Source organism: Zalophus californianus, chromosome 2, assembly GCF_009762305.2.
Source record: "Zalophus californianus isolate mZalCal1 chromosome 2, mZalCal1.pri.v2, whole genome shotgun sequence".
Classification (NCBI taxonomy): Eukaryota; Metazoa; Chordata; class Mammalia; order Carnivora; family Otariidae; genus Zalophus; species Zalophus californianus.
In genome coordinates this window covers 88,474,609-88,607,416 of record NC_045596.1, presented here as the reverse complement: position 1 = coordinate 88,607,416, position 132,808 = coordinate 88,474,609, and the positions used below count along the sequence as shown (strand labels likewise).

The window sequence follows — 132,808 nt, the reverse complement described above, 5'->3', positions numbered from 1 at the left end:
CGCGCCCACCTCGGTAGCAAAAAGACGGAGTTGCTGCTTTATCTAAACCCGGATTCAGAGGAAGAAGGGACCGTTTCTTCCACTCAGAGACAGGAGGACGATGGGAGAGCAAAGTGCAGAATTTGCAGGTGCAGGAGGCTTAAGGCTGCGGGAAGGATGGGCGGGGGTGGGGTGGGGGACTAAAGCTCTCAGAATTTGCCACTGGCAGGAAAACTTTATGCGGAGAGTGAAAGCTCAGCGTTTATTTCAGCATGTAGCCCGGGTAAAGCAGCAAGCCTAATCCAAGAACAGATAAAAAAAAGAATAGACTTGGAAGATTAAAGTAGCTAATAATATAAAAAGAAAATTAATCGGGTGAAGAGAGATGACAATAGTATTATTGGTATGAGACCAAACCCCGAAATGCTGAGATGGAGATATTAAGTGTGAATTGTATAATGCGTTTAAGACAAAGTCCTTTAATCTTCCGTGATAATGGTTCCTAGGAGCTTTCCCTTCCTTCTCCTATAGGTTAAATCCTCTGATTTCTCTTTAATGTTAAGTTGACACCTAGAATTGTCGATATCAGATGACTTTTTATCTACTGATAGGTCAGTTTCTACGAATCAATTTAATTGATCATAACGAACAATCTGTTCTTTTCCCAATTTCAGATCCTTTTAATTATTCCCCCCACACTAAAAGTTTGAACACCACGCTGTACTTATAAAAATGAGACCAAAGCATAGTGAGTCCTCTCTATTCATTCTGTGATCCATTCTAATTTTTCTATAGGCAAGTGATGTCAGCAAAATATGCTAAATTTCAAGTCCACTCTGTTCGAATACTATTTTTGTCATGCTCTTCATAAGTTATTTTAAACTTAACAACAACAAAAAACATACCTCATATGCTCTATAATTACCCATTGTTAGTATTCTGATTTTTTTGAATTTAGAGAATTACTAAAAATTAAACTACTTGCTTGTAGATATGATCTTCAACATGTCCTGATTCTCTTTGTACTCTTGCTCTCTAAAATAGTAGCTGCTAACATCTTCCCATACAACCTACTTAAGTTCACAAATGATTTTTAAATAGTTGAAATGTGACTAATGTAACAACCCTAACAAACACCCTGTTGTACAGGACATAATTGCATGTATAGCATTTTCCTAAATATTCCCTAATTTTATTAGGTTAACAGTTCTATGAAGCAGATAGGAAGTGTTGTGGGCTGAATTGTGTTTTCTCAAAATTCATATATTGAAGTCCTAAACTCCAGCACCTCAAAATGTGACTGTATTTGAGATAGGGGTTTTAAAGAGGTAATTAAGGTAAAATGAGGTCGTTATGAGCAGACCCTAATCCAATATGACTGGTGTCATTTGCAAAGAGGAGATTAGGACATGGACACAGGGGGAAGACCACGTGAAAACCTGGGAAGAAGATGGCTGTCTGAAGTCCAAAAGAGAGGCCTCAAAAGAGGTCAACCCTGTCAACTCCTTGATCTTGGACACCTAGCCTCCAGAACTGGGAGACAATAGGTTTCTGCGGTTTAAATACCCAGTGTGTAGCACTTTGTTATGGCAGCCCTCGCAAACTAATACAGGAAGCTAATTGTTCATAACACCATGGATAAACCTTTTTAAAAATTTTTTTAAAAGATTTTATTTCTAAGTAATCTCTACAACCAACATGGGGCTCAAACTTACAACCCCAAAGTCAAGAGCTGCATGCTTTACCAACTGAGTCAGCCAGGTGCCCCCGGATAAACTATTTTATTTTGTTTTATTTTTTTTAAGATTTTATTTATTTATTTGAGAGAGAGAATAAGAGAGAGAGAGAGAGAGCATGAGAGGGGGGAGGGTTAGAGGGAGAAGCAGGCTCCCCACTGAGCAGGGAGACCGATGCGGGACTCGATCCCGGGACTCCAGGATCATGACCTGAGCCGAAGGCAGTCGCTTAACCAACTGAGCCACCCAGGCGCCCCCCACGGATAAACTATTTTAAACATCAAACCACATAGCTCATCCCGTGCTTCTTAGGGTTAAATTTCCCCCAAATTATATTCAGGGCTTTCTTGCCAGAAAAAGGAATACTTTCTGCCCCACTCTTCCTATTTTAAATGGGTGAATAAAATATAGTCAGTAACAGTTAGGGAAGAGAATACTAAAAGATCTTTGGGGTAGGGAGCAAGGGGAAGGAAGACAGGAGAGCATGGAGGAAAAAAGAATCATTTTTTATTGAATCCCCAAGGATAATTTTACACCAGTCGCTTTCCCACTGAAATTCTTTTGCTTTACATGAATTTTGGTCAGAAGTGTTGGTAACAGTAGATCTTAAAATACCTAAGTACTTACTATTTTGTTTCCAAGAGTGGTGTTAAATTACTCGACTTGTGAAACTACAATTGCCCAGTTGGTTTGTAATTCCCCGGGGAAGTAAATGCCACACACTACACCCATCCAGAGTCAGTGAGCATGAACAGAGAGAGATTATGGTTTAAGAAGAGTTTGCAAAATGCGAATGAAAAGAGAGAGTAGAAAAGCTCTTTATACTATTTAGTTGCCTAACTCCACAAGGTACTTAAAAATTAACCACTTCATTTCAAGTTTCTATGATGTACTTCATATATACTCGTGTGAGTGTGTTCTCTGTATAGCATAAATGGACTTCTTTCTGGGCTTTCTGAGCATCCATGTGCTCTACATGAAATTGGGATAATAAATGTACTGACCTCAAGCACAAGAATTAGACAAAATAATTAGCACAATGTCTAGCATTTAGTGAAAGCTTGGTAAGCACAAGCTATAGTTATAAGAATTATAATTGAGGCCCTAATAATGCTTTAAACTCTATAGGTTGGTACTCTTACTGCCCCTTTATCACCCTTTGCAGGTTTTCCTACCTTTCCAAAATTTGATTGTGAGACTGGACAGAATGTTAACTTGTTTTCTGTATTCAGCCTTTATGCCTTATATGAACCAATAAACTTGCCAGTCTTCAATGGTACCTACTTCATTCCTCTCCAGCTGCATGTACATGCTATGATTTTCCGGCAAAGGGATAGAAGGAGGGAGGTCCCTGAAAAATCTAAATATCAGTGGAAAGCAGAATCTCAAAAATAACAAAACTCAATTCCCAAAACTTCTTTTTGTTCGGATAAAGTGGTACCAGGACTGGAACAAACTTTTTGTATTTAATGCCCAAACTGGAAATGGTCCAGGTGTCCTTCAACAAAAGAAAGAAGGATACTGTGGTGTATTTATAAAAGACTACTACTCAGCAAGAGAAAAGGGATAAGTTATGATACACTCCATGATGTTTCTCGAAACACATTATGCTGAATGAGAAATCCAGACATGAAAGAATGTGTCATGAGCACACCATGAAGGTGCACACATGAGTTGTGTCTTTCTACAGTTGTCTGTTTTATTCAGTCATAAAGCAAGGTTGACATAATTATAAAACAGTGCAGGATTCCAAACTCAATGACATCTCACCATGTGATTAAACTTGGCTTCTTACACAGCACACAGAGCAGAACATAAGACAAGCCACACAACAAACAAGATAACAGAGGGGTGCAGGAAGTTAAGGACCCAAACTCTGAAGTCAGTCTGCGGGCGCACAGCTGAGATAAAGGCCTCAGTCCCAGCTGGGTCAGCTCTCGGCACTCACTGCTTATTATGTTCAAGCAATGAAGGAGATCAGAGCCTTCCGTGGCAGCTGCCTTTTCCAAGTGGACAAACATAAAGAGGTCATGTCTGAAGAGCCTGACAGTTTACTGCAAAACTCCTCCCCTTTTTAAAGGGATTTAATCAGTCTCCAGCCCCTGAAGACCTCCTCTGGTTCTACTCATTATCAGTTCTGGGATGTCAGCTGACGCTGGTACCAGGGATACCTCGTGGCTACAGTACCTTTCACTGCTTGCGTCCCCTGCTTGACACAGGCCCCTGCTTGACATGAGTGACTCCATCTTGTTCTCTACAGAGTGCGTACTGAATAATTACATCAGATGAAGTCTTAGAACAGGCAAAGCTCATCCGTGGTGAAGAAATCAGACCAGGAGGTGGGATTCACTGGGAAAGGACATGAGAAAATTTTCTGGGGTGGTGGAAATGTTTTATATCTTGGTTGGAGTGTTGGTTACTTGGGTGTATGCATTTGTCAACACCAAACTGTATCTCACTGTAGGCAAATTATATCTCCGTAGGACAAATTTTTTAAAAAATCCAATATCTTGGGAGGAAAAGACATGGTGAAGTAAGAAGACTTAGTTACCAACTGTGAATACCAGCAGTAACAGGTACATGATACATTGTCGTTATAACAGTAACCAGCGGTTTAGTATGTAAATACAGAGCAACAGCAGAGGAACACCTGGGTGGCTCATTTGATTAAGCCTCCAACTCTTGGTTTCTGCTCAGGTCATGATCTCAGAGTTGTGAGATTGAGCCCCGGTCTGCTTGCCTCTCTCCTTCCCCCTCTGTGTGTGTGTGTGTGCGCTCTCTTTCTCTCAAATAAATAAGCAAAACCTTAATTTAAAAAAAAAAAAAGGAAGAATAGCAGAAAAGGTGGTTAAAGAGTGACATTCCTCTTAAAAATTAAATGTCCTCTTACTTTAGTTAGCCTGGCTATAATTGTTCAGGGTTCCTGATGTTTGATTTTTGTAGGTTGAAGCATCACCAAAATCCCTAGTGTTCTTTTCTTCTCCCTCATTTACTTCTGTTTATCATGCATAAGTCATTGTGGAAATCACACAGGAGCTCTGACCAAACCTAACTGGGTTGCCATGGACAAGTTGTTAACCTTCTAACTCTTGTTTTCATCTCGTGGTAAAATGAGGGAGCTGTAACATTAGGACTCTAAAGATTCCTGCAGTCCTTGATATTTGCCCTTTCAATCAGATTGTCAGAACTTTGAATTTGGCCCTGGTTAATAAGGACACAATAAGTCAATAAAATCTGAAAAAATAAAGTGTATTTACAAGGTCAGGTATAAGCTGGCTGCCTAACAAAACTAAGGATTATGACTTCCTGCTGTACGTGGCATGCTTGGACCTTTGCCTGATAATGAAGCCTATTTCTAAGGGTCTTGAAGAATCACGTTTTAGGAAGGACACTGAAAGTTATCTATTCCTTCCAGGGTGTCTGGCTGGCTCAGTCAGAAGAGCGTGCAACTCTTGATCTTGGGATCATGAGTTTGAGCCCCACGTTGGGTGCAGAGGTTACTTAAATAAAGACTTAAAAAAAAGTTACCTATTCCTTCCTCTAGTCAAGAACATACTCACAGCAAACCAGATATTTGAAAGTCAGTGTTTTATTCTGATTTTAAAAAGAGTAATACGTAAGTATTTTTAGAAAATTTGAAAATGCAGGAAACCATAAAAGAGGAAATAATCACATTTTATTTTTTCCACTTAGGTAATTTGTAACATTTCTGTGTGTATATTTCCAGTCTTCCCCCCCCCATGTAGCTACGATATTTTAAATCTTTATTAATATTTCTATTTGTAGTATCTACATATTTAATATACATATAAACAAATATATATCATTAACATTTCCATGTTGTTTTCCCACAAATAATTTTTAATTACTATATTCTAGTCCAGGGGGTCAGCAACATTTTCCTGTAAAGGGCCAAATAGTAAATATTTGGGGTTTTGCAAGCCACATGGTCTCTGTGACAACTGCAGGACCCTGCCCTGGGAGTGGGAAAGCAGCTGTAGACAATATGCGGGGGGGAGGGGCATGGCTATATTTCAATAACACTTTACTTATTAAAAAAAACACAGCGTAGCTGGACTTAACCTGCAGGCCATTATTTGCTGATCTCTAGATTAAAAAAAAAATCCATCGTTTAGGAATATCTTGAAATTTATCTGACCAACACCCTGTTGTCAACACATAAGCCATGTCAGTGTTTGTTTTGTTTTGTTTTGTTTGCCGTTGTGAACAAAACTGATATATACATCTTTATTTCAGTAGGATAAATACGGAGAAATAGAACTGTACTAAGGCCGTTGCTACAGAAAACAAAGTACACACACACACACACACACACACGTGCGCGCACTTTGTTTTTTTATTATGTTATGTTAATCGCCATACAGTACATCATTAGTTTTGATGTAGTGTTCCATGATTCATTGCGTATAACACCAAGTCCTCATTGCAACACGTGCCCTCCTTAATACCCATCTCCTTACCCCCTCTCCCCTCTAGAACCCTCAGTTTGTTTCTCAGAGTCCATAGTCTCTCATGGTTCGTCTCTCCCTCCGATTCCCCCCCCTTCATTTTTCCCTTCCTTCTCCTAATGTCCTCCATACTATTCCTTATGTTCCACAAATAAGTGAAACCATATGATAATTGACTTTCTCTGCTTGACTTTTTTCACTTAGCATAATCTCCTCCAGTCCCATCCATGTTGATGTAAAAGTTGGGTATTCATCTTTTCTGATGGCTGAGTAATATTCCCTCGTATATATGGACCACATCTTCTTTATCCATTCATCTGTTGAAGGGCATCTCAGCTCTTTCCACAGTTTGGCTATTGCGGACATTGCTGCTATGAACATTGGGGTGCATATGGACCTTCTTTTCACTACATCTGTGTCTTTGGTGTACATACCCAGTAGTGCAATTGCTGGGTCATAGGGTAGCTCTATTTTTAATTTTTTGAGGAACCTCCACACTGTTTTCCAGAGTGGCTGTACCAACTTGCATTCCCACCAACAGTGTAAGAGGGTTCCCCTTTCTCCACAACCTCTACAACATTTGTTGTTTCTTTCCCTGTCAATTTTGGCCATTCTAACTGGTGTAAGGTGGTATCTCAATGTGGTTTTGATTTGAATTTCCCTGATGGCTACTGATGATGAGCATTTTTTCATGTGTCTTTTAGCCATTTGTATGTCTTCTTTTGAGAAGTGTCTGTTCATGTCTTCTGCCCATTTTTTGACTTGACTATTTGTTTTTTTGGGTGTTGAGTTGGAGTAGTTCTTTATAGATCTTGGATATCAGCCCTTTGTCTGTAGTGTCATTTGCAAATATCTTCTCCCATTCTGTGGGTTGCCTCTTTGTTTTGTTGACTGTTTCCTTTGCTGTGCAGAAGCTTTTATCTTAATGAAGTCCCAAAAGTTCATTTTCACTTTTGTTTCCCTTGCCTTTGGAGACCTGTCTTGAAAGAAGTTGCTGTGGCCGATGTTGAAGAGGTTACTGCCTATGTTCTCCTCTAGGATTTTGATGGATTCCTGTCTCACATTGAGGACTTTCATCCATTTTGTGTATGGTGTAAGAGACTGGTCGAGTTTCATTCTTCTGTATATAGCTGTCCAATTTTCCCAGCACCATTTATTGAAGAGACTGTCTTTTTTTCCATTGGATATTTTTTCCTGCTTTGTTGAAGATGATTAGTTGACCATAGAGTTGAGGGTCTATATCTGGCCTCTGTATTCTCTTCCATTGATCTATGTGTCTGTTTTTGTGCCAGTACCGTGCTGTCTTGGTGATCACAACTTTGTAATATAGCTTGAAATCGGGCAACGTGATGCCCCCAGCTTTGTTTTTCTTTTTCAACATTTCCTTGGCGATTTGGCATCTTTTCTGGTTCCATACAACTTTTAGGATTGTTTGTTCCAGCACTTTGAAAAATGCCATTGGTATTTTAATCAGGATGGTGTTGAAAGTATAGATTGCTCTGGGCAGCATAGATATTTTAACAATGTTTATTCTTCCAATCCATGAGCATGGAAAGTTTTTCCATCTTTTTGTGTCTTCTTTAATTTCTTTCATAAGCGTTCTGTAGTTTCTAGAGTATAGATTCTTCAACTCTTTGGTTAGGTTTATTCCAAGGTATCTTATAGTTTTTGGTGCTATTGTAAATGGAATCGATTCCCTAATTTCTCTTTCTACAGTTGATTTTGGCTCAGGTCGTGATCTCAGTGTGGTGGGATGGAGCCCCATGTCAGGCTCCGCACTCAGCAGAGTTACAATGTTATAGGAAACACTCAACACAGTTACAATGTTATAGGAAAGCAACTGATTTCTGTGCTTTGATTCTGTATCCTGCCACATTACTGAATTGCTGACACATAACCTTGCCTTTCTACTCTCAGAGATAACCTCTGTTAAGTGTAAAATACATCCTTTCAGAGACCTGCTTAGACTCCCCCGCCCCCATCAATGTCATCACACTATGCTTTTGGTTCACTAACCTGCCCTTTTCACATGACAGTGTATTTTGAGGATCTTGCCATGTCAACGAGTATTGATTTATTTCATCCGTTTTAAACAGTTGTTTGGTATTTTATTAAATGGATTTGTTCTCTCATGAGTGTCATACAGTGTTCTCAACGCTGAGAATACTGTGTGAACAAAACAAAGTGCTTGCCCTACAAGGAGCTTACTTTCTAGTGGAAGAAGACAGATGAAAGATGAACAAATGTATAGCGTCCGTTGGTGACAAATACCATGGAGGAGATAAAGCACATTGGGGTTGCTATCTTTGTGTGTGTGTGCATGGAGAGAGGGTTGTTATCTCATATGAGGGATTCAGGGAAATCTCTTTTGCATGGACACTGGTCACCTGATGAAAGGTTTGTAGGTACTTGGGGAAAGAGCATGCCAGACAGAGGAAGCAGCAAGTGCGAAGGCCCTGAAGGTAAAGTATGCTGGGAGTTTCCAGGAACAAGGAGGCCAATATGGCTGGAGTGAAGGAGGTAAGGGGGAGGGTACAAAGGGATGACCTCAAAGAGGTAGACTTGTAGGGCATTGTAGAGACTTTGGCTTTTATTCTGAGTAAGATGGTCAACCACTGAAGTGCTTTTGAGAAGGAATACCATCATCTGGCTTAGGGTATTTTGTTGTTGTTGTTGTTGTTGTTGTTAAGATTATACTTATTTATTTATTTGAGAGAGAGAGAGAGGGAGCATGTTGTGGGGTGGTGGGGAGAAGCCAAAGGAGAGGGATAAGCAACTCTGTGCTGAGTGTGGAGCCTGACATGGGGCTCCATCCCACCGCACTGAGATCACGACCTGAGCCAAAATCAAGAGCTGGACACTTAACCGACTGAGGCACGCCCCTGGCTTAGGTTTTAATAAAGTCCCTTTGGCTGCTCTGTAAAGGGCCAGAGGCAAAACCAAGACCATTAGGAAATCAATCTGGCATGTCACACACTTTATTGGCCAAATCCTTTGTTAATAAATATCTAGGTTATTTCCAGTATCTTTCTATTAAAAACAGTGCTGGAATAAACAGAGTTTTTTATTTATTGTGGTAAAATTTACATAAAATTTACCATTTTTATGATTTTTAAGTGGCATTAAGTACACTCACAATAACAGTCACAGTTCTGTAACTACCACTGCTATCTATTTCCAGAACTTCATCTTTCCAAATGGAAACCCTGTACCATTAAATAACTCCTCATCTCCCCTAGCCCCTGGTAACTTCCCTACTTTCTGTCCTTCTGAATTGCCTGTTCTAGGTAACTCATATAAGTAGAACCATACAATATTTGTCCTTTTGTGCCTGGCTTATCTCACTATAAATTTTCATAATGTTTTCATGGTTCATCCATGTTATATGTCAAAATGCCAATCCTTTTTAGGGCTGAATAACATTCCATTGTATGTATATGCTACATTTTCTTTATCCGTTCATCCACTGATGGACATTTGGATTGTTTCCACTTTGCACTATTGGCAATAATGCTGCTATGAACATGGGTGTACAAATATCTGTTGAGAACCTGCTTTCAGTTATTTTAGGTATATATCTAGGGGTGGAATTGCTGAATCATACAGCAAGTTTATATTCAACTTTTTGAGGAATCATCAAACTGTTTTTCACAGTGGCCGCACCATTTTACATCCCTACGATACCAGTGACAAGGGTTCCAATTTCTCTATATCCTCACCAATAATTGTTATTTTCTGTTGTTCTTTTTCTTTTCTTAATAGCCATCTTTTTTCCGTAGTAGCCACTCTAATGGGTGTAAAGTGGTACCTTGTGGTTTTGATTTACATTTTTCTAATGACTGATGATGCTGAGCCTCTTTTTGTGTGCTTATGGGCCATTTGTATATATTCTTTAGAGAAATATCTATCCAAGTCCTTTGCCTACTTGTTAAACAGGCTGTTTATTGTTGAGTTGTAGTTCTTTATATATTCTTGAAATTAATCTCTTATCAGGTATATGATTTGCAAATATTTTCTCACATTTTAGTTTTTTTTTTTAAAGATTTTATTTATGTATTTGACAGAGAGAGAACACAAGCAGGGAGTGGGGAGGTGGCAGGCAGAGGGAGAAGCAGGCTCCCTGCTCAGCAGGGAGCCCAATGTGGGACTCAACCCCAGGACCCCAGGATCATGACCTGAGCGGAAGGCAGACGCTTAACCAACTGAGCCACCCAGGCACCCCTCTCCCATTTTGTGATGTTCCTTTGTGCAAGGTTTTTAATTTTGATTAAGTCCAGTTTATCTATTGTTTTTCTTTCCTGTGCTTTTGTTGTCATGCCTAGGGGTGCCTAGGTGGCTCAGTCCATTAAATATCTGCCTTCAGCTCAGGTCATAATCTCAGGGTCCTGGGATTGAGCCCTGCGTCAAGCTCCCTGCTCAGTGGGGAGTCTGCTTCTCCCTCTCCCTCTGCTTGTGCTCTCCCTCTCCCTCTTCCCCTGCTTGTGCTCTCTCAAATAAAGAAAGAAAATCTTTTTAAAAAAATTGCCTAATCCAGGGTCATGAAGATTTACACATTTTCCTCTGAGAGTGTTTTAGTTTTAGCTCTTAAATTTAGATTAATTTTTTTATGTAAAGTATCAACTTCATTCTTTTGCATGTGAATATCCAACTTTCCCACCAGTGTTTGTTGAAAATACTGTCCTTTTCCCACTGAATTGTATTGGCACCTTTGTTGAAAATCATTTGACCATTATGTAAGGTTTTATTTCTGGGTTCTTTGTTCTATTCTATCAGTTGGCCTATATGTCCAAACTTATGCCAGTACCATACTGTTTTTTGCTTGTTGTTGTTGTTTTTAAAGATTTATTTATTGGGCGCCTGGGTGGCTCAGTCGGTTAAGCGGCTGCCTTGGCTCAGGTCATGATCCCAGGGTGCTGGGATCGAGTCCTACATCAGGCTCCCTGCTCAGCGGGGAGCCTACTTCTCCCTCTTCCTCTACCTCTCCTCTCTGCTCATGCTCTCTCTCTCAAATAAATAAATAAAATATAATAAAAAAGATTTATTTGTTTATTTTAGAGGGGGGGAGCAGGGGGAGGGACAGAGGTAGAAGGAGAGAATCCCAAGCAGACTCCCCGCTGAGCACAGAGCCCGATGCGAGGCTCAATCCCATGACCCTGAGATCATGACCTGAACTGAAACCAAGAGTCGGATGCTTAACCAACTGACCCACCCAGGCACCCCAGTACCATACTATTTTGACTACTGTACCTTTATTTTTTTAAGATTTTATTTATTTGAGAGAGAGAGAGAGAGAGATCATGAGCAGGGGGGAGGGGTAGAGGGAGAAGCAGACTCCTCACTGAGCAGGGAGCCCAATGCAGGACTCAATCCCAGGACCCTGGGATCATGACCTGAGCTGAAGGCAGACACTTAACCAGCTCAGCCACCTAGGCGCCCTACTACTGTAACTTTATAGTAAGTTTTGAAATCAGGAAGTGTGAGATCTCCAACTATTTCCTTTTTCAAGATTGTTTTGGCTATTTTGGCAAATTTGGTTACATTGGCAATTTTGCTCTTATTTTGATCCCTTGAAATTCCATATGAACTTTTGGATGAGTTTTTCTATTTCTATGAAAAGCACCATAGAGATTTTATAAAGATTGCATTGGATTTGTAGATTGCTTTGGGTAGTATTTTCATCTTAACAAAATAAGTCTTCTGATCCATGAACATGGGATGTCTTCCCATTTATTCAGTACTTTTAATATAGAAGTCTTTCATCCCCCTGGTTAAATTTATTCCTATTTTATTCTTTTTGATGCTACTGTAAATGAAATTGTTTTAATTTCCTTTTCAGATTGTTTTTAAAATACAGGAATGTGACTGATTTTTGTGCATTTATTTTGTATCCTGCAACTTTGAAGTCATTTATTAGATCTAATAGTCTTTTCAAAAAATGTTTATCAGTCAATTCAAGACAAGAGACAGTAATAAGCTAAACTAGATGGCTGGTTCTAGTAAGATGGGAACCACTTGTTTAGCATTTCAAACAAGGGGGCTCAGTAAGGACCTGAGGTCTATTTCTAGGCAATCCCTGCCTCTCTGAAAAGAAAGTTTCTAAGAGAAGGCTATTTTCTCCTCTCCAAGCTCTGTAATATCTGTAGGACAATACAAAATGCAACAGAATCTTCCTTTTCCTTCTTTTTTTTCTTTAGAGAGGGGGCTTACGGGCAGAGGGAGAGGGAGAGAGAGAATCGTAAGCAGGCCCCATGTCCAGCATGGATCCCAATGTGGGGCTCCGTCTCATAACCCTGAGATCATGACCTGAGCTGAAATCAAGAATTGGTTTCTCGATTTCTAGATGCCTAGTAATATACATAATTTATATGTCTTTATAGACAGGTCTATACACAAAGTCTGGAAGTTGTTGCAAAACTCATTTTCCTTCTTGAGTCTCCTATCAAGTCTATAATGAGTCCCTTCTCTCAGGCGTCCTTCTGTCTTCACCTTCTATTTATGCCTGACCCTTCTGCAGTGTCCTGGCTTTTTCCTCTTACCTTGGACATGGGCTTTCAGTCAAATGGTTCCATCCAGTTTTCTCCCCACTGGAGTTGCGTACGGGTCTTACAGTTCCAGGATAACGGAGATGAAGGAAAATAATCATTCCCAGTCCAAGCTCAGAATTAAATATGTAAAGGACAAATCTCTCTTTTGGTTGATGATTGCATTTTAAAAAAATTCCCAGACTTGTTAATTTTTTAATTCCAGTTAGTTAACAAACAGTGTTATATTAGTTTCAGGTGTGCAATATAGTGATTCAACAATTCCATACATCACCCAGTGCTCCTCACAAGTGCATTCCTTAATCCCCATCACCTAATTAACCTATCCCCCACCCCACCCCCTCTGGGAATCATGAACTTGACTTCTATAATTAAGAGTCTTTTTCTTGGTTTGTCTCTTTTCCGTTTGCTTGTTTTGTTTCTTAAATTCCACATGAGTGAAATCATATGGTATTTGTTTTTCTCTGACTTGTTTTGCTTAGCATTATACTCTCTAGGTCCATTTATGTCATTGCAAATGGCAAGATTTCATTCTTTTTTATTCCATTCTGTGTGTGTGTGCGTGTGTGTGTGTGTGTGTGTGTGTGTGTGTGTATCACATCTTCTTTAGAACACATTCATCAATTGATGGACACTTGGGCTGCTTCCATAATTTGGCTATTGTAAATAATACTGCTATAAATATATGGGTGTATGTATCCCTTTTGAATTAGCGTTCTTGTATTCTTTGGGTAAATATCCAGTAGTGCAATTGCTGGATCATAGGGTAGTTCTATTTTTAAATTTTTGAGGAATCTCCATACTGTTTTCCACAGTGGCTGCACCAGTTTGCATTCCCACCAATAGTGCACTAGGGTTCCTTTTTCTCCACATACTTGCCAACACCTGTTGTTTCTTGTGTTGTTGATTTTAGCCATTCAGACAGGTGTGAGATGATATTTCCTTGTAGTTTTGATTTGCATTTCCCAGATGGTAAGTGAACATTTTTTCATGTGTTTGTTGGCCATCTGGATGTCTTCTTTGGAGAAATGTTCATGTCTTTTGCTCATTTTTTAAATTGGATTATTTGGGTTTTGGTATGCATTTAAATTCTTTAATATTTATGTATTTTACAAACACACACACACACACACACACACACACACATCTTTATAGGGTATGTCATTTGCAAATATCTTCTCCCATTCTGCAGGTTGCCTTTTAGTTTTGTTGATTGTTCCCTTTGCTGCGCAGAAGCTTTCTATTTTGATGAAGTCCCAATAGTTTATTTTTGCTTTTGTTTCCCTTGCCTCAGGAGACATATCTAGAAAAAAGTTGCTACAGCCAATGTCAAAAAGGTTACTGCCTGTGTTCTAAGATTTTTATGGTTTCAGGTCTCACATTTAGGTCTTTAATCCATTTTGAATTGATTTTTGTGTATGGTATGAGAAAGTGGTCTAGTTTCTTTTTCATGTTGCTGTCCAGTTTTCCCAATACCATTTGTTGAACTAATAGTCTTTGTGTGTGTTGTGTGTGTGTGTGTATAATCTTTAGTTTTCTACATATAAGGCCATATTACTTGTAAACAGAATTAATTTTACTTCTTCCTTTCCAAGTTGAATGCTTTTTCTTTTTCCTGCCTAACTGTTGTGGCTAGAATTTCCAACACTGTTATTGAGCAGAAGTGGCAAGACTGGGCATCTTTTCTTCTGATCTTAGAGAAAAAACACCGCATATGGTGTTAGCTGTCCGGTTTTCATATATAGACTTCATTATGTTGAGGTAGTTTCCTTTCATTCCTAGTTTGTTGAGTGTTTTTATCATGCAAGGGTGTTGAATTTTGTCAAATGCTTTTTCTGCCTCAATCAAAATAGTTTTTTTTCCCCCTCCTTCATTCTGTTAATGCAGTATGTTGATTTTCATGTTAAATCACTCACTCTTGCATTCCAGGACTAAGTCCCTCTTGGTTATGGTATATAATCCTTTTAATATGCTGCTAAATTCAGTTTGCTACTATTTTGTTGGGGATTTTTGTGTCAGTATTCATAAGGGATGTTGGTCTGAGGTTTTCTTTTCCTGTAGTGTTTTTGCCTGGGTTTGGTGTCACAGTCATTCTGGCCTCATAGAATAAGTTAGGAGGTGTTCTCTTCAATTTGCTGGAAGAGCTTGAGAAAGATTGGTGTTTCTGTTGTTGTTGTTGTTGTTGTTTTGTTTTTTTTTAAGACAGGGAGAAAGGGGGAAGGGCCAAAGGGGGAGAGAGAGAGAGAGAGAGAGAGAGAGAGAGAGAGAGAGAGAGAGAATACCAGCCCCAATGGGGGGCTCAATCACACAATCCTGAGATCATGACCTGAACCGAAATCAAGAGTCAGATGCTTAACCGACTGAGCCACCCAGGCACTCCTCGTGTTAATTCTTTAAGTTACTGGCAGAATTCACCAGGGAAGCCATCTGGTCCAGGGCTTTTCTTTGTTGGGAGGTTTTTGATTATTGATTCAGTCTCTTTATTAGTTATAGGTCTATTCAGATACTTTATGTCTTCATGATTCAGCACTGGTTGGTTTTATGTTTCTAGAAATTTGTCCATTTCATATAGGTTACCAATTTGCAATTACTCATAGTACTGTTATAAACTTTATTTCTGTAAAATCACTAGTAATGTCCCCACTTTCATTCTTAGTAATTTAAGCCTTCTCACTCTTTTTCATAGTCATTCCAGTGAAAAGTTTATCAATTCTTTATTGCTCTTTTCAATGAACCAACTTTTGGTTCCATTGATTTCTCTGTTGTTTTTCTATTCCTGTCTCTGCTCCACTCTTTATTTCCTTCCACCTGCTAGCTTTGAATTGCGTTTGCTCTTCTTCTTCTATTTCTTTAAGGTCTACAGTTAGGTTATTAAAATCTTTCTTTTATAATGCATGCATTTACAGCTATAAATTTCCCACTTTCACTGTATCCTGTAAATTTTGGTATTATGTGTTTTCATTGTCATTTCTTTCAAGGTATTTTCAAATTTCCCTTGTGATTTCTTCTTTGACCCATTGGTTAAGAATGTCTTGGTTGGTTTCCATGTTGTGAATTTTTATGTTTTGAGCAATTTCATTTTAAATAGCTCCAGCAGTGGATATCTTATATCTCCTGGGAAGGTTGTTGATAGCAACAGCCTTTAATGACTTTTTCTGCTTTTGAGTTTAATTCTCTTTAATATAACTTAATCTCAAGGCTGGGAATTGCCTGAATTCTGGTGTTCGTCCCAATACATACACAGGTCATGTAGAAGTCAGCTCACTAGATTAGTTACTGGTGAAATCTAGTAACTTTGTTGGCAGCACAATGTTGATCTCACTGTGATGAACCAGCTGTAGCTTCACGTGACTAAGACAAAATGATCACTCTTAATTTCATGGTCAGTGGCAGCAGAGCCAGCGTGAGCCATGGATTATTTTATTGAATGAATTCTTTTTATTAGAAAATAGGAAAAATTATTTTTTTCTAATAAAAAAAATAATTCCACACTAGCAATTCACCACTCACTTTTCCTGGATGTTTCTGGAGAGAGAGAAACAATTCATGTGTCTGATTATTGTACAAAATGTGGGGAAGGCAGGCAGAGCCCTTTGGAAATAAGCTTAAACAACTGGCATGTTCTCAATTGAAACCCAAAAGCTTGCATAACATGACAAGGATTTGTATCTCGTATGAAGTAGAAAATGTTTCATTTCTAGGTTCTTACAATTTAAAGAACCCTCATATTTACAATAAAATTAAAAATATTTTAAAATTTCATGAATTGTATTTTCCAATTAGACTTTATTGTATATTAATGTGAGTCAAGTGTCAAGTGCTCTATTATATACATTACCTCTAATCCTCACCTAAGAAGATTAAGTTTCTTCACTCTTATTTTATAGAGGGTACACCATATTCCAGAAAGATAAAGTAACTTGCGCAAGGTTAGATGGCTGGGAAGCAACTGCTTTAGGAATCAAACATAGGGGTCAAGTCCAAAGGCTTTGGATTTTCCATTTCAATCTTTATTTTTCAATCCATATTTTTGACCAAAATATTACAAAATACATAAGATAGGATGGCTACTGAAACAATTTCAAGTTATAAACATTTGGTGGTTTGGCAAATGTCCCTATTAATAGCAAATTGTTGGTGGCATGATGGGCAATTTCCTTTTCAATGAATCTTTATGAATTCAGATACATGAGATGATATTTTAAAAAATTAATTCAACAAGTATTTGCTGACGATCTTGTCTATGATAACTTTATTTGATACTGAAATGAATACTAAGACTCCTTTCTTTTAAGGAAGTTTAATTTGGTATGGAAAAGGGATTTATTAAAAAAAAAAACCCACCTTACAGCGGTGATTTTAGCAAGTAGCTTGTATGTGCATTTTAGGGAGGAATTCAGAGAAGGAGAAGATAAAGCTGAAGTTTCAGGCAGGCAAGACCTGGATAAACATTGATAATTTCGGTGCTGGAATCACAGTGCCTAAAACACTTGTTAATTGAATATAGTTAACACTAAATGTGTATCTTATAATTACTATTTTTCATTTAGTCCTTCCAACAGCTCTGTGAGACATGGACTATTTATTAATTTCATCCTACAGATAAAGAGACTGAAGTGCAGAGTTTAGGCAACTTGTTGAACTTCTAACGTATAGCCAGTTCTAGAAGAACAGAGACTTGAACCCAAGCAGCAAAGGGCCACCGTGGCATGCTGCCTTCCGTGGGGGGCGGCTGATATTCTGGGAAGCACACTGTGTGGTAGGACTGAGCACAGCCCTACCGAGGATGGGGATGACCAGAGGGAGCAGCCAGACCAGGCAGAAGGCACTGTTCATTGAAAACAGTGTGGTAAGTACCACCCATGGACTGGGCTCAGAGGATAGGAGAGCGATGGGACCCAAAACACCTAAGACCCTATGCTTTAAGCAGTGCACTGTGCTTTAAAAAGATAGGTTTATATATTTAAGAAACCCAGGTGTTATAGACCACATGTTCGTGTCCCCAAAATCTATATGTTGAAACCCTAACCCCAATAGGATGGTACTAGAAGGTGAGATGTCTGGGAAGTCATCTGGTTTAGATGAAGTCAGGAGGGGAGGGGCCCCATGATGGGATTAGTGTTGTTGAAAGAAGAGGTAGCTGAAAGCCTTCTCTCCTCCCCCCCCCCACCCCCAACACGCGAGGAAACCAGGATAAAGTCCTCACCGTAGCCCCACCATGCCGGCATCCTGATCCTACTTCCCAACCTTCCCAACCTCCAGGGCTGTGAGAAACATGTCAGTTGTTGGTGCTCGCTTCGACAGCACATATACCACGTGTGAATTGTTGAAGGCACCTGGTTTATGGTATTCTGTTAGAGCAGCCCCAACGGACTAAGATACCAGGGAAATGTCTTTTTCCCAGTGTCCCAATGTCAAACATTCCCTTCAAACACGGGCTGGGAAACTGGATATAATACAAAATACGTTCAAAAGTGCCGTCTCCTCCCAGCAAAGAGCTGCTTGCCTAGGGGTCTTGGGTGTGCTCTGGGGGTGTCTCCTTACAGGCCCAGAGCCCCCCTGCCGTTGGCCTCAAGCAGGTGTGCGATGGAACGAGGGGGATGGGAGCAACAAAGTTTTGCCCCATTCACCACATCAATGGTCAAAATGTGGGTCAAAGATGTTTACACGACTCACTCACAAGCACTCCTCAACACTGCTCCAACAACACAAAACCTGGCTGTCAAAAGATTACTGCAAGAGGCTTTTCTTCTTTTCTGGAATTCCTCACTCACGCGTGACTCTCCTGTTACTTTGGAGCGACAGGAAAATTATGGGTTTTGGCGTTCCTGGGCTTGGTATCGCCGGGCTCCTTGCGCCCCCCCCCCCACCCCGTTTACCTCAGAGTTCCCTCAATTAGAGAGGGAGTGTGAGCAGATCCCCCACCCCCACCCCGCGGTGGCGGGCTTGCTATGAGCGGTAAATATCAGTAAAGCAATTGAGCGGCGCCTGACACGACCGCTAATTCTAAACGAGCTTCTCTTCTCTTTACCCAAAGAAATACATCATTTAGGGAACTTTGAAAGAAAAAGATAAATGTTTGGATTTAAGCACTCAAGTCATGCACCCAGAAACCTGTCCAGAAGCAGCACACATGGTGCCTTGGGCCTATTTTTAGAACCAAGAACTCACTAGTTCAGGGCAGGACCAAAAATTCCTATGGATTCACTTTGGTCCTCGGTGAGTCTAGAATCAATGCGGACTACAATGACTCCCAAGACCCCTGTTCCATTTCCTCCAACTGTTGTCCTCTGAACGCGGGTCATCCCATCTCTCCTTTTGACCTTCCTTCAGGAATAATCCCGAGAGAGTCACAGTTAGAGATAAAGCCCTTGTCCCCTGTGTTAATCTGTTTAAGACAAAAGTGCATAATAATGTGCTATCCTGTAAGTGATACTCGCAGTGAGTTTGCTTTTGTCCAGCAAATCTGTGAGCTCAAACACTTGGGGATTCTTTTGCATTCAGGGCATTTAGTGCTGACTTTTCTCCCCTCTGATATGCAGTAAATTGCAGGTATAAGATAAAGTAGTAGCATTTGACAAAAAAACTGTTCCAAGGACCAGTTTCCCTCTTAATAAACTAACTGGCTGATAAAGGACTAAACTCCCCCTCAAAACACACACACACACACACACACCCCTCTAACGAATGATAATGGGGGCCATAGTAATCAGGACAGGAAGGAACAAAAGAGAGACAACAAAACTCAAGTTCCAGCTCCGCTTAAGAACATCTCACAAAATGGGGTCACCCCTCCTTTCCTTACCTACTTCACAGGGTTTTGTGAAGATTAAAGACTGTATGTCAAGCATAAAATGACTGTATAACACATAGCACTCCATAATCCATTCCTATGCTAACTAACATTAGTGAGTAATCCATTATTCCGCTTCTGGTAGTCTCATCTATTAGAAGAGGAAATGTAAGATGTCAAGGTTTACAGGGCATGGCCTCAGTTCCTTGTGTAATGCCGTCTAGATGCCAACGAAACCCGCAGGCCAATGTTTCACGCAGGAGAATGGGATCATCAGTGAAATGAGCTTTCCATCCAAGGCTCGGGTGCGGGTGGCAGAAAGACTATTCCAATCTGTATTCTATCATGGCCAGATCATCTAAAGAAAACACCTGAACTATATCCCACACGTTAACCTTTGAACCGTATGATCTTACTCCCCTTGCCCCACTGAACTGCTTTTACTAAATCTGCCCTCGGTGGGTCCAGCCTTCATCTTCCCTCAAGGCTCCAAAAGCAGCTTGCTGCCATCTAGGGAGGCAGTGATGGTTACAAGTCTAGGAGAGGACATCACCGCAGTGCCCCATTAGGGAAGGCATGAGGGGGACATTTCTTTCAGGAGGGTCGGGAGAACTGAGGAACAGAAAGGACCCTGCTTGCCTTGAAGAATTAATGATTTTGTCTTTTTGCATCAGTGGAAATCAGAATCACGGAGCATGTAGCTGATTTTTTTACTTCTCCACGAATGACCTTAACATTGCTCTGAATTATTTTTCACCTTAAGTCTGAGGGTGGGAAAAATAACACATTCCAGTTTACTTACGGTTCTGTTAATTGAAGGTTATCACCTTATTTTTAAAATAGTGCTTGGAGAAAATAATCCTCTTGTGGTTTTAAGAAGTACTTAAAACCAAACAAAAATTTAAAACCTTTAAAGAAAACATTTTTAAAAATAGTAACAGTATTACTAATTTTGAAAAGACTGTTGATGTCACTGTGGTTTATTGGTAAATACAAAGTATAGGCTCTTTGCTTTTTTTTTTTTGCTATATATTTTTTTTAAAGCAAAGCCAAGGAGATTAGAAACCAAGTACACATATCCTCTTTAGAGTAGAAACATAAATTAGTTTTTAACAATTAGGCACTTAAAATGTAAATGTAAAATGGCATTTTTAGAAGTATAAACTACAGTTCCACTCCTAAATACCTCCTGAAATGTTTTTACGAACACAAAAGCACAAGCACTGAAAACATTTCTAAACAAAGATAATTTCCTCTTTAAAAAACAACAACAACAAACCTGAACACAAATCCCTCTCTATGAGAGACCAACAACTAAGGTATTAGGGAAAGGAGAAAAGAGCTTCTGAAATTTACATGTTTGATTAAAATATAAGCATTTAATAAAACTATTACAATAGCATACAGTATATATTATAATGAAAAATATGTCAGGAAAATAATGAATTCTAGACTTAAAATTTTACTTTACAACAAGGCACTTAACACATTGAAACAGTACAGTAAATTTCCGAAAGACTGCAACAGGCTACCTCTCACACCTTGTAATATTTCTTTTATGAATATACTGTAACATAACCGTACATTTTGCAGCATTAATCATTGCATAGGAGGTAAATTAAATAATGAATTCCAACTTGGCAACTAGATTAGCTTATGTTTACAGTTTTTTTTTCTTTTAAAGGACAGTTTTAAATAATTCCATAATAAAGAACTATTCTCATTCATGATTCATTTAGAACACAGCATAGTTAGATTAATGAGTAATAAATCAGAACTTATAAGGTGTGTATCTGTATAAAAACTTATCTTTGGGTACCTTTGACATGATTTTCAGTGTTTAGGTATTGAAGTCAAGAGCACTTCTTAATAGAATATTTTTAGCAAGTAAGTCAAAGGAGTTAAATTATTGCAACACAATGACATTAAAAAAAAAAAATACCAGAAACCTTTATACAAATAGGAAAGCCTTCAACACATGGCATATTACTTAAAATATGCTCGATTTAAAACTTGTAAACTCATTATCAAGAAATTCCTTCTCACACTTCCTTGCAGTACAGAAGTGAGTATGTTAAGACCGGCTTAAATTTTTAAGAAGTTTTACAGTGCAAAACAAAAACGACAAATAAAAAGGAAATGCTTAAATATTGAAGAAACAAGATGTGAACTTTTAATTTAAAAAGCTGCATGAGCTTTAGCATGTAAAAAAAATACAAATACAAAATAAGAAAGACTGCCAACCTGTGTTTCAAAGTAAACAAAGTATAGGTAGTTATAAAGGGAGACATTAATGATTGTGATAATGAGAGGTAAAATGGTCTGCAAATTTTCTTTGATCGAATGGATAAAGGATTAGAATTGTAACTTCCTGGGATCTAAGCACATTTTCCCTTTGGGAAAGGTTTAAAGGACCTTTAAAATAATCCCTTTTGCATGATGCTTTCAGATTATTGGCAAAAACAAAACAAAAAAACAACAACCAAACCAATGCCTTTTAAAAACTTGAAAATATACTTAAAAAAGTGGCAAGTTTGCGTTCCAAGTCATATAACATAATTCCACTAGGGGGCACTGCTATACAGCAAAGAACCTTAGGCAAGGTCCTCATTACCCTAGACCGGGGCCCGGGCTCGCTCAAAACAGCCTTCCTTCCTCAGCACAACTTATTTCCCAAGATGCCAGTAAATTAAATAACAAATTTAAAATCACTCTGGGTGGAATCAGGAGCAATGCTTTATTTTCAGAGCTGTGGAGGAGCTCAAAAAATAGAATCTGAGAGGAACCCATTTCCATTTGAAAGAATTTAGAAAAAATATGCCTAATTTATGGGAATCCTGTTATAGATATCGCACAGGACTCAATTCCAAGAAAAGCTTCAAACAGGAGCACTGGTTTACAAAAAAAAAAAGATAGTGGATAAGATCTCGTATCATAATTAGCAAGGAAAAGGAGCTCCTAAAATTCACTATTTCAAAGGCAAGATCATAATTGTTTTAAGTTTTCTATCCCAAAGGGGCATGTTAGGTTAAGCCTCAAGTTTGCTTTGGTAAATGTAAATGAGTTTCTCTATTTCTTTTATTTTCCCATCTTGAAACTTTGGTGTTTTCCCTCCTTTTCAAATCACATGTTTCCTCTGTGTCTATTAGACACCTGTGACACATACATGTAAGGAACACGTGAGCAATAATAGTGTCTCCACACGTGAGGTCAGAGAGGTTTTTAGTTCTTTAAAAGGTGATGGTATTTTTTAAAAAACTGCATCACTTGACTAAAATGCAAGGTTTACTGTTTCAAGGGTCTCCAACAATCAACACACCATGATTTTTAAATCTTAAATACTTTTCCTTATTTAAGTTGAAGAAAATTAGGTTATCCAAGACACTGCTGAATAAGGCTCTCAGGTCTATCAGGTTATGAATTAGATGCTCAAGGAATATGCCAACGTCAGGAGCACAAAACCCAGGCTTCCGTGTCAGATGCTTTTCCTCATAATCGGACAGCAGGAATTGAAACTCAGTGTTTTCAAGCACAACACCTTAAATGTCACAAGTGTCAATATTTAGCAAAAGAAAGACAAAATTCTGGCTTAAGCACATCTGGTAAACTATAGATCTATTTCTTATTGGTTTATTTAATAACAAATACCAGAAAACTACTTGCATTTCAAAGTCTGCCAAGGATATTCAGGATTTCCATTCTCATTTTAAATAACTGGATGAAGAATGTCTTTTTTCCTGCCTTTGAATTCAACTACCTTTCCTTTAGTGATTCTTCTGTTACTCAGAGAAAGAGCCATTCTGAATACAGACACAGAATTTTAGCACCAAAAATAATGACCCTTCTGAAAAGATTTGTATTGTGCTTCTCTCAAGCAATCTGAAGGTCAATTTTGTGTACCAAATCAAAGCAAACTAGTTTATAATGACAAATTCAGGGGTATTTTTCATTCTTAAATGGAGGGAAATTTTCACCTTTTTTGCCTTCAATATAAATGTAACTGCCCCCTTCTACCTCATGGGCCTGTCTTCTGACCTAGGGTTGATGATTCTGTAACCATAAATCTCATTTTAGAGTTACTAGAAGGCTCAAGAAATTAACCAACTCTGACAGCATTAATCTGATCTGATTTTTAAAAATCCATCTTCTTTTTGCATCACCTCAAAGAACTTTAGAAACGATGCTCCCCCTTTACTGGGTCGCTGTCACTGTCTAACAGACTGATTCCAACAGGAGAGGAAAATGCAGCACCGTGGTGTAATTTCACGATCAAAGTAAAATTACTCAGTTGTGGCATATGTCCTTAGGACCCATTTATAAGAAGCTGAGTCTCTTGCTAAAAGGCAAGGATACATTACACTTTTAGACTCCGTCTTGGTTTTTCCATAAAGTACAATGTAACTAGGAAGAAAGAGTTTCCAGTGAAACATGACCAACTGCATCTCTGAGTTCCGATTAGCCGATTTAGCCGCTCTAAAACAGATCTCACACAGGGTAGGACGGGAGAGAAACGCAGGCTTGTCCCCCAAGTGGCACGAGCATCCATTCACATACATGCGTGTTTTCAGCCTGTGCTGGAGCAGCTACCTGCCCTAGGGGGCGGGGGCGGGGCACAGATGCAAATTTACCCGGCAGAGAGCAGATGAATGTATACACAAGGACCACCTGTTTAACAGAAATAGCTCCATGTTTCCTCTGTATCTGTCCTAGAGATTTTAAAGTGAAATATTTACACACGCATAAAATCTGTGAGATGTGTCAAATACTTCCATATTGGATCATCTTTCCTTTTTTTTTTTTTTAAGAAAATTATCAGTTTAAAAAAAAAAAAGTAGAAGTGATACATAGTGCAGTGGGTGGTAGCAACAGGTGCACATTCCCAGACCTGACCCTGACCTTCCCCGTGACAAGGTGGAAACAAAGTTCACCTCAAGTTTACTTACAACCAATAGATCTCCCCCTCATTAATAAGCCTAATGCTAAAACCACTCTCAACATTAGGTTATTCTATTTACACAGTAGCTGTATATATCCAGATATTTTATTTAAAACATTAACAAATTCTTCTGATGTTGGAGGGAAAAAAAATCCTGAAGAAATTCTGTAGAGGGCTTTAGTGGATAAAGAATAAGGAGAAGGAATAGTAGGTTCTTTGGCACCTCTTTAACAAGCTCATTAGTAAAATCCCAGTTTGGGGGCTTGTCACCAATGAATGAAGAGCTGCAGGAGCATATACCTTTCTCAGGATGAATAAAAAAACAGTCAAAGGGTAATACTTCATTCATCTTTCTACTCATTTACACGAAATTTGGTCCACTTCTTCATTTACCAGTCAGGTCTTCTAAAATAAAAACCCAAAACTATACCTTTGGTTACAGCGTTAACTCTTTTGGTATAAGAGCTGATGCCTTTGTTTTGCTCCTCAGGTAGATTTCTCATTATCTTCACCGATCTTCTGAACCCGTGAATACTTTTTGCATGAAGATTTAAAGCAGCCAGGGGGCCAGGAGAGTGGCCAGGAGAAGCAGCAAGGAATTGAGCCTTGTACGTTTTTCTCGAAAAAATAAAAGATGGGGAACCACCATGCTCGAGACAAGAAATTCGTCTGTGAAGAGACCTTCAAGTTCTGTAAAAAGTAGAAAAATAAAAAGGAAAATGAGACCTATTTTTCATGATTTGCATCCTATTTTTTTCTTAATTATCATTCATTGTACCATAACAGAGAAAGCAGCAGAATCAGAATCACAAGGCAGTAATTGTCTTTGTTTTTTTTTTTTTTTAAAGAATTTATTTGTCAGAGAGAGAGAGAGAGAGAGAGAGAGAGAGAGAGATAGCGCATAAGCAGGGGGAGTGGCAGGCAGAGGGGGAAGCAGACTCCCCGCCGGGCAGGGAGTCCAACGCGGGGCTCCATCCCAGGACCCTGGGATCATGACCTGAGCCGAAGGCAGGCGCTTAACCAACTGAGCCACCCAGGCAGTATTTGTCTTTGTGCCTTTTCCCTGATCCTGACATATTTCTGGTCCCAGGCTCCTTCCCCCTTTCCATCTCATGCAAATTCTTCTGCATGCAATCCCAGTAAGAGACTCAGGAGTGGATGTGTGAGTTGTCCAGGAGGGACAGTGCTCAGGATGCATAAGCAGGTGGATCGAGGCCTAGGAAGATGGAAGAGTGAAAGGTGAACTCACAGGGTGGAACAGATTTAAGGTGAAAAGTGAAGGTTTTGGGTTGATGGTGTCAGGAGATACCCAGATGGAAGTGTAAGAAGGAAGGAAGGTGGAAATGGGAGTCTACAAAATGGGAAGGAGAGCCACAGACACAAAATAACCCATAGAAAAGGCATCTATCAGTGGATAGCCCTAGACGAGAGTTGGATTTAGACCCTTTGGGAATGACATGTGCTCACAAATTCTACGCATCAGACAATATGGCGGGACCACCCAAAGAGAAATCCTCCTACACGGACTCACTCTCTGACACCAGGCACACACACCTAGACTAGGGAAACACAGAGAAGGGGAGGAACCATCCCATCTTGGGATGACAGGAAGACAGCAGGAGCTAGGAAGGCTTCCCAGAAGATGTGGCCTTTGAGTTAGCTCTTTCCACATGAGCAGCAGAAGCAAAGAAAAGGTCGCCTGGGGACAGAAGGCAGCAGTAACAAATAAGGAAGTATAAGAAGGGAAGCCAGAGAGCACAGTAGCACCAAAAGATGTACCAAATCCAGGAATCCACGGACTACTTATTTTGCGTGAAGTTTAACAATAATTGCTGTCTTCGCAAAATTAGGTTCTCTGAGGGCAGGGAGCAGGGCCTACTGAGCTGCGCCACAATGCTTCTATAGAGAAGGTTACCGTATTTTAAGTTAGCATTTATACTTCTTCAGTTCTGGTATCGATGAGTCAAATTAGGAAAACACTATGCTCTATAATTACACCGCCCTTTTATCCTTAAATGTCATCTATATTTGTGACACGATTTATTTGAAGAGGCAGTCACGGGGATATGTTTCAGTGAACTGACCCAGACCCCACATGTGAGTGGGGACAGTGGGCATTCCCACTAAAGCTATCTGAAACCCCGCTGTATGAAAAAAGGGCCACTGCATTGCAAGAAAAGAAATTATCCGGGGATGGCTTCCCTGTTCTCACCTTTTCATTGGCCATTGAATGGTACCACCAAAACAGCCGTGTTGTAATATAATAAGCAATGATCACATCGACGGTATAGTGTTCGTGCGCTACAAGAATGCAGATGATCCCAGCGGCACTCAGTAGCCAGCAGATTAAATGATACCACCAGAAGTGACGAGGTGAATCTAGACAGCAGAAAAAGTATAGAGTTAATAAGATTCCCAGAGACGAATTCAGTGATTACAGTCTACACTAACGACCTTAAGTAGAATAATCTAAGATCAGGAAGGCACCGGAAGAAGAAAACAGATTAACCCCCAATGAGTCACCGTCAGCCGCCCAGGATTTGCTCCGTAGGAAGGGAGCGGAAAGTGGACCACTGGTAGCAGGTCTGATAGTCATTCCCTGGGGAACAGTCATTGTCTAGCCATCCTAGACCTCGCCTACTGCTAAGCCACTCGGTAAGGAAGAGAACAGAATTGTTTATTAGGTTGGCTGGAATTGGCTCATACTGGCTCACAGAAGGATCCCACTGGAAAGAAAAGCGGTAGGGGTCAAAAGCAAGGGTAGTTGTCAAGGAAAACGTGGGGGAAAATGAGAAAGCAAGAGTCATCTCAGGTCTTACATAAACTTACTCTGATTTCTCCAGGGGGAGAAAAACAGCCTTGCGGCTAGCAATATTTTGCTTCTCAGCAGTTTTATACTGTTATTGCTAATGGTAACTATAAATGCTCCCTATATAAAGCTTAGGATTCTGGCTCATTCACTTGTGGATTTTAGCCTTCCTACTGAGGCCACCAAGAAGGTCATCATATTGATCGGCTGTAAGAGAGAACAAGAGCACTCATCAGGTGAAACAGGATCGTGCACGCCACAGCTTGCCCACACAGGTGCTGATGATGCAGGTATAGATGCAACCTCTGGTTCATTGCCGATAGCTTTCTCTTTTCTTTTTCTTTAATAGCTTTTTCCTTTTTTTCTATTTTAAAGCCTTATTAGCTCACAAAGTTAATACTCTCACAAACCGATTTATTTTCTATTTGCCTGTGTTTATCTTCATAGTGATATTTATTTCTAAGTGCAGAACCATGGTAGAGAGTAAAAGGATCCATCTCCAGAAGTTTAGAGGAAACACCAAATCAGGTATCACTCAAATGAAAAATAGTTTTTGGTGAAATAGCTGTTGCTCTTTTGGTCCCAAGCGGAACAGTAAGATACCAAGCCTGCATTTGCATTTGGAAGTCTGACTTTTCCATTTTGAATGTGCTCCTTGTTCCTTCTCAGTTGGCTCATCCTGCCACTAAGTTCTAGCAGACAAGTGACGGACTCCTAGAATTTTAAAGCGGGAAGAGGCCTTACCCTTTACAGCTTGGGTGGCCAGATCCAGGCCCCACAACTGTTCTGTTAGGCGGAGAATACTCAAAATTGAGCCAACATTTAGACATCTGGAGAGTTCACTAAATATGCATTCTGCAGAACCACAGACTCCACCCTTCCCTGAAGTCTCACACCAACCCAACTACCTCTGCTGATAGGTCCCCTGATATTTATTACCTTAGATAAGTTAAAACTGTTTGGGCAAACCAGAACCATTTTGTATTTGTTTATCCACAAGAAGCAAAGCTGAAGCAGACAAGGAGTAAAGAGGCGGGCCGAATGGTCATTTTACTACTTGTGGAACTGAAAATGAAGTTTTAGGAATGGCTGGAAATTCTAACACTGCTCTTCCACAAAAATGTATTCCCAGGTATGCTACCACATTGGGACTACTGCACACTAACTGAGCATAGTGGCTGACCCAAAGCAAAGATTTAATAGAAATTATTTTGAAATAGAAATGGGAAAATGGTAACCCCTTCCTGCTTTCCCATCCTACCACAGGGAGAACATCAAGCTAAAAGATAATGATACAAATATTAATCCAATCCACTTGTCCGTGTGGGCTCCTAGCCCTAGCTGCCATTGAATAATCATACAGACAATGGACTTTCTGTGGTAACAAGGTTAAAAAAGAAAGAAAAGAAATAGAAAGCAAGAAAGAAAAATTTCCCCCTCTCCTAGCAAGACATTTGGTTCTAACTACTAGACTGACCTCCTTGGGCTAATTTTGTAAGGAACCTAGGCCCCAGTGATAAAATTTGCACAACAGTGGAAAGCCCACAAAAAACGGTCCTGGTCTCATGTTTTCATCTGTTCTCTTGACAACATTCAAATCTACTCATGACAACCAAGCAAACAAGGAAAGAGACCAACTAGATCAAAAGGCAGGAAAACAAAAAATATAGGAAAGATGCATCTAATTCTAGAAGCATTCTGCTCAAAAAAGCCATTGGAAGCACTGCTTACTCAGAACAATAACACATGGTATCATTTAGAAGGTGATGGTTTTTCCTAATTGCACAGGAAACGAGCACAAACATGGAATGCTCTGTTTATGTACAGAACTGACTCTACAGCAGGGTCCGTATTAAGCATTACAGATTTGCCATTTCATTTCTCACCAAAAATTAGAAAAAGCAGAATATAATTCTTTCCCTGCTGTATGTAAACTTAATACAGTTTTAAAAACCTCAAGCCAAAATCATGCCGTGGGAAGCAAATCTCTCTACATACTGCAGAGCCTTCATTAAAGCATAAAAATAATCACAAGTTGCCTTGCTATTGCTCTGAAGTAAAAGAAAGAACAATAATGAGCAATAGACCCAGACTGTTCCTTAGCAATTTTATAAGATCAGACAACTTGGATTCCCAAATATTCTAAACAGAGCCAAGAAATTAATAGCATAACCTCTGGAGTCAGCCTGCTTGAGTGTGAATACCCCATCTTCCAATTACCAACTGGGGACCGTGGGAAGTCATTCTATGTTTAAATTTCCTCCCTGAAAAATGGGGAAAACAGTGCTTCTCTCTTGGGGTGGCTGCAGGATTAAATGAGTTATTTTGCATCAACGGCTTAGAACAGTGCCTGGCACAGAGTATTACGACTTTTTGCTATTGCTGTTAACAACCCTTGGTCTTCGGTTATTTTATAAAATTGACCTTCAGTTTCCTGGGGTGATTCTCTTCATTACTTTGAATCCACAATGGCTTTGCTCCAACATGCAACGCCTCCCCACCCTCAACTTCACCTTTTTCTATAAATTTCTTAATGATTTTCAGATTAGAGAGAAGCTTCTACAACTCAAGTACACCTCTGCACTGGAAAATAATTGATCTTACACACAGGTGGAACTTTTTCCAACAAAAGTTAGAGTCAGAATCATAAACAGCACAGATCACTCTATTGGCTCATCAGAACCAATAACTAGGTATTGGAAATGTAGTGACTGACATTTAAGGAAGAGACAACCCCCTGATATTGGTGCAGAAATAGACTCAGGTTTCTTCCCATTACCACCTCCCACAGTGTGAGGCTGAGGGCAGAAATAAGGGGAAACGTCCAGAACACCCTCTGCCGTAAAAAAGTCGGGTATGATGAAGTCTGTGCACTTAACACACTACTCTCTGTACCAAGTGTGTGTGTGTGTGCGCGCAACCGCGCGTGCGTGTGTGCGTGCATGTGGCACTTACAAAGGAAACAACTCGGAAGCTACACAATTCTTACCAAAAAAAAAGACTTCAGTTCATCTACTGTAAAGAGCCTCAACTCTTTGTCATAATACTCTCAAAGCAGAACTTAAACCTAAAACCCCAGGAAACCCAAGGGACAAGAACTCACTTAGGCACCCCGGACAGATAAACTCTGACATCCACACTGCCATCTGCCAGTAAACTTGTTTGAATTAATGACAGGCCAAGAGAGGGTGGAAGAAGCAGGACATCAGAGGGGGAGGCGTCCTTCTGCTGGTCTTTGCTAAAAGACCTCTTTACAATGCCGAGTAGGTGAAGAAAGTTGAGATAAGGCTCTAAGAAACACTGTGGAGTGTTCTGGAACTAAAGGGGAAGGTTAACCTGACCAGCATTGCAACAATGAAGGAGAAAGTATCACTCGCTTTGAAAGGACTTTGAGATGATGGGCCTAATTAAAACAAACCTCAGAAATCTACAACAAGGGGATCTGCCAGGCAACTAAAATACAGATCCCACAATGAAGGAGACATTATACGAGCCATGAAAGCTGACAGGACACACAAGGATTTTGTATAATGGGAATTCACTGTATAAATATGGAAAGATACATCACATTCTTGCCTCCATGTTGTTTTGTACAAAGAAATGATCAATACTGGCAAAATGTTCCTTGAAGATGCCTACTGAATCATAGAAGTCGGCTGGAAAATGGTGAAATTGGAATGGGACAAGAAAACATCTAAAAAAGGGGAAAACATTAAATTATTTGGAATGATGGAAGTTCCATACAATGGAAGTTTCACTCATAAGTCATTTACATTTGGCTTTCCAGTGCATGGATTCTGTTTGCAATAAATTTAACACTGTGTTCTTCTTAGTTGCAACACTAAAATAGCTTTTCATACCTAGAGAAGAGGCGGGAGAGAGACATTGTGGAGGCATGCTAAATGTTAGAGAATCCAGGGTCAAGTTTTAAGCCTCCAGTGTCCAAATCACATAGGACTAGTTGAAATGATTTAAACACACACACACACACACACACACACACACACACACACACACACACACACACACACACACACACACACACACACACACACACACACCTGTCTCTTTCATAGCTATCAATCCCAATGGAATAAGGGTTCCCATCAATTTCTGGCCTTAGGGATCCCTCCCACCACAGTAGTCAACAGAGTGGGAAGGAGTTATACTCACATTCTTTGATGAACAAATAAGTAAGTGTCAGCACAACGGTGTGACCGCTGAAGAGGAAGTCTCCACACAAGATATGGGATCCAGTTATGGACAATCCACCACCAGAAATCAATCGCAGAATCCGTTGTATTTTTGCCTGAGAGTCTCCGTTGAGCTGAAAGACACAAGATCAGGAAGAAAATTTACAAGCCGATAAAATCACACTTCAGCCTAATTTGTGTGATACTTAGAAAGCTTACCAGGTTGTGCTTTTTCCCTTTTAACTTAATAAGCCAAAAAGAAGCCAAGGGGGGAAGCTCCTCCAATTAGGTTTTATTCGTTGTACCGGCGAGTTTTAGTGGCACATTTTAAATTATTCAGTATGTTACTAATAATATGTTTTGGTGGTGGTGTGTCCTTGGGCAAAGCTTTTAAAAAATATTAATAACCAATGACTTCACCACAGCTATGCACTAAAAAGATCAAAGCTACTTTCTTTCCTCTTTGTAGGGGGAAGTCAGGGTTTTGGATGGTTAATATTTGATTCAGCTGAATACCACATTACTAATATTCTAAAGTGTATTCGGGGACTTTTGTGTTAAGTGGGCAGCCTAAAGTGTGCAAAGAGCTGTGTTAATATCTGATCAAGACATTTACAGTTAAGAAGGGAGCTGCAACACATTACATAATTTAAATAGGTTTGCAAATGATAGATTAGAGATGTATTGACAGCTTTTAAAAATGAGTAGCTCTGATCAGGAAAAACATCCTCCAAGGAAATAATCTGTGTGCTGTTGCAGAGGGCAAGAGTGCTCCCTTGGACAGTGGTGTAGAAGTCCCTAGAAGCCACCATGATGACATAGGAAACAATGATGGGCTAGGACAGGAGTTTGACCCAATAGTCAAAAGTTTATATCCCATTAAAACTGAAGCAAATAGTCAGGAGTAGTAGACTGAGTGGGTCAAAATGGTAGGCATGGAAAATTGGAATACTGAAATGCTCAAGAGCCAGATAAAGAGTTTCAGAACAATCTAGTATCAGGTGAACAGGCTTAGAAAAATCAAGGAATGATCCTCAGAAATATATTCAAGTAATAGTACACATGAGAAGAGAAATACAGAAGGACCACTAATGACTAGGCATTTGGGACCTAGGGGGCCAGGTCTAGGACATGCTGCCTTTTGTAACTCAATGATGATCCTTTCGGGCAACTAGGCCCTGAAGCATGGCCAGTCCAGCCTTGATGATGGCTAAACAGGTGATGAAGACAGGCAGTATCCTGCCCAAGTGGATGCCAGGGGGTAAAGGAGGGTAGGATGCGTACAGGTAGATGGGAGGATGGTCTGGGAGTAGAGAAATTCAGTTAGCCCCTAAAGCAAGTGGAAAACCATCCTATCCAGTACAACAGGAATCCGGGCAGGATTCCTTGCCTAAAACATCACTATTGGGACCTTAGAACCTTCCTGATTAAAAAAAGAATTCATAAGGATCTAGAAAGTTCTCTGTTATTCAGATGACCCATGTAAAAAGGCAAACACACCATGATTGGTTGATAGTTGAGAATAAGGCTCTGCAAGAGAAAATGCCATAAACTGGGATTAGAGGGCAAGGTGAGAAGTAACTTTCTTCAAAAGTTTGCTTAGGGCAAGCCCAGGTGGCAAAACCAGAACACAAATATTTTATCAAGACTTGATAGTCCTTGGGGCACCTGGGTGGCTCAAACGGCTAAGCGTTTGCCTTCGGCTCAGGTTGTGATCTCAGGGTGCTGGGATCGAGTCCCATATCTGGCTCCCCGATCAGTGAGGTGTCTGCTTCTCCCTCTCCCTCTGCTGCTCCCATCTGCTCTGGCTCTCTCTCTCTCTCAAATGAATACATAAAACCTTAAAAAAAAAAAAAAAAAGACTTGATAGTCCTTAAACCAACATGCCAAGTAACAGGTGATCCTGCCTTGAAAAGAGAGGATCTAGAAGGCAGCAAAGGATCCATACTGGGGAAGGTTAAGTACTGCTAACAAAGTTGCAGGACTCATTTCAGGGGCACCTCAGGAAAGGTGTGTTGCATACTACATGAAATAATGTGATACACCCTTGATGTGGAAGATAAAACTCTAGCTGTGTTCTTTGTCAGATCAATCACAGTCTTTCAGGAACTTATCACGTGGTTGGCACAAACAACTGTTAACACTGAGATCAAATTAAAAAGTACATATGCTGCCCAACCACTGTGTTTACAGTTTAAAAAGGACATGTTATTCATTTCAAAACCCTAACATATTTTTTTAATCTGTTCGCCTATCCCAACTCAGTACTCTAATTTCCTAAGGGCAGAAACCCTTAAAGTCATCAGTCCCTTGACCCAGGATTAGATGGACCCAAAGGTCTAAGCAGACCAGGAGCCGAACTATTGCCACACATTGTCTTCTCCCCTCTTCCTTTCAGCAGCGAGGGTGAATGGAGATTTCTGATAGCCCTGGATTCATTATGCCTTTACAGAACAGAGAAAGCACGCTCTCTTCTTGCTCTGTCTTTCCACAGTTCTTAATTCCTTGATCCTGTCATTGCTATTCTAGATGTCAATTCATGCTCAGTATAAATGCTAAAGAGCACCTCAAGAAAGGGGGAAAAAAAAGAGGGTAGAAAGAAAACTGGGGAGGGGAGGGAAGGCTAAGTGAGAATTGGGATTAATGGGTTTTTTTTCCTAATTCTGTTTTGGTTCACTGGGACCCTCCATCACTCACCACTTAAGACTCTAGTTCCTATTAATTTCCTCATTTTTTCAGACACCATTCCACACCATGACTCGGTATGGAACAGAAGACGTGGATGACTAAGAGGAGAGGCATCGATCACAAGCGCCAGACCAGACGGGTGCTCCGTGTTCTAAGGGTTCCTGGAGCTGTTACCACCACATGCCACGTCCCACACCAGGAAAGTACAAGACAGCCCAACACGGCTGATGACAAAACAAAAAACTCACCCTGCACACGGTCCCTTCAGCTCAGAAGAAGGGTCCTTTGGGCACTCATGGCCAGGAAAGCTTTCTCAGGTAAGGGACTAGAGCTATCCCCGCCCAACATTCTTGCACATGGCCAAATGGGTTTGAAAAGCTAAATCATTTCATCCAAGTCCTAATAACCGGGCCAAAATGGATTTAAACACAAGATTCGGTAGATGGGAGGATGGTCTGGGAGTAGAGAAATTCTACTGGCCGTATTAGATTTGGGGAATCCTGTAGATCATGCCCATATCTCACCTTTAGCTATTTCAGATCAGTGAGTTTAGGCGGAAAAGCCAAACCAAGAACTTGGTGCAAAATCCCAACATCTTCGTGGGATTTGACCTCTGCCCTGGGACCAGGGGCACTGGGCTCACGCATAAGCAGAGCACTGAGTGCTGAATTGGGATCCTGTAAGTTCCATGAACCATTCCTCTTTGGTTTGGCTTGTTGATATGATTAAAATAATTTTTTATTCCTTTTTAAAAAAAAAAAAAAAAAGACTGCAAGATTTTGTGACTGCAAACCAAAACTCAGGTGGGTGGGCTGAGGCAAACTGTAAGCAAGAGACTCAAAGTGAGCTCCAGGAATAGACAAGGGAGAAGGCAGCTGGGAAACCAAAGGCCAAGGGTTTCCCCAATCTTGTGAAATCAGTGTGGGGACTGTATCCACTGAGGAACAAGTTGTGTTAGGCAGCAAGGGCTGTGTTTGACATCCTCCCACTGCGAGTGGCTTCAGGATACACGGTCCTGTCATTGTTCACAGCCTCAGAGGATATTCCACCGAGTCAACAACAGAGGAGGCCGGTAGATTACCTAACAGCCTCATAAGCACAATCTAAGGAGCACTCAAAGTCCGTGGCTGGACCCCACTGAGAACTCAATTCTGACTCCTGTGCTAGAACACCACACCACCTCCAAAGTGATCTGTGTGTTTATCTTACTGAACCCTTATTCAGGCACCCACAGCCAGCCTGCTTATGCGGCAGGAATAGGTCTTGACAGCTGAACATGGGGGCGGATTAGTTAGGAGGACCGCCAGAGCCTCCATTGTGAGTATTTGTAGCTTGGTTAGCCAGTGGTACATTTACCGATGTGGCTTCTGAAAATTGCAACTCTTCCAGGGAGGAGGATCTTTAATTTACTGTCTTTCTGTAATCATAGCAATTCATCTCTGCAAACCTCATCCATTACTGGGATGGGCTTGCTTTCTTTTCTGTGCCCACTTCTTCATTTAACACAGAGCAATAACCCCTTTAGAAGCGCTTATTACTTTTCTGAACTTCTCCCATGCCTTAAATTAGTTTCACTAAAAATCGGCCAATGTTTAAATTCAATATGTACACTGTTTTAATTACAAATACTTTCTGCTTTGATGGCTTTGGAAAATTAAGGCTTCTCCAAACCACACCTATATCTGGTGAGGGAGACTGTTGACTTCCTCAGAACAACTCTATTTTTCCTTCCACCTGGGACATCTGCTTAGTGTTCAGTAAAATATGATGTTAGACTTCATTCCCTTGTCCAGAAAGCACATGATTTGTAAGTTTCCTTTTTTTTTTTATAAACCAGGGCATACTGGGGTCTAAGATGATTAACAGCTCTCTCAAGAAATGACTCTACCTGGAGAGACTATAAATCCTGCTTAAGACAGTTTCCGAGTTCATTCCCACAATGTATCCCAGCAAAAGGCCACACTGGCTTTCCATTTGCTAAAAACTCTGGGGTCATCCTTGGCTTCTTTCTCTTACGAGCACATCCTGTTGGCCTTACCTTCAGAATGCAGCCTGAATCAAATGACTTCTCCTCACTTCAGTGGGCCACAAAGGGCCCAGGGGACCCACGGCCTGTGCCATCTCTACTCAGCCACATGGGCCTCCTGCCACCCCTTGTACCCACTGTGACTAAGCTACTTCCGTGGCCTATGCACACGGCTCACTTCCCCATGTTGTATCTTGCCCCAATGCTTTCTTACTACAGAAGCCTCTCTGCTCTCTAAGTCGTACCTACCCTCAGTGTCCCCATTACGCTTACTCAGCTTTTCTGTTCTTCATCTGACAGTGACCTGACTTATCAACATGTTACAAGTGATGCATTTAGTTTTCGGCTGTCATCCCTCAATAGAACATAAACTCTTGAAGAAGAAGAACTTTGCTTTGGTCATTGCTGTTGCTACAGTGCCTGGCCTGGTACATAACAGCAGCTTTAACACTTGTAGGATGAATGAATGCATGAACGAGTACAAGAGAAGGCAAAAAAGAAGAGTTGAACACCCCGCTGTAACTCTTGGTTAGCAGAAAATGAATTTCTGATGCACAAAGATACATGTTTTATGAAAACATATCGGAACATCTTCCCTCCAAATCCAAAGAGAAACAAAAAATATACCAGACTGCACTTAACAGCTCTAAGAGTGTCTGAAGAACCTGCCATACAGCGAGCAGGTGTTCCCGAAGTGTTTTCGTCTCCTCTACATGATAGCTCAGAGGCGCTCACCTTCGGGGCGCACTGGAAATGCATCCCAGGCACAGGCAGAGTGGTGACGTACATTGTAATACAGCGGTACAGGTATAAAGTTCCAATGATAAAAAAGAATCTGCGTCCCACTATTGACCTAAAGGAAAAACGGGGACAGGGAGAAACAAGTTGACTCGTTGTTTCTGCTCCTAATGCAATACAGAACGACGTTTAACAGAATAAAGAATGATTAATATAGAGTGGCATTAACAGACCAGTTTCACGGCTCACACACAGGCTTACATGGGAACGGCCCACCCCTACACTCCAGAAACGAAGGTTCACCTTTTGTAATAAATCTAGGAGGGTTAGGACCCAAAAGGAATGTCTGTGGGGAGTGGAGAAGCTATAGCAGACTAAGGGCTCTAGACAACAACCTCTCCTAAAAAAAAGGCACTCTTTGCCAGAGAATTCAATGAACTGCTCTATGTTTCTCGTCAACACACTACATTAATAAAACCTTCTCTTGAGAACATATCAAAGGTATAAACGAGTCACAGAGGAATTAACTAATGAGCTAAGGTGATATTACATAATTGGGCACAGAGGGAAATGGGGCAACTGATTTAACCTCAGTTATATAAGCAAGGTTTATTTGGAGACCATCCAAAAGTATTTTCACAACTTGGGCACGAACTATTTTATCTATGACTATACAGATTTTCAGAGAACTAGATTTTGAAAATGTCCCAAGTACCCTTGTACCTTTATGGACACTTAAGGGTGAAACTCTAAACTGATTAGTTTACCCTTATTTTATTCAACCTCAATAAAAAAAAAAGGCAAAAAAAAAAATCCCACAAGTACTTTCATACTTCATATTTTGTGGTGGAGACCTGTCCTGTACCCCTGAGTCCTCATTCCAGTGCAGTGGTTCCCAGAGGTTTGACTTTGTGCACACTGTCCTCCAGCGGGAAAGGCTCTGCCTGTTTGCGCTGCTGCCTCATGGGTTATCTGAATGGGCTTCGAGGGTTCTGAGCGTCCTGATGTCCAGCGAAAATGACTTGTTTTCTGCTGTGTAATTAGGGGTGGGTCTATAAACTCTGGGTTCTGGGGAGTCACACAAGGGTGGGGCCCATAAAGCCCCTGGAATTGCTACTTGTAACCTCCCTCACACATAAACTATATTCCTACAGGTCTCTCATTTGCAGAGCTCTCAAACTTTCAAAACTAATACCGATCAAAGACTTCTGGAAAACTAGGCAGTTTCAGGCATGTGGCTTATTTTTAGTTTTCTCCAAGACTGTGGTCTGACGTGGATCAAAGTCTAATTCAGGTAACTGCTGGGACTTCTAATTTACAGAATTATGTACGAATATAATTTTAGTTGCCCATTTCCAGTAACTATTTTAAGAATATCCCAGAGTTTCTGGGGTCAAAATAGAGAGTAGAAAACTACCTAGACTATTAAATGAGGGGCGCCTGGGTGGCTCAGTCAGTTAAGTGCCTTCAGCTCAGGTCATGATCTCGGGGTCCTGAGACAGAGCCCCATGTTCATCTCCCTGCTCAGTAGGGAGTCTGCTTCTCCCTCTCCCCCTGCTGCTTCCCCCGCTCTTGTGTGCACTCACTCTCTCTCAAATAAATAAAATCTTTAAAAAAGACAATTAGATGAAAGTATTTATTTAGTGCAAGGCCATTTCTTTCAAAGGCCTGCTATATTAACTCTGCCTTTTCTAGTACTGAAAAGGAAAGGGTGATCATCAGTGCTGAGTCTCTCCATTTGGTTAAGTGAAAAACAATTCACCCTTTGCTTCAACTTCAAACCCAAAGACTGTTGAACTGGGTGCTCAATGCTGTTAGACAAGGTGAAGTAATAAGCAAAAATTATTATGAGTCAATTATATTCATTCCAGCATTCTGAGTTCAGCTGTACTCAGAACTGAAAATTAACTTAGAAGGTAAAATGTACACTCTGCAACCTTATTTAGAAAAATAACTACTGCTAATGATTTTTTTTCCCACAGTTTTGAAGGTGCTTTTACAAGAGAAAGCAAGTAGGATTTCTCATTCAGCTAGGATGTTCAAAACAGGTTGTAAAAATTATTCTACTAGTTACTAAAATGATACAATTCTAACCTCAAAAGTAAAAAAAAAAAAAAAGTATGATTTCCCCAACAAGTTTCTGATGAGTTGTGATCAAAACAGTAGGTTATCATTAAAATGTGTGGCCAGCTATGTGACCACAAGTTTATTTGTTTGTTTGGGGGGGAGGGGGAGAGGGAGAGAGAGAATCTCAAGCAGGCTCCATGCCCGGCGCAGAGCCCGACTCGGGCTCGATCTCATGACCCTGGAATCGTGACCTGAGCTGAAATCAAGAGCTGGCCGCTTAACTGACTAAGGCACCCGGCACCCCCAGGAGTTTTGACATGGTAAAGCCTAAGGTACTCATGGAGTGGCAGTTCATAACAACTCTCTAGATAAAGATTCAAATAAATTGAGACTGTGCTTAAGCAGCACGGTAGAAGCCAGCTACTTACCAGACCCTGGAAAATGTCTCTTTTCATGTATATATGAATAAAACGTTGGTCTAAATTAAGGGAGAAAGCAAACACCTTTGGCCTAAGCAGGCTCTTTTATTTTCAGTGTCAATTGTAGACATCCAAAAGAGAAATGCTAAAGTTCAACAAACCTATTGCTTGCTTTCAGCATAAAGCATACCATAACTTAACAGCTTTGGCAGCAAATAGTTCCGGTAAAAGACCCTTGATAGCTGCCTTTTACTTACACATACCAAGGAAAATGTTTAGGAATGACTTCAGTTTGTAGAACAAGCTTTCAAAACTGCAAACTTGAATTTGGGGAAACTCTTGAGCAAAGAGATTGAATTCTCTTCTCAAAGCAACAAGAAAATGAAGGAACACTATAGTGTAAATTCTCTCTCCTAAACATGATCTTGTGGCATTAATGCAGAAATCCCATTTGTGAATTTTTGAACAGTATCGACTAAGTTAGTACACATTACATTTTCAAAAGCCTCCGTTTATGGGCAAGGTTTTGATCCAACTTCTATTTTAGTGATTTAATTGCTAGAATCTTAGTAGAGAACAAAACATCTGAAGGAGACATGAAATGAAAAGGGAATTGCCGGGGCCCTGTTTTTATGGACTAGTAGTCAGATTTCACGGGGAAGCAAAAATAACCTCTTCAGAGCTATGTCCTATATTTAAGTGTCTTTAAGGCAAAAGTACGTGGCTTTACTACTCCCAGAACAGGGAGACTGAATGAACTAAGAGCTTCCTTGTGGTGCCACAGGGACACTGGACAGCACGGTTACTTGAGAAACCTAAAACCCAAACTGCACGGACCCACGCCTCAATGCCGCTTCTGAAACTCCTGTGACTCGACTGCCAACAGGCAACAGAAAAAGAAATGTAAAATTTGCGAACTCCTGAATAGAAGCAAACCTGAAAGAATGCTATTGACTCTAGACCAATACAGTCATCACTCTACGAGCAATAGAAGAAAGTTCCCTGGCGACGCCATTCCCCACCTGTTAAAAGCCTAAAATAACAAAAGCAGGATGAGGTTAATGTTATTCCTTTCTAAGCCTCTTGATTTTTCATGCAGATACCATAGCACCAAGTTGCTTGAGATCAGGAACTGCACCTTAAATTCATCAACTCTGAATCACCAACCACAGTACATCTGTTAGGTCCTCATGGTTACCTCTCATACACAGTTGCTCAATAAATGTTTATTTATTCAACACGGTCGATCCTTCTGTTGCTTCCTGTCATCAAATGCCTGGATCTGACTGAATTCATCAGACAAAACCGAGGAAAACCATTTCAATTACACATCTACCCCCTTAAACACAAACTTAGGGCAAGGCCACCCCCCCCATCCCCCATGAGCAGACCTACTTACTTGTATCTTAGAAACAGCCACTGGGTGATCCATAATCCAACCAATATAATCCCATTTATTTCTGATACAGAAAATGCCCATTTTACCCGATCAATGTAATCAAAAAACTTGTCTGGTAGTGGGGGGCTGAGCTCCTTGGGAGGCACCCTTTCGTGTACAACTGTGATCATGACGGTGGTTAGGACGAGGTTGAAAAGGGCGTACACGAAGGCAATGCCTGTTTTCCACCACTCCAGGGGAAATTTGTTCCTGGATTCAGTGGGCATAGCAATCTGGATATAGTCCGGGTACTTTTTGGTGCCCTTTCGCAACCCATTGGATAAGCTCTTCGGTTTACTGTTGCCATTTTTGTTTTCTTCTTCAACAGGCTCGGCAGGTCTTGTGTAAGTACTTGCAGGATCATTGGTTTGATTTTCCATATGTTCTTCAAGTTTTGCTGTCTCTATAATATCCATTGTCCCCCAGTCTTCAGATCAAAAGGGAGTTGGCAAAGTATGTGTTTTTTGTGCAAACTTCACTTTTTTAAATCCTTCTACTTCCAAGATCAACATGGATTCCTATAACTGATTTTGTTTCCTAGCACAAAACGTAGAAGGTAGCCATCTGATTACTGTTCCCCCCATGCAGCCGCCTGCAGTACACTCGCCACTTTCAAGAGAGGGAGCCAATTTTCTTTCTCCTAGAGGTGTTACTATCCCACCTGCAAAAAGGAAACAAAAACTGTTCAGACACTGTGCTTGTCCAATTGTCAACCATCCAAAACAAAAACATTATCAAAATAAGGAAGCAAATACCAAAGCCATTTGCTTTAGAAATATATTGTCAGAACATGGTTAATGCTGTTGAGATGGAGTTTATTTGCAAAATATGGACTTGTTTTATCCTGGGACTCTTGTCTCTTTTTGAGCCGATGTTAGTATAAATAGGTCCATTTTAATAATCAATTCCTTTAAAATTTCTTTAAATAAAAGTCAGGACCCAACTTTGCAAAGCCTTCATCAGACACTATTACTTGTTGCTAATCATGAAGTCATAATAACTTAGAACCTCTCCAGAGCTCACATCACTCTTTCCTAAGGCTGCAGCTTTTCTATGAACCTGCAAGAATACAAAACTGGGATGAGCTGCTCACATGGACTGAGTAACTGTTACTCTCTCCATTTGTCGATGAGTCCATTTTTTATTTCCTCCTTAAGAAACTGGAGTCTTTTTAAGGGACCACTTTCCAGAACAGATTCAAGAACCACACATTCAAGATACTTAAAATCGGCACTGCCTCAGTTTATCCTTCGATATGTAGAGATGCACACCCTACACCAGGAAAGCTGACAGCCTTCAAAATAATATGGTGAAAAGACACACAAAGCCTTAGCTACGTCGCGTTGAGGGAACGCATTCTACTTGTTACTCGAAAGGTAAAATCCTGCAATTGGCATGGTAAATTAGTAAGGAACGACATTTTGAGACAAGCACTGCAAGATCTACCAGGCAATAGAAACTGACACCCAGAGGGCCAGCTCCCGGCACTCACCACCACGACACGGATGAGGAAAGGGTGCCTTTGGCTTAAGCTCCACAAGCTCTGGAGAGCAAAGACTTCTTCACAACAGAGAGCACCAAGCACCAACTCTTTTATACTGGTTAGCAACACGGCCCCAGCTGTTCTCAATTTAGGAAAGCAGTATTTTAGTCGTGCTGCAGAACCCAGCCACCTGAAGGAGTTTTCAAACCTCATAATTAGTCCCCGCCCTGAGTACACTGCACAACTTAAAGCATAATTCTTCACATTTTAAAGGCCTCCCTTTTAGGGGAACTTCAAGAAAAAATGGGGGGGGGAATTCAAAGTAAGCTCTTATTTAATGAAAGAAAAAGGGGGAAAGGAAGCCTTTATTTAACGAAAGAAAAGGGGGAAAAGTTAAAATGGCACAGTCAATAAGTACAGGCAATATTTGTTGAGAGTATGGATAGCAAATAGAGCGACCACAAGTGTTTCTTGTGCACCTGAACACCCCAGCGCGGAGGGAGCAATGGGGAGGCAATTAAAAGGAATTTAAAAAACACGGCTGACCTGAGCATTCATCCAAGGAGCTTGCAGTCTAACTGAAGAGACAGAACTCAAGTGACAAAAATCTACTGGGGAATGATCACTAGATAAAATGTAGTTTTAGGGGCGCCCGGGGGGGGTGCAGTCGGTTAAGCATCTGACTTTTGATTTCGCTTCAGGTTGTGATCTCAGGATCCTGAGATTGAGCCCCGAGTCAGGTTCCACACTCAGTGTGGAGTCTGCTTACGATTTTCTCTGTCTCCCTCCCTCTGCCCCTCCTGCTCATCTTTTCCCTCTCTCTCTCAAATAAATCTTTTAGTGAAACAAAACAAAACAAGACAAGTGTACTTTTAGTTGTACCCCTGCTCGCCTGACAAGATGTGTCTACAGAGAGGTACTGTCCTTTTCTGGGGAAGAGAAAGCATGAGGAAAGTTGGCCTGGAGAGAAATGGAGGGTCACTGGAGGATGGAGATGGGCTAAGAGGTATCACTGAGAAGCAGACATCGCACCTTTGTCTGGTCCCTGTGAAAAGCCACAGACACGAATACACTACAGCAGGATGAGAAAGGACCAGTGCCCCTCTTGGGAAACCAGGATGGACAGATATTCTTTGTAGGACCCTCGCACAATGTTGTAGGAAGAGTAAGTATAGAGAAGAGGTGCGTCAGTAAGATATTTGCAAAAACAAACCTTTGACACCATGGATTACCACTTCTAACAGAGATGCCAAAACGCTAACTCGGCCATTGCCTCTCTTCACCAAGTCTAGGCTAATCCACGCATAGCATCTTACCAAACGCATCAAAATTCCCTCCAACTTTACTACTCCACATCTGCTCCTAGCCTGGTGTTCGTATGTGAAAGAAACTTGAGATTTTTGAGGCCCAGGTCCACTGGGGGACATACTGACAGTTTTTATAAGGTAGCTATCCAGTTCTAGAACATGGAACATAGAACAGAAGAAAATCCAATTAGTTACCCGTTTGGTTGTTGTTTGTTTGTTTTCCCCAAGAGGAAGCACTCAGCTACCCACCTCATGGGACAACTGTGAGGATGACTGAAATAATGAATCATGAAGAGCTTTGTGCTCGTGGGAGTAAGAGCACTTTATGAGTGCCCATTTATCGTCATTAGTAGCAAGATTGATATTTTCCTTGGGATTTCATTAAGAAGACTGAATATACAAAGCACACTATCCTGTGTCAACCAATCTTGGGACACAACGCTTGTCATCAAGATGACGATTACAACATATTCATTCCTATGGTGATCCTTTCCTACCAGTAAGTATCTGGGAAAGTGACAAAAGCCACAATAGTTTCTCTCGATGGATGGCAATCCCATTAGTTCATTTGTTTAGGGTACTAATGCCAGAGCACAAGGCAGATGAAAAGCTTTCCAAGTCCTCTTACACTGCAAAATATCAGAAGCTAACCTAGAGAATATTTTAAAAGTTAAAGACCTCTATAGTCTAATCTTCCTTTGAAGGCAAGTGCAAAAACTCTGAAACTGTTAGTATACTGATACTGTTAGGTTTTTGGGGGGGGCCAAAGGACGATGTATTCCAGAAATGCAAGGAAGGTTTCCAGTTAGCAAAGGGCTGTAATAAAACACAAACATATGTAAATAGAAAAGATGATTATCTTGAGTGAGGTCAAAAAGGAATTTGATACAGATCAATATCCACTTGGTTTTGGGGGGAGAAAGTATTCAATAAAGGGAACAGAAGTACCTAAATAGAGCCACATTCTTCAATAGCAGTTGCATGTCATATGTGTGCCAATATCTAGTGGAAAAAATCTTCCACTGTTACTCCACTTTCTTTCCATCCCTAAATGAACTTTAGAAACTTTTTTGTCAAATTACAAGAAAACACACTATTAGCTTCTGTTTTATTTCTATCACCTCTATTTCGTAAAGGGTTTGATATTACCATGTTCATACATACATTAGTCATTTCCCCTTAATAATCTCAACAGGATTTTACCTGTAATTTGACAAAATGATTCCAAGGTTCACACTGGTAGGTATTAGGCTATATTACATTAAGTAATAATGGGGTAATAGCACCCAGTTATTCTGAGTTCATCCAAAGGAAATATGAATGTACACAAAATATTTCTACAAGTATGTTAACAGTCATTTATAAGAGAAAAGTGAAAATGATCTAATATCCAACAACAGGGAATTAGTTAAATGAATCATGGATATCGTAACATAAAATACTGTGTTTTGATATAGTAACTATAAAAGTATGAGACAAGTATATAAATACTACATAAGAAGGATGCATTATCCAATTAAATACAAACTTAGATGTGAATAGGAGATGAGGAATCTCAATAATTGACATCAGAGGTTATAGTTTTTAAAAAATGGGAAAGGGGGGTGCCTGGGTGGCTCAGTTGGTTAAACGACTGCCTTCGGCTCAGGTCATGATCCTGGAGTCTCAGGATCGAGTCCCGCATTGGGCTCTCTCAGCGGGGAGTCTGCTTCTCCCTCTGACCCTCCCCCTCTCATGTACTCTCTCTCTCATTCTCACTCTCTCAAAATAAATAATAAATAAATCTTTAAAAAATAAAAATAATAAAAAATGGGAACGGGGCCACATGACAGATAGTCAAGGCTATCAGAAAAGGTACAAGTGTGAAACTCATGAAGCACGCATCTCCTGGGCAGTCCTGACCCAAAGCTCACTGACGGCATCCTGGATGGAGACTGAGTGTAGACACGAGCTCCCGTCGGAGCGCTCAGAAATGCTCTGCTTGTTGAATGCCAGCCTCGTTGTGCACTGGTGTGGTTCAGAAGACATATTAAATATGTAAATATAGTTTAAAAATCAAGGAAATTTATCTAAGTTTAAATATAGATTTTAATGTTTATAAAGAGGTATCTTTTGAAGAAAGAAGTTAGACATCGACGGAAGAAAATGTGTTTAACATTTGCAAGTTGGAATTATGAATAAAAGAAATTTATACATGGAGCTTAAAGGCTTAGGAAAAACTAGGTCTTGAAACAATTTTATTGAATTGAAAAGCAATGGAAACAAACACCTGATAAGTTTCTTAACAGACATAAAAGCTTTCTCAAACTTAAAAAAACTCAGATGTCACCACAAAACCATTAAAAAGTTGTAGAATAAAACAGCCACACATAGTTCTCAGAAAAAAAATACTTATCTAATTAATCCTCATTATAACCCTAGGAAGGATTTTAAAGAAATTGGGATAAAGTGAGATGCTCAAGGTCAAACAGGTAGAAGAAGCAGAGCCCAGACTGGAACCAGGAATCTGACCTCAGGAGCCCCTATTCTTTTTTTTTCTTTATTTAAGTTTGTTTGTTTGTTTGTTTAGAGAGCTAGGGGGTGGAGGGGGAGGGGCACAGAGAGGGAGAATTTCAAGCAGGCTCTGCACTGAGCGCGGAACCCAACCCAGGGCTCAATCTCATGATCCTGAAATCATGACCTGAGCCAAAATCGAGTTGGACACTTAACTGACTGAGCCACCCAGGCGCCCAAGGAGCCCCTGTTCTTAGTGGCACACCACCACCTCCAGTACCATTACATGTAAGAGGTCAACAGTATAGTCAGCAATAAATAAATGAATGAATAAATAAATGACAATCAATTATGAGCTTTTTTAAAAAGATTTTATTTATTTATTTGACAGAGACAGTGAGAGAGTACAAGCACAGGGAACAGTAGAGGGAGAGGGAGAAGCAGGCTTCCCGCTGAGCGGGGAGCCCAATGCGGGGCTCGATCCCAGGACCCTGGGATCATGACCTGAGCCGAAGGCAGACACTTAACCATCTGAGCCACCCAGGCGCCCCGATGAGCTTTCTCATGAATACACAGGAAAGTCCCCTAGATAACAACAGAGGCATTTTTAAATCTCTGTAATTTTGTAAAAATTTGTATACACTTAGAAAAAAATTTCATATTTATAATTGAGTCCTCTTGTGGGAGGAGAAGGGGAAAGGCACCAATTATTTCCCATCACTCATATCTACCGTTTAACTATACTATTGTTACTAATAAACTACCATTTAAGTTTATATCACTTTATAGTAACAAGACCCATTTTAGCTAAGATACTGCATGCCCATAAAGTTTTTCCAGAGACCAACATATCTTAGCTCTTCTTTATTAACAATCTTAGAGCTTAGCTTTCTTATAAAACTCCTCACCTAAAATGAGTAAGTAATATGCTTGCAGATAATGAGGGCATCATTATTAGTCATGGAGTTCTATTTCAAGCACTCACAAAATTTACTAAATATTTTTACTAATGAGTGCTTGAACACTGAAAAAATCTATAGCTTACTAGCAAATTATGTATTTTTGTGAAAGACTTTCCCAACAAAAGTAACATGAGTGCTTGTCAGACCTTTCTAATAAGTTTTTATTCCGCCACTAGGTCTCACATCTGTAGAGGTGTGATGACAGACTTCAAACTAGGAAAACGGGCAGGCTTTGTAGGGTGACAACACTCTGGGAATGGATTGGAAAAAGAATTTTTTTCAATTTAAAAGATAAAACCAAACTTCTGAATTTTGGGAGAGAGATGCTTGGGTAGAGGACAGATGTTTTGATTTCTGGTACTGATTTACTATCCCTTATTAGGGAAGGTTGGACATCAGTCTTGTATCCAGTTATTAAAAGAGAAAGCTCCAGCCTACAGCAGTGGTTGCCTGGGGCTGCTGGTGGGAATGCGGAGTGACTGCCAATGGGCTGGAAGTTTCTTTTGGGGGATGGAAAGGTCCTAAATTAGACAGGGATGATGGTTCACAATTCTGTAAATTTATTAAAAATCATTTAATTGTGACTTTAAATGAATTTTATACTATGTGAGTAATAACCCCATTAAGCTTCTTAAAAAAAAAATACAGCCTCGAGGTAAGTTGTTTCTAAGGAACCAGAAAACCAAGGGTTAGTCCACGCTGTTATTATATTCCATGCTCACGTATCCCTGTCAAGTACAGTACTCCTCAGCTGAGCACTTCTTTAGCAGTGATTCTGGAATACACATTTCTCGTTTTCTACAGACATCAAGAACCAACCAATGAAAATCAAACCACTTAAGAAAATTTGTGTAAACTATGCTCAAAAAAAACCCCTTGTAACTAAATAATATGAAGTGACCAAAAAAAGATGGATTTTCTCTAACATAATCAAAATTTACTGAGTTGTATTCAAAGAAAACACAAGATGGTCTGTTTCTTTCACACACACACACACACACACACACACACACACACACACACACACACACACACAAAAGGTCACTTTAAGTGGTGAGGTAGACAATTTAATACTTGTTGAAAGGAATACTTATTTACACAGAGCAAATATTAGCTGTGTAAATTGGAAAACAATAAATCGTGGGACTGGGAGTATTCCACAAGAAGGGATAAGCGTCTGCCTTCGGATCGGGTCGTGATCCCAGGGTCCCGGGATCGAGTCCCGCATCGGGCTCCCTGCTCAGCGGGAGGCCTGCTTCTCTCTCTCCCACTCCCCCTGCTTGTGTTCCTGCTCTCACGCTCTCTCTCTCCCTGTCAAATTAATAAATAAAATCTTAAAAAAAAAAGAAGGGATAATCTCCAGGCCATAATGCAGCATGAGAGGGGGAGTAGTACTCAGCCTGTATTGTTTCTGACTTAAGTTTGATACAATAAAGTAGCTTCCCTAAGATCTGACTTGCAAAATGTTCCATAGCATGTTTTAAAAATCTGGCTTCTGGGCGCCTGGGTGGCTCAGTTGGTTAAGCGACTGCCTTCGGCTCAGGTCATGATCCTGGAGTCCCGGGATTGAGTCCCGCATCGGGCTCCCTGCTCTGCAGGGAGTCTGCTTCTCCCTCTGACCCTCTTCCCTCTCGTGCTCTCTATCTCTCATTCTCTCTCTCTCTCAAATAAATAAATAAAAATATCTTTAAAAAAAAAAATAAAAATCTGGCTTCTGGGCGCCTGGGTGGCTCAGTTGGTTAAGCGACTGCCTTCGGCTCAGGTCATGGTCCTGGAGTCCCAGGATGGAGTCCTGCATTGGGCTCCCTGCTCGGCAGGGAGTCTGCTTCTCCTTCGGACCCTCTTCCCTCTCGTGCTCTCTCTCTCTCATTCTCTCTCTTAAATAAATAAAATCTTTTTAAAAAATAAAAATCTGGCTTCTATTTTCTAACTGCTATTCTTTTTTTTTCAGATTTATTTATTTATTTATTTGAGAGAGGGAGAGAGAGTGCGAGCAAGCTCTGGGAGAGGGGCAGAGAGAATCTCAACATACTTGGCACTGAGTTCAGAGCCTGATGTGGGGCTCAATCTCATGTCCCTGAGACCATGACCTGAGCTGAAGCCAAGAGTGGGACACTTTAACTGAGCCACCTAGGTGCCCCAAGCTGCTATTCTTTTTATTGCAACGGCTACAGAATTCCAATGATCAGATCTGATTCCAGTGTCTTTTGGAAAGACAAAACAGCCACCCTGGGATTGGGGACTGAGGTTCTCCAATAGGAGGAGGGGACTCAGCTGGAGCCACAGGGAAAGACAAGGTGACAATCCATAGTACAATGTGGAACATGTGGTGAGGCAAATAAATGAATAAGTGAATGAGGGTGCAGAAAGGTTAGACAGACACACTAGATACATAGGTACACAGACAGATTGACTGACTGGGAACCTGCAGATAGAAAAGGACTATAAAACGAGGTCACAGGGTGCCTGGGTGGCTCAGCCGTTAAGCGTCTGCCTTCGGCTCAGGTCGTGCTCCCGGGGTCCTGGGATCGAGCCCCGCATCGGGCTCCCTGCTCCGCGGGAAGCCTGCTTCTCCCTCTCCCACTCCCCCTGCTGTGTTCCTGCTCTCGCTATGTCTCTCTCTGTCAAATAAATAAATAAAAATCTTAAAAAAAAAAACAACGAGGTCACAGACTAGGGAATATTTAAAATACCTCTTTAACTTCCTTTAGAGGTACTCTAAATCAGACATTCTAGAGTTAAGGGGTAGAGTTGGGGACACATCAATCACTTTGCCCAAAGGCTGGCTTGGGCTTGCCCTAAGCCCCTTTCCCCACCTCCATTCTGGATACATCTAGGAAAGCTTAGTTTCTCGAGGGTGGGGATAGAGGGACTCCCTTGGTCTTGTCTTCTTCCTTTATCTGTAGTTTTCGGTATTCTGTACACTAGGCTAGAATTTTCTACTTCCCATTCATCTTTTCTGAACTCACTGCCAGTGAAGTACGATATACCCAAGATCTCGGAGAATAAGCTGGGTTGAAGTCTTGCCTTTGTGTCAAAACTGCTTATCTACTTTAGCGCTGAGCAAAAGAAGGCCCCTCTCGTTTAAATAGCCATGTGTGCTCTTGATAATCTGAACTGTAATTATGCCATAATTAGAATAGATGTTTGGTCACTAGCATCATTCCCACTGCCCCTGCCCCCCTCCAACTGGCACTACCTGCTCCCTGTTTAATGGTCAAACAAAAACAGCCAGAACTTGGTTAGTATCAACACCCTGGGATCTTTATCAGAAAGGTTAAATCTACAGCCTAACGAAACAACAGTGATAATTATCTGCTTCTACATTCCTATTCTTCCTTATATACCCCAAAGATTAATATACTTAGAAACTGATGCCCTTGGGTTTTAGTACTTATTACTCTGGACTAGGAGCACAGATGACCTATTGAAATGAGGACTTTCCTGGAAGCCGCAAAAACTCCATTTAATATTTTTAAAATATATTTAAGTCTGATATTGGAGCTTATATTTTCTCCTAAGAACAGGTGGCAGGTCTAAAAGAAAAGCAGAGGCCTGGTTGAACAGTTTCACATACTCTCCAAAACACGCAACATACTCTAAGTGGTATTAGAAGACCTGCTTCTAATTAAGTAAATAGATCACAGTCAACAGTATATTTTCTCATCACAAAAACAAAAATGTTTTTAGATTTGGAAGCATATCTGATTACTGGAAAACCATGATAAATAATGGGAAGGAAAAAAAGAACAGTTCCTTAAAAATAATTTTATAATTCTCTAATAAAGCTCCTTTATTCCATGTCCTTCAGATTACTTAGAAACACACCTATTGAGGTGCCTGGGTGGCTCAGATGGTTAAGCATCTGCCTTCAGCTCAGGTCATGATCTCAGGGTCCTGGGATCGAGTCCCTCGTCAGGCTCTCTGCTCAGTGGCAAGTCTGCTTCTCCCTCTCCCTCTGTGAGCTCTCTTGCTTTTGCTCTCTCTCAAATAAATAAGTAAAATCTTAAAAAAAAGAAAAGAAATACACCTATTGATTTCTCCCTCTACCACATGGTGACCAAACTGTGGGGATACTCTATACAATTTCATAGCCTATTTAAATGGGTATTTAAAAACAACATCTTGAAACTTCGCTTGCTGTTTACTAGCTCGCTGTTTACTAGAATATTACCTCTTCGAGACTTGAGTGAAATCACCTGCAAGCAAGAACGCCAGAAGGGAGTTAATTGATCTTGCTATAAAGTGGAGGCAAAGGTGAAGCTTTAGGAGAAGCATTTAACCAGGAACTTGCAGTTAGGACATACTGTGGTTACAGCAGAGGGCAGATGCCGAAGAATGGGAAGCTTACTCAATGCCCAGCGCTGTTGTAGAAATGACACCCAGATACACTCCAATACAATTTCCTTGAAGAGGTCTAAAGTCTAGTTTTTGATATGTATTTAAAATACAATGGTTATTGTATTTCCAACAAACAAGTTCAAGAAATAGCTTAATACGTACAATCTGAGTGATTTAGGGGTGCGGGCACTTCCTTGTAGCAAGAATTAACCGCTGAAAAATTAAAGAGAAGGAAGCTTCTAGAATCTGCACCTCCAGCAGGTTTGCCCCATCTGCTTCTTGCGATTTAGGTGTGGTGTTATATAGGCCTTGGTAGAGGGCAAAGGTGCGTGGGGAGCATGAAGGCAAGGCATGTCTTTGTGTTTTAAAGTCCTGCGCTCCAGCCCACCTGGGTTCCTCAAGGCAGAGCAAGGTTTTCACTATAAGGCAAGGAAAAAATAGGAAAGAGACCACGGAAGACCCAGAAAGGTCTGTATAAAGCCTACATTTCTCATTTTCTTATGCCAACCACAACAATGTTCTTTTGCATGACTGGCCGAACAAGCCCCTGCTTTCTGGTCTGAGGCTATAAAAAGCAATACTTTCTCCAAAGCCATTAAGGTCACTATATTTGGCTCTAGTTTCTCTCAGAATTTAAGCCGCCATGTTGTATTTAAATACATTATTTGTTTCTCGAAAGCACTTACTTGACCAATGCTCCTAATCTAGGATTTTGTTCCTGTAAAAAACCTAATAATGATGATTCATGTTTCCCAGTTTTGGGTCTTTGAAGAGGGACCCAGATTTCCAAACCCAATCCAACACAAGGATTAGCACACATCGGGGGAAAGGCAGCAAAAAAAGTAACTTAAAAGATTAAATACCCGAGTCTAACAATGCCATTTTAACAATTTCAAGGAATGCAAAAATTTCAGTGTTATATTGGTGCCTGAAATATATCTATAAAATATCTACCTATTGAATTTTCATTTATCCTAATGAATGAGAAAGAAACTGTTACAAAGTGTACGTTTCCATAATTATTACCAGAAAGCTGGCATATTAAAATTGGAGGAAGTAAAGAAATCTGGTTTATACACCATTAGATTTAAATACTGTCTTAGTAAATACTAGTGGCTAAGTATCTGAATACTCAAAATGACTGCCACCGGACATGGTCTGCTCGGGAAAAGGAGGTTCTTTAGAACTAAATCCAACGTGTTCAGCAAGAGCAAATGATCAAGGAATCTTCAGCTGCATCAAAACGTTTTGATAACAAGGTTTAGTGCTCCCCTCCAGTGCCTCTTTGCACTCCCCAGGCTATAAACTGCCCTTACACAGATGGACACACTTCTTTCTCAAAACAGGACACACCTCACTCAAGACTTTTGTCTACTCTGCTAAAGACCTCCTGCATGGAGCTTGAGCACTCCACCACAAAGCCTAGGGGTTGCTGGTATAGTAAGGATCGAGGAGTGGATGTATATACACCACTGATTACGTGGTGATCCTTAGCCAATTGCCTGTTTCCCTTCAGCAAAAATCTAGAACAGGATACACAGCTCTTATTTTGTATTTCTTTTACGTATACCATAACATGAGACGTTTAGTTCCAACATACCTAAGCTGTCGTGCCAGGAGATAATTAGAAAAAGAGGGAAGAGTTTGGGGGGGGTGAAAAGAAGTGATAGCAGAAAAAGAGTAAGAGGGATGCCTGGGTGGCTCAGTCGGTTAAGCATCTGCCTTCATTAGGCTCAGGTCATGATCCCAGGGTTTTGGGATTGAACCCCGCATCGGACTCCCTGCTCAGCGGGGAGCCTGATTCTCCCTCTGCCTACTGCTTCCCCTGCTTGTTCTTTCTCTCTCTCTGACAAATAAATAAAATCTTTAAAAAAAAAAAGAAAAAGAGTAAGAGTTTTTACAATGAAGCCTTAAAAGAGAAAAAAAAATATGGAAAAGCATAGACATCAGGGCTGCACTTAAATGGCTCTTAGGGACCCAACGTAAATTTTGATCTATGTAAGGGCAGCTTATAGCTTGGGGAGTGCAAAGAGGCACTGGAGGGGAGCACTGATCCTTGTTATCAAAAGCAGGACAGCCCTGAGTATTTGGATAGGGAACCAAACTGTAGGTACTGGGGGTAGGCGCGGTGACCCAGCAACCCAGTGCTGGAAGACTGGGGACTACCTAGGCTGGAACATGTCTACCATAACAATAGAAACATAATCACAACGAAAACTTAGCATGTGAAAAAGGTCAGATATTCATTTAGCTCAAACTATTATATGTAAACAAATATATAATTATCACATAAATATACACAAATTCTATATAAAGAATATAGAAAATATAATTATGATTCTTTAATCCAGGCTTCCACAATGGGGCCTTGGCTCTCCACTTTCTTTGTACATGAAGTCATCTTTTCATTCTCACATTCTTTTGGTTAAAGCCAGGTGATTTCAGGACCCCCACTGGGAAAGGCCACCCTTAAATGCAACTGGGAGAGCATGGAAAGAGACAGTTTGGGAACAGAGAATCACTTTGGCTGGGCTATCCACAGGGCAAGTGGAAAATGGGCTGGAAAGGAAACACAAGGAAGGGATAAAATTGCTAGGGCCTGTCTCATAGCCAGAACTCATTTCCTTACTTCCTATTTGGAGCTGATTTCCCCCACACCTCCTCTGACATATCCTAGGCAAAAGAGTTCCTGTGACCAAGTATCTCCGAATTACTAATAACAAAAACTTCCTACAGAATGTCTCATTGACAGATTAACACACCAACTTCTACCCTATTGTCATCCCTGGATAAGAACACTAGAAAGTGACCTTGAAACAAAGTCCAGTAAATTATAATTTAAGCTGTAATTGAAAAGGAGCATAAAAACTGCAAAGGGGGGGCGCCTGGGTGGCTCAGTCAGGCATCCAACTCTTGATTTTGGCCTCGGGTCATGATCTCAGGGTCGTGGGACTGAGCCCTGTGAGGGGCTCTGCACTGAGCAAGGAGCCTACTTGGATTCTCTCCACCCCAACCCTACCCCCCAACCCCCCCCACCCCCCCACCCCCCCACCCCCGCCTCTCACATGCTCTCTCTCTAAAAACAAAAACAAAGAGCCCGCAATGAACCGCTGGTAGGATCAGAAATTGGTATAATTCTTTTGAAATTCTGTCTCTTTTTAAACATGATAAGAACTCTAGAAATGCTTATACCTTTTGACATAGTAACTCTACTACTGAGAATTTATTTTAGAACATGTCTTAAAGAATTCAGAAAAAACAGTATCCAAAAATATATTCAGTGAAACAACAATCTAAATGTCTACAGGAGACATTCAGAAGCAACTGTGAAGCACATCAAAACATATATAATACATTAAATACATCTAAATATCTACAGTAGACATTTTGAAGCATCCATGAAATAGATTCAATTTATTGTTTAAAAAACAGCACCTGGGGCACCTGGGTGGCTCAGTCAATTAAGTCTCCGACTCTTGGCTTGGCTCAGGTCATGATCTTGGGGTCGTGAGATCAAGCCCCAGGTCAAGCTCTGCACTCAACAAGGAGTCTGCTTGAGATTCTCTCCCTCTGCCCCTCCCCCTGCACTCTTTCTCTCTTCCTAAAATAAATAAATCTTAAAAAAAAGCACCATATTATTTTCATAAAAATGTAAATGTATGAATTTTTAAAAACCAAGATAATAAATACACCAAAAGAATGTCAGCTGTAAATGCTGGTGGTGAGATTTACCAATTATTTTTATTTTCTTCTGTACCTTCTTATTTTCTCCAAATTTTCTGCAATAAAAGTATTCACCCACGTATTTGAAAAACTATTTTCAAAGAGTTCTATGAAGATTATGCTTATGATTTTAATGATGAGGAAATGCAGTATGATTTCAGCAACATAAAGATGTATATTACATAGATATAGAAAAAAATCTGAAGAACATAGACCAAATATTAATACTGCTTGATGAATTTAAGATGATTTTAATTTTGTCCTTACTCCATGTTATATTTTCTAATTTTCCACATTAATCATTCTTATTATAATCAAGGAAATGCTGATGGCTATTTTTAACTACAAAAGTATTGACAGAGTTAAAAGGGAGAATGTGCTAGTTTTTAAAAAGGTATTTTGTGTTGTACAATTTCAAGTATGCAAAAAATGCATGTATAGAAGAGTCAGAGCACAAACGCTAAAATATTAATGGTTGCAAGTGGTAGGAGTATGAGATTTTTTTCCTTCCTACATTTGTGTACAGTCCACACTTAAAAATGTTTTCATTATAAATGTATTATTCTATAGCTAAAAGTATCTCAAACCATGCATAGCTGTTGCTGTTGCTTTCAGGGAGGTACTTATCAACGGAAATCTCTTTATTTCCTGGCTTCCCTCAGCCTCAATTAAGTGCAATAAAAAACACAAGTCCACAATGTTGCATTTTTAGAAGCATTGGCATTATTGCTGCTGCTGGGGAGAGCCCGGTCAACTAACAGCTGTTTGAAGTGTTACAGCCCCAACGTGACATACACATACAATTAAATTAGTCTTAGCATGAACTTTCAAAAAGAGACTTAACTGTACCGCAGTGTGGTATCTTCTGCAGGGTTTATTTGCAATAAAGGGGTGAGGGCTGCCTTATACATTTCCATATAATGGTTGTCACTCAATATTTCACAAAGCAAAACCAGTCACTAATTCTGTATTGTTTCCCCTGAATAAAACCAAAAGGGGCCAAATAGCGGAGAATCAAGTCAAACCGGATTTCATAGAGGAGACAATTCAGTCAAAAATGCAAATCCCCAAGCCCTCTTCAAATATTGGTAGTTTTCCTGCACTGCGGATGCTTTATAAGCTTGTGTACTTAAGCATTTTAAAAACCTTTTTTCCTGATATTTGGCAGATTTTTGCTTTCTTGTACTCATTATCAATTCATAGTTTTTGTCCTCTGTTCTATGTGACAATAAAACTTCAGAAATAACCTGAAATTGCCTGATGATCAGTTAAATAAATTGTGGTTTTCAAAATAGTCTCTATTCCATATAAAAAAGTTATTTTTAAAAATTGAAAGAATGATTGGGGGCGCCTGGGTGGCACAGTCGGTGAAGTTGATTTTGGCTCAGATCTGATCTCAGGGTCGTGAGACTGAGCCCTGTGACGTGCTCCATGCTCAGTGCAGAGTCAGCTTGGGTTTCTCTCTCCCTCTCCCTCTCCCTCGGACCCTCCCCCACCCCACTAAAATAAATAAATCTTTTAAAAAAATTTTACAAAATAAAAATTAAAAGAATGATTGGGAATAGTCACTTAAACCAGTTTGCAAAAATCCATAAATATTACTAACAATCCCAAGTACTACAAAATTCTAATTCCATATCTTTTTTGTTTTTTTTTTAAATTATTTTAGTGCTTTCTCTAATTCCAAAAGCCATATATTACACACTTTGGAATCACTTCTAGGAATTTGTCTAAAGATAAATGAGAAGAACTGTTTTCCAAATCTACTCATCAGAATTTTGGGGCAACAGATGCATTTTAAAATTCAGAGCTTTGACTTTCAGAAAAACTGTATGTAGGTATAGCATATATTAGGTCTCAGAGCTTACCACTACCCCCTTGCTGGACCTGGGAAACACCAGATACTCAAACACTGATACATTTGAATGAGACATATGAAAATATTCACACCAAGTTGGTTAAATAAAGACTATAAAGAGCTTTTGGTGAGTTCAAGAAGTGTTCAGACCCCAAGGGTTACCGAGGGAAGGAGCAGAGGTAGGGGAAATAGGAGAGGGGGAGGGAGGGGAGGAGGAACAGACAGGAGGGGAGGACCTTTAGTTTTTGGAAATTCAATAGGTAAGTGATTCTGGACCTGTAAGACTGAAACCACACTGTCCGTCAAGATGGGACTAGTTTGGGGCACCTGAGTGGTCCAGTCGGTTAAGCGTCTGCCTTCAGCTCAGGTGATCTCGGGGTCCTGGGATCGAGCCCCGCGCCGGGCTCCCTGCTCCACGGGAAGCCTGCTTCTCCGTCCCCCACTCACTCCCCCTGCTTGTGTTCCCTCTCTCGCTGTGTCTCTCTGTCAAATAAATAAATAAAATCTTTGAAAAAAAAAAAGATGGGACTAGTTACATTGTAAATGTTTTATTTGTACAATAAAATACTGTCATACCATCATACCATGTTAAGTGAAGAAAGTAAGTTGCAAAATGGTGTGCATAAACAGCATGATTCTTTATTGTGGGGGGAAAACTGTGCTGCATACGTAAATAAATTACATGTACATAAATAACCTGGTTACTGGAAAGGTGATATTACATGGAACACTTTACCTTTTTGTATTGACAAATTAAATAAGCAGCATGTTTTGATTTTACTACCTAAAAAGACAAAGATAATTACTCACTCAAGGGTAGTCAGCGTCTATTCTAGGAAATACTGTAGGGCTACCACAGTTTAAAAAAAGTCACTTCCCTCACAGAGCTTCCATTCTGCTATGTACAACAACAACAACAATAAAAAGATTTAAATTATTGTGAAAAAAATAAAACAGGATGGGGAAAGAGAGTAACAGGAGGGATATTCAACCTGGATCTTTGGGCTAATGAAGTAACAGTCCATTTAAACATTTTACATGAATACTCTTCATCAGAAAAAAAAAACCGAAAAACAAAACAAGGGGCGCCTGGGTGGCTCAGTTGGTTAAACCGCTGCCTTTAGCTCAGGTCATGATCCCAGAGTCCTAGGATTGAGCCCTGCATCGGGCTCCCTGCTCATGCAGGAAGCCTGCTTCTCTCCCTCTGCCTGCTGCTCCCCCTGCTTGTGCGCGCGCTCTCTCTCTCTCTCTCTCTCTCTGTGTCAAATAAATAAAATCTTTAAAAACAAAACAAAACAAAACAGTGTATCATCAAGTCAAAGGTATATCAAGAATATCTATGTTCCGGGGCGCCTGGGTGGCTCAGTCGTTAAGGGTCTGCCTTGGGCTCAGGTCATGATCCCAGGGTCCTGGGATCGAGCCCCGTGTCGGGCTCCCTGCTTTTCCCTCTCCCACTCCCCCTGCTTGTGTTCCCTCTCTCGCTGTATCTTTCTCTGTGAAATAAATAAACTCTTAAAAAAAAAATGAGTATCTATGTTCCAACCTGCTGAGACCCAATTCATGTAAATAGCTTCTAGAAACCTATACAAATATAAATTTTTAAAACTTTTAAAAAGGGATTCCACTGGAAATGCTCCAATAATTACTCAATTATGGATTTTTGCCTTTGAGTTCTTTTCCATTTTTAACAGACCAAAATAATACGTGTTTAATATTCTAATTATATTCATCATAATGGACTTTTAATTGCTCACCCCAGTGCTGTCTTCTAAGAAATGTTTAACCCACATGAGACTTTGAAGGAAAGGTTAAAGACGCAATTTTATAATCACCGGAAGAATAAAAACAAAGGCATTATGTGGGAACAGAGAGGTTGAAGGTAGCAAATACCTAATGAAGATTTAGAATTCAATTAGACTTACAGTGCAGAAATTTTATCATTGAAACTGAATAGGTAGGATAGAAACTACGGATGTAGAAAATTTCAAAAACCGTACCCCAAGGTTAATGACATAGAGTGACCAAACTCAAGGTAAGCAGTCCTCAAGGGTTAAATATGTAGTAACTGCTACACTCACTGTTGAAAGCCTGGAAGGTAAGGCAAACACGTGGATGGCTAACACAGAAGACAGAATTATTTCTGGCCTTCCGTTCTGTGCGGAATTTGGCTTGAAATGCAAAGGACGGTAGAAGACTGGCTCCTATTCTCACGGGATTTTTTGGTTAAGTAACTCCCCCCAATCTTTCCAACCAGAAGTGACTTAAAAAAGACCAAAGAGCAATAAAAACAACTTTTATAAATTAGATTAGAGCCTGAAATAACATTTGAAGTTTTGTAAAACCACACACCAGACAAGTAAAAGTGAAAAGAAAATTCAAATAATGAACATAAAATGGGAGAGGAGGGAAAGATTGGAGAGACAGATATAGATGTATATTAAAATATAACGTAACAGGAATTTTAAAAGTCTAGATAAATAGATGAAAACTGAGAAAGTTTTTAAAAAGTAAAAAAAAATTTTTAATAGCCTTTAAAAATGCCAAGCTCTACTGGGTGTTGTATGGAAGTGTTGAATCATTATATTGTACACCTGAAACTAATATTACACTGTATGTTAACTAACTGGAATTTAAATATTTCTAAAAAATAAAAACGCCAAGCTCTACAAATCAGTAGTGAATAGAAAATCAGTGAAGTAGTTATCCTATTCAGTTTAGCACTGGTCTATCATTGGAAGTAAACTATGGTCAGAATTATTTTCTACAGAGTGAAGCAGATTTAGAAAAACACAGGATGATCAAAAGAACTGTTTCTAAACCTGAACATGATGCCACGAGGTAGCCAGGAAACACTATAAACTCAACGTTCAATTGGCATCGGGAAGCTGAAAGATGTAATTCCATACTTAATCTTATTTCCATTGAATCTAATTCTCAGTGATGACCCTACATAAATAAAAGTATTTGACTATAAATAATTACCTGAAATTCTTTTTTTAAAAAATATACTTATGCTATCAAAAACCTTTTTTTTTTAAAAAATTGAAGCAAAGTAACAGGCTAGAAAAGTGGGTTTTTTTTCTCCCCCACTTTGGCCTTTTTTTTTTTTTTTTTTTGCTTCTAACATCTCCTATAGCATAATCTGCAGCAATATTAGGCAATTAGGAGCCCACTTCCGAAGCTTATACTGAACAAGACCAAAAATTACATTCTGGTTAATATGTATCTATACTTCAAGTAGAGGCACATTTTAAGAATGTCAAAAAGGATTACAGGTTGATGCAGAACATTTGCAGGAAAAGAGTGAATTCCATCTGGGGGGTTTACCGGATAAATAAAATCTCAGCTATCACCTCAGCTTCCAACTCCCTCCTCTGCTCACTGACAATCACTCCAGGTCCCATGCATTTTAATCCTCCATCATTCTACTGAACTCTGCTCCCTCCAGCTTAGTTCAGGTCTCAAACATCCTTCCTTACAGAGGGCAGGATATCCATAGCCACAACAAATTTTAAATGCATTAAATCCATCCACCAAAAAAGATACATAAAAAATCATTTTTTAAATAAAAAGAAAGCCGATATGGTTCTAGGAGTATCAGGCACCACTACTGTTTCGTACTATGAGAGCACGAAGTGAAAACAGCGCGACAGCAGCTTGCTAAGAAGATAGAAAGTCGTGAACAATCCCGCCCAAGGAGAAAGTGAAGGGCCACCGTATCTGTAGGGGAAGGACCGACCATACTGGCTATTTGGGGCAGCCCTCCCTTCCTCCGTCCCTCTCTGGTTTGGTTCCCGGTCCATTTCCTACTTTCTTGGCTTCTTTCAAGCCCTTAAATGGCTCTCCATGGCCCAAATCCATTGCTTATTTTGGCTTTAAAAACAAACTGACAAACAGAACCTTTCAAACATGTTCTACTGAAAGTGGAGAGAACAGTGTAGCGAACCTTATCGGCCACAACAACTGTCACAGGAAATCTTTTTCATCATCCCCCGCCCAGGATTTTTTTGAAGCAATCCCAGATATCTCTTCATCTCAACCGTACATATTTCAGTCTGCCTCTTTAAGATAAAGCTTCTCTTTAAAACAAACCAACAAAACACCTTACTGCCATTGTTTCCGCTAAACAAAATTACCATAATAATAAATACCCAGTCAGATGACCTTTCCCCAGTCATCTTATTTTTTTTCTCCAGACTATTCCCGGAGGGTGTTGCCTCCTTCTGACATTTGCCAGTGCTTGCAAGGACCTTCATAATCTGGCCTCTGCCTTCCTTTACAGGCTCAGTTTTTGAGATGAGTTTTTTTCCTGTCCCTAAATCTTGTGCTTCCAGTGACATTTACTTAACTTCTGTTCCCTTCACATGCGATATTCCCTCTCATCAGGCCTTTCATATAGTTTTTTTTTTTTTTTAGCTGTCTAATCCTCTCGCTTCTACCCCCTTGCTTACATACCTGCCCCTCATATGCCAATGTCATTTCGTCCAAGAAACCTTTCCTGCTACAATTCCTGGACCCAGAAATGAACTGTCAAACACAGCACTCCTGGCCCAGTGAGGTTACAAAGCCCAGTCTCCCCTCTCCCCAAGTCCCCAGTTTTTTTTTTTTTTTACGGTTTTTTAAAATTTATTTATTTGCCACAGAGAGACAGAGAGCGCACAGGCAGGATGAGCGGCAGAGGGAGAGAGAGAAGCAGACTTCCCGCGGAGCAGGGAGCCAGACACGGGGCTCGATCCCAGGACCCAGAGATCATGACCTGAGTGGAAGTCAGACGCTTAACCAACTGAGCCACCCAGGCACCCCCCACCACCACCACCAAGTCCCTATTTAAAAACAAATGCCAAAAAAAAAAAAAAAAAAATGCCGATTTATAACTTCTGGCTTGTTAGAAATTAACCTTCTCTCTGGGGGTCCTTTGTGTCCAACATTTTCACGGTATGCCTAGCATTCTTCACATGGGCCTTCTGACCTATGTATTCATGCACAATTATTAAGCAAACCTCTTATAAATGGTGTTCTATAGCTGCAAATCAGATTTTAGTTCAAAGTTTGTAAATGGTAAGAAAATCCACAGCATTTTAATTAAACATTATATTTAATAATCATAAAGCCTTTCAAATGTGAATTACATATTTAGCAAATACCTGGGTGTAATAAAGACAGGGACAAAAGTGCTAGTGGAAAAAGAAGACCCTAACTCTAAAGAAAAGGCTCTGAACTCCTATTACAGGAGCTGAAAACGGCTCCACTTTATTCTGAAAGTGGCACCAACTCCTAAAAACAAAAATGTACTTATCAAGGACATTACTGTTCTTCAGCAGATAACTGCCTCTGTAAACAGACTTTCCCTGCGGAGATTTTCACCAAAGTGCAAGCAGAAAACTGTATTTGATTATTCGACTGTTAAAGAGTTTTCTAGGAGATGTTTGTCGACCACTTTGTGCAGCTTTTCTTCCCTATGAAAATAAGATCATACATAATGACTAGGTAAAAGTGAACATTTCTCTAGGGCCTTAGCAAATCTAATTCACCTTATGTTTATGGCTTTGAATTATTTTAAGAAGCTTTAAAAAATAAAAAAAAACAAACAAAATAAGAAAGCTTTTTTTGGGAAAAGTTTTACAAATACACACTTTAAACTATGTTAACAACATTACGATCATGCAAAGCTAGCTGGGTTTTACCACTATTGTGCTCGATTCTCTGTGCCAATACAATTAATTAACATTTTAGCTAACACTAGATTTGAATATTTAAGTTTTTAAAATTTTTTGAATTTGTATCCCATTAATGATTTAAATTTATATAACCTAGACTTAAGAATAAGAGCTGTAACTAACACTCATATAAGTATTTACTACCGCCCAAACATTATTCTAAATGCTTTACTTATTTAATCTTCACCACAACTATGAGACAGATATTTTTCTTTAAATTTTTTTATTGTTATGTTAATCACCATACATTATATCATTAGTTTTTGATGTACTGTTCCATGATTCATTGTTTGTGCATAACACCCAGTGCTCCACGCAGAATGTGCCCTCTTTAATACCCATCACCAGGCTAACCCCCTCCCCTCTAGAACCCTCATTTTGTTTCTCAGAGTCCATAGTCTCTCATGGTTCATCTCCCCCTCCGATTTACCCCCCTTCATTCTTCCCCTCCTGCTTTTTTTTTTCTTAACATATATTGCATTATTTGTTTCAGAGGTACAGATCTGTGATTCAAGTCTTGCACAATTCACAGCGCTCACCATAGCACATACCCTCCCCAATGTCTATCACCCAGCCACCCCATCCCTCCCAGAGACAGATATTTTTATTACCCATACTTTACAAATGAGCACAGGGAAGTGAAGTGAATTGCCCAAAGTTCCCAGCTACTAAGTAGAGGAGCCAGCATTTGGTGCTTTGGTAGTTCTAATTCAGTATGTCATTTTGCCACTTTTTGAGGAAAAAAACATCTACAAATGAGCACGCAGCTTCAGGATGAATTCTTGCAGCAAATTAAAGGAAATGTGATGGCACCCCACCCCTCACCCCTGCATCTGAGGAGCCAACTTTAGGAGCTCAGGAGATTTTCATAGGCAGAGCTCCCGTGCTGCTTCCTCCTGACACAGAGTGAGAATGTTCCAGAGTCGGCAGGGAAGACCTGACATTTCCTTTATGGCTGTGACTCCCTGGCTGGGTCAACTCGCCTCCCCTAACTTTTCCATTTATATCCTCTTTCTGATACAGGGGGCAGGAATGCTCCAGGAAAGGAGAACCAGACCAGGTTTAGTTTGTCGTGCTAAGGACGTGCTTGGGAACGAGAGAGGGGCCATGCGTTCTATCTGTGCTGTGAACCATACTGAGAAGAAAGAAGTACATTCCAGGACAGAGTCTCAGGGAGACTATGCAGATGTGTCTCCAGGCCCCCATCTTAAACTAATGGAGCTCTGCTTTTCTTTCTGTTTTGGATGGGTTACCCAAAACCTCATCTAAAATCTGGGTTCCGTGGCTAAAAGTTTAGACAATAATGTAATGGTGACATGCCAAGACCCTGGATCAGAACAGACCAGAATCCTTTTTTCTTTTTAAAAGATTTTATTTATTTATTTCACAGAGAGCGACAGCAGGAACACAAGCAGGAGCAGAGGGAGAGGGAGAAGCAGGCTTCCCGCTGAGCAGGGAGCCCGATGTGGGGCTCGATCCCAGGACCCTGGGATCACGACCTGAGCAGAACGAAGGCAGAGGCTTAACGACTGAGCCACCCAGGTGCCCCTGGACCAAAATCCTTATCTCTGTTTTTGGCCACAAATAAGCCATGACTAATCCTGGGTACATAATTTACGAACCTTGGGCTTCAGTTTCATTTACTACAACCCCATTATTTTATTTCTAAGACCCCTTGCCATATTTAAAAAATATATCATCCTGGGGCACCTGGGTGGCTCAGACGTTAAGCGTCTGCCTTCGGCTCAGGTCATGATCCCAGGGTCCTGGGATCGAGTCCCGCGTTGGGCTCCCTGCTCAGGGGGGAGTCTGCTTCTCCCTCTCCCACTCCCCCTGCTTGTGTTCCCTCTCTCGCTGTGTCTCTCTCTGTCAAATAAATAAAATCTTTAAAAAAAATCATCCTATAAAAAGAAAGTAAAGATGCATTAGTGATCTCAACCAAGACAGCTAAAAAAGGCAAACAAAAATCCCATTTCTCACATTGAGAAAGAGGGTAAGGTAACTTATTACTGAAGAATGAACTAACCACCCATGCTCTAGGTATTTCCTCTTAGAGGTCAGAACCCCCATGAGTTTGGTCCTATGGGTGAGAAATTGATTCTGTCAAAGATATAAAAGTGTCCGGTATTTTAATTTAGCTTGATGTAGATAATTTATGGGTAACAGGTTGATAGGGGTTTATTAAGATCATGAATGACAAAAGTGTACTCAGCAACCACAGCCCCTACATGTCCTTGAACCTCCATGAGAGTATCTTAGAAATCTAAAACCACTTGATAAGAAGTGAAGCAATCTATGGTCCTCAGATCCTTTGGCCTTACCTCTCTCTCTCTCACATTCTCAAATAAGGGACTATGTCAAACGATTAGCCACTGGCATAGTACAATAAAAAATATGGTTTATCTTATATATTTGTTTCTTACGGTCAGAAAACACATTTGTCAAAATATGCCACATGAAAAGGGAAATAAATTCATGGAAGAAACATCCATTAGGTTCTATTCACTATTCAGCCGTCTAAAGGGAGTAAGGAGACTATGGGGAGAGGGCAGCTAATGCAGAACGCTTTCCGTACCAGGACTGAAGCCAATTAAATAAGAAGCTAACAAAGAGCTGCTGATCTCAGTCTAATTAAAGAATAAATAAGATATTAAAACTAAAGAAAATAATTTTATAAGGTTGAAGTGAAAGGTCACATCACATAGAACAGTGATGGTTAATTTAGATGCAAGGTAAACAACAAAAAACTATTGGGTGAGCTCAGAGGCCAATACCAAAAGATACAAAGAATCAAGTATTATGCTTTATTATAGTGATTGACCATTAAATGGATGCAGATCCAAAATTAAGAAATAATGTAAGTCAGTATAAACTATATTAAAGTAGTGTTTAAAAAAGGACTTTTCTAAAACACTTAAAATTAAGAAGTAAAAATATCCCAAGTAACTTGAAATCGTATAACTTGATTTCAAGAGCCTAACTTCTATTCTATTAGCATTAATGTTTAAAGGCAGACAATTTACCGTATCAAAAAAGATTAGATTTCTCTGGTAATGGATTAGCAATCCTAGATTCGATTTTTTTCTTCTGGGTAGCAGAGTATTCCAGATTTAACCTTGGATGTCCTACTCCCCCCCCCCCGCAACATTCATACACACAGACACAGACAGAAACACACCCGTGTGCACGGGAGCACGTGCGCATGCACGCGCGCACACACACACACACACAGTCAAATAACTTTGGAAAAGCAGAGGATCAAGTATTAAAGCTCTGTTAATTAAAATAACCAATTTCTCCCTCAAATTTTTAGAATAAACAGAGCTAAGTGAACTCCATCAAAGTTTATTTGAACCATCTGAAGTATTATTTATGGCTTCTCCTGTTTTTGAAAATAAGTTCTATTATGTTCAGTAATCTTTTAGGAATGATTAACACAGTTTTCCATCAAGTAACAAAGATTTCTGATGAAAGACTGAAAATCTAAATTAATAGAAAGACTCTAGGTTCTTTATAAAGCCAAGCTTAAAAGCATTTCCCCAAATCAACATTCTACACTCAAAATTATTCAAGGTATGAGACTGCATATAAAACAGGGATTCTACCTTCAATGAGAAATTCAGTGAGCACTACTGTGGCTTCAAGAAAAGTCAGAAAATTGTAGAGTTAAATAAGCTTTCCCCTTACATTTTATAGAGATCCAAAAGTTAACCTGAGTCACTAGGCTATTATTTTGGTAATACAACCTTATGGCATGCTGAATAAAATGGTGTCAGTTGCTTAGACTTTGCCACTAACCCAGGCTTCCAAATTATTTTATTTACTTTTTTCTTTTTTTTTTTTAAGATTTTATTTATTTATTTGACAGAGAGAGACACAGAGAGAGAGAGGGAACACAAGCAGGGGGAGCGGGAGAGGGAGAAGCAGGCTTCCCGCGGAGCAGGGAGCCCAACATGGGGCTCAATCCCAGGACCCTGGGAACATGACCTGAGCCGAAGGCAGATGCCCAACGACTGAGCCACCCAGGTGCCCCATTTATTTACTTTTCTAAATAATTTTGCATGAACGAATGTTGCTAGCTTTTGAGATAATCCTGAGAGCCACTCCCCTAATCCCTTTCTTCCTGTTGATTTTATAGCAGATCCTTCCTTGGGAAACACTCCCACCTGATAGAACCAGAGAGAGACTCTCTCCAAGTTCAGGGAGAAGAAAGGTTCCTAATCTCACAGCACTGCTGAATCACTACAGAACATCGAACACCATCCAGGCACGGCTGTCCCACTAGCCCAAAAGGGCAGCGACGTACCCTCAACACAGTCCGGTAACATTCTGGTTTTCCTTCAAGAAATAAATTCAAGGGAGGTTAGAAGTCTTAAAAGATCAAATTGGGATTAGTGCTATGGCTTCCTCCCCTTACCCAAGCTCCTCCCATTTCTTCAGTCCAGCTTGGAGGGTGTGCAGTTTGCAGCCTACGTGGACTATCTCCTCTGCTGGGGTGGGAGGTGCAAGGGCAGTCCGCATAGGACTTGGGTCAATGTTGCTGGCCGCCAGCCAAGCGCCTGGCTTCTAGAGCACTAGGGTGGCCGTGAATGAATGTGTCAGCTCACACACTCAAAGACACCAGATCTACCTCATCCTTCTCCAAAGAACCTTGTCGAAAGGAATCAATAACGTAGCTGCATAATTAGGATTTCCAGATGTGCTACAAAGCCCCCCAAAATTTCACCCGATTTAGGATGCTTTACTTAATGTGACTGCATTCTTTATAATTATGTATCTTATTTAAGAAGGGGGCTGTAGCATAAGGCATAAGAAAGTACAGCAAAAACTCATATGTTGCTTCAGAACATTATGGATGCCTCAGAAGCCCACAAGCAACCTCTGTGATTATATCCCCCTCCCTCTACATAATCCTAATGTCGTTTCTCAATATATACATGACTTTCAAAGTACATAATGCTGAAAACCCTAGAAGAAGTTTCTTAAGGATGCTATAATTATAATTTCTATTAACGGCAGTTCTCAAGATGATAAAAGAATCAACGAATCCTTAAAAGTTCTCCTCTTTCGGTTTTCCTTCATTCCTTCCCATTTCTGCCCCTACCACTTAGGGAGTTGTCTGGAAGGCAGGAGGCATTGTACTATTCCCCAGAGCTTGTGATAAGAGACATTGGTGCTCCCCAAATATTAACATGTTAATATGCACAACCACTTTGTGGGGGAGGTACCATGACCACCTCCGTCTGAGGCATGAGGAAGTGAAACCTAGAAATCTAGCAAGTGGGCAGAGGCTATGAACCCAGGCAATCGGCTCCAGGGTTCATGCTCTTAGCCACTACGCTATGTTGTGATTCTCTGAGATTTTGGTCTATTTTTACAATTAGGAATGTGCTATTTTTTCCCAAAAAGAAATGGATTTCCTTCCTCATGAATCCTTCTGGGGAGAGAGTTCATCTTTCCCTCCTGAACCCTCCCTCCCCAGTTACCATGCAGGTGGCAGTCTGTTTGCCCTATGAGGTGACTTCCTTTCAAATATTAGCCAGCCCCACCTTCTAACACACAGTTACTCGCCCTGGGTCATCTGATGCCTTCAGTGCTTCCGTGAATGTTTATACCCTCCCCAGTGACTTATGAGAGGGACATTTACTGGAAATATTGTGGATGGACATGTCACTGTGGTGAGGTGTTCAGAGTGTCTGAATCACTCCTGTTGCCTAGTAACTGGTTTGTGTTTGGCAGGAGGAAGGTGACTCAGACAGGTATACTCAGACACAGGGCAGATATTTAGTCAGCATGACCTCCTCCCAGCTAGACTGTTCATTTCATGCTTAACCTTGACACTGTTCTTTCACGTGTCACTGTTAGTAGAGGCTCCTTCAATTCTTTCCAAGTCAGGGAATTCAAAATACAGTATGCTGTGCAGAGCATCAGCAAATCCCCTATGGCTGAAATACAGGCTACATTATCTTCCCTACTGAGTTCTGAAGAAAAACAAAAGTAATTACAAAATTCTTACATATAAAAGTGGATTGAAATTTATAGGCTGTCATGAAAGTTACTTTCCATCCCTCTGAGAATTAGTTCACGATTTCCGTGAATATAATATATTCCTAAACAGCACTGAGTCACTTATTTGGTCCTCATACTTAGTTTTCCTCAGGCAAACAGGGTTGACTCATTTGGCAGGGGCCATACTCTTGGCCAGAAACCCTTTACACCTATACACAGACCCAGCTTTTTACCTGAAAGAATTGAGGACAAAATATAAGTGGATTCAGAATAGTAGGGATTCATTCTCAAATACCAACATGACTAGACAGAGATGTCAGAGTGGGCCTGAGGTCACCTCACTGATTTTTGTCTTCAAATTTAAGTTAGCATGTGTGCCTATGTCACTCCAGAAGCCAAAACATTCTAGAATAAAACACTCTGGACTTGCACTTCATGTAAATCTCCAACAGTTATTACTCCCCTAATATTTTAGAGAGACCCACCATTTTTCCTAGTGATGTCTATTCTTTAAATATTCAAAGGAGAAAAAGTGGGGTTTTTTTTGTTTTTAATTTTTTATTGTTATGTTAATCACCATACATTACATCATTAGTTTTTGATGTAGTGTTCCATGATTCATTGTTTGTGCATAACACCCAGTGCTCCACGCAGAATGTGCCCTCTTTAATACCCATCACCAGGCTAACCCATCCCCTCACCCCCCTCCCCTCTAGAACCCTCAGTTTGTTTCCTGAGATTAAGAATTCCTCATCAGTGAGGTCATATGATACATGTCTTTCTCTGATTGACTTATTTCGCTCAGCATAACACCCTCCAGTTCCATCCACGTCGTTGCACACGGCAAGATCTCATTCCTTTAGATGGCTGCATAATATTCCATTGTGTATATATACCACTTCTTTACCCATTCATCTGTCGATGGACATCTTGGCTCTTTCCACAGTTTGGCTATTGTGGACATTGCTGCTATAAACATCGGGGTGCACGTACCCCTTTGGATCCCTACATTTGTATCTTTGGGGTAAATACCCAGTACTGCAACTGCTGGGTCGTATGGTAGCTCTATTTTCAACTAGAAAAGGTGGTTTTGAAACAGGCACAGAAATACACACATACCAGAGAGTGGGGTTTTTTGGGGTTTTTTGGTCCTTTTCAGTCACACCTGCTCAAGACACAGAAAGTAAGACCCAAGAATGTGCCTAAATGGTACCTCTAATCTTGGTGGGAAAATCCTGAATCCTAAATTTATTTAATGCTTATGGACTGAAGGATACAAATGTAATTTAGGAAGTTGTCTTTTTTCTTCCCTGCTTCAAATAATATTCATCCTTACAGGTGGGTTCCAGTATGCCTATTATCTATAAGTACTATTAAAAGTCTAATACATGATATAAATTTTACTTTGTTCTTGACAGCTATAAAAGGAGTATGTAAGTATACTTAGCACAGATTTTCATCTTATGATGAAATCATATGTTAACATCATATGTTAAAACTTAATTTTCTCCAACATTTTTTTTTGAAGGGCATATTTTAGGGGGGAAAAAAATCTTTCCAAGTCTAAAAACTTGAGGTCTGCCAGACAAACTCCATAGCAGACTTCTTAAGAAAAAGGTGCTCTCATTATCTAGAACTGGCTAACTGGTTACAATTACTACTGGCAAGCAATATGGGGCTGAATTGCTCTCCAAAGCATTTTTTAAGTCCTTAACCCTGCCCGAAGTAGGTTCTCCCAGTTCGGGGTTCATAGTTGATAAAGGAACCTGCTGAGCACTATAACATGTTTGGGCTTGTGCATATAACTGGGGATAGTAAGCTCTGTTCCTCAGATTCCCAAAATAGAGTTATTATTGGGAATAAAACTGGCAGCAGAAAGCTTAGGATTTAAGTTCATGAATTTGTTGCTGACCATCTGCTTCGTGCAAGTTTCAGTTACAAAAGAACATTCGTTATTGTCAGGAGAACAAGACAGACCTTTGTCCCTGTCCTCACAGAGCCTGCGGTCTAGTTGGGGAAACAAATAACTATAATACCAGCAGATAAAGGTTTGGAGAATTAAAATCAAGATTCTAGGAACACACTGCAAAGGATACCCCTTAGTTCGGGAAGGTCAGGTAAGGCTTCCTAGGAGAAAGGGCCTCTCAAGTCAGATCTGAAAAGTGAAGGAGTCTGGCAAGGTGGGGTGGGGTTATTTAAGGCAGAGAAATAGTATGTGCAGAGGCCTTAAGCAACAAAGAAGAATGTGGTCTGTATGTATAGGAGCAGAAGGAAAGTCAGCTTGGCTGAAATGGCGAGGTAAGCTCTTGAAGAACCTGATAAGGCCTTTTTATGATATTTGGATTTTGCCCCCAGGATAATGGGATCAGGGAGTGAGGTGCTCAGTTTTGTATTTCGTAAGGATCCCACTGAGGATTCCTGACACTTAAGAGACCAAGGAAATGAGCATTTCTTACACTCAGCAGAAAATGATCAGGTCCCCTCTATACCCAAGGGTAAAGGTACAAGGTTCTTCATGCAACCTATTTCCTGCAGCACCACTGAGATGTTACCATGTGACCCAAGAAAGCAGAGGGGCTATGCGCTCAGCCTGCGAAGAAGACAGATGACTCAAATTCAAACTCTAGCTCTATCATGTTCTATCCAACACTTTTAACTTTGGGCAAGTCCTGAAACCCTCTACATCTCAAAGTGGACTTGACAATAGTTACCTCGTAAGGCTGCTGCGCAGATGAAGCTCTACATGTGAGCCAGTAAGACAGCAGCTACCACAATGCTCTTCAGTCTTAGTCATTATCATCCCAGGTATGCCAGTCAACCCGCCGCAAGCATTAAGAACCACTGCTTTAGACCACGTTAAATGTTTTCAAGCCATATAAACACTTTCTTTAGAAGCCATCTAATTTCTTTAGGAAGAGTAGCTTACACAAATAAATCTTTGTCTTTAATACTTACCAGTTGTCCATTTGAATATTTTAACATTGAAAATGGGATAAGATAACACAATTATTTAAAAATAAGCTTTATTTCGATCTTGGGGCCTTATGTCCTATTCAGACAAAGATCTGCTGTCCTAAGTGAAGTTTCTAGGACTATTTGCAGGTAAACTTCAGAATCAGAGCATAGTTAGAAATCAGACTGCCTAACTAAATTTCTATGGCCATGAGTCTAAAGGAATTTGAATAAATCCTTGTATCTAATAATCAGATCATAGAAAATTCAAACAAAAAGCATTTAGGCCTAAATACAGACATGGAGAGGACCAAAGAACCAGTCGTGGATTCACCATGAAACGTAAAACCCCCCTCTATCCAGCAGCCTCCTTGCTGCTCTATTTGTGAGATGTAAATGCTAAGTCCCTGTCCAGAAATCTGAGGAATTACACATTTTACAAGAGAACACAGACTACAAGTCAAGACATAATGCCAAAGGTTAATTAAAATTAACTAAAAAGGGGCAGCTGGGTGGCTCAGTCATTAAGCGTCTGCCTTCGGTTCAGGTCATGTTCCCAGGGTCCTGAGATCGAGCCCCACATCAGGCTCCCCGCTCAGCAGGAAGCCTGCTTCTCTCTCTTCCACTCCCCCTGCTTGTATTCCCTCTCTCGTTGTGTCTCCCTCTGTCAAATAAATAAATAAAATCTTTTAAAAAAATTAAAAATATTTGTGTCACTCACCACTAATACTGCAGACAAGATATTAAAATCGTTGCAGAGCTGATTGAGTTGGGGTCCAAGACCACTCCCAGTTCAATGATCAGGAGAACTCCCAGGACCCTGCCTATAGTCCTACTCATGGCTATGATTTGTTACAGCAAGAGGATACAAATCAGCAAAGGGAAAAGGCCCCCCATGGGATAAAGTCCAGAGGCAATCAGGAGCAAGCTTCCAAGGGTCCTGTCCCAGGGGAATCACACAGGTTGTGCTTAATTTCCCAGCACTGAGTTGTGACAGCACCTGTGAAATACAGTCTAGCCGGGAAGCTCATTAGTGACTCAGCATCTGGGGTTTCTTTGGGGCTGGTCACACAGAAACCTGCCATTGGGCATATACCCAAATTCCATACTCCTGGAATGCAAGCAGGTATTCAACAGAAACTGTCTTGTTTGCTCAGCCGAGGCACAGTGAGCTACACTAACGAGGGAACCCTCCCCAAATCTAAGTTCCCAGATGCCAGCCAAGGGCCAAGGTTGCAAGCAGGCCTTTCAAAAAGAGCAGTCTCAGGCCTGCTGTGTGAACTCATATTTGCATACTGTCCTATTTCAATTAGCAATGTAAGACCAAATTAAGGAGAAAAGTCTTACTTTTAGCAGGTCACCCAGGTACATCATGAGCCTGAGAAGCACTCTTATCCTATGTATTTTCAGTATTTAAAATGTAGCATTTTTAACGTGGACAACCATGGTCTTAAATTACATAATAGAAGATTTAAGATTTTTTTTGTACAGTAAAAAAAAAAAAGCTGCCTTCTAGTCCTATTTACTTTTCTGAGCATCTTCTTTTATAAAATACCACTGAAAATTCTGAACAAAAAGTGTTCCTAAACTGAAACTACTCTCAGAAACCACTAGCCTAGCAGATTGGTGATAAAATTCAGGCCCAGATAACAGCTACCCTCACAAGTTTCTAGCAGGAATGGAGTAAGAAAAACTCCCTCTGGGAAGCAATTTGACAAGGTATCTTATCAAAATTATACATATACCTTATGACCTACAATTCTGCTCTGCAAATGTATACACATATAATTGTGTACATGCAGAATAACCTATGTACAAAGTTATTTATTGCGGCATTGTTTAAGAGCAAAGGACTGGCCACAACCCAAACGTCCATCAATAGGTCACTATTTAAATTGTGGTACATCCATACAATGGACTACTCTGTAACTGTTGAGGGAAAAAAAAAAAGAATGAGGAAGCTCTCTTAGTACTGATTTGTTAAACTGTCCTACATATATTCGGAGACAAACATACATTACACAGAAGTACAGTTTACTATCTTTTACCTTATGAAAAGAGCAAATATGAATATAAATTGTGTATAGAGAAACTCTGGAAGGATGCATCAGACACAGATAACAGAGGCTGGCAGAGGGTAATGGAGGCAGAATTTGGACATTATCTGTGAACCTAAAAAAATGTATTAAAAGGACATACTTGACAGGTGATGTTTCTTTCTCTTCTAAGGCCAGGTTATATTAAGCCGGCACCTTTTTGATGTGTGGATCATTTTACTAGGCTTCTGTATTTCTGCGTGGTTAAACGAGAGCATAAGATCGCTTTATCTTACTTTCCAGATCGGGTTTCCACGCTCTTCCTTTTTGACGAGTCTGCCTGTCAGCTGGAAGGGGGTTTCCCCAGGACACCTGACAGTGAATAAAGTTCTCTGTGCCTCCCTTTGCCCATTTGCCTGCTGGGGAAATTTGGGAGATTCTTAAAAGCTCCATTTCTGAAAGCAGGGATTTTGTTTTGTTGACTGCCTTATTCGCAACACTGAACAGAGCGCCTGGCACACAGAAATTGCTCAGTAAGTATTTGTTGAATAAATGAGTTCTTTTCTTCATCCAGCTTCAATGGTACAGACACTACCAGACAAAGAGGGAGATATCACTGGGGTCAAATATTCAGAAATTGCTGTCATTCCTAGTATCGGCTCTATATAGGCATTCTAATCCGAGCAACATTCCTAGAATTATTTTGAATTTTACAGAAGACAAACAAATAAGCCTATAGAATGCTGTGCTGAACAATGACTCTTAAATAGTCATAAACATTTATTTTTAATTAACTTGGGATTACAAGACCCTGGAGTCCATCTTAGGGCTTAAATCTTTTTAGGCAAACACCACACTAATTAGTAATGATCAAAAAAGAATGGCTTTTAGAAGAGTCAAATGAGCCCCCAGTCATAAGGTGCCCATAAGCTGTATAGAAGAGAAAATATTTTGCATTAAAAATGTAACTGCTGGGGCGCCTGGGTGGTGAGGTCGTTTAAGCCTCAGACTCTCAGTTTTGGCCCAGGTCCTGATCTCAAGATCGTGAGATCGAGCCCCACATGGGGCTCCACACTCAGCACGGAGTCTGCTTAAGTTTCTCTCTCCTTCTGTTCCTCCCCCTACTTGCGCTCTCTTTAAAATAAGTGAATAAATATTTTTTAAAAATGTAACTCTTTATTTAAGAAAATTATCCTTCAAATTAAATTCAAATTAGTCTAGATAGCAAAAAGAATTGCAAATTGTCCATCCTAAAAGAGAAAACTTCCTTCTCAGTGGGCACAGAATGGGTATAACTACCACACCTTTTAAACCTTGGTTTTTAAATAACTATAAAAACCAAATAACTTTGCTAGTAATAATTTTAGTAATGTGGCCAAATAGGTGCACAGCTGACAGATGTTTCTTTGAAGATTTTTAGTGCCACAAACTTTTCTTAAGGCATGGGTGAGTCAGTTCCTGAGGGCTGTTTTTTGGCAGTACCACAGAGGGGTTAGGTGGTTTTGGTGTTACCTCTAGTTCTCTTACTGCCATTTAAGGCAACAATCCAATGAGTGAGGAAACATCCACTCACCTGGATCAGCATGAAATCTAAGACTCCTGAGGAAATTCTCAGTTAAGGAATTAATGGAATGTCTTAACTGAAAAGGGAAGATAGCAGAGAAGTTGCAGGACAACTGGTAGGTGACCAACCTTTAGCTGATGCAAATCACACTCATGACCCAGCAGCAGGAAGCACCAAACCTTGTGGGTGCAGATGGGAGCACACCGAACCCAACCTTGGTTCTCCTACCAGTCAACACCGCCTGTCTTGTAGCAGACCCTTTCTGCAAAGAGTGGTATGGGGCCGAGCATGACAGCTCCAAAAGATGGAGAAAGTGAGAGGTTCAATAAGAAAGATGCTTTGTTCTTACATATTTTGTTGGTTTTCTGGAGATGGAGGTGAAATGAAGAGCTAATCCTGTCCTCCTAGAAGCGTCACAAGGAAAACACGGACTCTACCAGGTACCGGCATTTGAGGAACCCGGCCATTCATTCGGCTGCCACTGACTTAATACACAACCAGACCCTGTTCAGAGGTGGAGCAGTGAAGGTGGGCGGATTCCTGACCCTCACGATGCTCACATTCTAATGTGGAAACAAGTAGATAAACAAGAAGACTGCGAGAAATGCCACCGAGAGAGGTCAATCAGCATCAGAGCAAGGCTGGTGCGGCTCATGTAGGGACTGGTCAGGGATGCTGAGGGGAGGCCACTTAGGACAATAACGGTGGGGGAGGTGGAGGAGCAGGGAGCCAGGGAAGAAGAGCACTCTCGGCCAAAGGAGCAGCTGGTTCAAAAGCCCTGAGGCAGGAAGGTGCCAGGCAGGTTTGAAGAATGGAAAGGCAGGCACTGGTGAAGACCGTGATCAGAGGAGTAGTGAAGGCCGGGGGCAAAGGCCCGGGCGCTGAGGGCTCTGCAGGTCAGGTGGATGGACTGCCCACACACACAGCACAGTTCAGCGTCCCGGAAGCCCAGGCTGCTATGAGGTGTCCACTCTGTCACTTCCTAAGACAATGCTGGAAGATTCTCTCTGAAATACAGCTGCTGCAATCTTTTCATGGAGTTTTTTAAAAGACTTTAACTGTTTATAATTTGGTATTAATAATAGTAATAATATATTCAGCTTACAGATTTTTTTTCAATTACATAGCTAACATGGTGCCTTTCATCTAGTCAAACTCAGAATGTGTCCCCTTGTCAAAAAGAATGGGTAAGAGCGGGTGAGTGGTAGAATGCAAATTCATGCTTACTACGCCAAAAATTCTCTCTTTTTTTTTTTAAGATTCTTTTATTTATTTATTTGTTAGAGAGAGCGTGGGCGAGACAGAGTGAGCAAGGGTACAAGCAGGGGGAGCTGCAGGCAGAGGGAGAAGCAGGCTCCCCGCTGAGCAAGAAGCCCGATGCGGGACTCGATCCCAGGGCACTGAGATCACGACCCAAGCCAAAGGCTTAACTGACTGAGCCACCCAGGCATCCCACTACGCCAAAAACTTTTACGTACACATCCTAATGTCGTGTCATGCTAAGAAAGGACCCATTTAAAAATCACAGAAGGTCATGATTGATTTTAATTTGAAATATATGTACCATGCATAACTTCATAAAGGAATCAAGTACATGATATAACATATGGAATAAAATGCTACTCGTAGAAGAGTAATGCAGAACCAGAGCCAGGTGAATACAGACCAGGGGTTCTCGGTCACAAGCTACAGTGGAAGAGGGAGGGGTCCCACCTGTGACTGAAGATTGTCCCACCTGCTCCGGGTAGGGAATCACTGCTAAGGTAGCTCAGCTGGGAGGTGGGGATGGACATTCAGCACCTGTGTGACTCCAGGAATGGTACTTAATCTCTTTGTGCCTCAGGTTCCTCATCTATAAATGGGAATAACAACAGTACAAACTCCGCAGGGTCCTCAAGAGGACTGAAGAGATTAATATTTATAATGCGTTCAGAAATAGCACCTGGCATATTGTGCACTATTGTTGAGTAACTAAAATAGAGAAAGACAAGGAGTAATAGAATGTACTAAGTCTTACAACGTGACAAAAACCGGCACTGAGCTGGCTGCATAGTTGGCTCATTTCCTTCGTACAGGGCAAAGCAAAAGAAGAAACAACATTTCCTAAGCTCAGACAGAGAAAGTGTATGTATCTCCGTACCCAGATTTGGGAGAAAGAGGAGTGGGGAACTTGGTTTTGTTCCCCAAGGGACACAGCTCAAGAAATATGCTCGCAAGGGGTCTGTACACAGGAGGCGGGCCGTAAGCAACAGCACAGACCAGGCAGACCATCGTATGACGTCAACCGATGGTTTTTCAGGGTGTCCCTCAACACATTCTGAAGCGTAATTCTCTCGAGTTTCTCTGGTAGGAAGCCAAGGCAATGTGATACAAATAAGCAGCTTTGACGGTCTGGCTCATTTCAGGGATTCAACTGCACCAGAAATTCCTCCTGCACCTGCATTTCCTTCAGCCATGCTTCTGATAAGAGCTAAGGAGAAGACAGCTCCAGATTTGTAAAACAAATTCTCCAACATCAGGAGATGGACAAAATGCAGCCACATAAAAAAAAACCTAAGTAACCTGATGCATTGAAAGCAACTTTCCCCAGAAGCATCTGTTTTTAAGTCTAATGGACTTGAGAGTTGTTTTCTGGCAAAGAACAGCCATAAAATCGTTTTGGGGGATTAAACAATTTAAAAGAATATTGCTTTTGTCATACTCATCTCAGGCTCTACCTAGCAGTAAAACATGGAGAGTTTCCAAATGACAAAAACCACTGTGGTTAAGATGCATTTTATTGTAAGTTGGAATGTAGAATATAAATTGGAAAAGAGGTGAATTTTTATTTTATTAGAGAGCAAATCTTAGCTAGAAAAGGACCTCTGTTGCTCCAGATACTCCCGTCCTCTATACAGAAGACGCAGTACCACTGAACTTCCATGGTTATTCCACAAGTCCTACAAAGAAGATGGCGTCCCCGTGGTTTGTCAACCTTTTTCATTCCAGCAGGCAAAGTATGTTGTTCTTAAGGCTAATTATTTAAGAATTTTTCTTCAGTGTTCATCTTCAAATTGTTAATCAACTATAGCAGTATATTTTCACGTTAATACTTGTGAGGTATTGTTAAGCCACCGAAGAAAGCTGTTTGATGAATTCACGTGCAGTTCACCGGCAAGGGAGAGCCAGGGACAGCATGTATTAACTAATCCCTAGGTATGCTTGGACAGGCCTCATTTCCTCACAGAAGGCTTTCTTCATTCCTCCAGGCTGCATTAGGGTCCCCTTCACCAAAGCCACATTATCCGCTTTCTCCATCATAACAGTTTGATAAGTATAATTATGTAGTCAATTGTTAGCAAAGATTTACTTGTCTCTTTTCTGTACACTCCATGAGGGAAGGGACCATATCTGTCAGGTTTTCTGCTGTCTCCCCGGCACACAAGTCAATGGGTATTTGTTCACGGCCTAACTCCCTCTTTATAAGACAGTGAGCTGTGTTCCTAAAGAGTCCCATGTAAGCTCTTTACAAGTCAGATAAGGAAGTCACTGAAGTAATGCTATAGAGGGCAGGGGAGAGGGAAAGCGTTGTAATATTATAAAACTGACAAATTTGATGCCTTGAGTATTTTCAGAAGCAGAGTCTTTGTATGTACATATGGCAGATATGAATGAGAGTGTGAAGGAGAAAAGGAGGAATAGGAATGACCCACCAATTTAAATGGGTACTTTAAAATTATGTTATGAGAACTCAAATAGTGTTTTCTAATTATAGACTCTTAAATTTAAAATATCTTGAAAGGTCACTCTGTACTTCCCTCTGCCTAATACAGACTGCATTCAAAATATCCCAGAAATAGGAGTAAATTTTTTTTTTTTTTTTTTTTTTTTTTAAAGCTAGAGGGAAAGGTTGAACAACAGATTAAAAAGCCCTGTGTCTGCTTTCTATATTTTTTCTGTTAGGTCTTCCACAAACGTAGTTCACAAATCTGGCAATCTAGTCCTTTCCTTCATGACACAAAGGTATTACTGTTCTAGCCAAACTCCTCAACAACTTAAGAGTAAAAGTCATAAGAAATGACAAGATACAACAGTGAAACTTATAACCCTTCTGTACTTTAATACTGAAAGTGAGAAAGTGTTTAACCTTACTGGTAAGCAAAGAAACCCAAATCAAAGTGAGAGGTCATGTTTTCACATATTAAGTTGGCTAAAAAACAAACCAAATCATCAAACTCCTCTCCAGGACTACTGTAAAACATTTCTTCTATTTTACAAACAACCTAAGAATGTGAACAAAGATTCAGCTCTGAGCCTATAACATTGTTGACAATAGTAAGAAGCTAGAAATAACTAAGTGTCCAACAACAGAGGATTGCTTAAATACACTGTGTTGGATGGACACAATGGAATACGAAATACTTCCTTACCGTGTTTAGTGGGGAGTGACAAGAGGTTCATGATACATTCAAGAGTACAAACCAGCAATATGTCTATGACCCTATTTATCCTGTCAAGTTGCATGTGTAAACACAATGCTGGAAAGATAATGCAAAATAGTAACAGGTGACAGATTATGTGACTTAAACCTTCCTTCTTATCCAGGTTTAAATGTTTCTAAAATAAACACGAGTTGTTGTTATAATTAAAAAGTTAGAGAAAAGATGAGGCTAAAATCCCAACACAAATTTCCAAATGTCAGTTACCATATTAACAGTCTCTAAAAAAACATTTACCATAAGCACAAAGTCTGTTTAATATCATTATGTACTAAGGATAAAAATAATAAACCCTATTTTTCATTTTGGTCACTGTGTGTGGTAAGCAAATAAAAACACTCTGTCCTGGAAACTTAAAAGTTTTCGTTTTAGCAAGATGCCATTTGTGGTAATGTACCACCAAGTAGCAAAGAGGTCAGCCTCTCTGGTTAAATATGGCATAATTATAGTTCATAAAATTAAAGCAAAATGTACATATGTACATAGTACATAAAGCAAAATGTACTATGATTAGTCTGGCTCAAACAAAATCTTGTCTTTTAAAATAAAAATGAAGCTAGAAGTAAAAATGAAATGAGACATGAATAAATATGAACTAAGATGGAAACAAATTTGGGAGGGGGTTGTTATTAGTAAGAGGCTGCCAGAGAGAGTTCACCTCTGGTCAGGGAGAGAGTACATTTGTTGGAGGCAGAGTAGCTCCTCAGGATACACATAAGTATTATAATCAAAACCACCAGGATCCAACAGTGTCCTGTACATACCTGAGTAGCTTAACAGAATGAGCACACTAGCTACACCTGAGTTGTTTATCCAGCGTTAAACTGTGCAAACACTCCATCTCTTGCTCAGGAATCTCCTTCAGATTCCCAGTCATTCCAGTCTCTTGGATCTGGGACCATTTCCTCCAGTTTTTATTTTTCTCTCCTATTCTTTTGTTGTCCTTGCTCTTTTTTTTTATTTTAAGATTTTATTTATCTAAGAGAGAGAGAGACAGCGAGAGAGGGAACACAAGCAGGGGGAGAGGGAGAGGGAGAAGCAGGCTTCCCGCGGAGCAGGGAGCCCGATGTGGGGCTTGATCCCAGGACCCTGGGATCATGACCTGAGCCGAAGGCAGATGCCTAACGAGTGAGCCACCCAGGCACCCTGTTGTCCTTGCTCTTAAGATTTCTAAGAGGTGGTTCACTCTAGCTTCCTCACGAGTTATCAGCAGTTTGCTTCTCTTGTGAGAAACTTGGATTTAAAAACGAATAACTTATACTTCCTTCAACTCGTTTATAAAGAGTTTACCTGGTTTACCTTGTGCATCCTTGCCCATCTCTCAGTCTCATCCAACAGGTTTCCAACATTCCTTCCAAACAATGCTAGGGCAAATTACAGACCAGCATATTTACATAAGCCTTATTTCACACAGCCAACATCTTTTAAGGTATTTATTTATTTTGAGGGAGAGAGAGCAAGGAGACCAGGGAGAGAGGGAGAATCGCAAGCTGACTCCATGCTGAGCACAGAACCCGAGGCAGGGCTCCATCCCAGGATCCTGAGATCATGACCTGAGCTGAAACCAAGAGTCAGACATTTAAGGACACTTAACCGACTGAGTCACCCAGGCGCCCCGAGATGTTCTTTTAAGTATCAGATGAAGGATGATGTTCAGAGAACAAAAGGAGAGTCAAGAAAGTAAACTCTCAGGACTCCAAAGAGTTGTTTTGTGTCCAAATAGAACAACTAAAGTACCAGGAATAACTGGAAAAGAAGAAGAAGAAAGAAGGAAGTGAAATGAGGGGCTGGCTAATAGAACTTTTTGTAACTGAATCTTGAGCAACATAAAGGAAGATGAAGCAAATCACCCAGAGATCTGGCATGATGAACACATTTTGGGGGTAGGGGCCAGAGCTGAGCATTTAGATGGAAACCAGAAGTCCCGGTGGTGGAAGCTGAGGCACCACCCAGGCTCTAATGAGCTGTCACCAAATGGGATGGTGATGCTGACCAAATAAGCAAGTCAGCCACATGCTTTTACCTTGAGCTTCTAAGTCATGTGTGGTCAGAGGTTACACCTCAGGCACAAAAAGTAAAAGTTGGAGTAAACATGAATGTCGTCATTAGTGACCATGCTTCTCTCTGTCTTGCTTTCAGAGTACTATCTATAGCTTGGACACCTTGGATGCCACCTTGACCTTAGCATATGCCACCTTCAAGAGAAGGATGAGGTTCAGCACATGGAAAAAGAACTCCAGATTCACCTGCCCCCATCTCCCTACAGTGTCTAAAGCTTGCTACAGGGAAAAGTAAAGAATAATTCTTAACTTATCCTTGCAGAAAGGTTTACAGATAGCATATAATCCCAGTTTTCCATCACATCTCTAAACAAACAAAATGTATAAAAGAAATGCACACATGTGTACTCTCTCCAGTCAAGATACACCCATTCACTTTTCACAGTACTTTGGTTAAACTATAATAGTGTATTAGTGGGTGAGCCACTCTCTAATTGTCAGCCGTAGGAAATATGATGAAAATAAGGAGCAAAGGGGATTCCTAGGGGAAACATCATGGGTAAAAAATATTTCATTCCAATTAGGAGATCTGGCTTTAATCTGGATTCTGATATCGCTAATTGTGATCTTTAAAAAGTCACTTTAACAGGTCCAGCAGGCAGAAAATCAGTAAGGACATAGTTGAACCCAGCAATAAAAATCAGTCAACTGGGGCGGCACCTGGGAGGCTCAGTTGGTTAAACATCTGACTCCTGATTTCGGCTCAGATCATGATCTCAGGGTCATGAGATCGAGCCCGGGATCCTCCTTAAAATTCTCTCTCTCCCTCTGCCCCCTTCTTCCTGCCTGCACACGTGCACGCACATGTGCGTGCTCTGTCTCTCTCAAAACAAAACAAAAAAATCAATCAACTAGATCAATTGACATATGTAGAGGACTTCATCAAAAACAGCAGAATACACATTCTTCTCAAGCTCACATGAACATTCACTGAGATAGACCATATCAGGCCATAAAACACACCTTAATAAATCTAAAGGAAATCAAACGGTGTCTTCTTTCTCAGACCACAGTGGAATTCAACTAGAACTCAGTAACAAAGAGCAGGAAAATCCCAAAATAGGAGATTAAACAACGCACTTCGTAATTAACACACGGGTCAAGAGAAATTTTAAGAGAAATTTTAAAATATTTTGAACTAAATCAAAATAAAATCACAACTTATTAAAATTTTTGGGATACAACAAAAGCAGTACTTAGAGGGAAATCTATAGTAGCAAATACATATTTTGGAAAAGATATAAATCAATAAGCTAAGCTTATACCTTAAGAAACTAGCAAGAGAAGAGCAAATTAAATCCAAAGTAAAAGAAAATAATAAAAATGACAGCATAAATCAATGCAATTGAAAAGAAATTACTAGAGAAAAGTCAATAGAACCAAAAGCTGGTTCTTTGAAAAGATTACTAAATTTAGTCTCTAGGCAGGCTAAGAAAAAAGGGACAACACAAACTACTAATATCAGAAATTAAAGAGAGGACATCACTACAGCTTTTAAAGGGACAATAATGTAATACTATGAACAATTCTATGCCCTCAAATTTGATACCCTAGGTGAACTGGACCAATTACTTGAAAGATACAATCTGAGAAAACTCACATAAGAAACAGACCATCTGAATAAGCCTATATCTATTAAAGAAATTGAATCAATAACATTCCAAAATACAAAGCACCTGGCCCGGATGGCATCGTGGGTAAATTCTACCAAACATTTAAGGAAGAAACTACACCAATCCTCTACAATCTCTTTTGGAAGACAGAAGCAAAGGGAGGACTTTGTAACTCACTCTATGAGGCCAGCATTACTCTAACACCAAAACCAGACAAAGACATTAAAACTACAGACCACCAATATCTCTCATCACGAACAAAGATGAAAAGAATCCTCAACAAAATATTAGCAAATTCAATCCAACAATGTAAAAAAAAAAAAACAATTACACACCATAACTATGATTTATACCAGGCATGCAAAGCTAATTAAACATTAAAAAATCAATAATGTAATCTATCACATCAAGAGGCTAAAGAAGAAAAACCTCATGATCATATCAATAGACACAGAAAGAGTATTTGACAAAATCCAGCATTCATTCCTGATAAAAACTCTCAGTTAAGAATAGAAGGAAATTTCCTCAACCTGGTAAAGAATATCTACAAATGGTCGCCTGGGTTGGCTCAGCTGGTTAAGCAGCCGACTCTTGATTGCCGCTCAGGTCATGATCTCAGGGTTGTGAAACTGAGTCCCATGTCGGGCTCTGTGTTCAGCATGGAGTCTGCTTGGGATTCCTTCACCCCCTCTCACTCTGCCCCTCCCCCCCCACTTGTACACTCTTTCTCTCTCTAAAATAAATAAGTCTTAAAAAAAAAAAAAAAAACTCAGTGAGTGCCAGGAGTTAGGGCCAGGGAATGAAAAGGTGAAGTACTGGGAATTTTTAGGGCAGTGTAACTATTTTATATGATACCATAATGTAATACATGTAATTACACATTTTTCAAACTCCATAGAATACACAGCACAAAGAGTGAACTCTAATGTAAACTATGGGTTTTAGTTAATAATAACGTGTCAGTATTGGCTCATCAATGATAACAAATGTATGACACTGAAGCAAGATGTTAATGATAGGGAAAACTGGCGGGGAGGGGGCCCAACATATGGGAACTCTGCAATTTCTGCTTTTTCTGTAAACCTAAAACTGCTCCAAAAAATAAAGCCTATTAATTAAAAAAAAGTACTTCTCAAATTTACTTATAAACTCATTCACATTTAAGACAGTGATAATTTTTTCAAAAATAAAACTCCAAATACTGTGATTTAAGCTGCAAAGCAATATTCCAACATTAATGGCAAAAACAGCTCTGGTTATGTCCTTCAAGAACAAAGACAATTTGCTCAAACACACCGCTGATCTAAATTTGCCTTATAATTCAAAAGCCCTTAAGCCTTCTAAATGTAGAGAGCGTTCTAAACACTACTTAATGTTGACGAAGAGACCTCTGTGGTCAGAGCAGTACCCCATTTTGTGGTAGAACATGTTTAGATCTGTAACTCCATCACTGCCCCCCACAGGTTTTCATATTCCACATACATATCCATCCCAACCAACACGAAGGCTATGCTCTGTACACCAAATGGCAGGACACATCTCATCCCTGCTGAAATTAAAGGCCTCATTCAATGCAGCCTATGCACACAGAGGGAGGCGCTTAGCACAAAGCCATAACGTGCCATTTGCAAAACTGTCCCCAGATGAAACCACATCTAAAAGAAGACTTGTTTTGCTTCCAACAGGACATCTAAGACATCCCTTAAGAACATTCTTGTAGCCAAACGCTCACGTTAATGGAGCCCCCTAACGGAAGAGTTCCCAAGCTGCATTTGCCTCTAGCAACCGTCTACCAAGAACCTTCCATCAATTAAGATGTGGCTGACATGAAGCATATCTGCCAATAAGACGGAAATGTGACTACAGAAATAGTGGCCAGGTCCAAAAGATATTTTTCTGCCATTTGCAAAATTCCATGTAAGTTGTATACTGTGATCTTAAATTAAACATGTCAATTTCAATCAAGCCTTCTTAAGGCTTCTATGAATTACATTGTCAGTTCACAACTGCACATGGAATCTGGTTACCCTGAATGCCTTTTGTAAAGTAGAACCCTACTGCACGATGATTTTACTCTTTAGTCCTAACCCAAAGGGTGTGGGACCTTGGAACCTCTTCCTGTGAAAGCAGCCTCGGGATGGAGGCTGACTCTAAGGAGTCTGGGCCTCATACTTCCGTTTCCAATGTCCTGTAGCTGGCCACCCTCAGCTCATTCCGCTTCTCATTGACAACCGTGTCCACGGCAATTCACAGCTGACACCACATCACTTCCACTACTTCCGTTTCCAGACATAATATTTAGAAACTATTAGTAACACGTATGGTTTATAAACAAATATTTAATAATAAAGGTGGCTCATCAGACAGCTATATTTGCTAAATTCTGGCTGGGTTTAAAGACTCAATCCAAATTCTTTGTAGAAGATAATCAAATCTCATTTGAATGAATAAAAATGTTTTTGAAGACAAATGATTCAAAAAGGCATTTTGTCAATAGTTCTTTTGTTTGTTTCATGTTGGAAGGAATCAAAGGGTTCTTAGAATTAAAAAATAGGTAATTAATTACTTGGATAAAAAAGTATGTATCCAACCCTGATTGTTTCACAAATGGCATTTCAGAAGCACGGTGCAAGTACATCATTTAAAACAAACATGCAGGGCGCCTGGGTGGCTCAGTTGGTTAAGCGACTGCCTTCAGCTCAGGTCATGATCCTGGAGTCCCAGGATCGAGTCCCGCATCAGGCTCCCTGCTAAGCAGGGAGTCTGCTTCTCCCTTTGACCCTCTTCTTCCCTCTCGTGCTCTCTATCTCTCATTCTCTCTCTCTCAAATAAATAAATAAAATCTTTTAAAAAAAATAAATAAAATAAAACAAACAAGCAAATTCAGCTTCATTTTCTTAATGATGGCAGAGTAAGGTCAGGGCTCCACTGCTTGTGCAAATGGGGCAAAAAGAACAGAAATGAGGTTTAGGGACCGAAAGCATACATTACCTCTACTTTTCGTCTTTTCCACTTTACCCTTTGGAAAGATTTTATAAATTACATCCATCTGGCTGTAGTTTCATAATTTTCCTACTTCTCGCTCACCTACTAAAGGTGATGGGCTTGTCAAGAAGGTAAACAAAACAACTAAAAAGCAAGATTAGAAATGGTTGGGGGGAAGAGTAGACTTGGATTATACCACTGAATAGAAATCTTGAAAAAAATTAAAATCTGTATGTGACTGGTGGTGGATGAAGATACAGTAAAAGGAAGTAATCACTGCAAAATTTAGAAGTCTGTGTCATCCACTGAGCCTACCTCCAAAATTCACTGAGGCACAGGAGGAAATTACAAGACCGGTCATTAAAACAGGTACACCTTTCTCCAGTTTCCAAGACTGTTGGCCAGATTAACTAGAACAAGCTTGATCTAAATTTCTCTCTCTCACATACATGATACAGAGAAAGAGCCAGACTAGAGGTTCCATCACCTAATTTCAGATATATTCCCTGCATTTCTCCTAACCTTATATATTACATGAAGTATCTCGATAAACCCATGTCCTATAGACACGTATAATCCCAACCTTAATGACAAAAGAATCTGAGTGGTAAAGAATAGTTACATCACCCCCTTAATTTCCTTCTCTTAAAAAGCTTACTGGTATCCTATATCTTTAGTTCACTTTTCTCTTAAGTTCTTGTAGAGCTGCCTTTTCGACAGATATGCTGCCTTGGAAACACAGAAGTGATCACTAACCAAATTTTCCTTTTCATCCCTCTACACAGCACCCTTCTCATGATCTTTATCATGTTTTAGAAAAGTATCTGAAGAATCTGCCAACTTAATCTCTCTAGGTGCGACTGCAACTTTGCGCACATGCAAATCTTCAGGCTGTTAATTTAATAAAACTTGGACTTCTCCTGACGATCACCATCTTCCTGAATCTGCTCCTTACCAAGAGTGTCCTGGAAATGGCACCAAAGTGGATTAAAAAGACTGATTAATCCCAGCCTTCCTAGTAATCTTTGTTTCTTCATCTAAATAGAAAATTAGATGAACTAGACCATTTAGGGTTTTTCATACTCTGCTTCAGATGCTTTTATTTTACTCTTCCCAAACTCATGAAAGATTAAAAAAAAAAAGTCACGGTAAGTGGCACCCATTATTACTGTTGTCCCTACTGAAGACGGTCTCTGCCTCAAGAAACTTCAAATCCAGATGGAGATCCAAGGATACTACGTTAACTCAATAAAAGCCTATTTCTGACTGCCCTAAAATGCACCCCACAGACAATAACTCATAGAGTGTGCTTTCTCATTGGTGAAAATTGGTGCTCTAAGGGTGGAAGATATGGTTTGTGATCCTCCAAAGGGCATTAAAATTTCACAGGGGGAAGAGAATAGTTAGGAAAAAACTATTTAAAAAAGCCAATAATGAAAAAAAAAAGGAGGGGGGTTGAGAAACACTGACAGAGGAACCCAGAGGGCACCTTATTTGCTACAAACTGACTAAATGATCCAGAACAAATTATTTAACCTGAGTCCCACCTTGATACAGCAACACCATCATAGGTTGCCCTCATTAACAACTACAAACGACTAGCATCTCCTCAGCCTTCGCTTCTCATCTTGAATCTTCCTTCCTCAAGGGGTGCTTTCCTGACCTAGAGAAGGTCTCCCCTCTTGTTCTCTCTCAGCACTACTGATCCACTTTCACAACTGGTGATTATATACTTGTTTCCTTGTTTTAATTGGATGGCTCCCACACTAGGTGGTAGGCTCCAAGAGGGAAGGGACCTTGTCTGTCTGTTTACAACAGCACACCCAGCCTGGCACAAAATGGCACTCTCTGCTTCTTGCCAAGCCCACCCCCCTTCAACCAACTTGTATTCCCCTGACATACTGAAGGACATGCCAGCACCCTTCTTTAGAGATTAACCCTGAGAGCAATTCACTAACACTTTCTTTTCAAGCCACTTCAAGATCCCCTTGGCCCCAGAACATAAACTCCCAGAAATTTTCCCAAGGATCTTTGATCAATTATAAAAATTTTAATACAACTTCCAGAGATTTTACAATAATAAACTTGACACTAAGGGGGGATAGGTTAGGGAAGGAGTGTGCATATTTTTAAATGAAGTTTGAATATCAAAATGGTACTTTTTACTCTTCAAGATATCCAAGATTTTAAAAGACCTTTCTTTTCTTATTCTAGTGGCTGTTGTCCTATCCTTGGGTGTATCAATAACTGAGCCACTAGACAACAGAATAGTCTAGGATATACACCCAATTCTACCACATGCAGGGGAAAAAAATCTAATGTGAACAGGTGAGCAGGTGAGCATTTGTATTGGACAGAGGGAAATCAAACGAGATATGAGAAGTCATTTCAAATCAGAACAGCTGTTTGGACATTAATCCCTGAATAGAGCTCCTGTCCATTTAGGAGGAGCCAAGTCAGGCATTATTACAGTAAAATGAATTTCAGTGAAAATATAACATAAGGGAATCATGAAGATGAGAAATTCATATACATATGTGTGTGTGTATGTTTATATGTATAAGTATATATGTGTCTTTCTATAGCATCAAGACACTTTTTTTTAAATTTTTTTAGCATCAAGACATTTGGCAAGTTCCAAACCATTAGTTGGAGGAAATAAAAGAAAACAATATGTGTGTGTGTGTGTGTGTGTACACGGGTGTATATAATCCACATATGTATATCCATCTATATCTAAAAATACGTACATATATGTTATCTGGATTAAAACAAAACTATATAAAATACTTTATTCCCTTAGTTTTCTATTAAATGTGGTCTTTAGGGGCACCTGGGTGGCTCAGTCAGTTAAGCATCGGGCTCTCGGTTTCAGCTCATGTCATGATATCAGGGTCCTGAAATTGAGCCCTGAGTCAGGCTCTGAGCTCAGTGAGGAGTCTGCTTGAGGATTCTCGCCCTCTTCCTCTTCCTTTGCCCCACCCCCCGCTCTCTCTCTCAAATAAATAAATCTTTTAAAATAAAAAAAATTAAAAAATAAATGTGGTCTTTAATTAGGGTGACCATATAATTTAACATCCTAACCAGGCCAGTTCTGAGAGTGCAAGATAGCCTTACTAGTAATTACATCAGGACAACAGTTATACACTGGGGCTGTCCAGGGCAAATCAGGACACATGATCACTTTAATTATAATAAAGTCATTGGAGGGGCCCCGGATGGCACAGCTGGTTAAGCAACCAACTCTTGGTTTCTGCTCAGGTCCTGATCTCCGGGTCGTCAGATCAAGCCCGCATCAGGCTCTGAGCTCAGCTCAGCAAGGAGTCTGCTAAAAGTTTCTCTCTCCCTCTCCTCCTGCCCCTCCCCACACTTGCACGCGTTCTCTCTCTAAAGTAAATAAATCTTTTTTAAAGATTTTTTATTTATTCATTTGAGAGAGAGTGAGCAAGCAAGAGCATGAGCAGGGGCAAGGGGCAGAGGGAGAAGCAGGCTTGCTGCTCAGCAGGGAGCCCAATGAGGGACTCCATCCCAGGACCCTGAGATCATGACCTGAGCCGAAGGCAGACGCCTAACCGACTGAGCCACCCAGATGCCCCTAAAATAAATAAATCTTAAAAAAAAAAAGTCCATGGAAAACTGTAAGATCTCATGAAATAAAAATCAGATGAACAATATGAAAATGTGTATCCTTTAGTCAAGTTTTTTTTAAAGGTTTTTTTTATTTAACAAAAGGTTTTAAGAAATAAATTTTAAAAGATGACATCCACAAAAAATTTGGTCTATATGGGACAACGTCCTACTAGACAAAGAATATAAACTAAGGAATGAATTGTAAAGTAGTAAAGTAGGGAATTAATCTCTAAGAGAACCATCTGAAAACATAAGCCAACCCCATATAGACATTTCTGCACCACAGTCTCTAGTACCACCTAGTTATTGTTACTGGGAAACATTTGCACAAAAAGATTTATATTCTCCTCTTGCCTCTCTTCTTCCACCTAAAGGAATAATCCTCCATTATTAGCAAAGCACTTAGTATCTCCACAGCAACTAGGAGAATTGCGGTGTTGCAACGGGAGGATGACGAAGTGGAAAACAAAGTGAGAGAAATAGTGTAGAAGAAAAAAAATTCTCCCCACACAGCACACACACACACACACACACACACACACACACGGAGGAAAAAAAAAAAAAACTTGCTAAAAAGAACCCTCTTGCTCTAATCAGTTGCTTCAAGGCCTTTAAGACCCGTTAAGTAGGCAATGGGGTAAAAGTGGCAGGTAAATTGTATGGAGTAATTGCAGATGACTTCACCCAAAGAATTTGAAGGTGGGGACAAGAAAGGGGTTTCTGAAATAGGGAAGTGATCTCCACAGGTGCTCGCATGTGGCTCCCAAGAAGGTACAAGGTATGCGAGAAAGGGCCAAGAAGAGAGGACGGAGGGAAGCCCAGAGCTAAGCAAGGCTTCCAAAGCAGCCTCTGGTAAGCAGTGCGGGGGGGGGGGGGGGGGGGGGGGGGGGGGGGGGGGGGGGGGGGGGGGGGGGGGGGGGGGGGGGGGGGGGGGGGGGGGGGCGGGGGGCGGATGAGGAGGGAGGGGGGAGGGGCCAAACCTGAGCAAAAGCTAACCTCAGCCCAGCAAGACCACCACAGCTATAGAAGGCAGAGGGCAGCAGACTGAGAATGTGAAAACTTCTGTGCTCTTCCCTGGCCTCTGCCTGCCACAACACAGGGGTAAATAACACAAGCAAGAACACAGTATTCAAAAATACTCAACGCGTCGATTCAGAAAATGTGTATTGAGTGTCTGCATCATGCTAGGATGTACAAACAAAACAAAACAAAACAAAACCACCACCCTATAAATTTTGCTGTTAAGGAGCTCAGTCTGAAAGAACCTAAAATCATGTTCCGATATGGCAGTCCGGGAACAGAGAAAGGCCTCAGTACTTCTGGAACAGAGGGAGAACACCTAGGCCGCAGGGGTGATGTGGAGAAGGGAGTGAGCGAGGAAAGTCCACCGCAGGAGACGCTGGAGGTCAAATCATTTGTGCCTTAAGTCACTTCTCTAAAAAACAAGATCACCACCTAAAGGCATCCTCCATATTGGTAAACCCAGCAAATACTGTGTTCTCTTACTCGACTTCTCAGGAACTTACAACAGCACTGATTACCCTATCCTGCTCTAGACACCGGATTCTGTCGCCGTCTCTTCTGGTCCTCCTCCTGCCTCACTGGTTCCTCCATGGTCTCCTACTCCATTTCTCAACTCCCGCCATTGCTTGGAGCCTGATCTCTGGCTCTCTTCTCTGCCTGTGAAATCCCCCTAGGTGATGGCAGATGCCCCAAACAGCTCAGACCCTGACCTCACCCCTGAGTGCAGGTCCCTCAGTCACGACTGGCCGACGTCTGTCTCCCTTAGGAAGGGCTAACAGGCAACGCAAACTAACCGGTGGCCAGAACAGAACTCCATTCCCTGCAACTCTCTCACCTGGGAGTCCTGCTTGACTTCTGCTCGCTTGCGTCACTCATCCAAGCCCCGCCATAAATCGTGCCAGTCCGACCTCCGTCCCTCTGCAATCCATCCAGGGCTCTCCCTCGCCAACCCCGCCTTCTTCTTGCTGCTGGCCACATCCGTCCTCGGGCAGTGGCCTCACAACTGATCCTGCTTTTACTCTTGGCCCCTTCTGCTTCCTTCTCTGCCCAGCCCCCAGAGTCTGTCACCAATGTAAATCATGCCTGCTCCTTATTTTAGACTGCTTTGCGACACCTTCTCACTGCATTTGCAAGAGGACTCATCCTCCCGACCAAGTCTGCAAAGCCCCACCCCGCCGGATCCTGCCGGCCTCACCACTTCCCCCACCCGCTCCTTGTGTGACCAAGCACACGCCCTTCCCTCTCATGCTTTACACCTCAGTGCGAGTCCCGCGGCTTCCAAGGAGCCTCTCCTGACTGGGCTGGAGCAGGCTTTCCCAGTCACTCTCCACCAGGTGACCATGCTGCCTCTAAAGAACAGGTCCAACCTGAACTTGACCTTGTTTAGGTATTGGTCTTACTTGTTTACATGGCTCAACCTTTCTTTGCAGCACCTTTTCTTCTCTCAACACATCAACTCCAACAGTCTCCAGGAGGGTAGAAACCTCGACTCCTGTTCACTGACTCCCTAGAATCAAGAATAAAGTCTAGCACATAGCAAGTGCTCAAAACACTGTGTTTAGTGTATTAATCAATTTCAGAAGGAACTGAGGAGGGCTTGGGACTATGTCTCAACCATCTGTGTCATGGAGGTGTTTGCATCAGTCAATACATTTATGAAACCCAAAGCAACCTATCTTGGAATTTCGTGACAACAGTGGCTTGCCCAGGAACTGGGGAATTTTTTGCTCCGAACCCTCTGCTTTTAGTTATTTTCCCACACAGACCTGCACCCTTCCCTTCCTTCTCTCCCTCTCACTCCATGCCTAGGCCTTCTTATACTCTAATTTTAAGTTCCTGGCAGACGGATATTTGATATCAAGTGATGGTTTCTGTCATCTAGGCTTTACAGGAGTCTTGCTTCTCAAATTGTTACAATAAGCAACTGAGCGAGGGCGTAACAAGTGAGCAGCATTATATATATAAACAGGGCAAGGACAGGATGAAGACAGTGGCAGATAAACAGGTCGGACAGTGAGGTGAGAAACGAGAGGAGTTAAATGCCCTGAAGCCCAGGGGCTGAGGCCAGGCCAGACGCCACACACATCCCATGGTATCACAGCTCACACATGCATGTGAACAGTCATCTTTTCTGTAAGCATGAGCCTAATTATCTAATTCTTTTCTAGGCCCAGGCACACCTCCTGACATTGAAATTCACACATTTACATTACCGACAACCTTAGAGACATGTTCTACTGTACTGTTCAGCCTGTTGTTCACTCGTTCTAGCAAAAGGCACCAGAACCATCTTTCTCTGGAGCTCACCAAGGCGACTCCATGACATCATTCAGTTTTTATATAACATACCAGAATCACTGGATGGCAACTATTAAAGAATTCTCTCCAGATTCACGGAGGGTATTGCTGCGTAAGGATAAAGCTGGTCAGAGACGCACTGCCCAGTAGAGTAGCTGCTAGCCACACGTGGCGACTAAGCACCTGGGACGTGGTCAATCCATGTAGAGATGTGCTGTGAGAGCAGAATACATGCCGGATTTCAAAGATTTAGAAAAAAATGTATAAATGTCAAGAATTTTTAGGTTGATCATAATGGATAATATGACATAACATTTTGACATATTCAGTTAAAATATGTTCTTAAAATTAATTTCACTTCTTTTAACTTTTTATTAAAAAAATGTGGCTGGCGGAAAACTCAAATTATGTATGTTACTATCATGTGTGGCTCATCTGTATCTCTACTGGACAACCGTGGGTTCTTAGTGGATGGTTACCTCCTGAGGGGGAGGGCAGGGCAGCACATTGGTCCCAGGTCTCATCTTTGCCCAGAAACTCTTTCATCAGTTCACCCAGGAGAGATAAGCTCGGGAGCTGATTCATACTAATGAAAGAGGCAACAGAAAACATCAGTCTATTAACCTATCAATGATGGCTAGGAGATGGGATAGATACCTTCTGGTACGAGTGAAGGTTACCAGGCCTCCTGCATAACCTAGACATCCTCATTCTGCTATGGAGATATTGGCAGGGAAAAGTGAACCATTCACCAAGAATTACTTGATGGGGATAAAATGCAAGCAAATGAGTCAAGAGTTGTATAGGGGCACTGCACCCCCAGAGCCGAGGCTCAGGAAGTTCCTAGACTAGAGAAGCGAGAGCCTAGAAAAATCTCCGCCCAAAGCATTTTAGAACACAGACCAAAACTTTCTTTCCTCCACATCGTTTTGAGTTTTTTCCAAACCTTCACATTTATAAGAGGAAATCAATCCTACTTTTCTTATCCGTCTATAATTTCCCCCCTAAACTAACACAGTGACTCCAAATCTAAAAAGGGTATATTTAAAGGAAATGCAAATAAGAAAATGTCCTAGCTCTTGGTTTTAAGAGTTTCCAGTATTTAAAATATATTTTTTTAAAGATTTTATTTATTTGATTGACAGAGAGAGACACAGCGAGAGAGGGAACACGAGCAGGGGGAGTGGGAGAGGGAGAAGCAGGCTCCCCGCGGAGCAGGGAGCCGGATGCGGGGCTCGACCCACAGGACCCTGGCATCATGACTTGAGCTGAGGGCAGAGGCTTAACGACTGAGCCACTCAGGCGTCCCTAAAATATTTCTATACAAGGCAGTCTCTTCCCCCCCGAAACTGCCATATATATATATATATATATATATATATATATATATATATATGCGCCATCCAGCTAATTTTTCCACCCATATTTCTTTAAAATTATTTTAAAAAATCTTCCATTAGCCCTTATTTCATTTTTTATATGGGAAAATTCCCAAGATTTTATTCCTTACACTGCTATCTCTACGTTGTAACAAAGGAGAGACCCTTAATTAATGGAAGTTGTCTCCAGATCACAATGTAAGAGTAGTTATGGGAGGATTCCTTTAAAAAAAAAAACCCATCCATTAAAATTGTTATTTTTAATGTCAATAACTGATGCTTCAATTCCAAGATATCACCTACTCAGGGGGCCTATAACCCTTTGTATACTTACTATAGATGATCCAATGAACGATACCATCTTTTATTTAATTCGTTATAGTTTGGGAAGCCCTTGCACAGACGTATCCTTGCTCTCAGAGAATGCATATTAACATTGCTAGATAAGCAAAGAGCAAATTTTACAAAATTAAAGGGAATCTGGAGTCAAAACTCAAGTGATCAGCTCTACCACACTTGGACTATCATCTTACCCCCAAACAAATGCAGAGTGGTGACCACCGCTCCATGGGGTGCAGCCATATTGCTGTCCAGCAACTCTGATGGAAAAGGCGCAAAGGGGTGCTACTTGCTCCAAAACCCATAGACTTTTTTTTTTTGCTAAAACCTTGGTACTGGCATTTTAAACATTTGCTAAGTGTAAAAATGTATAGAATTATCAAGTTAATTCCCTCTACCCCCAAAGTCATTATTTTTGCACATAAAATAGGATAGCCCCCAAAATGCAAACACTTGCTACACCTGATGTGCCCATAACCATAAATCATGAGATTAAGCAGCTTTCCTGGGGCTGGCCTAAGGAACAGAACCAAACGCAGATTGTTCTGGTAACTCTATTAGTTTCCCTTTGCTGCTGTAACAAGTTACTACAAACTCCAGTGGCTTCAACAACACACATTTATTTTCTACAGTTCTGGAGGTCAGAAGTACAAAATGGGTTGCACTGGGCTAGAATCCAAGTGTCAGTGGGGCCGCATTCTTTTCCGGAGGCCCTAAGGAAGAATCTAGTTCCCTGCCTTTTCCAGCTTCTAGAAACTGCATACATTCCTTGGCTCGTAGCCCCCTTCCATCTTCAAAGGCAGCAATGGTCCTTTGACATTTTTAAACTCAAAGCTCTGTTAGTTCTGACTCTCTGGTTCTGACTCTTGGCCTTCTCTTTTCCACTGGGTCCAACCAGATAATCCAGGCTAATCTCCATATGGTAACATCAGCTGATCTGCAACCTTAATTCCCTCTTACCATAGAACATAAGGGTTACACCGATTCTGGGGATTGGGATGTGAAACCTTTGGCGGGGCCATTACTCTGCCTACCACCATCTTCAATACTAATTAGAAAACAGTCAATGAAATCTCACATGTACAAGCTACTCTCCCCCAATAGGACTTTCAACTGTAATAGGTGAAAGCCTTAAAACTTAAAAAAATAAATATCGTCGGAGTAGCAGGCATAAGATTGCAGATCTTCTTGCTGAGTTGAATGCACTCTTCAGGGGAATGGAAGAATGTACTTCTTTCCCAGACTCAATGCCAAGCCTGATTGAACACTCAGAAACTTTTAGAGAAAAATGTTTGAGGGGCACCCAGGTGCCCTCGGTTAAGCGTCTGCCTTCGGTTCAGGTCACGATCTCAGGATCCGGGAATCGAGCCCCACAACAGGCTCCCTGTTGGGGAGGGAGTCTGCTTCTCCCTCTCGCTCTCTGTCCCGCGCCCCCCCCCCCCCGTCCCACTCGTGCTCTCTCGCGTGCTCTCTCTCTCTCTCAAATACAATCTTTAAAACAAAGTTTGACAGGGCGCCTGGGTGGCTCAATCAGTTCAGCGTCTGCCTTCGGCTCAGGTAGTGATCCCAGAGTCCTGGGAGCAAGTCCCATGTCTGGCTCCCTGCTCAGTGGGCAGTCTGCTTCTCTGCCCCTCCTGTGGCTCATGCTCTCTCACTCTCAAATAAATAAAAATCTTAAAAAAAAAATGTTTGACAATACCATATTGAAAATTAAATATTGCCATCTTTCAATACTGATACTGAAATATAGGACCTAGTTTAACCGTCCACACGGTAAATCACAGGGATCTGATGTTTGGACAGGTGTGAGGTTTCCTTCATTAAAACTACATGTGCAAGGACACAAAGGGGACCCAAATTGTGAGATACATGCTAGATTCTATAATCACCAGTGTGGTGGTTCAACTCTGCAGTCAAACTGCTTTCAAAACCTAATTCTGCCTACCAGCTGTGTGACCTTAGGCAACTGACTTAACCTTTGTCTCAAATGGGGATCCTTAAAATGGGGATAATAATATGCACCTCAGAGTATTTGGGGAGATGTAAATAAGTTCTAAGTGCTCAGAAAAAAATCCTGACAAATAGTGAGTGCTTTCAGTATCTGGCAAATACAACTTGAAATGTTCCTGCCTACTGCTTATAACTTGCCAATCAAACTAGATTCCAAGGGAGTGTACTTCTCAGCGCCAACCAATTCATCATAGGGGATATATCATACACATACACACACCCATATATATTTAATTTAACAAAAACAATGCCCTCTGTTGCTATTAAAGTTGGTAGCTACTGGGGGCGGGGTCATAACTGGACGTTAAACAACTTGCAGAACAAATGCAAATCTCAGAAAACAGTAGCAGCTGTGTGAAATAAACCGTCTCAGGGCCTCCTAAAGAAAGACTCACAGCATCGGGGAGGACAGTAGGGTCTGTGATTCTTAATGGCCCCGGGCATTTTCTGGGACAGTGGGGTTCATGGTACAATACTCCTCAGAAGGCTGAGCTCTGTAGGGCACAGTGACGGTTGTGTGGCGACATGAAGGCTCCCAGCATCTGCTGAGAGGCCTGGCATATTGTGATTGCTGCTTTGAAAGCTTTGCAGCATTCACAGCTGATGAGATCTACTTCTTACGAAAGTTCTTGAATTCAAAGGCACTGTACAAACAACTGCCATGATTTTATCCTAAACCCCACGAGGATGAGGGGAAGGGTGAACGACAGGACCCAGACCCTACCAATACAGGCAGGATGTGACAAACGGCTCTTCTATTACAAAAGAAATAAGAAGAGAGGATTTGATTTTTGAGGTAATAGGATGGAACACTTTGTCTTTAAAAGTCCGAGATGCAGCTTGTATGCAAAAAAACAATGAACGCTAAGCCACTGAGTATTTATATGAACCAAGCATTACCCTCAATGCTTTACTCACAAAGTTTTATACGTCATATGGTCACCTTCTGAAGTAAATATTTTATTCCTTTTTTACGGCCAGGAAATGGAGGTTCATCTGCAGAAGCTGCCCAAGGTCACCTAGTGGTGAGCAGTGGTGTTGGGTCTCACAACACCCCACTGTCCTCCCCAACGAGTGCGCTTTAGGAGGCCCTGAGACCTTGTATTTCACAGAGCTGCTCCTGTTTTCTGAGATGTGCATTTGTCCAGGTGGGCCTAAGCCTGTGTGCGTTCACCTCTCTGGCATTCCTTCATGACCTTAAATCAGCACAGACCAGATAAGCAACCCATGGTAAACACACAATCCCATATCAAAATATATTACCCTCTCCAAACTGCCATATCTCCAAAGCGAGTGGAAAGCTTACAGAAAGCCTTGAGGGATATTGGGCAGTGCAGGGCATTAGAATCAGCTCACCCTCACTTCAAGCCCTTGCTCTACTTCCTACCAGCTCTGCAGCCTTGAGTACGCTAACCTTTCTAAAAATTGTTTCCCTACCTCCACAGAGGAGAGCACACAGTTTCTATCTTGCAGGTCAGTCTGAAGATGAAGAGAGGTTCTAATGTAGATTTAAAAATGCTATCTCCAGTCTCTTCCATTATTTAACCATTACTATTTTACCGGCTTCGCTCCAGCTCCTGGGTGTGACAAGCCTGAGGGCCAGCTCTGTTTCAAAGGCTTGGCTTCACGTTCAACTACCGCTGCGCAAGTATTTTTCCTGAGAGATCCCTTGCTCCTCTTTGGAGACAGACTGCCATCTAAAAGTTTGCCTCCAGGGCATCTCAATTAGCTAAGTGGTCCATGATCCAAAACCAGGTATTCTTTCTTTGACCCACTTCCCTACCACTAAATGAAAACTCATTCCTTCACGTTTTCTCTAGATGCTAGATCGGATTACCTAAAGTAATTTTTAACCCCTTCCAGTGGAGTGTCCGGTGGAGTGGTGTTAAGAGGTGCCTTCCCAGGATGAGTCTCATGAGCGTAATGGGCCAAGGAGGCCTGTGACATACGTTTGCACCCCGGCCAGGCCAGCCCCTCCAGGATCCCCCAGGACCCCAGTTCCAAGAGGAAGAGCCAATTCCCAGCAGGCCTCCCAGGGGACACAGAGTTGCCTCTGGCACATTCCCATCCTTGTTTCTGCAGCGGTCTCTCCACCTCCAGAGCCCCTCCTCCCTTCAGTTCCTTCCCATTCACGGAAAAGCGTTTCAAGAGTTTAATTCTTATCACATATTTTGCATTTCTAATCATCTAAATAAAAAGAGGTAATTAAGTTCCAGGGGTAGACACGCATCCCCCCAATTCTCCATAAATATGATGCCCCCAGTTCCATTGTTTCAGTTGGGGAGCAATTTGCCTTTATTCAGAGATTCACAGAGACTTTCTAGGTGAAGCGAGTACTGCCAGGCAAACTTAAAAGAGTCAAGGATGCCCAAAGGTGGGTATCTCAGCTCCTTCTCAATTCTGCTTGAGACTAGTACTGACAACTGGGCATCTTTCTTCCCACCGTTGAAATGTGTCACGATAAAAGAACCTCAGCACGGGCACTACTAGGCAAAGAAGTGACATTTACCTGAAGGGGCCCTTCCAGAGTCTTTCACGTGATTTGACTTTGAGTAGCTGGCCGTCTTTTCTGACAGTTCGGTTTTGAATTTGTTACCTTCATTTCCTTTCATCCTCTCCTCTTTAACCATTTTAATATGTGGTTTCATTTTTTTTAACAGTACGGAGGGATATATTGAAAGGAAAGATGTATATACACAACAATCAATCCACTTAATGCTTCTTAAAAAAAAAAAATCTAAGAATGTGCCAAGTTTGGTTTGAAAATTTTAAGTGACATGATCAAACTAACACACAAAATTGTAAAGCTGAATCTTAAACTGTAACCAAATCATCAAATTAGGTTTGGTAGCAGAGAAAACCAATCAGCAAATAACAGCTTACCCTTTTTATCGTTTTTTTTTAAGATTTTATCTATTTGAGCGAGAGAGAGAGAGAGAGAGAGAGACAGAGAGCACGAGAGGGAAGAGGGTCAGAGGGAGAAGCAGACTCCCCGCTGAGCAGGGAGCCTGATGAGGGGCTGGATCCCAGGACCCCAGGATCATGACCTGAGCCGAAGGCAGTCGCTTAACCAACTGAGCCACCCAGGCGCCCCCCTTTTTATGCTTTTTATTCTATTACCTGTTTCTTTACATTCTGCTTTGAATTACAAGTTGTCGTTAGAAATTAATAAATAGAACTGATCTGAGTTTCTGTATGAAGAAGCTGAACTGACCACTACTCATAATCCAACATCCTTTATCAAAACCGTGAGGATAAAGTAACTAGCACTGGAAATGGAAAAATAAACCCAACGCAAAATTTAAGTTCTGACTCAAGGTAGCAAAGAGGGTATAATATTATCATAAAACTTGAGAATGCTTAAATGAAGAAATGCTTTACACCTATAATGAAAATTAGCAAATGGAAATTTATTGCACTTTCATTAAATCAACCCCAGAATGTCTTACCAATGATACGCTTTTCAAGAGATCAAACAACAAATGCATAAGGTTTTTAAAAAGGTGACCTATTTAAAAGTGATGGAGCTTGGTCTAAACCTAATGTGGTGATAAATCTGCTAAAGGCAATATCTGAAATTTTTAACTTGTCCATCTTTCTGGGTTTTAAGGAAGCAAATTGTGAAAGTAGAATTTCTTGTAGAGAGCTACCTGGCAAAATTAGCACTGCTCTATTTGCCCACAAAAGTTTAGCTTTATGGCTAATAACAAAATACAAGCCCAAATATCTCTTTAAGAAAGCCTGTGTGTTCTGTTTTCATCAGATAAATCCCTTGCGTAATGAGCTACTGACCTATTGTGCAGCTCCACAGAGAATGTTGATCCTATTGCTGAAATCTTATGAGAAACACTAAAGAACACAGAAATTCAAACTCCTAAATTTAAAGAGAACATTTTCTACTTCTGAATATGGTAAAAAAAAAAAAAGGCAGCTACATTAAACATTATTATTCACTTTTTAAAATGCAAAATGACCAAAATCATCATGGATAGACACATAGATATAGCTAGAAGGGTACTTAGTGCAGAGTTGCTTAAAATAGTAAAACTGGAAACTGTCCCAAAATAGGGGATTTGTTCAGTTGGGATGCAGCCAGAGAATAGAAAACTATGAAAGCTGCTGTATAAGAGTATTTTAGTGATAAAGATGTCCATATTTGGATGAAAAAAGCAATTAGAAAACTGTGTGTAGGGAACAAACTCAGTTTTGTAGAGAATGACCTTCTAGCAGGTGCAACCTCAGGAAAGTTATTTAATTTCTCTAAATCGGTGTTTTCAACACATGTTAGCTCTTTGTGTTATAGGACCACACGGGGTGAAAAAGAATTTGAGGATATAACATTAAGTGATTTTCTGGGTGATCACTGCTTTGTTTAATCTGTACTTCTAAACTTCTGTAAGTAATATACTACTTATTATACAGGGAAAATTTAACAAATTGGAATATTCTCACACAGTGATTATCTTCTTAAAAATCTACCATAGTGCTTTGCTCACAGCCAGTAAATCTTGGTTTAGCTGAATTTACCCTTCAGATTTCATTTAAACAAGTTTGCTCTGGGGTTCATTTGAAATTATTTTAACTTAACAGCCTAACTTGTCTCTAATATTTTTATTGGGCAAAGCAAGGCATATTTGCATTGTTCATCCCCCTAAGAACTTATGAGCCCCAACTCAGGACTCATTGTAAAGCCACTGGATCTTGCATTACCAGTGGGAGACCGCCTATGGGAGCCTACTCACTTCTGGTTTCCTCCCAATTCCCCATCCTCTCCTCCTTTTTGGCTCCTTCCCCCCACCCCCCATCATCAAAGGCAAGGGGCGCTCTCTACTGGACTGTAAGCTTCAAAGACATTTACAAAATCTCCTTCATGTTAGCATCACCAGTACCTAGCATAGTGGCTAGAATATAGTAGCTGCTCACTAAATGTTTAACAATGGAATGAAGTGAATAAATGTCTGCTAGTTCAGGTTAGAGGAGTCAATTCCTCCATAAGAGACTAGGTAAAGGTGGGTAGGCTACTCTAGTCCAAAACTGTCTAGATTCTCAGTAATTGTCAACAGCCCCCCAAAAACTCACTTCAAAGCATCACTTCTTTAAAAAAGTTCCCATTTGTATTCCACTGTGTATTTTAATAGATGTAAGATTATTTCTATTTTGCCCTATATTTTGTTTAAAGTCCCTCCCAAACCCAAGAGTTTAAGTCACTTGCTCATATATGGCAAGTAAGTTAACCACCCAGAAAGCCTCAGGTCTTCTGGATTCCAGAGCCCAAGACCTTTCCACATCATGTGGTGTCAAAAATTCCCAGTGACCTTTGACCCTAAAAGTTGTTATAGATATGGTTAAGAACAAATTTTCCAATAATGCCCGAGCAAATACTTCCTATCCTTCCAAATATTTTCTCGGGCTTTTATAAGATCCCAGGAGAAGAGAAACTGAGGCCAGGAGGCAGCAACCCAATGGTTTCCAGTATTTCCCTCCAGGTTCCTAAGTCAACCCGCTTTACTTAAAAATAAAAACTAAAGAAACCAAATTAAATATTAACTCGTAAAACAACACTTCAACCGAAGACTACAGTGAGTTAAGACTAGCAACAAACCAAGGAAAGGACTATAAAAAGGAAATTCTGCACTGCCTATTTTGGGAAAAAAAAAAAAAAGTTAAGGTTAGAGTTTTCCACCCGTCCAGTCTTCCTCCAAATCCCAGGTTTTTCACTTTGGGGGATTGCTCTGAATCTGTTTAAACAGTGAAGGGCAGTTCCACTGAAATGGGGGGGGGGGGGGCAATCAAAACCCTTTCAGGTATCTGCAGTGAAACACTTAACTTCCTGAAGAGCCAAGGAACTTGCCAAAGGATTTCCCAAGCGAAACCCCAGCCCACCAAATTTATAACAGGAAATTTTGTGGAAACTAATTGGTTCTTACCCATGCCAGCTCTGGAATACACCATGATTTATACATAAACAGTTACAATCGGTTGGGGTCTGCTTTGTGCCAGACATTACGCTAGGTCTTTCTCGCTCTAAAACCCTCATTACTATCATCTGTAGTTACAGTCCCATTTTACCGAGTCAGTGTTTAATGTGACTGAGAACCCACCGTTAATAGATGAGACTACGAGTGACACCAAGGATTTGCAAAGTTAAGTTTAAATTCAAAATCCACGCCCAACCTAGAGTCACTGAACAGTGGAATCTCTTCAAAATTTACCATACACGTCAAAACGTTTTGAGGTCCTATCAGAGCAGACGAGATCAAACAGAAGAATGGCAAAGACTGAAAATAGATATAAAAGATGACAGAACATCTGAGTTGTTTCAAGAGGTGGCTGCGGGTTTTTGACGATTATCCGTGTCTCGGAGAGGTGGATGGGTCCATTCCCACCCGTTTGCCCGGAGAAGCCAACCCTCCCTCCCTTTAGCAGAGGGGCTGGGGAATGCCAAACGTTGAAAGGTTTCAGGGTGGGCTGCGCAGGGCTGGACTATTGCTGTTCACACATCGTCAGTAAGTGGCTCTCAGAGAAGAAAAAGACAGTCCCTCCTCCACCTCCTGAACTTCAGTCCTGCCCTCCGGAGTGGCTCTGGACAATGTATGGTTTAATCTGTGTCCTTTCAACGCCAGGACCGAGTTCCCCGAAATGGTTGCAAATGAATGAGACGAACGCTCAGAGCAAGAAGCCTCAGCCACACATCCACCCCCCTACCAGGCAACACCAGTGAAGGATGCCCTGGGGCGGGGCGCGCGGGGGCCGAATTAGAGCCACGTCCGCGGTCGCCAGCCACCTTCCCCCTCCCCGCGCGGCGCCCGACGCGCGGCTTCGCAGCCCCATCTCCTCCCCGGCCCCTCCGGGCGCTCCTTACCCGCTCTCGGCCGGGGGTCCCGACGCTCCCAGCCAAAGGCACCAGCACCCGGGCGGGGACCGGCTTGGGGACTGAGACCACTGCCGCAGCCACCCCCGGGCCGAAGCCGCTAGAAAGTTTGCTCGGGGTCTCGCCGTCTGCGCCGCGGCCCCGCCAGGGAAGCCGCTCTCCGGGTCCCTCCCGCGGCCGCCGCCCCGCGAGGCCGCTCCCGGCTGCGCTGCAGCACGGGCCGGGCTCGGCGGCCGAGGACGGCTCCGTGCGCGCCGAGGGCGGGGTCTCCCCGCCCGCTCGGCCCGCGGCGCGGCGCGGCGCTCGGTGTTTACCGCGGCCCGGCTGCCCGCTCTCCCCGCCCGCCGCCCTGCGCGCTCCTGACATCATTCATTCTCTCACACCCTCGCCCGCCCACTCCATTTCCAAACAGTGACTCACCCGCGGCCCGGTGGCGGCAGAGCCCGCTCCCGCTGCTGTGGCTGTCCAGGCGCAGAGCGGAGCTCGAAAAACCGGTGCGACTTCTTAAGGAGAAAACCCCAGCCGACCCTCCCCTCTCTCAGCCATTAAAGGTGCAGGGAAGGAGGGGCTTGGCAGGCAGGGCCGATTGGCTCCCGGCGGAAAGCCTGAGGGCCCGGAGCAGACCTCCTTGAGCGGTGACCGAGATCAATCTGGGAAACTTCTTTGGGCGCCACTCATGGCAACTTTTAAGGATGGGGCCGGGAAGGGATCCCCCACCCCGTACCTTGCCTTATTCAGGAACTGCTTCTTGATGTCGGCGTGAGTGGGCTTGGGGACACCAGCGGTTATTCAAAGGGTGTCGCCCAGGCCTAGGTTGAAGAGGTGGGTTTCCAAACCTCACAAGGTTGCCTGGCAGGGGTAGGCATAGGTCCTCTCGGTGGCTAACTCTAGGTGTGCGCTGGAAGGCTGCTCCAAGTAAATGAGGCTAATAATACTTTCCCTTCGGTGACTAACTACCATGTCATTCGTCCTGCTAATTGATTTGCTTCTCTTTAAGGACAAGCGACCGTAACCAAAATAAACAGTGAAAGACTAGTTCTTTGCTCAAAGTGAACATTGCGCTCTTCCGCAGCTTTTGGAGCACAAGGCGCCGGGGCTGTGGTTTCTTTGATGAACTCAGCAGTTATGTTTTTAGAAGGGTGTTGCCTTCCTAAAAAATGGTCAAGGATCTATGTTTCTTGGAGTTGCTATTCATACACCTGCTGGGCAGTTTTCAGAGTAAACAATGGCAGTCTCAGATTCTAACTTGGATGAATTAGAATGTGGCCAAAACTTTATTGAATTTAAATGATAAATGTTTTTTTATGTTCATTTCTACTTCTGGACAGGGTAATGATGTTTAGAATTTGCACTGGCTTATGGGCGATTCCATATAATAAACAAAAATAATCCAGAGATATCTCTAGGTGCCTACTGCAGAAATCATGTAGGTAAACAATCATTTATCTATGGTAATTAAAAACTACTATAACAAAAAAATATGCAGGGCAGTCTCCAAACACACAACTGTAAGAGGCCATTTCCCCCAAATGAAAATGCTCCTGAAATTAATCAAAGGTTCAGCATCACTGTTGTGAAAAATGCACTCATTTAAAGCTACGGAAAGGTAAGGGGCACCTGGGTGGCATACTCGGTTGAGCTTCCAATTCTTGGTTTCAGCTCAGGTCATGGTCTGGGGGTTGTGGGATGGAGTACCCCCCCCCCAGCTCTGTGCTCCTCAGGAAGTCGGCTTGAGATTCTCTCCCTCTCCCTCTGCCAATCCCCTGCTCTCTCTCTCGCTCTCTCTCTCTCTAATAAATAAATACATCTTAAAAAAAAAAAGCTATGGAAAGGTAAGGACCCAGAAGACAACACCACCAATTGAAGTTTATTTTCCTCAGGTTTATTTTTCCTTTTCAGTAGGAGTTCATATTCAATTTTACAAAGCCCAGGCATTTTGCCCAGAAGACAATAGCAAATAGATTGGTTTGCTGGGATGCAAAGTAAATGGAAATTCAAACCAACATTTTCTGTAAAGAATCACAGACCTAATCAGAAGCTTGAATGTCCTGTCCACTGGTAACACAGAGGGTCTAGATTCAAATGCATAGCCATAGGCAAGTTTGGGTGAATATCCCACGGACTCCCTACTTTATAATGTTCAAATATTGGAACATTATGGAGATAAGTATTAATAAGGTTTTCTATGGGTCTCAAAAATGAGATTGTGGGCTTTCAGGCCTATGCACAAGGATGAGGTCAAAAAGCTCAGAACAAAGCCTGCCATCCTGCTGTCTTACTCCATGATGTAAATCCTGCAGCTCCATCAGGGAGGGTCACTGTCTGTATGGAAGGCAGTTGAATGGATAGTTCTGGATTTGTGGTTATTACTGTGGCTCGATTTAAATATTGTGAAATAAATAATTAGGTCATTTTATTATACACTGAAATATCCTCCAGTAAATGTAATAGTGGAATTGTGATTGAGTTGCATGAAGTTTTTACATTTTATTCATTGTTAACATATGAGAAAGCAAATTATTCATCTTAATTTCTATGTTTTGAAAAATGGTGACTTGTCCTTCTCAGAGATGTGGGTTTTTTTTAACCTTTTGTTCTTACAGTGTATCAAAGTTTCCTAAGTACTTGATATAGTCAGCTTCCAAAAATTATAGTGCTGAATGCTCTAAGGGAAGGAAAGGGCTGGCCAATGTGTTCTTGTCAATTTTTTCTAAACCAGTGCATACCGTAAATACCGTTTTATAGATTTCTTTGTTATGATAAAACATACTGATTAAGTTAGGGAAACATTTGTAGTTCTTATCTCCTCTTATAATAATTCCTACTCTGGATATAACCTAAATCATTGACTCAACCCACAATGTTAATTGAGTTCCTACTTTGTGCCCATGCTGTTTATCTAAGCATCACTACGTGCATCTTCTAAACATCGGTCTCAGCAATGGGAAAGTTTTCTTTAAAAATTTTCGCATAAAAATGTTTACTGCAGCATTATTTGAAATTTTTCCAGGATCCAGCATAGTGCCTGGCATGTAATATTCAATAAGTGAAATAAACAGATGAACAAATGAACAAGCCTTTAAGAACAAACCAATAGTGAAGTGACTCCATGTTATGGGATACCCTGTAGACAATAAAACAATAAAACAGTCCCATAGTCTCTGACTTTAGAAAACTGTCCTTGTTGGGGTACCTGGGTGGCACAATTGGCTAAGCATCCCACTCTTGGTTTCAGCTCAGGTCTGATCTCAGCGTTGTGAGATCGAGCCTGGAGTCAGGCTTTGGGCTCAGCGCGGAGTCAGCTTAAGCTTCTCTCTCCCTCTCCCTCTGCCCCCCCCCCCCCCCCGCTCATGCGCATGCTCTCTTGCTCTCTGAAATAAACAAATCTTTAAAAAAAAGAAAACTGTCCTTGTTAGTGACAAATGTAAGCAGTGAAGGAAGCAGAGGGAAAATACAACACACGCACACACACTCCCACCATTTTTGTGAAACAAACACCACTCCCATGAAAAAATCCAGAACCAAACTATATTACCTCTTGACAGTGAGATATAGAAGGGCAGAGTGTGAAGGAGAAACTTGTGTTTTTGGACTATTATTCAAAGAACCTGTATTATTTTTTGAAATTAAAAACAGCAACACAAGCAACATTAAAACTTAAGAAGACAGTAATATAAGTCCATGACATAGAGGGTTTATGGTCTCATTGGAAAGACAATAACACCCAAAACTACTAGAGAATAAGGCTGTTCACCTTCTGGATTTGGAAATTAGACATGCACTTTGTGCCAGGCCCATCCAAGGGCCAAACACCTACCATTTATTGAGTACTTATTATATGCCAGGGACAACGCAGATGGCTTTAGCTGCATTAGCTCATTTAATCCTTTCAGCAATGACCTGAGGCACTCAAAATGCCCTCCTCTTCATAGGAGGTAACCAGAGATAAGAGAGATTATCATTTTCCTGAGATTTTTGTTTGCTTCAGCACTTGGGTGGATGGTGGTGCCCTTTATCAAGACAAGGGATGCCAAGATAGGAACAGGTTTGTGAAGGCAGAGAATGAATTTTAAAAAAGGAGTTTGAGATGTGGTTTGTATACATGGAGAGGTCAAGTGGGCAGCTGACGATGTTAGTCTGGAACTCAGAAAAGAGGCAGGAACTGGAGATATAAATTTTAGAACAGTCAGCATGTGGATAATAAGGAAGCCACGGGAAAAAATGAGATGGCCTGGAAATAGCGTCCGGAGTAAGAAGAGAAGTGGTCCAAGAGAGGCCCAACATTAGAGGGCAGGTAAAGGAGAACACTGCAGATGGGCCTGAAAACAAATAACTAGGAAGAAAACAAGGAGATGTAGTGTTAAGGAAACTGAGAAGGCTATTTGAGAAAGATGGAACGGCCTTCTACAGTAAACACTCCTGAGAGAGCACGTAAAATAAAGACTGAAAAAGTCCATAGTGTTGGTGACATGGAGGTCTCTGTTGGCCTTAAGCAGGGTGGGGAGTAGGGGGTGGGTTATGCCGAGCTGCAGTGGAATCTGATTGAGTGGGAGTGAGGGAGAGCTGAAGCCGGCAAGGGGCTGGCTGGAGTTGAAGCTGACCTGGCTTTCTGGAGACGAGAAGGAACAGCTCCTCTCCTACAGGAAGGAAAAGGGAAAAAAGAAGCATGGGAATCATGTTTGTAGACTGCTTCCAGGAAGTTGAAATCCTTGCCTTCCATGCTTCCATTTTTCTGTGAGTGCGGAGGTGTGTATTAGTTTTCAGTTGCTGCTGTAACAAATCACAGACTTACTAGCTTGAAACAAAACAGAGGATTAGCTCACGATTGGGCAGGTCAGTAGTCCTCCAGACTCAGCTGGTTTCTCAGCTCCTGGTTTAACTGAGGGCTGCAATCAAGGCTTTGACAAGCTGGGCTCTTATCAGTAGGCTCTGGCAAGCTTCCAAACTCATTCAGGCTGTTAGCAGACTCTAGTTCCCCCTAGTCCAGGAGCAAGGTCTCTGTTGCCCTGCTCGCTGTCAGCTGGGAGCCACCCTTGGCAGCCAGAGGCATTTGTCCCAGAGCCAGCAACAGAGTGCTGACCCCTTCTCACGCTTGGAGTCTTGCTGACTTCTCCTTCTGCCACAGCTCTTCACCTCAGCTGGAGAAAGTCCCCTGTTTTTAAAGGACTCATGTAACTAAATTAGGCCCACATGGATAATTCAAGATACTCTTTCTATGGTAAAGCCCATAATCTTAATTACACCTACAAAGTCCCTTTTGCCATGTGATGTAACATATTCGCAGGTTCCAGGAATTAGGGTGTGGACATCTTGGGGGGCCCATTCTGCCCACCACGAGGTGACCTTGTCAACTGAGAATAAGGAAGTGGGAGCGGTGGGTGGTTTTAGAAAGAATGAAAACAGTTTGAAGTAGCCACACTGGAGAGTAAGAACATTAACTGACTAGAAAAACATAAATTTTTAGCAGATGGTACTGAAGACTGAAGCCAGGCCCATAGAGGTAAAGAGAGTCCTTCTCTAACAGCACTCAGACATCTGGGCATGGGCACAGAGAATGGGGCTGGTGGCTGGGCTAGACAGGGAGGAAGGGAGTCTAGGATAGTGTCAATGAAGCAATGGGTTAGGGAATAAAAGATGGTCAGGGAGAGAAGCAAAAAGAGGAGGGGGCTGATGGATAAGGGAAAAGTAAAAGGATCAGTAGCCTAGAGATCCTGGGGACATTGCAGAGATGTGAAGCAGGGGTAAGAGAAGAGTTTGGAAGCACAGGGGATTGGGTGGTGAGATTTAAGAACTACTTATCTGAGCAGCTTGGGCAATGGCAGGGCCTGAAATGTGGCTGTTGAGTGGGTGGATGGGGTGAAGGAAAGGAAAAGAGAAAGAGTTCAGGGAGCTAGAAGAGCAATTCTCATGGATGCTGAAGTTACACAGAATGAGGGCCAGACAAGGGGTAGACAAGATGACTGTAAATCAGGTGCCAAACAATTAATAATGAGTTGGAATGAGGAAAGGAAGAAGATAGTATAGACGATGTGAATGCCTCAGAAGAGCAGGGCATTTTACGAAAGCCTGGCATAATCCCAGTCCAGAAGTATCTCTAGAAATCAAAGAGACACAGATCCTACTTTTCAACTCCAAGGTACATAGAGTGTGAGGAGATCATTGGATATCTTTGACAGGCTGCAGGGAAAGCATGTCCCCAGATTGCAGTTAACATACCAAAAAAATACAAGGAATATTTATAGACACAACTGAGCTGATAAGAGAATTTGTGATCATAAAGTAGGAATTTCAAAGGTTATTGGAGAAGGGTTTAGGGAGCCATGGGTAGAGTCAGGGAGATCAGGGGAAATAAATCACAGAGTACTATAGAAATAAGTATATGGAAATATGTACGCAGATGGAATAGGCAGGTAAGTGGGGTAGGAAAGATTTTCTCCCTAAATTCACCCCCTACCCTTTCTGGAGCTGACAGCTTCACCTTTTCCCAAAGCCAGGGCAGTAAAAGGTAGTCTTGTGTAATATAACTAAAAGCTGAAGAGGAGACATACCTATTTAGCATAATAGAGTTCAGGAGATATATCAAGAGGAGATTAATCTCCATGCAAATGTTCTCATTTCATATTGACTGTCCCATTCAGAGGACAAACTACTATGAGGATCTCTGCTCCTCTCCTTTTCCTCCTTTAGGATCCAAAATCCACTAACTGGCCCCTACTCACCTGCACTTAGACATACTTGACAATGAAGGACAAATCATGACAATGTTTTGGGAATAGGCAGGAGAAATGTGTTTAAAAGTTCTGAGCAGCTCTTCTTGGAGAAGAGAGAGAGATCCAATGGGGGTGGAGGTTGAGGGGCCACGCTTTAGTGATCAAGATAGGATGCCATGGAGTCAATTAGCATAGTGCACTGCTGTGGTGGAGCAGGAGTGGAAAGGGAATACATTGATTGGGCTGAAGAAAACAGTGCTGCATCCTCTCCCAGCACTACTCCAGAGAATCTGGTTGAAATATAGTACTTGAACCAGAAGTAAGGGCTGGTCTAACCTTGGGGTCTGTGCATAAGCTTGACTGGCTAATGTGGAGATGGCTTTGTTTTTACTGTATGACACTTCTACCATAAAGGGGTAAGTGTTGGGACCACATGAGAAATGGCAGAGATTGTTCTGAGGGTCTCTTGGAGGGTAGTGGGAATAAGTGCCTTTGAAAATGCAGCAGCAGTAGGAAAAAAATTAATGGCCGTGATTTGATTCCCAGATAGATTAGCCTGGAGCAGCATTGCCCAAACTTGCCAGTTTTCTAAGAATCATCATCATGTGAAGCCCACCCATGGCTTAATGCATCTTCAGGGGAGGGATTCCAGATACCATTTTAAGTCAGTGCCTAAAATCATTCTTTTTTTTTTAAGACTTTATTTATTTATTTGAGAGAGAGAGTGAGTGAGGGAGAGAGAGAGAGAGAGGGAAAGAGCACAAGGGGGGGTGGGGGAAGAGAAGCAGAGGTAGAGGGAGAAGGCTCCCCACCGAGCAGGGAGCCCAATGATGCGGGACTCCGTCCCAGGGCTCTGGGATCATGACCTGAGTGGAAGGCAGACGCTTAACCGACTGAGCCACCCAGGCGCCCCGCCTGAGATGATTCTAATGTTGAAGAAAAAATTGGACAATTCCAGCCCAAGGCAATGATTCTCTACCTTTTTTTTCCTATATTGTTTAGCAAATTGCACTCTTCCTAAAGAAATACTAGCCATGATTTTCAATGTGGGATCATGCCATCTTGGAAGGGGCTGTCAGAATCACAAGGCAGTCTGGAGTCAGGGAAGAAGGAGGGGGGACGGGAGGATGGAGGCGACTTCCACTTTAACCAGCTTCTCCAGGGACACTGAGGCTCCTTTTCAATAGGGAGGGTCATCCTCCATCATTCTGCCAACCTCCTTCTCTCTGTGAGTCACTGGTCCAGACTAGTCAGCAGGAAGAGAATTTACTAACAAGCTTAATAGATAAATTCTAGAGTGTTCTGTGACTCTAATTCTTATGAGTCAGTCTCTGTTAAGCCAGTCACCTTGCATTCTAGCAAAGTTGAATTTTAAGCCAACCAAACAAAAGACCAGACTTCATAGGCTGGTGCCCACACCAAGAAACTGACCCTTTGTAGGACACATCTGGACAGCCTGCTCACCTCCCAGGCCATATGTACTCTCTCCATTGGCTGCTTCTCCAGTTGTTGCTCCTGGTTCTATTCCAATTAGAATATGCACATATATCCTCCTCCATACAGTTTATTAGGGCACTACATATGATGATATCACCTTACCCCAACTTGCCCTTCTTAAAAGGAATGGGACTTGAATTGCAAATTAAAACGGATTTTTTTTTTTCCAATTTAAAACATGAAGGAGGATGATGTTGCTGGAGGACACGCTAACTTTATGCCAGTCTGACGTTCCAGCTGTTGGTTCAAACCAAACCGTCTAACGCGAAAGTACAAAGTCCACCTGTTTATCCAAGCCCTTTCTACAATGAAGGGATGTAATTGCGTAGTGTTGTGCTTTCTATGTGAAAGTATCCAGCCAACGACCTTAATTATGTAATAAATCCTATACCAATCATGCATATATCATATGCAACTTCCTAGTAACTAAATAGAGTCAGGAATAAAGAGACATGGAAGGTGAATAATAACAGGTGAAAATCTTTGACTTCTCAGTTTTTTCAATTCTTCTTATCCTTGGTACGTTTTCAGGCAGGGGCCACTAAAGATTATATCATATGTACAATTTATAATTTTGACATGAAGTAACACCTGCTTTTATACTAATGTTGTCACTGAAAAGAAGCCAGAATACTTACATATATCATTAACTCATTTGTTATATCTTTACAACATCCTCTTAAATTCTGATGGCTCCTTAGTCTGCATTCAATATTTAATATGAATGCTTTAAGATTCAAGAGAAAGTGATTGTCTATAATAATTTTTAAAAACATTTCTTATTTTGGGGGTGTCTTTAAAATCCATTGTTTTCTATTTAACTTCTTAACATTGTATCACCCTCTCCCACCCGTAACCTGGCATTCTTCATTCTCTCCTGCCCTTGCCCTTTCTTAGCTAGTTCTCACAAATTAATCTTGTCCTTCTTTTAACCATCTATTCCTTGGTCTGGTTTCACTCATTATATTTATTAAATCTGAAGGAAAAAATTATCTTATTTATTATATGTATTCTAGGTTTCTCCACTTAGCAACCTGCTGCTACGCAATAAATACATTTGATTATTGTACTTTTCATCTATTTTGAGTCCCTCTATCCCATAAACATTTATCAAGTACCTACTACATGCTGAGTTTTATAAGGGAGACCAAAGGTGTAGCGTATATCCCTGGTTTCAAAGTGTTCTCAATACAGGACACCCAGGTGACTCAGTAGGTTAAGGGTCAAACTCTTGATTTCAGCTCAGGTCATGATCTCAGGGTCGTGAGATCAGCTCCTCGTCGGGCCCCTTGCTCAGTCTGCTGGTCTGCTGGAGATTCTCTCTCTCCCTCTGCCCCCTTCCCCCACCATGAGTGTCTGCTGTCTCTCTAAATAAATGAATCTTCAGGGGGCGCCTGGGTGGCTCAGATGGTTAAGCGTCTGCCTTCTGCTCGGGTCATGATCCCAGGGTCCTGGGATCGGGCCCCGCAGCAGGGAGCCGCTTCTCCCTCTCCCACTCCCCCCCGCTTCTTCCCCTGCTTGTACACTCTCTCTCTGTGTCAAAAATAAATAAAATCTTAAAAAAAAATAAATCTTCAAAGTGTTCTCAATACAGTTGGGAAAATAAGATGAACACATTAGAATTACCTTTATCAGAATGGGATCATATTTCACCCAGAAGTAACTTAAAACTTCATGTATTTATTTCACATTTGTTTTCAAAGGTTTTCACCCCAACTCATGGACTGCATGACAACCTGCTTAGACCCCACTTTAACTGTGTCTACCAGTGCCAACCACTTCTGGCTTCTGGCTTCCCCCTGCCCCTTCATCTCTAGGATAACACCCTTTGCCACATGACAGTTAATTTAAGTTGTATATGACTAAATTAATAGAAAAAGCTAAGTGGAAAACATAGACTAATAGTAGTAATTATATTCACCAAAATGCTGCACCATAGGCGTATGGCTATCCATGTACTCAATATAGTCAGGGTCTTGGCCGGACAAAGTTGGCATACCCAAGGAGATTAACTAAAAAGAGTCTAATGAAGGGACTATATATAAAGGATGTAGCCAGAGCGGCCAGTACAAAGAGGAAACAAGATATGATGAAGCACCCAGGGACGCTGGAAGTCAGTATCACCCCTGGGCCTGAAGAGGAAGGGAGGGAAAGATGTCTCCAGTGCCAATAAGAGCTAGCACCATGAAAAGGGGCTGCTAGATAGAAGCTGTGGCCTTAGGGGAGGCATGTAGCTGTTGAGACTGCAGAGGGCGAGATGAACAGTGATCCTGACCGCTCCCTCCTCCTGCCCTCAGATTTCCTGCCGGTGACTGACCTGGAGGGAGGAGGGCCACATGGTACTGTCAGTAAAGTTCAGGGTACAGGGTTATGGAACACAGCAGAGAAGGGTGACAATGGATCATTGTGAAGGGCACATGGGGAATAACCGTCACAGCTCCCTACAGAGTTCTGGGAGTCCATGACAGGCCCGTTTATGATAAGGTATTTCTAAAGGTGGTAAACTCCATCCAGGTCCTCAACTGCGAGAGCCCAGTTGGGAATAGGCATAGTAGCGCAAATTAAAGAGACCAATGACAGGACGCCTGGGTGGCTCAGTCGGTTAAGCGTCTGCCTTCAACTCAGGGTCCTGGGATCGAGTCCCGCCTTGGGCTCCCTACTTGGCGGGGGGAAGCCTCTTCTCCCTCTGCCTGCTGCTCCCCCTGCTTGTGTGCTCTCTCTCTCTCTCTCTGACAAATAAATAAAATCTTTGAAAAAAAAATCAATGACCTCAGAGTTTAGCTTAACCAATCACTCTCCCAAACCCCTCCCCGACACCAACTACTATACAGTTTAAATGTAGCCCAAGTTGTTAACATTATATCCCCTGTTACTATGGTGGGAAAAAGCTCTTTGTTCAGGTTTAACCTTATCTTTATAATAAGGGCCAACTAAGAGAAAAAGAAGCCACCGTGAAGATAAGGTGACCAGTTATGCTGGTGTGCCCCAGACAATCCCAGGTGAAACCACACATACAACAAAAATCATCCTAAGGTTTGTAATTTGAAGACCCCCTAAATGGCTTTTCCTCAGAAGTCTGCAGATAATCCATACTCAGAATCTTAATTAATGAGAATTAATTCGTGGAAATATTCTAAGGGCACAGAAAATGATTCTTGAGTGTCACGATTTGCCAGCTGTTTAGTCAGTTAAGACTCCGGGGCCCTTTGCCCGTTGCAAATGACCTTTCCTCGGCCGCGTAATCTGACCACGGATTCCCAGGCATTGTCTGCTGAGAGCGGAGCTCTCCGACACAACTGGGCTTTCATCAAGGAGCCGGTGAAAGGAAAGTAGGCTGCTCTTCTCATCTCCACCTATGTCCTGGCCTCCAATTCCGCGTTATCTCGACCAGAGTGTGGTCATTTTAAATAAAAAATCGTCATGATCAATAATCTCTGCTATAGAACGGATGAGGACCGGGAAGCAAATATTGCATTTGTCAGTGAGGCCCCTGGTGCCCTTTGCCAGAGCAAAGCAGAGCTTCTCACCTGGAGTGTACTACTGTACTATTTTCTTTGTTAAAATAAGAGGTTGAGTTAACGGCTGAGAGTGAGAGAGGAAGGATCTTGATAGAGTGTTTTCAGAGAGGGAGAAAAATTTGAGGTAGCTGCTTTCAGAAATGAGAAAGGAAGCTGGCAAAAGATGAGTAAAATTTGCCAATGTTGAGAGCCAAGCTGGGGATGGAGCTCATAAATATATAATGAAGCTAATCAGCAGAATTATATCTTTAACATAGCTGTGCCAGGACACTTGGGTGCTTGAGGAAAGGCAGTTAGGTGGTTTTATCTAGGACCAGGTCCTGGACGAGCAAGCTTAATAGAAGGGTAAACTGGTGAGAGTATTAAGGCAGCGAGTAGGTAAGAGGAGGGATAGAATTTGAACTTCTTAGAATAGGTGCTCTACCTTATTTTCTTGGTCATTGCTGTAGCTCTGGTGCCTGGAGCAGTGGTCTCTAACCTTATCTGTGGATTGGAATCTCTGGGAGAGCGTTAGAAATCTCTGATGCCTAGGGGCGCCTGGGTGGCTCAGTTGTTAAGCGTCTGCCTCCCGCCCAGGTCATGATCCCGAGGTCCTGGAATTGAGTCCCGCATGGGCTCCCTGCTCAGCGGGAAGCCTGCTTCTCCCTCTCTCACTCCCCCTGCTTGTGTTCCCTCTCTCGCTGTGTCTCTTTCTGTCAAATAAATAAAATCTTAAAAAAAAAAAAAATCCCTGATGCCTAAACTGCACCAGGAACCACTTAAATTGGAATCTCTGGGTGGGTCCCAGGCACAGTATTTTTTAAAGGTCTCTGAATGATTCAATGTACAGGCAAGGATGAGAACAATTGTTCTAAAACAATATCTAACAAAGCAAAAACCTAATACATTTAGTTCAGTGAATGAAGGAATGGGCTTCAGGACTGAGACTAGGAAAAGGGATAAATACTAAAGTCTCCTTGAACTTGAATGCAGGTTTGAGGCCAGTGCTTTCGGGGGGCGGGGAGAGGATTATAAATTTATCATTTCGGAGCGGACACAGTTGCAAGAGACATGATTTAACCCAATGCTGGCCAAGGGGACTTTTTGTGTAGAGTGACGCTTGCTATTAAAACAGCAGTTAAAGACCTGAAGTTAGGGAGTTGGAAGGCTTGTGAAGGTAAATGTCAAAGCTGCGTAGGGGATTGCCAGAGAGGAGGGAAGAAAGACTTGAGTTCATTGCTCTCAGGTTGGACATTGATCTCAAGTGGACGGCTTCTGACTTGGACTTCCTCCTGTTAGCTTCATGACCCCAAAATTCATGTTTTTCAGCAAATTCCTCAGGCCCTCTCAGTCTGAGATCACCTTTGCTTCCCTGGGACCGCGTCCATCTGATACTGAGACAAACATACTAAAGACCTATTGGGAATTCGTTCATTCGTTTTCCTGCTTTCAAGAAAGGATCAGGCAAAGGCATTGAAGGCTGGCAATGCAGCGTCATAAAAAGTGGGAAATGCTGTCTAAATCCCCTTCCTTTACCTACAATTTTGCTTGAGGCTATTCTGACCCGGGCTTCTACTGAACAAAGATGGTGCCGGAAACAAGTCCCATACAACACCCTTCCATATGTTTTAGGAGAGAAACACGGAGGCCAGTAACCTCTAAAATGTCATGTCTTCTTCTTATTTGAATAAGATATTTATTGCTTACTTATCTTATCACAACCCACAACTTCTGTATTGGATTATGCCAAGTCACATTGAACTCTCATGGTGAATTAAACGACTAGGGTGGGTTGGGTTCCTAGGAAAAAGCTAGATACACCCTCCCCATTGCCCAACATCCAGGTCGTTTCCAAGCAACTATTTTTAAGTAGTTGGATAAAGTATGGTCAGGTGGTGAAGAAGTTGGTAACTCATTATTTTATTTCACGAAGAAGTACTTGCACTTCTCCTCCCAGTGAGGTAAACATTAACTTTCTAGATGGAAAACTGCACTCCTAATCATCTCTGCAGCACTCCGGTCACATGACATATCTGGGGGCAGCTCCAGATGGCAGCATGCAAAACAAATGGTATGAGCCTCAAGCAGTATTTGATTAAGAAATTTTCTCTTTGTGGGAGACAATCAGCACTCAAACCAGCAAATGCTGGTGAACTCTCATGAGCCTGCTGCCCTGTTGGGATGTTTTGAGAAGTTGCAGAACAAAAAATACCCCTCACTGCAGTAGGTGAGAGGAGGTGAGCCAAAGAAATGGTCATAGGAGGCTCTATATAGGGGGAAAAAAAAAAAAGAGGACTTCAAACTGAGACCATGAAGTGCTCACCAAAGCGGCAGGACTAAGGAAGGAAGTGTACCAAGTCTCTCCATCCCATTGTCACTCCCCTGCGCCAGGCCACCACCTTCCATCCCTCACTTAGAACCTACAACAGGTTTCCAAATGATTTCCTGCCTCCAACGGTCGCCCCTCCATTCCATGCCATGTTCTTGCGGCCATCAGGCTCTTTCTAAAAAGCTGTTCTGGTTTTATCACGCCCCTACCTGAGCCCATTACATGGCTGCTCATTTCACCCATTTCTCTGGATAAAGTACAACTCTGAGAATAGCTGAAAAGGTCTACTAGGACTTTCGGACTACCACTCCAATTTTAAAGCTTGTCCCTCCTGGCTCTCATTCTTCACTATCTGAAACTTCCGGCTTGCTTAAACCAGTGGCTTTGCCTCTCCGGAAAGTGTCTTCCACTTCTTTTTCTGGCTAACTCATTCTTATTTATCAGGACTCAATTTAGATATCTATACAAGCACCCTAAACTTCTCTACCATGAGTTATTACACCCCTTCGGCTGTTTAATTACCTGCCTTTCTTGCTGGCCAATATCAGCGCACATTGAGTGTTTAACATTCATCACACCCTATTAAGCATTTTCCTTAGCATATCTCTTGTGATTCCCACAACAATCCTGTGAAGGAGATACTTGATTACAAATAATTAAACCGAGACTTATGTGAAGTCATTTGCTGAAGTCCTACAGCTAGAAAGCTCCATAGAGCAAGATGTTGGTTGCCTGTCATTTGATCCCTAGCGACAGATGTATATCTAGCCTTTAGTAACTAGCACTTACATTGCATTTAGGATGTACTGGGCATGTTACAATCTTCTATATCAATAGCATGAGGAACCTGAGGGATAAAGGTTGAGTGATGTGCCCATGGTCACATAGCCAAGTGGCCAGGCTGGGATTTAAACCTAAGCAGCTGGCTTCAGAACCACTACACTCTTAACCACTGCCCTGTTTTTCCTTTGCATGAGTGGAAATATTAAGGAAATTAATGAAACAGTCAATAAAGCAAAGCAAATTAAGCCAACATTTAATAAGGCAATTCATTAGTCTTAGGACTGCTCCCATGAAGTATTTCACAGCACCAACAACTGAATGCACAATTGCTGCAAAATGAAAATAATTCTAAAAGAAAGAATTCTTTTTTAACTGGCACCATCCTGATTTCACCGAGTGGTAATCAGTGATTTAAAAAAAAAAATCAGCTAAAATTTCCTTTTTTTTTTTTTTTGCACTGAAATGTGTACTCAAATGACATTCTCTAAAGAAAATGGGGAGAGAAATCCTATGGAATTATGGTGAGAAGTTGAAGTCAACCAACTATACTGGAGGAGGACTGCTGTGGTCTAGGGAGGGGAAAAAAAAAAAGAATGGAAAATCCTTACAGTTCCTAACAAGTCAAAAAGTTTAGTTTGGCCTTGTCAAGTACAAATAGAACTTGGGTGGCAGAGAGAAAAAAAGCAAAGGAATGCTTTCCTACTTGTGTTTTTCTCCCTTCCCCAAATGGAAAATTTTATTGCTGTTTCTTCTGATTTCTGCATTGTTTTGGTGGTTTCTGCCACAGTGAATTGTTTTAAATGATCATCTCAGCATTTTTTTTCCTCTTCATAAAATAGAAGAAATTTGAATTAATGGGAAAAATTTTTCTTTTTGGAGGATAATGACTTGGAGCATATGAAGGCAAGAGTGAGGGCCCCTCCCCCAATCATCAAAAGATATGTCCCTGCTGTTGTTGGTGGCCATGCAGGACACCCCTAGTAATTGTCATGAATTGGATGCCAGAACTTTGACTTTTTTTTTAGAGACAGGAGACAATGGTTGTTGACTAGGGATGTTGGGCTGCAGAGATGAGGGCTAAGATTCGTGCGTGTGTGAGAGATGTAAAATACGCAGTTGGATAGATGAGTCTGTAGATTAGAGGAGAGGCGAAGTCTGGAAATATTAATCTGAGAGTGGAAAATAGTTAAACCAATGAGAATTTGATGAAATTACCCAAGGGAAAGTCATGACTAGGAAAGAGAAGTTCTGATATTAACACCTGGGAAACTCCAACATTTTGTCCTCAAGTAGAGATGGAGGATGGAGAAACCAATAAAGGAGGCAGGTGATTAGAAGCAGTAATGTGGGAGAAAATCAGCAGATGTCTGAAGAGGAGTGCCGCGTGGAGACAGGGATCAACAATGTCATCTCCTACTGGGTAGCTCGGTAAGATACGTTTAGAAGAGCCTCCACCACACTGGCAATCATAGAGATATTTGCTGACCTTGGTAAGGACAATTTCTGGGGAGGGGCACCTGGGTGGCTCAGTCGTTGAGCGTCTGCCTTCGGCTCGGGTCATGGTCCTGGGATGTTGGGTTCCCTTCTCAGCGGGGAAGCCTGCTTCTCCCTCTCCCACTCCCCCTGCTTGTGTTCCCTCTCTCACTGTGTCTCTGTCTGTCAAATAAATAAATAAAATCTTAAAAAAAAAAAAAAGGACAGTTTCTGGGGAGATGGAAAGTAAGGTGGAGTTTGCCAGAGGGCTTGAGGATATGAGGGGGACCATATCTTAATACATTTCCACCAAATAAGAAAAGAAGAACAACAAGAGATAATAACCCATGAGGTCAAAATTAATGGGAAGGAGGCAACAGCAAATAAGTCGATGTCAACACATTTTTGGAAGATGGAAAGCAAACAAAGTAGAAGCCGACTTGACTTAACAGGGCATGCCAGATATACACCTAGGTACCTGGGAGCAGCGGGAGGTTTGAGGAATTTTGATGAGAAACAAGTCAGTTTGTCCTGTAGAGCTCTTTAGATGTTCTGCACTTGGATCCAGCAGGTACTTCAGAAGGTGGAGGTGAGTGCCTGCATGAAAACAGAGATGTTGGTTGAAAGATTTTATACAATGATTGAGCTCCCTGATCCCCTTCCTCACATGACCCAGCCAGTGGACTACACTCCCACATGCCCCCACCCTGCCCAAGGAGTTGTATTCTCTGGAGAAACTGGATTGGAGAGAGACTCTTGCCTTTAGGACACCCACTTCAGTGAAAGGCCAGGACAAGGCATGGAGTTGTAAGCATGAGGACAGAATGAAAATTTTCATGCTGAATTATAGTCCTTGGACTCCTTTCCCCGGCTACACTCCCAGAATTCTGTCAAGAGACTGGAAAGCAGATTGGAGGCTTCTTCTCTGGAGAACCTAAATTAACCCTAGGAAAAGACTGACAAATACTGATCTTTTCAGATTCACCCAGTGAAAAGGTACTGCCTTAGTCTTCTCAGACCACTATAACCAAATGCCATAGACCGAGTGGCTTAAACATTTATTTATTTCTCACAGTTTTGGAAGCTGGGAAATCTGGTGAGAGCCCTCTTCCTGCTAGTTATATCCTCACATGGTGGAGAGAAGGACTTCTTTCTCTTCCTCTTATGAGGCTACCAAGCTTATCCAATTAGGACCCCACCCTTACCACCTCATTTAACCTTAATTACCTCCTAAAAGCCCTATCTCCAAATATAGTCTTTTAATACATTTTGGGATCTGTTTATCATGGTGGGATGACCATGATAAATTCAAGGGGAGCCAACAGAAAAGAGTGAAGAGGTTGTCATGCCCCAAGCCATTCTAGAGGACAGCCAACCTCTCCCAACTAGAACAGAAGACAGAGGGCTTTAGGAGGGAGGTCTCTAGGTGAAAAATGGAATGGACGTGTTTCCAAATGTTTGGGAAGAATTATTCAAAGAGGTTCAGCCGATCTTTTGGAAAGCATTTAGAACAAAATAAATGGTAGACATATGGGAAGCTAAGAAATGGCAGTTTTGACTCCAGGAAAAAAAGAAAATGTATGAAAAGGAAATATTCATTATGTGCAACTTGGGTTGAACAGTGACTATTTCCTGGTTATAGTAATGTAAATGACTGCTGACAGCCAAAAATTATAATAAAGCTATACTGAGAGGCTGAAGAAAGGGATGTGTGTGTGTGTGTGTGTGTGTGTGTGTGTGTGTGTGTGTGTGTGTGTACGTACATCTCTCATGACTTACTTTAACTCCTGTAACAGGAAGTATATAGGAAATGCTTAAAATAGATCAATAAACAGCGGTAATATCGTATAATTTTACAATACATAAATAATTACTAGTAGGGGCGCCCGAGTGGCTCAGTTGGTTAAGCGACTGCCTTCGGCTCAGGTCATGATCCTGGAGTCCCGGGATCGAGTCCCGCATCGGGCTCCCTGCTCGGCAGGGAGTCTGCTTCTCCCTCTGACCCTCCCCCTTCTCATGCTCTCTCTATCTCATTCTCTCTCTCAAATAAATAAATGAAATCTTAAAAATATAATAATTACTAGTAGAAACAACATAAAAGTTGAACGTGGTTTCCACTGCGAGTGGGGTGGGGGTCAGGATTGTGGACCGGGCATTGGAGTGTTAGTTTTCACTAAAGCCTTTTAGTACTACCTGGATATTTAAAAACTGTATGTATGTACTGGATAAAAATCAGTTATACATTGTAACTTTTTAAAATACATTGAATGAAAGGTGAGAAGGGGGTTGGGAAGTGTGGAAAGCTCTTTAGGGAAGCTTTGCCCCCAAAGGGGAACAAAGGTATGTTTGCAGCAGCTCCAGTATTCAAAGGTGGACTTAAACATTTTTTAGAAATTAAAGTCATACTGTATGGTGACTAACATAACTTAATAAAATAAATTTAGGGGTGCCTGGGTGGCTCAGTCGTTAGGCGTCTGCCTTCAGCTCGGGTCATGATCCCAGGGTCCTGGGATCGAGTCCCACATCGGGCTCCCTGCTTGGCCGGAAGCTTGCTTCTCCCTCTGCCACTCCCCCTGCTTGTGTTCCCTCTCTCGCTGTGTCTCTGTCAGATAGATAAATGGAATCTTTAAAAATAAATAAATTAATTAAATTAAATTTAAAAAAATTTCAAGTAATAATACTTAGTTCACAAATCAAATAGTGCAGGGTTTATAATGAAAAGCAAAGTTTCCTGCCCTACCCTTCCCAGCTCTTGGATGTCCATTGACTTATAAACATTTAAACATATGGCCTCAGGGCGCCTGGGTGGCTCAGTCCTTGAGTGTCTTCCTTCAGCTCAGATCATGATCCCGGGTCCTGGGATCGAGCCCCACATCGGGCTCCCTGCTCCGCGGGAAGCCTGCTTCTCCCTCTCCCACTCCCCCTGCTTGTGTTCCCTCTCTTGCTGTCTCTCTGTCAAATAAATATAAAATCTTAAAAAAAAAAAAACAACAAGAAAAAACACCACAAACTTATGGCCTCTTTCAGCAAAGTTTGCACGTACATTTTCCCACCCCGGGAGAGGGAGGTTCACACAAGATATCCACAAAGGGAGAGGGGGAGTCTCACTAGCCTGTGAGCAGCCCCGCTCAGCTGCTCAGCCCAGGTCTTACCACCTGGGGCTGGGTGCCCCTTCGGAGGGAGGAATGCCCAGCGGGCAAGGTAGGAAGCATTCAGGGCATTTTGGTGGCACTGCTCTGTGGAATCCTGTGATCTCTCAGAATCAGTGTCCTCACTAGGAAGATGCCTCGTGCAAGAGGAAAGAAAAACCAGTTCTGTGCGTCTCATAGCTTCAAGTGGTGAGGGCTGAATTCCACAGGGGAAGAAAAAGAGTGATTTCCCAACTCTGTCCCTCTTGAGAAAAAAGGTGAGGAGAGGCTCACAAAAGCTTTCTGTTGGTATCTTTGTCCAGACCCTGTGTGGCCATACTTACGAAGAGGCAGAGAATAGTTCTTGTGGTCACAGCTCTACAAGGGTACCTATGTAAGGATCCGTTTTATTGCACTCCAGTGCCTATAACCATAACAGCATGTTGTAAACACATACTGTTTACTTTCTGAACATTAGTGAAACTACCATATTAGTTTAGAAGAACAACCAAAACTATAAAAGATTTCAACAAACCTAAAAAACCCCTAAGGGAAATGACTTCCCTGGCCTGCAGATCATTATCTAATGATTTTTAAAGATTTCATTTTCAGTTATTTGGCATCCTATGCTTCTCCTGTTCCCAGCATATTTAAAAGAATGACAGATCTGCCGAGTTTAATGTAATATAATCCATTATAAAAATTACTGAACTCAAATGCTATAGGCAGGGCTAAGCACAGGTAGGTGCGGCTGCCTGGGGGTAGGAATTCATTCTGGAGGGAGGTTGTGATAACCAACTTGGGAAGAATCAGCCAATCATTTCCAGAGGGGTATTTCATAGGTATTGCCCAACAGAGACCCAGCTCTCAGATTTCCCATGATTTTGTCATACTGACATGTTGGTAGAGTAGAGGCCCTGCATCTTTTAGCTGTGACACATGGCCACACCAGCCTAGAAGAAGGAGACTCAGACGACTTCAGGGACCAGGCAGGTAAGTAAAATGGATTGATGTTGGGACCCAAGAGTCCATGTATTAAATTGAACCTATTTTTCAATGGTAATCCCCCCTTATCCATGGGGGATACCTTCCAAGACCCCAAGTGGATGCTTGCAATCATGAATAGCACCGAGCCTGATTTATACTAGGTTTTCTCCTAAACATACATACTTATGATAAAGTTTAATTTATAGATTAGGCACAGTAAGAGATTCACAACAGTAACTAATGATAAAATAGAACAATTACAACAACATACTGCTATACAAGTTATGTGACTGTGGTCTCTCTCTCTCAAAATATCTTTACTTACCCTTCTCATGATGATGTGAGATGATCAAACACCTATGTGATGAGATCAAGGCAGGGGAAGGGTGTAGTTCGTGGTGACACAGCATTAGGCTACTGCTGACCTTCTGATGATGTCAGGAGTACATGCGTACATACATACACATCCCAGCTACACCGTGCTTGTCAAACGAGAGTCCCTCTTAGGGGCTGCTGGTCTGTGATCTTTGCTTGGCTGTGGGAATACTGCCCCTGTACAAACTCTAGGATCATAACTGACCTCCAGAGTCTCCAGGGCTTCTGACCCCATCCTGGAGTAGAACTGATTTAGGCCTAAAATAGTGAATCCAAAGTAATTGCCTATCCTTCAAGTCCTGCTCAAACTCCAACTCGTCCATGAAATTCTCTCTCTTTCCCTCAGAGATGTAGCCTTGTCTTCTGCTGACCTTGCGTTGTTTCTCTGTTACAGCAACTCCACTGTCCCTTACTGCAATGGCTTGGCTATGTGTCGGCTTCAGCCCCTGAATGGCCCAGCCTTACCTATGAAAACTCATATATAACTCTTTGTAAAATTCAAGTGGAGGAATTTCTTGGTATTTTCACTGATATATAGAAATTACAAAAAATCCTATATCTGTATCCAACCAAAGAGTATCTCCCCCACCAAAGCAGTCTCTCCATGTTTCCTAAACTGGTATTCCTCAGAACATTAATCCCAAGAGATGCTTCTTGAAAATTCAGTGCTCTGTGGCCAAATGCTGAACTCCATATCCTGAAAAAGAGTCATAAAGCACATTGGCATTGTAAAAGCTCTGAGAAGATCAGGGGAGACTAAAGAAATGATTACTTTTTTTCATCCAGAGTTCTCTTTATATATTGGACCACAAGATCCCTTTTTAATGGATTATTTAGTGGCTTACTCTCAGAATGTGGCCTTTGCAGAGGCAGAGAGGATATACTCAGGCCCCAGGCTGCCTACAACCCAATCCTCAGCGTTCATTGTCCTTGGTAAACTACTTGACTGCTTGTTGCCTAAACTTTCTCATCTATAAAATGGGCGTAATGGGGGTGCTTGGGTGGCTCAGTCGGTTAAGCATCTGCCTTCGGCTCAGGTCATGATCCCAGGGTCCTGGGATCAAGCCCTGCATCGGGCTTCTTGCTCAGCAGAGAGCCTGCTTCTCCCTCTCCCTCTGCCTGCTGCTCCCCCTGCCTGTGCTCTCTCTCTGCGTGTGTGTGTGTGTCAAATAAATAAAAAGTAAAAAAATAAAATGGGCATAATAATAGGACATACCCTTATAGGGCTGCTGTGAAGGTTAAATGAGTTAATACATGCAAACTATGTGCCTCAGCCTAGATGTCGAATTTAGGTTAGAAAACCAGGCCTCTGTACTTCAAATCCAACAATTGAGAAATAAGATACTGATCTAACTGTTGGCTTTGCTACCAATAAAAGCTGTTTAGAGAAGGGGGCATGTTGATGGGTTTGCTAATATGATCCACTGCCTCCCTACCTTACCCACCCCACTTCACCCATTTTGATTCAAGCTTCTCAGTCAGAGGCCAGGATGATGGACAGGCAGTATTTCTTTGTAGGGGCAGAGTAAGCAGGGAAAGTGTTTGTCTTGGTGTATTAGTTTGCTGGGGCTACTGTAACAAAGTATCACAAATGAGCAACAGAGCAACAGAAATTTACATCTTACAGTTCTGGAGGCTAGAAGTCTAAAATCAAGGTATTGGCAGGACCACAGTCCCTCTGAAACCTATAGGGGAAGAATCCTTCCATGCATCCTCCAGTTTCTGGCAGCCCCGATGTTCCCTGGCTTGTCCCTTTCTAGGTTGAACAGTGTAGCAACATAAAATGCATAGGATCCTAAATCAGAGCTCTTCACGCCTTACATAAAAGTTGTATTCTTGGCTGACTTTATTGGACACAGCTCCCAGATATTCACATGTAACTAACAACATTGCTTAATTGTAACATATTTCCTTTTGGTAATTCCTTCTGTTCTTTACAGAATTGTTGTTGAAATAAAGGGGAAAACCCGAATGCATCTTATTTATTTATTTATTCATTTATTTATTAAAGATTTTATTTATTTATTTGACAGAGAGACACAGCAAGAGAGGGAACACAAGCAAGGGGAGTGGGAGAGGGAGAAGCACGCTTCCCGAAGAGCAGGGAGCCCGATGTGAGGCTCCATCCCAGGACCCAGAGATCAAGACCTGAGCCGAAGGCAGACACATAATGACTGAGCCACCCAGGTGCCCGACATGGGGCTCGATCCCAGGACCCCAGGATCACGACCTGAGCTGAAGGCAGACGCTTAATGACTGAGCCACCCAGGTGCCCCTAGACCCTATTTCCAAATAAGGTCACATTCTGAGGTGGTGGGGTTGGGGTGGGGTGGGGTTAGGACTTTGAGGTATCTTTTTTATGGGGACACAATTCAACCCATAACATCCTGAGACCAGTGTCTAAAATAGATGAAAAGGGGCTGAAGGTAAGTTCTGAGACTTCTTCTCCACATCACCAATCAGGGCTATAATTTCTCCTTGTTTGGGAATCCAGAAGAGAATCCGGAAGTGCTCCAAGTCCTTTCTCTCTTCCTAGGGCTGGAATTTAGAAATTTACCCTTAATCCCAATTGGGAAAATGAAGGTGTAGGGAGGGAAACGTCCCTCCCACCCCCAAGATGTAGCTCAAGGATAACTTTGGGATTAAATAGGTCTTTTGGAACTGCTTGTGGTTCTGCCTTAAAATTTGTTAGTTCCATCTCTCCTGGGGCTCAAGGGTATATCTGTGTGTACTGAAGAAAACACTCGTTACCTAGACACTGGAAGACCTGAGTTCTCCTTTGTGTTGCACTTGGGGCTGCCTCAATTGGCTCTGCCCTTGGGACCTACGTTCTTTCAGGCCTGATTTTTTTTTTTTGGCAATATCTTCATTAGTTTCAGAAACAACCTTTAGCAGCTAATGCACAACAACAATATGTATTTAGATTTTTAATAAAGTTTTGGGGGGGATGGCTATTCGATAATGAGAAAAAAGTGGAGTTATACGTGGGACAGATAGTGTTTCAAATAGCAATGTATAGAACAAGCCAGGCATTTAATTAATTAATTTATTTATTTATTTATTTATTTTTAAAGATTTTATTCATTTATTTGAAAGAGAGACACAGCGAGAGTGGGAACACAAGCAAGAGGAGTGGGAGAGGGAGAAGCAGGCTTCCTGTGGAGCAGGGAGCCCGATGTGCGGCTCTATCCCAGGTCTGAGATCATGACCTGAGCCGAAAGCAGACGCATAATGACTGTCCCTATTTTTTATTTTTTTAAAGATTTTATTTATTTATTCGACAGATAGAGAGCACAAGTAGGCAGAGTGGCGGGCAGAGGGAGAGGGAGAAGCAGGCTCTCCACTAAGCAGGGAGCCGGATGTGGGGCTCGATCCCAGGACCCCAGGATCATGACCTGAGCCGAAGGCAGCCACTTAACCGACTGAGCCACCCAGGTGCCCCCAAACCGGGCATTTTAGTCCAGAGAGAAGAGCTGGCAAGTGGTAAATGTTTACACAGTGCCTGACTGGTGTTGGCTCACTCAATTCTCATGCCCTGGGGGGCCTGATGGTGGGCTGTGGGTTGGGGCAGTCTGTCTTTTGAGTTTGCACTTTTAAGAACTGAGCTATATATCCTCCTCTGCTTGAAACAGAGGACATTTGCTCTTATCCTTTTGCCCTGAGAAAGGTTTGTGAAAGTTCTTCCACAGTACTTGATTCATTTGGAATTATTCTCTCCCTTGGTGTGAGACCCTCTAGAACAGGAACTGGTCTACACTCATCTAATTCGCTGTCACCTTGCAGATAAGTTTTTAGTTAAATGAATGAGTAATTTTTTGCCAAAGAATCCTTTGAGGATTTTTCTGATCCACACAGATATTATAGTCTTGAAAGTAAAATGATTTATGAATTGTAATTGCTTCACCTCCAGAAACAAAAACGTCCAGGCTAATGATCTATATTCAGAGAAGAGACATTATGTTGACAATTTTTTATCATTACCTAGAACTTTCCCCACAGTTTAAATTGAGAAAGCCCAGTTTCTCCTTGGGTCTCTTCGTAGAAGTGTCCAGGGACAGGTGCTCAGTGCTGGTGCCTTAGTATCTTCAGGCAACCAGCTGAGTGGTCACTTGCATGGGCTTTTTCTAGACTCAGTGGAATAAAGTGACTCTCAGTCATTGTCAGTAGAGAAACAGGCTAATCTGGTGTCCCATTCAAACCTGAAGTTCCTTTATATAGTGGATTTTAGAATGCAAGGTGTTGACTGACTTTTGTGTTACATTCTACTTCCTATCAAGCACCTGATTCCTGGAGCCCGTGAAGCACAGGCTGGGTCTAATCAATTCACAGAAGGAAACTCACATATTAGAAGAATCTCAAATCAAAATCTAATGGCAACTGACCCTGTGACTTACTTTGGGAAATGGAAGGGGAAGGAAGCCCTGGCTAATTAGCTGTTTATAAACCCAACACCCTGGTCCTTTTGTTATTCCAGAAAATTTGTTCCTGTAGAACAAGGGGAAACAACGTATTCATGGTAAAATAGGTACTGGAGGCTGGGTGGGGGCTAAATGGTAGGAATGGTGGCAAAGAGTATGTCTCTTCTGTTTTCTAAACTCAAGAGAAAAAATGGATATTGCTTCTTGGTCTGGTGGTTTCTGGCAGGCCTAGGGCTTCAAATATTTGTTCAGTAGCTTCTATTTATTAACTTAGTCATTCATTTATTTATTAGTTTATTCATTGAATAACTTGAATAACAAATATTATTGTCTACCTACTGTGTGCCAGGCACTCAGCGGCATACTTAGAATATAGAGATGAATGAGACCTATTGCCCATCTTCCAGAGTTCAGGAAGAATTTAAATATGGAAACAGAGTAGACAAGAAACACCTTGAAGGCAGGAATACGACTTATTCATTGGGTAACATCAATACCTGGCATGGTGACTGGCACATAGTGGGCATTTAATAAATATTTATTGAATATCTCAACAAAGGTATTGGTCATCCAGTAAGAAAGCAATTATCACCCTTTGGTGTTAAACTGCAAAGTACACATAATACAGTCAAAGACTTGAATAAATGTCAAAAAGTGATTTGCATGGTAGTGATTTAATTAGGTTTGCTGGTTGGAAAATATCCCAACATAAGCTGTATGGTATACATTCGTTCGTATATTGAAACCTCAACTACTACAGCGTTGCTGGGTTCAAACTATGCTTTAAATGACTCACCCTGAGTTAAAAGTCTCAGGGTAGAGTGCTCTTCCTTAAAACTAGCTGATACTTCATTCAGCGGTGGCTCAAACTGAGCGAAACACCTAATAGAAAAAGGGCATCAACTGTTCTAGTTACCTCTGTGAGAAGAATAGCATGGCACGGGATGGCAGTTGCTGTGAGGACATTTATAACAGTGGTGTGCTTATATTCTTATTGATTTCTGATAGCACTTTTAAAATAGAAGCCATAAATTATGTATAGCCAAGACCTATTAGCGACTGCAAGGGAACTACACTTAAAACAAACGGCCCAAGAAATGTAAAGTCAGCTGGCTTAGAGCAAGAATTTCTAACGATAATTTATTCGTAACAGCCACTAGTAATGCTCATGGCCTTACTGGATGCTAAGGGGTGTCTCTGGGGTGGCTACATAGAGGGGTCAGATACCAGCTGTGGAGAGCATACGTATGACCCAGTGCCTGCCCAGCACTGGGAGTTCTTACTACCAATGGCGGTAGGATTATGCTCATCTTCATAGATGACTGCCTAGAGAGGGCCACAAAGTTCCCATCATGAGACTGTGTCCTTTATAACTGAGCAGCAGTCTCTTCATATCATAATGGGGACAGAAGAGCATGAGATGGGGCTGCACATGTCCAATATCAGGGCCAATGACATTGCTGGCTTGAACATGCTTCAGCCACGGCTTCCCCATGGTCTTGAGGCAACAGCTGTCCTGCAACCAAGTAGCAGCATGTACCTTAAGCTCCCCTAGTCACAGAACTCCGTGGATAAGGGATAAGACTTGGCACTTCTAGGAAGTGGTCTCCTTGGAGTTCAGGCTCGATAGCATGTGACCATTGGAGTTGAGGCATGCAAAGATAACATTCCTTAGCTTTCCCTAGCATTTGAAGACATACAAACAGCTGCTGGAAGTGATTGAATGTCTTCTAACTGCGAGAGGTGGAAGATGTCCAGGAGAAAGTGGGAAAGTGTACAATCTGTGTGGATTGTACCCGAGGGAAGCATGCAAATTGCCTCTGACTATCATGCACAGGGACTTTGTGGCCACCTGGACCCAGCGTCCTCCGGCTAGCACCAGTCAGGGAATGAGCTAGTTGTTCTTCTGAAGGATGATTGAATGACCAGGGCTGGATAACAATCTCTGGGCACGAGCTGGCTCTATGACAATTAAAAGGCATATCCTGGCCCTTTCCAATAGCTTCATCATAGGGCAGGGACCTAGAATCGGGAAAATGGTTGACCAATGTTCTGAGACCTTTCCTTCTGGCATGTAATGTGGAAGCAAAGTGTATTCTTTCAACGAATATTTATTAATTGTTTGCTACATGCTAGTTGCCAGGATTCGAGAGGTGAGAGACCCAGATTACCTTGATGGTGTTTGCTATTAGCCTAGTGAGAAAGAATAAAAAAAACCCTTTAAAACCAAGTCATAAAAATAAATACATATTTTCAAATAGCGATATGTGATTGATTGATTTTTAAATGTTTAAAAAAGATTTTATTTATTTATTTGACAGAGAGAGACACAGCGAGAGAGGGAGAAGCAGGCCTCCTGCTGAGCAGGGAGCCCAATGCGGGGATCGATCCCAGGACTCTGGGGTCACGACCTGAGCCGAACGCAGATGCTTAATTGACTGAGCCACCCAAGTGTCCCATGATATGTGTTTTAAAAGAGAAGTATGGGATACTTTGAGGCATTGTTATAGAAGAGCCTAAATTAAATTTGGGGGTTGGGGAAGGCCACCATATTTTGAGTACATTAATCTGAGAGTTGAAGGCTGGAGTTGAAGTTAGCAGTGACAGAGAGAGACAAGGAGGACATGTGCCTACGTGTGTGTGAGGGATGGGAGATGAGTGCTGGGGAGAGGGGAAGTACCCTGGGCTGAAAGAACAGCAAAGGTCTTGTGGGGAACGTTTGGCCCTTTTGAAGAACGAAAGCAAGCCAGGGTGGTTTCATGTGGTGCCTGAGACAGAGATGGGTATGACTTGAAGCTGGAGATAGGCAGAGAACATTCCATTCATGGTTTTGTAGGCCATGTTGAGCATTTGTGATTTTATCCTAAGGATGAAGTGTGGTTGTCAGTGACCTGCAGTGGGCAAACGGATTGGGGGATACTCCAGCTACTGACCCAAATGATAATGTTTCTTAGCGGTGTGTGTGTGTGTGTGTGTGTGTGTGTGTGTGTGTGTGCACGCACGCGCGTGTGTGCGTGTGTGTGTTTGTGTGTGTGTTATAGGGATTGGAGTGTGACCTTGGGTATGCTACCAGAGAAACAATGTCACATTTCATAGCATATTACGTAGATTATCAATGATGGTGATAGTGCTTTATCAAGGTTGTGAGAAGGGTATGCAATCATGCAGGAAAATTCTTCATGTTGACTGGATCTCCCACAAAGCTCAAATGTCACAAGCACATGGGTAGACTTTCAGGAAGGAGGAGCCGGTAAACAGAGAGGGTCCCTGCTGAAAGGTGAGTCTGACAGCAGTTGTTCCACCAACATCCTGCCCTAATAGAACCTCTCCTTGCAAACTGCTCCCTCCCACCTGTCAGCTCAAGAAATTAAAAGGGAGTTTAAGTAACTCACTCACTGACCCTTCTCTTAAGCCTGAAAAAATTTTTTCCCGTATGTTTCTTAGGGAAGAGTAACCAAAAAATACCAAGCTGCAAATCTTTAACACTCTGAAGAATGCTTGTGGTACTGCCCACATTTGCAAAATCTGAGCTGGGATTTTTGTTTTTGATTAAGATCCCAACAATAATCCTAAGGAGCATGTACTTTATAAGATGTTTTTTGTAAGTATGGAATTCAACATGTTTTGCATTTCACCTGGGAAGTGAT

At 41.5% G+C, this 132,808-nt stretch overlaps 1 protein-coding gene and 1 long non-coding RNA gene across 10 annotated transcripts; one reads left to right on the top strand and one right to left on the bottom strand.

Moving 5' to 3' along the window:
* Positions 1-20,878: 20,878 nt before the first annotated feature.
* On the bottom strand, positions 20,879-104,843 carry SGMS2 (sphingomyelin synthase 2). Of its 9 annotated transcripts, none has more exons than XM_027598137.2 (6): positions 104,689-104,843; positions 40,795-41,494; positions 36,814-37,024; positions 31,438-31,591; positions 26,668-26,834; positions 20,879-25,145 (listed from the first exon to the last, which is right to left on the bottom strand). In XM_027598137.2, the coding sequence occupies exons 2-6, from the start codon at positions 41,247-41,249 to the stop codon at positions 24,942-24,944; spliced, it is 1,191 nt and encodes a 396-aa protein (XP_027453938.1). In that variant the 5' UTR covers positions 41,250-41,494; positions 104,689-104,843; the 3' UTR covers positions 20,879-24,941. The 9 variants fall into 9 exon arrangements, with proteins under 9 accessions (XP_027453938.1, XP_027453937.1, XP_027453933.1 ...); XM_027598136.2 differs by lacking the exon at positions 104,689-104,843 and adding an exon at positions 104,385-104,629; XM_027598132.2 differs by lacking the exon at positions 104,689-104,843 and adding an exon at positions 103,956-104,242.
* LOC113924384 lies at positions 43,859-74,241 on the top strand. Its single transcript, XR_003520655.2, has 3 exons — positions 43,859-44,122; positions 66,856-67,038; positions 74,018-74,241. It is a non-coding gene; the product is annotated as an uncharacterized LOC113924384 (long non-coding RNA).
* Positions 104,844-132,808: the final 27,965 nt, after the last annotated feature.

Bases quoted from the DNA above. Each gene is read 5' to 3' on its own strand.
- SGMS2 (XM_027598137.2), bottom strand. From the start codon at position 41,249: ATGGATATTATAGAGACAGCAAAACTTGAAGAACATATGGAAAATCAA. The intron at 37,025-40,794 runs GTAAGTAGGTCT...TTTTTCCTTTAG, and splicing joins TGGCTGTTTCTAAGATACAA to GTCAATAGTGGGACGCAGAT. The intron at 25,146-26,667 runs GTGAGAACAGGG...TACTTTTTACAG, and splicing joins ATTCAATGGCCAATGAAAAG to AACTTGAAGGTCTCTTCACA.